The sequence below is a fragment of the Struthio camelus genome, chromosome 3, assembly GCF_040807025.1.
Source record: "Struthio camelus isolate bStrCam1 chromosome 3, bStrCam1.hap1, whole genome shotgun sequence".
Lineage (NCBI taxonomy): Eukaryota > Metazoa > Chordata > Aves > Struthioniformes > Struthionidae > Struthio > Struthio camelus.
The window spans coordinates 48,176,817-48,308,441 of NC_090944.1; the positions used below are offsets into that span (position 1 = coordinate 48,176,817).

Consider the following 131,625-nt stretch of genomic DNA (forward strand, 5'->3'; position numbering starts at 1 on the left):
AGTAATATAATTTATTCCAATATCCCAGTTGCACTTGTATCTGCTTTCATCTCTACCCAGATATTTTCCTGCACCTTATAAAGAAATGTCAAGTACATTCTTAATCTAGTGTTGAGTGTAATCCGACATTTGGAAAAGTTTGGTAACCAGAAGGTGAGGTCACATACACCCCTGAGAGAATCTGCATACTTCAAAAGTTACCAAGCAAGCAGAAATTATTTTTGCAACTTGCACCACAGTATCAAGACCACACCTTTCTCCATTATTTCTGGATGGAAAATTATCCTTATTTAAGCACTAATCTTAAAAGACAGGCAGCCAGAGGTCCCAAAGAGATAGTAGGACCTTTTAACTTTGCATTTAGAAACACAAGAAAAGAAAAGTTAATTATAGAGAAAGTTTCTAAAAAAAAAAAAAAAAACAGGAGGGAGGAAGGACATTCTCCGTACAGAGCCCCAAATAATTAGGGACCTAGGAGGGGCAGAGTGGCTCTTTATGATGGCAGAATAACCCAGCTATTTCCAATGGGACCACAAAAAGCACTGTAGATCCAAGGTCTCCCCCTGGGTTCCTCCTCCCCACTACCGCACCTGACCAGCTACAGCGCTATAGTCCTCTCTCTACCGCATCACCAGATCCCTGCTCTCCTTTCCCTGGATACAGACCCCATTCTTTCCCTATTATCCACTCATCTCTGCTCCCCTTTCAAATAAATCACAGATGGAAGGAAAAAGTGGAACCAGAGCACAGCTCATTGCCTCTAGCCCTCACCACTCCTGCCTCCCTCCCCCAGTCTCCTGGCACAGATACCTCTCATATATTACTTTTCAGTATAGAAACTCCTGCCATGTTCTTCCCTGGTACCACCTGCAGTTACATGGGCCACCTTAGCCCTCTTCCCCTAAAAGCCCAGTTCCTCACAGATTCCCTGTGTCCTTCTTATCCTTCCTTGTCTTCTGGCCCCTTTGTGAAGGATCCCTATTTCACTTTAAATCAGTAAATCAATCAGTCATCACTGTTTCTAGACTATCTCTCATTATGGATCAGGTCACCTCCCCCTGCTCTTCCACAGCTTCATTTCCATTCTCTCCCTCCCTGCTCACAACTTCCTTTGTACAGCAGGCAGCTTGAAACCTCATTTTTACCCCCTGGCAGACATGGCAGCCTACTTCAAAGAATTTCCCTCTGCCATATTTAAAACAAATCCGTTAGCCTTCTGAGACTAATTGCCCCCTCCCACACACACCCTTACAACCAGGATGAAGTTAATATCTTACACCTGCCAGCTAGGTGCAAGAACCTAAGGTTGCAAGAGGTTGCAAGAACCAGAGGATTCAAAACTTGCTAACAAAAGGAGTTGCAAAGAAAAGCTGTGATAGCCTGTTACAGGCATTTTAACAAGTGAGACCAGCCCAATTAACACTGGCTTTTATAATTTTTCTTTTGGATGTACCCCTTTGGAGATGAGATATACTTGACCAGGAAGATATTCCAAATTTTTGGTTTTGAGTTTGATTTTTTTGCTAATATTTTCCTTTAAATTCCATAGTCTGACTGCTTTAATTCCTGAAGTTATTTTTTTTTTTTTTTAAGCACAGGAAAATTATTATTAAACTTACATCTGAACCCCACACATTTGATCTTGTGCCTTCTAGTAGAACGCTTTTAATTGAAAGGAAAACCCTGCCTCCTGCTAGGTTTGGGTGGGCTGCAATTAGTTCCATACTGGTTAGTTTTGCCAGGAAGTCATATAACTCTTCTACGCAGGCATTCACATTCTGGTCCAGCTGCAAATAACACACTGAGTCAGCAAAAAGGATGCAAAAGGAATTTTTCATTGAATTAAGAATCTGCTCTGTCCTCAAACCTTAGAAAGTGTATTGGAGTACATTTGTCCTAGAGAATCACCTGGGGATCGTGCCAGCAACCGACAGTTGCGTTGGCCCTGCAGGCCTGCCTACCACAATGCTGCAGACTGGAGGGTCTCGAGGAGACTTGGGAATCCACCGACCACAAGGGGCAGCTTGCAGACTTGCACTGTGGACTTATATCAGCAGGAAAATACAAATGCCCCCTTTTGCCTGGACTATTCCCCTTCTGTGAAAAAAAAAAAAGTTTCTTATGTTCCTTACCTGAAAATCTACTGCAAAATCTATCACGCTATTCGCAAGATGCAGTGATTGAAGCGAAAAGCAAAACGTGGAGGACATCTGAAATCTGGCAAATTCAGATGCAAACAAATAGAAGCTGGAGGAGACTTTTTTCTGGGTACTTCTGGTTTATTTGAAGGCAATGAAGCATGAAATGATCTTAACAGTTTGTTATGTTTTGGCATAACACGAGGATCTAGAATCTCTTGACAAGTAGACTGTGAGCTTGAGTTTCAGTTTAGTAGATTGGTGGGTTTGTGGGTTAGTCCAAGAAACATATTTAAACAGTATGCGTCCTTTCTGTCTTGTGCAGCAGAAACCATTTTTAGCCATGAATGTTCAATGGTAAACATCTGAAAGTGGACATCAGAAAATAAAACCAACATTTAAGTAATTCTTTGGAATTTCCAAGGAGCTGATCTTTGGAATTGTGAAATGCTTATCCTTGTTCATGTGGATAGATCTACAAAAATTATCCTATATTCTAACAGAAACCCATGATTTGTAGGCAATTCAAGAACTGTCATTTACTTTATTAAACCTGAGAAAGTCTTATTTTGAGGTCCTTGAATTCTGGGGGGTTTCCCATCCGTGACTTGGATCATTGCAATCAGTCTTCTAACACAATGGCTATTACATAAAAGGTTCAGAAAAGTGAGACCATATTGAGGTAATTCTCTCACATGCTTCTCTTGGTAGTAATAAAAGATGCCAAGTACATGCTACATTATTAACTAGAACTAAATGGAAAAATCTTTTTTTCATATGGGAAATGTTTTATGGAAAAAATCTTTATTTGAAGTTTTCTCTTTTAAAATATGGGCTTTCATCATGGGAATTTTTTAGCTGATTTTAAAAGATCATTTTAGTTTCATTTTGACTTAAAATATTGTTCTTCTTTCACTGAAAAAAAAAGTTAAATTATTTTAATTTGAAAATATTTCATTCTGAAACACTTATTCAGTATTTTTTAATATGTATTCACTGCAGGGAATTTGAAATTTTCCAGTTGAACTGAAGTAAGTCTATAAAAACACAGCTTAAAAAAACCTGTACTTTTGATGAGAAAAATTTTTGCACTAAATACTGTGGCTGACAGTGGTACAACTTTTCCAAAAGTCTGGAAAAACTACATTGAAGTTTTAGAACCTTTTAAATATCCCACCTAATACAGTAATAATGTTGCACAGTGAAAGAGTGAGAAAGGATCTGCAAACCGTATCACAAGAGCACCTGAGTGTAAACAATATGTTTGTTTAACTGCCATCAGCTTCTCCATGCACGATTTTAAATTTGCAGAAAACTATAAATAGATAGCACTTTCACTGAAAGCATTAAATTAGCCAACTGGGTACTCGACTTTGCAGTGTGGAGCAATGTGGAGTGATAATGAACACCATGTGTGTGTGATAATGGGGGTTGTAGAAAATAGATCTGGCCAGCTGAGTGAAAAGGAAATGCTAAAGAGGAAAAAATCTGAAGTCCAAGCCAAAACAAGTGACCTAGAGAAGCAAGTAAAGGTTTGTATTTGGGGCAGGCTAGAGGCCTGAGAGAGAGAAGCAATTCCACAGGGTATTTTTAAGCATATGCTCAAGGCCCTCCTTATTCAGCAGGAAACTTAAGCATATGCTCAGAGGTTAAGCATCAGCTAAAGTCTCATTGATGTCAATGGGTCTTAAACACATGCCTAGAGATACATGTGTGCTGAAGTGCTTTTACAAATAAGAATGGACTGGGGATCAGGGCCTCAGTCCCTTGATATTTCATAGCAGGCTAACCCTGCAACCTCCTGGCTTTCCAAATTCTTCAGAGTAGATCTCATTTATTACACACGCAGGACCAGACTTAAGCATATATGAATTTGCATTACTTGCATTGGCCCTTTGGTACTAAAATAAACAGAAATGTATAGACACATTTATAACATACAAATAACTTCTCTTATAATTTGCCCAAATAATTATTTTAATGATAAAAATTATAAAATAAGCAGAGATGCAACTTTGGAACAGTTCATTTAGCATTTCTATTACTGGTGTCAGAAAATTCCCATGTGAATGAATTCAAAGACAGAACTGAATCAACTATTTAGAGTAACTTATTTTGAAAGAGCAGATAGTGCTTTTACCTTATTTGCAACCAATGGATCTATATTTAATTGTGTCCTTCTGTGTGTGAATAGTCCACTTACCAGTTGCGTAGCTGACTGTAACCATAGAATAGCCTTTCCATTTCTTTGCCAAACCAACTTTACATCGGCAGATTGTACTGATATAAATTTAGAACTCCACAACGATAATTAGCCTCCGCAGGATAACATGGCAGAATAACACTATGAAGGAGTCATCAGCATTTTTAGATCTGTCATATTTAAGCACGGCTTCTACAACTTTCTCCTGCTCTAAAATGCATGAAAATACACCGTAAAGTGACATGGGGAATTGTATGGTTAGATTACTAACAACACTAAATATATTTTCATGCAGCTAAATACAGGATTTGAATTTATCAGTAAAAATCCTTCCTGTGTATTTCAGTGAACTTGAACAACCACTTGGTCTCTACATTTCATAATTCTCCAAGGATAATTATGCAGCGGAGGAAATGGTCATAAAGACACGCTACAGGGCCGGCTGAGAACTCCTTTAGCATGGTGCAATCCCTAAAATGATGGCCAGTTTCACAACACCCTTAATGTGACTGAAGCAAACTGGGGTGTGTCTGAGCAGCAGGGCATTGCCAGAGTACCGCTGCATGCAGCCAGCGTGCTTCTCATCGCCGGTGATGCTACAGTGGCAGTTACCGCTCTGTGTACACTATAACAAAACACAATTTCAACAAACGAAAAAAGCAACTCCTTCATTAAAATGTATTACAACAGGCAATTTTTTTAAAGCCTAGTAATTAGCTTTACACTTGTGTCTTCTTTCTGTCACATGACTTATTTTTTAAACTGGAGAGCATTACTGTTTGGCATTTCCTGCAAATGCACTAAGGAAAAGCCACAGCAGTATAGTATTTCTCCTATAGATGCTGATATTTAAAAGACTCACAAAAGTGGCTAACGTTCAATTTTTGGTTAAAATTTGCTCACTTTTTGCTTTGTTTTTTCAGATGAAGACAACCTGGTGAAAGCATTCCCACATTCTTTTTTGCACTTTTGCCATGACAAAACTTAGCTGACGTAGGCAAATTCAGGCTCTAAAAACATATATCTTGGTACGATTTTGTTTCCAGTTTCTGCCTCTTTATTAACTATGGAAGAGCACCTCTTCTTTCTTGCCCAGGCAAGCTGCTGGTTATCATTCCCATCCCTCCAGTCGGTTGAATAACACATGATGTTGGCCTAGCATAAATACAAAACAGGTTCCTATGGAATCTCAAACACTGTTTGTACATCCTACCACTGACCACAGCGGAACAATGGTGTGCCAATGATACTGAAAAAAATAATTCTATTTTCTCTCTCTTTCTGTGCCTGTCTGAAATATACCTAGCTCCAAAGCTATTATTTGTAGTTATGAGGTGACAACTGAAAGCTAGCAGTCTGCTGAGTGAAAAAATGTTTGCATTTATCCTTTTTAGAGATATACTATATATATATATATGTGCAACAGCTATTCATACTGTATAAGGAGATGTATCTAATCAACTACAGTGCTTACTCAGTAGTAAGAAAAGAGAAGGATTTCCTTATTTTGTGCAAATTAAGTGACACAAGCTTCATTCTTTGAGATTATTCCAAAAAGAAAATAATTTTTAAACCAAGCCTACAGCTGCACTAGTATTGTTTAAATACTGTAGAAGCAATTGTATGAGGTTTTTGTGAATACTTTTGTCTATAGTTTTTAATAAAGAAATCACTTCCTCTAATTTGCTTGAAAATAATATGTTACTTTAAAGCCAAACTAGAGCAAAATCTTTACATTTTTCACAGAATCACAGAATTGTTGAGCAGTCTTTTTGAGGTCATCTAGTCCAACTGCCTGCCCAAAGCAGGACTGTCACCAGCACCAGATCAAGGTGGCCAGGGCTTGTCTAGCCAAGTCTTTAAAACCTCCGGGGATGGATATTCCATCTCCTCTCTGGGTAATCTGCTCTAGTGCTGCACTACGCTCCAAATGAAAAGGTTTTCCTAATGCTCATTCTAATCTCTCAAGCTGCAGTTTGTTTTTGTAGGCGCTTATCTTGCCACCTGCCACTATCAAGAAGAATTTGGCTCCACTGTCTTGGTAACTTGCCTTCAAGTAGCTGCAGCTTATTAGACCAACATAGCCTCCTCCTCAGCAGGCTAAACAAGCCCTACTCCTTTCACCTTTCCCTCAAGGGCACATCCTCCAGGCCTCTGACCATCTTGGTAGTCCTTTCCTGGGCCCTTTCCGGCATCTCTACACTCTCAACATCTCAACCAGCCCCACACGTCACTCCTGCAGTACTGATGAACAGTACTGATCTCTGTTTTACCAGGGTTGCTCGAAGGACTGTCACTGAGTAAATGTTTTATTCTGCTTGGGCTCCATTGGACCAGCTCTGTCAAGCACAGCTGAGGCAGTTGAAGACACCAGAACCCCACTGTGTACCTTGTCCCACTACCAGAGGTGACCACCCCTGGAACAGAAATGGCAGAAGGCGGCATGCCCCAACACCTCTCTCCTGTTAGCTCTGCTCTGGGGGCAGTAACTTCCAGCAGCAAAGGGTAGCAGACAGCTGGGGGCCATAATGCCTGCCATCACCACACCTAAATCCCTTGAAGTCTATTTGTTAGATGGACTTTATCTCAGAATTTCGAAGAATCTCATTATTCCTCGATCAATTTCTCCAAGGAATTGATCATTTCATGAAAAAGAGTACGAAAAACAGTGCCACGATCAGATGCAGTGCAAGTCCTATGACTGCTGCCCCTGATTTAAGAGGAGCAGGAATCCCTGCAGAACTCTTTCCAGCAGGCAGGCGTTTAAAGGATCTTATGGAAGAGTGAGGGGAATATGCAAGGGAAAAAAAAAGAAAAAAAAAAGCATACTGATAAGAGAAGTACTCTTGAAATGGATGATCAACACTAAGCAGTTTAAAGTCATTTTCTAGCCAAGTAATTACCATTGTTTTTTGTCATAATTTCCGCTGTGCAAAAAAATGGTTAAAAATAAATACATGGCTGTCTGCTAGTCTGAACCACAGAAAACCTGTTGTACTGTCCTTTGCTGGGAAGGTCAGAAGTGATGCCAAAACAGCAGGGCTGTGCTTTTCTAATCACAGAAAGCTTAATCATCCACCTCGGTTCTTGGCCCCTAACAGCATGGATCTTGAGATGCGTGCATTAACCCTCTCGTGAGTATCATCAGTCCAGCTGTGCACTTCCCTCTAAGGTGGGGGAAAGAGCTACAGAATAGAATAACCATACCCTAATGGCCTAAATTCTACCCACATCTCTGTTCTCTGGGCCTAGGAACATTCGGTCAATGACTGAAGACGACGCCTGTTTTCTATTCCTTTACGTAGTTCCTTACTTGATGTCTTGTTTAGACTTTCTGGATTGCTTTCTAGAAGCTGTCAGAGCTGCCTAGCTCTCCCCACAGGCGAAATAGAGAGAGTGTGGTGGAATTTAGGTACCTGAACCTGGTTTGAAGCTAAGAGTCCACAGGAAATTCCACCTGCAATTGCAACACTTTGGCAGAAAAGTGTCCTGCCGACAGGGAACAATTGCTCAGCTCTGCTCGCCTTAGCCCATCATGCATCCTTGACCCAGCCAACGACACCCTCAGCCTGGGGACTATCTGTGCCTACAGGCTTACAGTAAACCTTTGGGACTGCAGTGTATACACAGACATCATCTCCTGAGGCAGTTCTCATTGGGTATGCCAGGCCATTAAAATGTTTCTAGTTCCCAATCTGGAAACATTTGATCTGCTGAAGAGGGAAACCAACCTTTAACACACCCATACTTCAGTCCTCCCAACCCACATTTTGTTTTCACGTTCTTCACTAACAATAGAGACATTTTAACAAGCCACAGAAAAATTCTGGATGTGTTTACTTAGGTAAAAGCAATTCTGAATCTATGCTGTAAACAGAAAAGAGATTCAACGTTCAGCAGTATTTCCTAAAACTCCAGGTATGCAACAATAAGTTACATCCAGGAAGCAAGACAGTCGGACTTCATCATAAAAAATCTCTACCCTCATATCGGGTGTGATATCATCTATGCAACAATTAGTAATCAGACTTTGTCTTATTTGCCCATTGCCTTAGCACACAGGTGAATTCTAGAAAAGTAAGATCTAATTTAAGAGGCATATTATGGCAATATGAAGGAGATAACTTTCCCTCTTGCACTCCAGGCAACTTAAAAACTATTCCTGAAATTACCTACATGTGTTAGCTTTCCAGTCATCTGCCAACACAGGATGGCAATGGCAAAAGACAGTAAATTCCCTCCTCCAGAACTCTTCTGGAGAATCATCACTTTGGTCAGTTAGTCAAGCTAGATGTCTACCTTGTTTGTACCACTGCAGCAGCTTGGAGCAGCCAGAGGTGGGATCACTGTCATACTGCTTACATATAATAATTACATGGTGATTTTGGTAATACTTTGAAGGAAAGAGATTCCTGAAAACAATTTACCTCAAGGAACTTCCCATGTTCTGATATCAACATTGATAAAACCGTTTCACACGGACATTGAAGCCTATTAGAACAGCAGAGCACTGAAGCTAAACTGAATGCCAGAAGAGATCTCTGAACACACAGTCCCAACCTGTCTCCACTAAAAAAAGAGAGAATAGGATCCACCCATAAAAACTGAACTCTTTCACTGGGTTCAAGCACCAGCATCAGTGTCAGATATAACAGAGGCAGGAGTATTTGGGACTAATGCAGAAACCAGCCCAGAGACCAAAAGATAATCCTACCCCTGAGGTTTCAGAACATGTATGTAGCAGTGCCTGCTGCTCCCCTGGCTTGGATATGCTCCTATTTTCTGCATACCCCTCCAGGCAATCTTGACAGTGTTATAAGCGGAGTGTGCATCACTAATTGCACAAAGTTGCCCCTTCTTCATCAATAAATACGCAAATACATTTAGGACTGAGGCTGGAAAAAGAGGTATAAAAAGGTTTCCCCCACTTTCCATGCTTGTCTTAGTCAGAGTCAGGGACTGCACTCAGGGCTTGCAAAACATTTGTAAACAGTATGCAAAGCTTCTAAAAAGAAAAAAAGAAAGAAAATTATTGGTAGTTGGCTTGTTGTTGAATTTGATTGTTTTTAGGAGCATTCTATTATAAAAGAAATTGCACAGTTTTCAAATTCTAGTTTTCGCAAGGTCAAAAATGTGCTCCCTTTCAAACAGAGATAGAATAGCCTTGAAAACAAAAGAAATGCATACTTCAGTACTGTTTCTCACAGCTTTAAAAAAAAAAAAAGACACTCCTACAAAAGGACACATAAAGCAAAATTTGCTGGGGTGCAAGATCATATGAAAGGAAATATTAAAGCTTACCACACTCTCTGCTAAGCACACGCCTAACCTATGTGACTGCCTCTCTTCTCACAAACAGCCAAATAAGCTACTCTTATGTGTACATTAGTAAGAACGTATTATACTATACCAGACACAGCATCTTGACCCGGACTAACACTCTTATATGGACGCTAAGGACATTGCTAAAGAAACACAGACCCTATTGTTAATCATTTATTTTAGCAAACTTCCTTCACAGCCTGAGCTAAGCACTGTATTAAATTGTGAAGAAATCACTGGAACTGCTATGCTGCAAGTGACTTTTAAATCAAGTGCATCAGTTATACGGTATTTAGCACTGTGCTGTAAAGGGTGGTAAATGGAGGTGTCATAAATATTGGACTTTATCATCTGTTGACTCATAATCCAGATGCCAATGGGATATAAATCATATAAAGCATGTTTCCAGATTAGGAAAGTCTGACTGTTGACCATTGTTCCAGTGAATCACACTATTTCTTAGCAGGATCAGGAGTGCCCTCTGATGGTAAACACCTAATACTGAGAAGAGTTGATCACAGAAAATGGCACATCCTAAATTTTCTTTGCAATATCAAATACTCTCAAATGTCCTGCACCATAGATTCATGGTCTTTTGTATGCTTAAATATGTCAATGATGGATTTGTTTCATTGGAGATAAATTTTTGTAGAAATTTTCTGTTTCCATTTCAGTTATTTGTGTTAATATTAAAGGGTGCACACATATTAGGGATGAAATTTGACAACTGTTTATATATACACTTAATCTTAAAAGAAAAGAGTTGTCCTACTGATTTCAGGCCTGAATTACAGGCTTTCTATAACAGACCCTGAGAAAGACCTTGAAAGGTTCTGACAAGCTCACAGACACCTGGAAATCCAGATACGCAGCTGAATGTCAGAAAACAGGATATAGCTGGAAAAAAAAAGGCAAGCTTTCTGAAGAAGCACTTATGTGCCAAAGAGCTTGTCTGTATTTTTTCCAGCTATGTGAGCTGTACTAATAAAACATGTTAACCTTCCCTACAAACCTTGTCTTACTTATATCCTTAGTTCACCACATCTACAACAGAACTGTGAGAAAACGGGAAATCAATGATTTTTTCCCCTCAGCTTTGATTTTCCTTGTTTTTCAGGTATTCAACATCTCAATGTTCCTTATCGCTTTAAATTCCATCACTTATAATATCAACTGTTCTTACAAAACAGAGTTAGTAGCTGGCAGAGAGCCATATACTTGGAGCTTTCTATGAAGACAACCACTATGCCCACGATGTAAACAGGCTCAAGTCTCGCCCTTTAACTGAAGAAGTACAGGACTGGTGTTAACACCTTTGATGAGGCAAAATCCCCAGACCTGATGTCAACCACACACTTCCTCTACTACACACTGGAAAGAGAAGTGCAAACTTGTAATATCCAGACCCTTACGCTATACATAAATTGCATCTTAGAGCGTAATATACTCTGACCGCCTAAAGACTCCTAAAGTTGGTCAGGCAATATATGGAGAATTGCATGCTGCTTAATCATAAGTTACAAATGCAAATATCCTCAAGCTTCAGAGGAGAACAATTTCTTAGGTTTCCAAAGAAGGACGTCTAAGGGATGTAGCTGGGGAGCAGATATCTGTGTGCTTCTTCGCTGTCACCTCTGCGATGTGTGAAGGCAGCAGCCATTTTGTTCCTAGAAGCATTGCACTCTGTTAGCAAAGAGAAATACACACCAACTCTGCTCTCTCAGGGCTACTTATCTTATTGTTATTTTTGGAATGTAAAGCAAATGTCATTTTAAGATTTTCCCTCTGATGGTAACAGAAGAGAAGTTTCAGATGAAGGAGACCAACAGCAAGCCTCTCCTTTCCCAGCTTTTACTCTAGTTTTAGATCTGTTGCAGAACATTTTGAACTACTGGAATATTTGGGAATTATTATTTGGATGTCCCTTTCCCACCTGGGATTATAATCAACTGAGGCTCAGACTGGGATTACCTGGGTGGAGAGAGAGAAACGCTGTTTCTGCATCACTGCCAGCAGTGACTGGAAGTATCAGGCATCTCCTCAGGAGCATCTGTTTCCCATGAAGCCCAGCAGCCTGGCTAACCCCAAAACAAGATCCATGCCTAGGAACTTCCCCTAACCTAGCCCCTGGCCCATGCCGAGTGTCCCCAGCCCTGCTCCTGAGATAAGCCCACCCATCCCAAAACCCTGGCCCTGCACGGCACAGCACGGCACGGCCCTGCGACAAGAGGTGCGCGGCCGACTCCGTGTTGACTCTCATAGGCCTGTTGCCGTCTGGGAGAGTGGTCAGTAATTTGCACGTATCTGCCCCTCCTGGATGGCACGGCAGCTGCACAGGTAGTTTCTGAAGCAGAACAAGAAGGCCTGCTCCAAACCCAGTCGGAGAGTCAATGCTTCAAAAATTGTTGTGAATTAATAATTTGAGAAAGAGTCAATGAACCAGATCCATTGAAAAAGGCAAAGAATGTCTTTCATTTTGACGTTAACACTTTTCCACCCATTTCTGTACAGATTAGCTAAACTTTCTAAAGAAAATGCACTTAGAAAGCTTTTTTTTTTTTTTAGTTAAAAATGTGAACCAGGTTATGCTGATAGCTAACAACTTTTCAAGGCATTTTTCTATCAGAAGATTAATGGGAAACAATAGTTTTAACGTGATATTTGGTTCTAAAAAATCAGCATTTTCTGGTGGAATAATATGTCACCAGTGCTATTTGGCGTCATAAATACCAAGAGGTCCCAGTCCTCTTCTGAGATCCCAGTGTCTCATAGTATCTATAGGTACCCGTTGGCAGTACTTACTGTTTAAACTATTCTGTTTGCATCTCAGTTGACAAAATAAGCACTAGCTGCTTAATAAAGAGTGTTTCCAGAATACGCAGCTAAGCTAAGGGGAAATACTGACGAATTCCTAAGAGGAGCCACTCTGGCAGTCAAGTTATGCAGTATGTGAATAGCTGGGAAACAGCAGCCGGTTTATGAGTATGCAAAAAAATATGGCAAAAGAATGGGGTCTGCTGGCTCCGTTTGGGATGAAGAAATGGTTACGCTGTGGACAACAGCAGAACAAAAGTATCAGAGCTGGAGCAAGGGAAAGAGAGTTACAAATTTTTCAGGTTGTCCTATGATGGTGAAATCTTCATAGCTTCAAGCTATCTGGGGCTTGAGTAGAATAAAATACTGCCTTTTGTTGCTGCTTGGCACCGGAGGAGCAGAGCAAAATTTATGCCGTTTACACTTTTTTAAATCTGGAAACTACCATTCAAAAGATGTGACACCATTCTTGTGTGAATATGCAGTTTAATTTTTTATTCTGAAGTTTGACTGGATTTACTCTTTACAAGAGAGGCCTTGCAGATCCTATGTCCCCATCGCTGCTATAACTAAGGAGTCAGAAGGTGCAGTACTGTACTTCTATTTTGCTTCTCATTTCACTGCTGGAATCTTCTTTTGCTTTGCTGACACTAGCTCAGGTAAAATAGGAATCAAATGCATTAGATATGAAAAATACAGCATTACGCACAACCCAAAAAAAGAACTCCAGGGAACAAAAGGTAGTAAAGTCTACAGCCCAGAGGATGGGCTTTAATTTGTCAATAATTCATTAGTGTTAAAGAGTAGAAGGATCAAGAGTAAAACAGTACAAAAATACCAGTCTTGTTGCTATGGACAAATTGACCTAGCCAGTCCAACACCTTGAACGAGGGGAGACCGACACAGAAACCACGGTCTACACATCTTTACCCTTCAGTCAGGCTGAGGTGATGGTAAGATCAAAGAGGCTTTTGAAATGCCAAGTTGTGAGAAAGGAAATTGGGAAGTGTAACTCCAGAGTTAGCTGGAGGGGGCAGGGATGAGGGTCATGTTAGAAGGTGTTAACCACTGTAGAGAGGAGAGAGACTCTTATCCCAGATGGTGCAGACATTTCTTTGTTGAAATATAACTGCAACTAGCCCATCTTAATAAGCTAATGAAATCTTTCACAACTTGAACATCAAAAGTGGTCACAGGCTATAAAGGAATGGTGTTTGTGGGAGCAGTGGGGACAAAAAAAGTCTGATACTAGAGGCTGTGTCTCTGAGACACTGAGTAGTCAAGAGGATCAGAAAGGAGAGGAAGGAAGAGATTGTCTTGCTGACAGCTGCCCGAGGATAGGAGCAGAGGACAAGTAAGATATTGCTTCCTTTGTAATGAATCCAAGATGTACCTCCCTGGCCTGACATTTGCTGAGTAAACTGAGTTGGTTGCCCAGACAAATCCTTTCGGTCCACTCTCCTTTCCTCTATACATTCTTAGTACATTCTGTTTTAATTAAACTGGTTGAGTCCTTGATTGTTTGCAAATTTCATGCAGACTTTTCCTTAGCGGTGCTTCTAAGAATAAGTAGCTACAGAAAGAGGCCTGGAGCCTATCATAGTTGGGATTTTTGGTCAAAGGGGCATGGACTATGGAGACCTCTCTCACAAGAGATGGCACTTACAGAACTGAGATCTGGCAAACACATAGGAAACACCTGGATGATCAGACATGTTTCCACTTCTTCAGGTTCTTTTTTTATTTCTTCTTCTAATTTTCTTATAAGGTTTGGGTGCGATGGAAGCCAAATCAAAAAGAGAGATGTCAGTCAGCTTTCATGAAAAGAAATGCTGCAAAGTAGAGATGGCTTGTGCTAAAATTTTATTTATACTGAAAAGCACTGAATATAAATTAATCATATGAAAACAGGGCAGATGAGAGACTGAAAAATGCAGATGACAGTACAAACTACATCCAGTAGAGTGCAGCATCACACCAGATGAACAGTGTTTGAGCACTCGGGTTGTGAGCTATTTTCCTAATGATTTAATAGTAGGTGTCAGTTGCAAATAAGCAAGTCTCCCAAAAGAAGAATTACCTTCCCATTTATGCATTTTAAGTAATACTTAGATGCTGTTAAGTATTTGATTGGGGGTTTTTTTGACATAAATATTTTGGGGGTGAGAAGTAGGAGAAGGAATCTGGGATTTACTGAGCAGGAAGTGGAAATGGGAGCCAGAAAGGTCCAGGTCAGACATGGGGGCAAGAGTGGAGGAGTAGCTGAAAAAATAAGGAGGGTACTGGTAGCCAGGCGATAGGGCAGGATTTTGAAATCAAATGAACTCACAGGATTGACAGGGCAGAGAATGGGACTGAAATGAGAGGCAGTACTGGCAAGGAGAATGGGATTAGTACCAGGAGCCAGGAGGAGATAAGATGGGAAGAATCAAACAGGGAAGAAATGAGCAGAAAGGTACACTGTTAAGAGTAAAGCCCACTTCTCTGCATGTCTTCAGATGGGTATGTGATGCTATTCTGCTTCCTGTAAGTCTCTCTGAAACCCTATGTCAGGTCTAGTATAATAGTGGGCCAGAAAGGTTGAAAACATGCTATTGCTCTCTGTCCTTTTGGCAGAAGTCAGAAGCAAGAGGTCTGTACTGTGGACTGAGAGGTTCTAAACCACCTGCAATACTGTGGAGACTGTATGCTGCCACATGACAGAACTTCTGCTTTTGTTTTTTTACAATTTACTTTTTAAAAACCTTGGGAAATTACACACAAAATGATTTTTTTTTTAAAACTATACTAAGGTTACAGAGTCTAATACACACAAATTCGGCAATGTCAGCATTAAAATTATTTTTCCTCAGTCCCATTATGAAAGCACATTATGATAGGGGTCTTGAACCACATGGCCACCTACTATTTCTCCGCTGGAATTCTGCCTTAACCTCTGTATAGGAAAATCTTGTTTTGAAGGGTGAGTGAGGTGTGTACAGTGAAGGAAGATGTTTTTCCTTCCAGTCATTTGCTGTAGAAGTACAAAGGATAAAAGGCATGAAGCAAGGGTTTGTGGAAGAGGAAGGACATGGCATGGTTAGAGCCACTTAACAAAGCCCTGACAAACTGGGCTTTACTTCAGCACCTTTCACTGGGATGATATTTGTGGTCTTACTATGATATTTGGGAATTTACTTTGTGAAACTTTTTCTAGATAGTCACTTGTCACTGTTGTTTTCTAAGTGGTGACCACATGTCTTCTGGGAGTCTGATTTGATACCTGAGGATCAATAGTCTGCGATGTGTAGGATTACAGAATCACAGAATCACAGAATGGTTGAGGTTGGAAGGGACCTCCGGAGATCATCTAGTCCAACCTCCCTGCTCAAGCAGGGTCCTTTAAGAGGTATTTCCCAGGATCACGTCCAGGCGGGTTTAGAATATCTCCAGAGAAGGAGACTCCACTACCTCTCTGGGCAACCTGTTCCAGTGCTCCGTCACCCTCACAGGAAAGAAGTTTTTTCTCAGGTTCAGATGGAACTTCCTGTGGTTCGGTTTCTGCCCGTTGCCTCTTGTCCTGTTGCTGGGTACCACAGAGAAGAGATTGGCCTCATCCTCTCGACACCCTCCCTTCAGATACTTGTAGACATTGATGAGATCACCTCTCAGTCTTCTCTTCCCCGGGCTGAACAGGCCCAGCTCTCTCAGCCTTTCTTCAGAGGAGAGATGCTCCAGTCCCTTCACCATCTTAGTAGCCCTCCGCTGGACTCACACCAGGAGCTCCATGTCTCTCTTGTACTGGGGAGCCCAGAACTGGACACAGTAGTCCAGGGGAGGCCTCCCCAGGGCTGAGGAGAGGGGCAGGATCACCTCCCTCCACCTGCTGGCAACACCCTGCCTCATGCACCCCAGGAGACCATTGGCTTTCTTGGCCACGAGGGCACACTGCTGGCTCATGCTTAACTTGTTGTCCACCAGCCCTCCCAGGTCCTTCTCGGCAGAACTACTTTCCAGCAGGTCAACCCCCAGCCTGTCCTGGTGCCTGGGGTTATTCCTCCCCAGGTGCCAGACCCTGCACTTGCCTTTGTTGAACTGCAGGAGGTTCCTCTCCGCCCAGCTCTCCAGCCTGTTCAGGTCCCTCTGAAGGGCAGCACAGTCTTCTGGTGGGTCAGCCACTCCCCCCAGTTTTGTGTCATCAGCAAACTTGCTGAGGGTGCACTCTGTCCCTTCCTCCAGGTCGTCGTTGGTGAATACATTGAACAAGACTGGACCCAGGACTGACCCCTGGCGGACACCGCTAGCTACAGGTCTCCAACTAGACTCTGCGCCACTGACCACGACCCTCTGAGCTCGGCCATCCAGCCAGTTCTCAATCCACCTCACTGTCCACTCATCCAGCCCACACTTCCTGAGTTTCCCTAGGAGGATGTGATGGGAGACAGTGTCCAAAGCCTTGCTGAAGTCCAGGGAGACAACATCCACTGCTCTCCCCTCATCTACCCAGCCAGTCATTCCATCAGAGAAGGCTATCAGATTGGTCAAGCATGATTTCCCTTTGCTGAATCCATGCTGACCACTCCTGATCACCTTCTTGTCCTCCACATGCTTACTGAGGACCTCCAGGAGGAGCTGTTCCCTCACCTTTCCAGGGAATGAAGTGAAGCTGACAGGCCTGTAGTTTCCTGGCTCCTCCTCCTTGCCCTTTTGGAAGACTGGGGTGACATTGGCTTTCTTCCAGTCCTCAGGCACCTCTCCCGATCTCCAGGACCTTTCCAAGATGATGGAGAGTGGCCTAGCAATAACATCCGCTAGTTTCCTCAGCGCTTTTGGGTGCATCCCATCGGGGCCCATGGATTTGTGGATGTCACGTTTGCCCATATGATCTCTAACCTGATCCTCCTCCACTAAGGGAGAGTCTTCCTTTCTCCAGACTTTCTCTCTTGTCTCCAAGGTCTGGAATTCCTGAGGACTGGCCTTAGCAGTGAAGACGGAAGCAAAGAAGGCATTCAGTAACTCTGCCTTCTCTATATCCTTTGTTACCAGGGCACCCACCCCATTCAGCAGCGGACCCACCTTTTCCCTAGTCTTCCTTTTGCTATTGATGTATTTGAAGAAGCCCTTCTTGTTGTCCTTGACATCCCTTGCCAGATTTAATTCCAACTGGGCCTTAGCCTTCCTTGTCGCATCCCTGCACGCTCTGACAACGTCCCTGTATTCCTCCCCAGTGGCCTGTCCCCTTTTCCACATTCTGCAGACTTCCTTCTTCTGCTGGAGTTTTGCCAGGAGTTCCTTGCTCGTCCATGCAGGTCTCCTGCCCACTTTGCTGGACTTCTTCCTCACAGGGATGCACTGCTCTTGAGCCTGGAGGAGGTGATGCTTGAATATTAACCAGCTCTCCTGGACCTCCCCTTCCTTCTAGGGCCCTACCCCATGAGATTCCCCTAAGTAGGTCCCTGAAGAGGCCAAAGTTAGCTCTCCTGAAGTCCAGCGTTGCAGTCTTACTTATTGCCCTGCTCCCTCCTCGTAGGATCTTGAACTCCACCATCTCATGGTCACTGCAGCCAAGGCTGCCCCCAACCTTCACCTCTCCAACTAGACCTTCTTTGTTCGTTAGTACAAGGTCTAGCATTGCACGTTGGCATCCTCCTCGTTGGCGTCTCCACCACCTGAGTCAAGAAATGATCATCAATGCTTTGCAGGAACCTCTTTGACTGTTTGTGCCTCGCTGTGCTGTCTTCCCAGCAGATGTCAGGGTGGTTGAAGTCTCCCGCCTGGGAGGCTGTGATCGTGAGGCTTCTTCCAGCTGTCTGTAGAAGGCCTCTTCGACGACTTCTTCCTGATCAGGTGGCCTGTAGTAGACCCCCACAACAGTGTCACCCATGTTACCCTGCCCTTTAATCCTTACCCATAGGCTCTCCACTTGCTCTTCATCCACCCCGAGGCAGAGCTCCATACATTCTAGTTGCTCCCTCACATAAAGAGCAACTCCACCACCTCGCCTGCCTGGCCTGTCTTTCCTAAAAAGCACATAGCCATCCATGACCGCATCCCAGTCACGTGAACTATCCCACCATGTCTCTGTCACTGCAATGAGATCATGGCCCTGCGACCGCACACAGATCTCTAACTCTTCCTGCTGATTGCCCATGCTGCGTGCATTGGTGCACAGGCATTTCAGAGAGCCGATTGAGCATGCAGGTTTCTCAGGAGAGGTGCAAGAGGATCCTCCATAGCCATGTCCCATGCTGTCTCCCCTGGCTGTATGCACCCGCTGGAGGCATCTTGACTTGAGTGGTGTTTTACTGACTACCGTCTATACCATTCCCCTTCCTCCATCTTTCCTAGTTTAACGCCCTCCTTACCAGGCTGGCCAACCTGTTAGCAAAGACACACGTGTCCCACTTGGTGAGGTGGATCCCATCTCTTCCCATCAGCTGTCGATCTTCAAACAGGGTTCCACGGTTGAAGAAACCAAAACCCTGCTGCCAACACCAGCGGCGCAGCCGGTTGTTACCTTGGAAAACTCGTCTACTCCTCCTCCTGTCCTTACCAAAGGCTATAAACTGAAGTTCTACAGTGTTTGAGAAAAGCACTACACCCTGCTGACTACTCTGAAAGGGCAGATCTCAGGAGACTCAGGCTGGGGAAACTGGTGGTTTTAATCTTAATTTCTGTTCATCTCAAATCCCTGATTTGTAAAATCATGATGAGATTATTACTTTACTTCAGGGGTGTGTGTGTGGGGGGGTGTTCTGGAAATTAAGTAACATTTTAGTACTGTTATGCCAGTAGTGTGGTGAGTGGTTCCATAGTCACGTGCAGTACATGAATTAGGAGTCTCTTCGAAAAATGTATTTTGTGATATTATAATTAAAGCCATGTCATAATACATATACACAGTGAAGCCAAATTATGGTTGTACGGTCAATCTTGGTTCTGACACTTCCTATCTTTTAGGATTGTCCCATATCTTCATCTTAATAGTATATATGACTGTTATACGTGCTATGTGTTCATATAAGATTGCATGTGTATAATATTTGTGCCTGTGTTTAAATGAGTGGTTATATAAAGGTGTGCTTGTATCCTATATGCATGTGGGATTCATCTCACCTAACTTCAGCCATCTAGACTTGCTACAGTCAATAGAGATTTTATTCTAAGGTAGGTGCCCATGACAAATAGGATACCTGTCTCTTCACTCTTGACTACTGTGAAAGCTGATCTTATTAGCTTTTTTCTCATGGGAAATATATTTAAGAACCAGATGTTAAGCGTCATAGCTTAAAAAATATTATGACATTTTGTGTTATTAATAACAACGAACCTGCATTATTTATGGCAGATGCGAAATATACAACTATCCAATTTAACAGATCAGGCAAGGGGAGACCCTGCTGGTCAATGAATTCGATTTCAAAATTGTATTTGCTGACAAAACAATAAATAAGAATGTAAGTAAAAGCCCAGTCCCAAAAAACTTGGTTGTACATTAAATTTCTATGCTTTCCTTCCCACGCTCTCTTCTCCACCTGATACTTTTCCGCATCCAATTATTTATTTAACAGCATGATACATGTACTCTTAATGTGAACTGTAAGCTTGGGCCCAAGGGCTCTATTTTATGACCAGTCTCGGTAACACCTAACATCTCGAGGCACTTCTTGGGTTGGAATCTAAGCACTCCTATAGAACAGACCATAAATACTCATAATATCAATGTAACAATGCTTTCCAGTCAAGCAGAAATGAGGCACTACATGCCGAAGATACATAGCTAAATCTAGGCACTATGTCGAGAAGGTCAAAATAATACACTTTACCCACAGTGAACCATAGCATTCAGGTGTTATGGGAATGGAGACAGCAACTGAGAAAGTGAAATTCCCTTTGAGCAGCAGTGCAGGGCTCTAACAACCCTATGCGATTGCTATTCCATTCTCTAGGAAGAAGTAATGACTAATCTTTACCATCTGGCAGGGACTGTATCAGTCACTGGTCCCTTTCCACTCCACCTGTACTGCACTGTAGGAAAGAAAGACTCTTTTTCTGAGAGGGTTTTTGTCCATTTCTGACTAGCCATACTGCCTGAGAACCCTGCGTACAGCCCCCTTGCAAAACTTATGGTTGGTAGATAGCCACTCTCTCAATTTCTGTATCTCCTCAATCACTTGCGCAGAGTAGTTAGTGAGTTCTTCTCTACATAAGCAAAGTTCTTCACATCCTGATGTTATTAAAGTAAAATCACTCTACGCCAAAGAGAAAGCAGTGGATATAACTTCAGTTCATGCCATGAGTCCGCAACAACTTGTGATATCAAGAAAAGAAAAAAAAGATACTTTAGTTGCATCAAAAGGGACTGAGTCTCTCTGGGCTAAGTGTAACAATGAAAATTCATACCCACTAGACATGTGAGGGAAAGACAGGGGGTAGGATTCTCCCCCTTCCAGCAGAATGGAAATGAAAATGATGTCCAAAGGATTTTTTGAAGGAAAGGACTGGGGGATTATTCTATCTTTTAAGACATGCCTAGGAGCCCACAGCCACAATAATGTGAGTGTACCCAAGAAGGAGGTTTGTCTTGTTCAGCCCTGGAAGAGAAATAAGACCACGTCTCTCAAAGATTACATGAGCTAGGACAAGATGAAGTCACGCATGTAGGTGATGAGCTGTGCAAGGAACTCAAGACACTATTTATGACACTGACAGTTTTTTGAAATCTTCCAGGACATCTTGTTGTTTGTATTTTTCACTCTTGGGAAGGAAGTAGCTGTTCTCAAATAAGACTTTTCCAGTCATGCATCTAGAAGGGTAGCTAGGAAAGCACCTTTCTGCGGTAAGGTTAAAGAGGGGAATCCATTTATTCCTATAACACCTCTAAGCAGAGCAATACCAGGAATTGCTGCTCTTAGCAGCTTCATTGATTACTCAGCTAGGCCAGCCTGGAGCGCTTGCAGTAGGGCATGAGAAGTTCCACCCACATGGTACATTTACTCAGCTGGCTGCCAGAGACAGTGACAGCTTTTAATTACCTCAAAGCCAACCCCTGAAGAGTAGAGCTCCCATGGCCTCAGTGCCCTAAGTTCCTCTAGAAGGCATTCAGTGCAGCTGAATGGCCTGTTATTGGCCCACTCTAGAATATTTTGAGACCAAATACGTTGTAATGTGGGGTGTGAGCTGTTAGGGCCCTGCAACAGAGACCCCATGGAATAAACACAATAGCAAGTGTTTTTACTGGAAGCCCTCTGCAGACGTTGCAGAAATTACTTCTAATAACATTCAACCCAAAAAGTCAAGACACATTTATTATCCTTTATTTCATGCTGGCTACCACAGGAACACTAAGAGCTGGTTGCAGAGACTGCTCTGCTGAGTGACCTAGAGGAACAACATAGAGCAAGTTACTTCCTGTAGGCAAACTGCAATGAAGGAAAGATAATATCCGTGCTTTTTTTAGGTGCTGTTGGCTGTGCATGCCAGTGCTTGCCCACCCGAAGTTTGCAACACTTGTTTGCAACATCTTAGTCCATGTCAGAACCGGTCCTGCATGAGAGCTCTGGAAATGATTCAAGAAAGTCTGGAAGAGCTTTCCCGAGACATGTGCCTGTGCTGAACACAAAATCAGGATCTTCTGTTATGGGATATAGGTGTGAGCCACTGGCTTGTCCTGGAGCATGGCTTGATTACTTCTTTAAGAGGAGCAGCAGGGGAAAAAAGAAAGGAACCATCTGACAGTTACACATGAAAGACTCTCTTCCATCTCTTTAGCTCTTCTTTCTTTCTTTCTCATAGACTTGTTATACACACACTTTCTGATGTCTCCCTCATTGCCACTAGCTTCAGTTCCAGCAGTCTCAGGGGTATTTCTGTAGATTCTCAAAATACTTTGCTTTTTCTTAAAACATTACTGATAAGCTAGAGGGGCTGCAGTGGGAGCATGTGGAGGCTATACTTAGCGGGCATCCTGTTTTAGGAACAATGGAGAAGTCCCTCAGCTCAGATGCCCCTGCTTTGGGCATCCAGGGATGGTTCCGGAGTAGGCCTTTTCAGCATGAGGCCCTATTCCACGTCTGCTCCCTCTTCTTTCCCTAACTAACACCCAAGATGCTGCTTCCTAGACTAAAGGCACTGTCATCAAAGAGCCCTTCCCACAACAAGAGGATGCTTGTTTGGGTGCCTGATCATCTTGTTAATGAATTTTGCATGGGATTAGGTACTTGCAGAATCATAATGTGAAATGAGTAGCTTGGCTAAGGGGGATGTTGTGAAAGGCAATGGCCATCAGATACAAGGGGCAGGGTGGGTACACCACAAGTCCCATATCGTCCATCCTTGAGACATGGGTTGCATTGTCTTCCCAGCACATCCTAGGCAGTTTCTGATACAGTCTCCCAGACCAGACTGAAGCATGCCTGTTCCAAGGAGGAGATGGCTCTGTGGAGTTTAGGACTGTGCTTTACAGGTCAAAGGCAATATTTGTGTGCAAGTAAATTCTGCTCCCTTTTGGTTTTTGCTGTGTCTCTGTGTTTGCACAGAGCAGTGGTGGACAGAACACTGCAGAAATGGTGTGGCTAGGGACTGACCGGTGAGGAAAGAAGACAAGGCCAAACAAGCACCAACAGGCCAAATGGTGTAAGGTGCACACATGCATGCAAGCCTGGCCATCTAGAAGAGTAACTGGCCAGAGCTGTCTTTGTTTCTGACACAGCTGACTTCCTAGGAGATTTGAGCCAGCAGGTAATGCTCTCATTGCCATTTGTCTCGCAATTTCAAGGCATGGCCACTGGATCAGGACTTTGGCAGTGGGACTCAGTTCAGGGCAGATGTTTTCTTTCCACATGTGATGAGCTATTCAAGCTCTCATAAATGCATTGGAAATCTGTTCAGTACCGGGAGCGCATCCTGAAGGGAATCCAGTAGATCAGCCATGATACAAGAGACTCAATTGCCCAGAAAGAGACATGCAGTACCGTTGTGGATAGCTTACTGTATCCCAGACAGCCACAGGAGGCTGGCACGTATGACACAGGGCCTACAGAAGATCCTGTTCCGTTCTGGAGGGGGATCTGGAGGCTACACAGCACCAAACTGCACTAGCACCTTTGTGTAGGTAATGAATCCCATCCCAATGTGTCTATTTTAGGGCGATTGGCTCACTCTTTAAGCGTCAGTGACTGTCCTAACTACGTTTCCATTGGCAATAATGAAAGCTTAGACACACTAGAGCACAGGTAGGCACCTGCCTGTGGATACCTAAATGTAAGTGTCCTGGCTTTCAACTGAATCCCAGCCAAGCTGTCTGCACCAGCCAGTGAAGGGGGCAGGGGGGAGCATGGCCAAAAGGAACGTGAGAAAGAGGAGAGGAAGTACAACTCCAGTTTTTGCCAGCGTAACTCATCCCGTTAGGGATTGCTCTGGGATGGGATAGGCAGTGCACTGCTGTCGCCCAAAGAAATGAGAAGATACCACAGAGCAATTTTAATTTGAGTCACATATGGGAGCATGGGGACAGTGGATCATAGCCATTACAGAAGAAAATACAGGTTCATTCACTTTCCAGCCTTCTGAGGAAACAAGGAGACTAAATGAGTTCAGATTCCATCCCACGGACTTTGGGTACCCAGGAAACCAGGGCATGACATCATCCAACGGAAAAGAAGCAGCAACTTGTGCGGCCTCTGTAACGCTGTAAGAAACCACCACTTCTCTACATAGTGGGGAAACTTCTGTTTTTAAGAAAGAAATGGGTCAAGTCAGTCGTTCACTGCTTGCAGTGTGAGATTGTCCAAAAGTTGTCAAGAAGTATATAGAAATTACAGTACTTCTTCAAAAGCTACCTTTCAAAAACGTCTTTCTCCAAATAGCAGTGGTAGAATATGTAGCTCCACATTATGGTTACACCACTTGAAGGAACAGGTGGGCCAGTGGTCAGTTTGATGTACCAAAATGATAATCACTCTGTACCCCTACAAAGTTGTTTGTTTAGGGCATTGGCAGTTTTGTTTTCCTTTTTTTTTTTTTTTTTTGCCTCATCATGCATTTGCCAAACCACAACTATAAGCTTAGCGGGTAACCACAGAAACAGAGCCTTGAAAGCAATTCACGAATCTATTGAAAATATACTGAAAAGAGTAAAGCTATAGTTAAATCAACCCTTGAAGTCATTTAACTCTGCATTTAAGGCTGAAATAGCACTATTTATTTTAAGCTTTGTTGGAGAAGGAGCAGGAGAAAGACTGGGTGGAACCCTTAAAGCAAACATTTTTAAGTGAAGGTTTAGAAACTCCTCCTTTCTGCGCACTAAACATTCACCAAGGCTTCCTGTAAGCGCTGGAGTTTGCCCTTTCACTGCTGGCTGAATTTGCATCTTATTTGCCGGCCAGGAGCTGGCCGAAAGCCTGTCTCCAACCGGGCAGCGGCGGTGTGTCGGTGAGAGACATCGGTGGCCAGGACGGGACGTTCAGGGCGAGCGATGCGCGCCGCTGCTGCAGCAGCCGGGCAGGCGCTCGGCGGGGGCTGGGGGCTTGGAGGTGCTCCGGGAGCACAGCCCTGCCTGACCACCAGGTGGGCAGGGGCGCAGCTGGCCGTGCGCTTGACGGTGCCGCTCGCCAGCCCTGCCCTGATCCGGGCACCGCGGAGCGGCAGCCGCCGGCAGCCTCCCGCTGCTCGGGGCGAGGCAGGCAGCGGCGCGGCGGCTTTGCCGACGCCCGGCAGGCGCGGAGCAGCGGCGGCTTCCGCGCCTTGTGCCGGCAGCGGCTGAGAGCGGCCACGAGTGCTTGCGGCGCGGCTCGGTCGCAGCCCTTGCCCGGCGCGGGGGGCAGCGCGGGCGCGCAGCCGAGCCCAGAGGCTGCCGAGGGGCAGCCTCCTCCCATGCCTCCTCCCCATGCCTCCTCCCTCAAAGCCACCCCCTTCTCCCGGCCGCTGCGGCCAGCGCACCCGCCGCTTCCTACCCCCCTCCGCGGCGGAGCGGAGCCCCCGCGCGGCATGGCAGGGCGGGCGGGCGCGCTGTGGCTGTGCGCCGCGGCGGTGCTGGGCGCGGCCGCGGAGCTGCGCCTCACGGTGCTGCACACCAACGACGTGCACGCGCGGGTGGAGGCGCAGGGCGCGGGGGCGCGGGGCTGCGCGGGCGCGGAGGGGGCGGCGGGCTGCTTCGGCGGCGTGGCGCGGCGGGCGGCGCGGGTGGCGGCGGAGCGCGCCGCGCACCGCAACGTGCTGCTGCTGGACGCCGGCGACCAGTACCAGGGCACGGTGTGGTTCTCCCGCTTCAAGGGCCAGGAGGCGGCCCACTTCATGAACCTCCTGCGCTACGATGCCATGGTAAACCGGGCCGGGGCCGGGGCCGGGGCCGGGGAGTGGCGGGCAAGGGGACTTTTCCCTCCCCCGAGTGTTGAGCTTTTGCCACCCTTGCTCGTTTTTGCAATTGCTGCCTGCTTGCGCGTGTAGCGTTGCATCAGAGGAGACTGTAAGTAGTCGTCGTAAAACCGTGGTTAATTGATTGACCAGAAGGTAAGCAAACAGAAGAGAAGTGATGCACTAGGTGAAGGGCGCCCTGCTAAATAATGCCCCAAGCTGGCAACCCCTTGGCGAGCTTGAACTGGAGAGCCTATGCCAAGGCTGCAAAGGGGAAGAGAAAAAGGCAGCCATGTAGTGAGAGGGCTCTTGTGGGGAAAGGAGAGGGCTTGGGGTGAGTGGCGGGGCGAGAGGGGTCTTGTTGGAGAGGGAGGTGGGCAGGCGGGAGGGCAGGGGATGGGAGTGGGCCCAGTGAAAGCTGGGCAAAGAGCCAGGCCTGCTCGTCGGAGGGGTTAACCGTTGCCGAGGGAATGCTAGCGCTCTGGGCTGGCACGGTGTGCCACAGCCTGCCCGCTGGCTTTGTGTCCTGGGGGAAAGGACGGATGGCACATGTTGGCAGGGCTGTTTCCAGGATCAGGGGTTGGGGGGCGGGGGTTATTTTGTTTAGTTTTGTATTTTTAAATCCATTGCTCTCCTACCACCCTGATTGCGTCCGGTTCCACTGGACCTGGGGTGATGTAGGGGTCTGCGTGTGAGAGGACTGAAGGCTGGTGGTTCCAGCTCTGGTGTGGTGTGACTAGCCCAGGGACCAAAATGACATATCCATGAGGGAGCTCTTTGAGGCCGTGCCACTGCTCTACTCTGTCTCTTCTGATCTATTAAGTGCTGAGAAGAAGACAGAAGTATTTGGGACTCACGGTGCTTAGATCTCTTCTAGCTCTGCTTTCCAGGGTAACAAGCGTAGGCTCAAGTAATGCAAAAAGAATTATCGTTGCTTATTTTGCTTGTGTACACCGCTAGAGAGGAGGAGAGAGATTAAAGTTACGTTTGAGACTGACTTCCTATTTATTCCTTCCAGTTGACAGCTTGGGGGAGGAAAACCTTGTTCTGATCATTTCACATCTTCTGTCTTCATCTGTTTGTTTTCCTCTAGAAAAAGCTGCATTTTCTTTTCCTGCATTTTCAGGAGGAGGCTGAAAATGGCTTCACCTGCTTTTTTCCCTCTGCCCCAAAACAGCTACAGAAGGGAAAGTGTTGTCCCAACGCGTTCTCCAGGGCTAGACACGCTTCGTGCCTGACAGTTCTGTGACAGATACTGCTCTCTGTTTGCAAGGCCAAATTAATGTTTTCCTAATCTTAACAGTAATAAGGTTTGACCTCGCGGTGACGATGGGGAAGAATGTGTGCATTCAGGATTTGTCCTTAGTAAGTGCTAGGAGGCACTTCTGGGTCCTACAGTGCAGACGTGGCCCGAGGTGATTTTTTCCTGCCTTCCCTCCCAAAGCTTGCTGCTGGCTGTCAGTTTCTTCCTTGCCTTTGCTGATTGTACTGGTTCCTAAACAATCCAGGAGATTGTTACGGTTTCTGATCAAATGGCAAGAAGAAGTTCTTTTAAACAAAATTAGCAGTGCCGAACTAGTGTTCAGTTTTAGAGATACATTCTGTAGGAAACACTGGCATCCAGGTCTGGTTAGGAAATCCCATTAGCTTTTTAATTATAATAAGTTTTTTTAGGAAGTCCAGACCAGACTGAATATGCAGAGTCTTTTACTGGATGCTGATGCCTTAGATGAAGAAGTCAGCCACTTACTCTTTGTGGATGTGCTGCACGTTGTAATTTCATTACTGTCACTGGACAGAAGAAGAGGTCAATATAGATTGAGAGGCTATAGAGACTTCAGAGCCTTTCTCTGCCATCGAGGAGCCTGTGGACAGAGTTGGCAAATGCTGGGCTGCTTTGCAGCTTCCTTTTGGATACTTTTGTTTATGGACCATGGGGACCACAGAGCTGAGTGTGTGCCATGGGAAGGGAGGTAAGTGCCGTGCCGGAAAAGAGTGAGCTAGTGTTTCTTTAAGCAGAATTTGGGAAGTCATATCTACAACAGAAGGGGATGAGGATTACTGAACTGGTTAGAAGTTAGAGAGTGGCGTAGGATTACAAACAGCATGAAGGCAGGAACATGAGTCATAAAAGTTGTTACAGTTTAAGGGCAGGAGAGCCATGGGAGGATGTAGAGCCGCCTGGCAGTGTTATCAGGTTTTTATTCTGCAAGCGGGACAAATTTCCCTTTAAGGTTTGTCCTTTTCTCATGTGAGCTCTTTATCACTTCATGCCTTATATTTAGCAAGGTATTGTCTTCCAAATCTTTTTGTTGCCACTATTGCTTTTGAGTGTGATTAACACCAAAATCCAAATGAAGTACCACAAAGGCAGTTAGTTGGAATGGTAACAGAAGTGTTCTACTTTTACTGTTAAGTTGCATCCTCATTTTAATTTATATCCTGATTTTTAAATATTTTTAGCTTGGTATCTTATGAAAATGAGGATTATGTGATCACATGCCATGTGATGTGTGTGTATATTTCTGCTTATTCCTCCTTGTGACTTTCACTAGTACTAGCCAATTGATTCAAATCTGTTGAAAGGATATCACAAAGATGCAAAGTTCCTAAAAGCTTTATGTATAAGGATGGTTTGGTAGAGTAAAGGAATATAAAATGGTCCACATCCTCCTCCCCAGAGAAAGAGCTGCATCAAAAATATGACTGTATTATTAGGCACCAGTGACTTCTCATGAATGAGAGACTTTATAACCACCCACACCATGGGAACAGTTTTGATCAAAGTTTGTGTCTTAACAGACATGAAATAATCCAAATGCAAGCTACAAAGCCAAAAGAAACAAGGTTTCTTAAGTGTTTTTTTTTTTCTACAACCAGCTAATGGCAGTTAAGTGCAATTTAAATTCTTATTTTATTTGCTACCAGTTATTTTGGGTTTCACTTGCATATTTAGGATAAGAGAGGGCATAGCATATGCATCCGCCAAAGGGAATGACTTGTTACCGCTTTGCAATGCTCTGTCCGTCTATGGCTGTCTTTTTAGAACGTCACTTGAAGTCAGAATGAGTTTCCTTGGAGTTTGATTCCTATTCTATAATTGCAGATTAGACTGCAGTTATAACACAGTCAGAATTGGAAAACAGTTAGATTGCACTGCGTCATGCAAAATCAGGATTTTCTTAAAGACAGTTATTTCTTTTTGAAGAGTGCTGCAGCAGCATGAGAACGTTTTGGTTCCTTCCTTAGAGCATTAGAAGTGTTCCTGCTAGTGCGAGTGGGAGTAGTTGGTTGCGGAAAAACCTATACTGCTTATTTTTGTACAGGACCATGCTGTCACCCAGCAAGACAGCAATTCCCAGCCTGTGGGGGTCAGAGGAAGCCAGGAGACACTGCCTCCTGCAAAAGAAAGATGCTACCAATGAGTTGATCAAAAATATTGTGCCTCCATGCTTATAGTGGCTCCTGGGTCTTGCTTGGGTTGAAATGTGATCAGAATTGATATGGTCTGTTTGTGGAATAAAAATCGCAACAAACACACAGGGGTTGTTCAACTAAGAAGAGCAGAGAGGTATGTGAGTCTTTTTAGATCATGGATACAGTTTTCCCCAGATAATGTTGAAGAGGAAATTGTAGGCATACTTCTGTCTGGGAGAGCTGGTCCACTGACTTTAGCACCCTTTTCACGCAAAGTTCCAGTCACCTGAAAACTTTTTACACCATGTTCCAAGTTACACTACTATAGTGTTTCATAAGTACATTTTTCTTCTTTGTTAACACTTAAATGCGTTACAGGGTTCTTCCGTATATTGTGCTTTTGCACAGTAGCCCTCTGTGGGGATTTCACTGACTATTGCCAAATTTGCAAGCGTAGGCATGTGGTAATTCAGGCTGAGCGTGACAAAGGGGTGGGTAGGAGAAAAGTACATGATCCTTTTCAAGGTAATGCCTTTTTTGTTGTTTTCCAACCTAGAACAACTAAACATTCTCCTCTTGTTAGTATTATCTTGCTAATGAATAATGTACTGCTCTTGTTTTGTACAATACTTTTAACATGCCACTGTGTTATGCACACATTTGCTGTTAAGTGTTAGAGCTGCCACCGGGTAATAATATTGAAGATGGGTAGAAAATGATATTTTCTTGTTACTAGAGCGCACAAGAACTCTTACTAAATGTGAATAAATATGTTAAAAAACTAGTCCAAGCACAAACTCTTAAAATACGTTTTGTTTAAAGGTAACAAATATTGTCATTGGCATTTAATATTTCTTTCAGTATTTTTTTAAGCAACGCATTTTTCTGTACACAAAATACGTATTTTCCTTGGTAGTGATTGTTAATCCTCTCTATCGCAGACAAGGGATGAAAAATCTTGTTTAGATAGGTTTCAATTTTGATCTTTCACATCTCCATTGGTAGAAGAGAGAGTGTGAAAAGCAAATAGCCAAGCCTTTGGAAAAAAAAGCAACACTTCTGTGTTTGTGAGCCACAGGAATGCACTGTTTTAGACAAGATAGGATGTTCTTCCTTAGAACACGCACCCTGTGTTCTCAAACATTTCTTTTACGTCATTTATGAGAGTATTTATACTGTTATTTGAGGTAGGGTCTTACATTTTCTTCTTGTTTCTCACAGGCTTTGGGGAACCATGAGTTTGATGAAGGTGTGAGTGGATTGTTGGATCCTCTGCTTAAAAATGCTAATTTTACAATCCTGAGTGCAAACATTAAGGGAAAAACCCCATTAGCAAAAGAAATGATGAAATATGTTCATCCCTTCAAAATAGTACGTTTTGACTCAGAATCGATAGGAATTGTCGGTTATACTACAAAGGAAACGTCTTTTCTTTCAAAGCCAGGTATGCTTTTCAGTATATGAGTTTATTATATCCATTATTACTGATTTGTTACTTGCCTACTTGTCTGAATCCAGATGGATGATGAATGCTTTCAATTGGAAAGTTTGTTTTATCAGTATAACGCAGATTTATTCAGCCTTATAACTGCCTGATTTTTGAACTGGTGAATGCTTTGTTACATAGAAGACCTTTTCATCCTGAGTGATTCAGATCACTGAATTATCTAAGAATAGGTCTTTGAAGTTTGTGGAGAAGTTGTGAGGGGCTTTCTGTCTTTTTTTTTTTTTCCCTTGAAATTCACATTCTTTTGTATTTTATTTATCCATTTAAATAAGTGTTAAGTCTGAATACAGCTTGTCTCTAGAGTGAAATGCGTTTATACTAAGACATTTCCAAGCGTATTGAAATTTTGCTCTTGGATAACTCTATGCTTAAGCTCTAGTAAAAGCGAGGAGAGCTTCATGTGTGTTTTTGAAACAGAAGTTGCCCAAGATGTTTTTGATCTCAAATATTTCCAGAAATTAGACTACAGAAGGAACACCCATTTTGCTTTTACCACAATTGCTTCATTCATGAGTAAAATTAGAACTGATGAGGAAAAGACTTCTCCATGTCTGACTATGAAGTTATTCCAACACTTTTTTTTTTTTTTTTGGTAAAATAGTGCAGTCTACTAGAATGAGAAACACATTTAAATCAGCAGTTGGAAATCAGAGTCACTGCATGCTCAGCTTCACCCCCGTCTGACTGCATCAGACTCTTTCCTTGATTTTGCGGGAGTTCCAAAAAAGGACCTGAGATGCCCTTAGCATTAATTTTCACACGTCTCTACATTGAAAAAGGACTTCATATTTTTAATTCTCTGCCCATTGGTCAGTAGTAAAGAAGTAATGCATAGCTTTCTTGAGAAAAGGAATGTTGAATACTTTAAGGAAACATTGCAGGATAGAACTATTCCTTCTGTGCCATTTAATTCTTATGCAGTATGTGTAAATTATCAGGAAGTGGACATCTGAGGTTAGAATAGACTTTTGTACCTATTTCTTATTCTATAGTACTGTGTTCTTGGAGTCCTGTCTTTCTTTTCCCTCAATGAATAGAAAAAATAAAATTGATCTGTATTTTGTGTAGGCAATAGAATCTTACCTGTGCTTGAAGCCATGAAGGTAGATATCATGTAACGCCATGCTGAGTTTGAAAAAGGGACGGACATGCAACCATTATTGTCCCATACTGTTCTTCACTAAGTGGAAATAAAGCAGATCTCTGTTATTCTTCCGAACTATGCTGGTGCAGTAATGTCATCAAATTAACTTTCTTGCAAATAAGTATACTGAAGGAAAATCTAATTAGCGTTGGAATGATCCTCTGAAGCATTTAAAGACATTTCTAATAACAGCTAAATATTATACTGAATGTCTCAATAGGCTGTGACATTATACTTGAGAACGCAACTGGGAGAAACACTATTAAAAGAGAAAGCTTGCTAGAGCCATAGATGCAGCAAAGCAACCCTAGGCTAAATATATCCCACAATGTAACTGAGCATTTCGGAAACACCAGGTGTTAATCTCTGGGGCAAGTTCTAACAGCTACCATTTATAATGATAAGAATTTGTATAACTTTCCACTTCACCTTCTTAGTGTGCAGAGCATTTGGAAATATTGAAAATGTGAATTCACAATATGTTAATTTAATTTGGTGACTATATATCACCAGTAACCTAGCAATCCTTCAGACTGATAAAACCATGGCAGAGGTGAGTGGGTGGAAAATTAACCACCAATCCAATTCCTTAATTCAGTGAATAAGACACAAGGTGAAATTAAATTCAGCACCTTGCTTATCTGAAGAGACCTCTTCGAGATACATCTTCCCCTCCACACCCCGACTCTTCACTAATTCCTTTTAGTATGCTATACCCTCTAAGGGCATTTTCCCGGCTTCGACAGGAAGCTTGACAATGCTGGAACTCGTGAATTCCTACACCAGTGCTTTTCATGGAAAAAAATCACACTTGCACAAAATTTCCATCATTAGATCTCAATAGCTTCAGCACAACTATGAAATTACAAATTGTACTTTTCATAATCTATTTATAACAGCTATCAACAAACTGGAACAAATAATAAAAACTCCTTAAATCTCAGTGTTTTCATTTTCAAGGGACAATTAATCTCTGCTGTTGTACTGTTAATGTTACTGTGTGGAAACAATAGAGATGAGGGGGACTCTTGTCACAATTCATAGATTACAGCCAATTGGCAGTTTTTCTGAAGATCTTTGTATTGTTATGTACCGCTACTTCAGCTGAATGCGCAGCTATTTTTTTCCACACGTCCTGCAAGAGCTGTTCATACTTTGATATACAGGCAAAATTGTCTGTGCACCTACTTAGCGTTGATAACCCCAAGACTATCTTTCTCATATTTGATGGTACCAACCCATCTGCTTTAGTTCTGAAATCATGTTCTAAGTCCTACAAAGCAGCTAATCTCTTTATCTGTCCTGAAAGATGTTGCATACACATTTGGTGCTGTGAAATAATACATCACATTTTTGTCCACGATCTTTTCGTGTGAAGTAGAAACCCACAACTGCTTACTGTACAACCCTACAGGCAGCAAAAAACAACTTATCCAACTTTATAAAATGGAATTTTAAATTCCACTTATTTCGTTTTTTTCTGGTTAGCTTTGCATTATGTTTTTAACAAGCAGCCAATTCTTTTTTCTTTTTGTTCAATTACAGTGCAGTTTGTATTCTACTTTGAGGTAGGTGAAACTCTTCCCCCAACTAAAAAGAAAAGAGGATGCCACATCAGTTTCATACCTTGAAAGAGAAGTGGAACTACCCACTGATAAAAGCAATGAATAACAAGCACTTATATAAAAACTTTTTCAATTCAATGGTTTTGAAGAATCAGTAACTGAGTGCAAAGCAATAAATAGCAATATTTTTTCTATTGTTTCTTAGACAAACGAGTATTATGTAATTGCTCTGTCTTTCGGTCCCCTGCTGTATAAATTTTCAGCAAAATTTGATAAAGGGCTATCCATCTGAAATTTGATTAAGGTCCTAAAGTTGTGTGACATGCCACAGAGAGGTCGAGGAGGGCAGGTGAGAGAGGTCCCTGTAGCCCCAAAGCGGGAATCCCTTTAAGGGCGAGGTGGGTAGCAGTGAGCCGCTGGGCAGGTCCATCGGCACTGGCTGCAGTATGGGCATCTCTGTGTGCGGTGTCATGACAGTCCAGGGAGAGAGCTGGAATTACTGAGGTGGGAAAAAGAGTAACAGTAGGCATTGTTGTTTTACCTGATCACAGAAGTAGGTTTTTTTGTTAGTTTTTATAAATGGGTTGGTGAATAATATTAGTACTTCCTTGGTGTACGCCTGCCTTATACCCTGCAGCAGCATGAAGGTGTAACAGAGCTAGCTCTGATGAAGAGAGAGTTCAGTTATCATGGGCAACTGTAGCTGCCCAGTGTGGGAGAAATTGGCCTTCGGGAAACTCTGTGTCATCACAACTAGACAGCATCTAGCTCTTTATTTAGGGAGCTGAGCTGTCTTTACAGAATTGGTCATCAAACTGTGGCTTGCCTGGCTGTTGTGGCTAGTCCACAGGTGGTGAGATGAGCACACGAAGGGCCCGCACTCAAGGAGTGTTTCTAAGACTTCCTCATCTGCCAGTAGCTCTGTGCCAGGCCCTGCTTCTGTAAGCCACAAGGCCATCCAAGGAGAGGCTGAAGGCAGTAGCTTCCTTCAGCCTGGAGAAGGAAAGCTAAGTGGGTGTAATTGCAGTTTTACACTGTCTGAAAGGGGTTTATAGAGAAGTCATAAACGTCCTTTTTTAGAAGTGCCCAGAGAAAGGACAAGAGACAAGGGACTCTAGCAGTAGCGTGGGAAGTTGACTGGACGTAGGGAAGAAAAATTGTTGTGACAAGGGCCATTTTTTAAGCCCTGAAAGAGGTTGCCCAGAAGGCTGTGTAGTTTCAGTTTTTTTGGGCAAGGCCCTGAGCAACCTCATCTGGCTTTGAATTCCTGCTTGGAGTCCTGCTTTTGGACTAGATGATCTCCAGAGGTCCAACTTCAATTAGTTTATGATTCTTTGATTCTAGGAAGAGGCCTGCAAGAAGAAAAAGTAAGGATACACTGCACAATTAGCTCTGAAATGTGCAGTACAGAAATTCCCCCTGGCAATAATAGAACTATTCAATGGGTGTGGTGGTTAACCAATTTATGTAACCCTCTTTTATCTCTTTATGTTCCATTGTAGCAGTTTCCTCTTCGTTTCCTGAGACACTTTTGCGTTGGATTATGAATTAGTTTCGCTCCTCCCTTTGTTATAAATTAATGTAAATCTTTTAACTTAAAGGCATATTAGAAAACGGACCACAAAACTCTGCAGGAAAGAGAGGAATTAGGTAGAAGGGAAATTGGTAGAAATGTTATTTGGAGGTCTTAACCAGAAAATGTAGGATTAAAGTTTGTTGAGCTGTTCTTAAAACTCTATTCTTAAAACTTTATTGAAAAAAAATTAGCCTCTTACACAGAAAGTCTTTATGTGCAACTCAAAGCACTGTGACCAGGATAAAAATCTTTGTTTATCTAGTGGTCTTGTAACTGTTTGTCATGTTAGAATAATTTCAGCAGGCACATAAACATTTCAGAAAGATTGCGAGTTTCCCAACATTGTACTGTGGAAAAGGCTTCTCCTTTCCAGACTTCCCGTTCTTTATGTTCTCCTTTTGGGGCAGTAGCTCAATTGCGCACTGTGCTGTCACTTGGTAGTATTGATAGTGGTTCACATTAGGTGAGATAATTTTGTATTAAAAGGCAATTTAGAGTTTAGTGCAGGACTTTGAAGAAGCTGCTGTTTAAACCTAAGAAGAGAAAATACAAGTGAGACAAGTGTGGAGTAAAATGAGATTTATCTCAGGAGTAGATGGAAGATCTCAAAGAAATATAATTTGGGAGAAAAAAAAACCTGTAGGACTAAACGAATGTTTATACCCAAGTGCTGACCGACTTATTCAGTTTCTTTTCTCCAGCTGAAAAGTAATGAAGAAACATTCAAGCTGTGATCCTACAGTTGATATCGTTGGATTTTTTTTTCCACAGAATATAATTTGTTGAGTATAGACAAGCATACATAGTTCAATGCCAAGATATTGTATTAATCTGAACACTGTCATGAGAGACAGGAGAACATCAGATCGGATTAGGAGCTTGAACCACTTCTCACTAAGGACATTTGAAAGTCGCTGACATTCAAAGTTCCATTAGTTATACGAAATAATACCCAATATCGTCTAGTATTTGTTGGAAAAGCTAATAATTAAGATACTGAATAAGTATTAGTAAATATGTTCTTGGGATATTTTTGTTTGTTTGCTTGTTTTTTAGGGAAAGATATAATCTTTGAAGATGAAGTTGAAGCATTGCAACTACAAGTGAATAAACTTACTGCTATGGGAGTTAACAAAATAATTGCACTAGGACACTCTGGTTTTACTGTGGACAAAGACATTGCTCAAAAAGTGAAAGGAGTGGATGTTGTAATTGGAGGACATACAAACACTTTTCTCTATACAGGTATTTTACATCTTACTAGAATGTTGCTTGTAAAGCAAAGCTGAAGGTGATTGTTTCTTTTTAAACTTGGAGGACTTTCACAAATATAGTTTATTGCTAGTTAGGCCGGGCTATATTCATCTCTGGTACCTATTGGTAACTTCAGTGGAATGAACTGATTTAAATCAATTTGTGAGCAGCAAGTGTCCTAACTCACTGAAGCGTTCCTTAATGTTGTAGATGTTAAAGGCAACCTATATGAAGCTGAGGACACAGGCACAAAAATAACAATACTGGTAAATTATTGCCAAAATTATTGTACATTTTTCGAGCTTACAGACATACAGGAGTAAACAAAAGGTTTACATATTTAACCCTGTATGTGACAAATATATAAAAGAATCATATAAAATTTCAAAAGTAGTACTGTACTTGTTCTTTTGTAGAATCTGATTCTGTATTCACAGATTTCCCTTAGGTCTGCCATTAAAAAACAAAACAAACAAACAACAACAACAACAGCAGCAATAACTGTTGGTCTCCCTTTTCCCTAGTTTTCTCTGTATTTTTCAGTTCCTCTTTTTCATCTCTGCCTTTATTCTTCTTTCTTCTGGAGACTTTCACCTAAACCTATTCAGGATATGAATGGTATGAAATATCATAAACATTTATTTTCTTCAGCAGCAATGCTATTTTAGCGTCGGCATCGGCATGAGCTGGCATCGGCAGCTCATTCATTCTTCAGGGCTGCTGCCTTCCCTTTTGCCAGTGCGTAAAGACACAAGTAAAGGAAGGCTGGGTTTTTTTTTTTTTTGTTTGTTTTAAATCACTGGAGATAGTGCATTAAATTTAGTAGAAACTTCCTTAGCTCACTGAAGTATAACAGGAACTTTCTGTAATTTTCAGCAAAATTTCCATTGTGCCCATTCTCAGCTGCACTACCAGGTAGTCTAGGAACTTTAAAGGTTTCAGACTGTCCATTTCATTCTCTCCTCTTCCTGCGTGCCTCCTCTCAGTTTTCTCATGCCTTTTTTGTCTCATGTTTACTGCAGAACTTACCTCCTCTGAGCTCTAACCTTTTACTATCCCACTTGTTACAGAGAAATAATTGCACACTACAGTTGTACATTAAACAGTTCAGAATATCTCATGGATCTGTCCTTAAGGAAGAGCTTTGATCAGTAACCTGGAGCCAGAAAGGATTTAAGCAGCTAAACGTTAGTGGTTGCAAACCATTCAGCACAGGGGTGCAGCAGAAGAGGAGTGGCCAGACTGGAACAGACCAAAGGACCGTCCATCCCAATGTCTTGTCTCCAGGAGTGACGGAGGGGGGAAGTTGAGGGAAAAGCGTACACAGAGGCAAGCTTCTGGAGACACTTTGCTTGACTGCACTCCCGTCTCCCATCAACTTCCAGCTCAGAGACTTCCCAAGTCAGAAACGGCATCTTGGTATTTACTAGCCCCCACTGGGATGTCACTGCCACAAACTCGCCCCGTCTCCCCATGAGCCCCTCTGCCCTTTCAGCACTCACAGCGCCCTGCGGCCAGGCGTCCGTCCCACTGCTGAACAGCTCATCATGCCCGGACCTTCATCTTCTTCTGTTTGCAGCCTGCCGCCCGCTAGCTGGATGCCGAGGAGCAGTTCTTGCACTGGAACACCCTCTTCACGGGGCTCATTGCTTTTGTAGGTCTCTCAAATATTCTCCTTCTGTTGTCTCTTCTCCAGGACAGACAGTTCTAGCCTACCTCATCACTCTGCGTTCAGAAGCTTTTCTGTATCTTTGACCACCTTGACAAAGGTGGTCACCCTTCACTGACTTTTTCTATGTTTTCATTGTATCAATTTTGCGATGAGGAAACAAAGGATACATGCAATATTCAAGGTGTGCTCACCACGTGTTTACAGAGTGGAATACAGACTTTACAAAGACTTGTTAATTGATGCCTATATAGAATTTTTGCCTATAAATGGTAATAATATATTAATAATAATGGTAATAATGTAGTATACTAATAGCCAGAAAGCCTAACTGGAAACTGCCTAACTAGAAAACTGCAGGTGGGGTATGTATGAAATCTTGGTCTTTTTCGGCATTTTGGTTTTTGACTGTGGGTCAAAGAGGTGCCTCTCTTCACAACTTGGAGCCAGGACCTAAAGTGCTCTAGGAACTGCTGTAGCGGGGTTTAGATCCCATCCAGGGCTGTAGGAGTTCACATGTACATCCTCTTGTCATCCCAGAGATTATCTCCTACCAGACTGGACTGGGTCAAGCTGTTCCATCCCTTCCCACTTCAAGCTATTCACGATTCATTAGGCCAGAGAGAGCACACAGCATGAGACTCTGCAGCTTTCTGGTTAAAAACCTCACCTGGGACTGGGTTATGGTCCATCTGCCAAGGGCATTGTAGTTTTAGTAAAATAAATCTTCTTATTTTTTTAATAACATTGGTGATGTAGGAAAGAGAGATTTCTGGGGGGAAAAGGAAAAAAAGCAATCTCTAAGGGAGATGCGCCAAATACATGTATCCACCTTTTTAGATAAAAAATATTATTTGACAGAATGTGATCTGTCTATAAATTTTTATTCCAAGTACCAAGAAGAACTTGTTGATCTCTCCAGGAGCACTGTGAGCGCATTTGTGAACCATTCCATTCCGAGTCAAAAGAAAGCTCTTGGTCAAACATCACAAGGTATCCACATCTCTCAGAAGTCAGGGGTGTAATTCAGCTGCAGAGTACCACATCTTATTTGAAGAGTCTGAGTGTATGTGTCTATGGTTGCACTGGGCCTGTAAGCTCTCGCTGAAGTCCTTGGGAGAATGATGGAGCTCAGTCTAAATGGATGCATACGAGCTGGTCAGCTCAACTACTGGCTGTCATGGGAGCTTAGAGACATAATACCCACAGACAACTCCATAAGCTGTCTTAATATAAGGGCCTTAGTCTTGAACTAGTCCAATCTGTCTCTGAGACATTTGCCATTCTCTAGCGTATCTACAAATTGTGACAAATGGTGACTTGACTGTGTGCAAGTATACCTTGGGTTTGTAAACTTCATTACAATAGTAAAGATAGATAGTTTTAGGTTAAATTACTCTAGTTTCTGGATTTCATCAGTAAAGCTGTTCTGAGAATGTAGTGTGTTGGCTAGAACACGGTAACAAAATAGGTAAGTGTTGCAGTTTCTTCAGTTACTCAATATGAATTTACACATTTCTAATGAAACGGAATCTTGCACATTAACTGAGATGTGTTTGTGAATTTTAGAGCCGTCTTCTTCTTGGGATAAGATGCACTGAAACATCTTTTCCTTTCAGAAGAACCACAGCTTATAGAATGTTATAGTGATAATTTATCCTGAAAGAAAATATTATCAGACAATATCTCTTTAGAAAACAATAAATTAATCAAGTACTGGCTGAGCACTTGACTATGCACAGATGATATAAACTAAAAGGAAAGCTAGAAAACATTACTTTCGCTTGCTGATGTTCTGTTCAGGCCAGGACTACACAAGGGTGAGAGATCAAAACCAATTCCTTCTGCAGTTCCAAAAAGCCCGAAGCCACTTTTGGATTTGTAACCCTGAAGGGTTCTTACCAGCTACAGGTTTTTGTAAGTTCTTCCGAAGTGTCAAGGGGGCCAAAGTGATGGGGCCTTACCACTTCCAAGAAATCAGTTCTGTTGGCCAGGCTAAAAGTATTTAATATTTGTCATGTTTAATGTCTGTGGGTTTCATGCTATACAAACAGCTATAAATGAAAGGAAACCAGTTGTTCTGAGAGCGGTGGAACAGAAGCAGCCTGCTTTCCTTTGGATTCCTGTCCCACACTGCTGCATCCGTAGGGTGCCCCATCTCTCACCACAAGGAGTGAGAGGACGATGCATTAATGGGAAATGTGGCTAGCTTTGGGAACAGGAAAGAACAACGGGAGTTAGGGAGGCTCTGCGGCGGGGCATGTTGTGAAGCGTGCGCCATAGCATAGAGTCACCAGACTTTGGTCTTCACTAACTTCACTAAAAGTGCTGGTGGAAATAAGAGAGGGGTGTGATATTAGCCCAGATAATATTGTCAAGGAGATGGAGAGAAGGCAGGTACCTTGAGGTGAGTGGTATGCTGTATGTTTCCTTTGCCGTTCTCCTCTGCTGCATGGTTGCTGTGCTGACTGAGCTGCGATCTCTTTTCTCTGTAAATCCCTTGCTTTCATATACCTGTTTCCAAGTCCTACGTGTAATCAGTCTTCAAATTTTGCAGATTCATAAGTGTTTGGAATCCATGACTACCTAAGTCTAACCCTAATAAAGTTCGCTTTTGTAGGGGGTTTTCAGCCAGTCTGAAATTGTGTTATGAAATGGCATCACTTGCAAAAGTTTTGTTCTAAGCTTGGTATATTAAAAAATCATTTGGCTGTATATGCAGATTACAGAATTTACTTGTAGGGATTCTGATTACATATTGTTAATAAAAGTAGTTTAGAGTTTTCATATGAAAAAATGTATGTTTTACTGACAGCCTCATTTTTCTGCCTAGTACAGAATACTGTAGTGTGAAGGCTCAACAATAAACTTTTCAGCCAAAAGCTGGTTTATATATGCTACTTAAAGGTTTGAATTAGAATAATTAGAATGAAAAGTTCCTTTGTTGCTATTGTGATGTGATGTCATGGAGAAGTGTGCTGTCACAACATAAACAACACTGTGATGGTTATTACTGCTCAGGTCCTGAAAACAATAACATCTCTTCTGTATTACCATAACTGAACAATTAAATGTGTACTCGTTGTCTAATGCATTGGTTATTGGGTTTGTTTAATATCACATTTGTTTTTTTAAGGAAGCGAAACGTTTGAAATGTTATTAATGTTATTCTAATAATACCTTGAAGGTCACATAAGCTGAAGACCCTCTTTACGTGGTTGTTCTGTGCAGGCACCCCACCCTCTACTGAACAGCCAGCTGGCCCATATCCGTTCATGGTTCAGTCAGATGATGGGAGGAAGGTGCCGGTTGTACAAGCTTACGCTTATGGAAAATATCTCGGTTACCTAAATGTTACATTTGACAAGAAAGGAAATGTAATTGAAGCAGTAGGAAACCCTATTTTGCTGGACAGCAGTGTTCCTGAAGGTATGTGAAATAGAAATGTGAACTTACACACAGTCTACTGTGCAGCAGTCTACTACAATTCAAGTGTTACTGTGTTAAATGTACAGTGCAGTGTTGCAGCAGAATTCAGCTTTCTTCTTGAGCTTGCACTTCTCTTTGCTTTAGGGTTCAGGCTGTGTTACATTAGTACCTGTTTTACTCTCTATTTCTCTTTCTGAACAAAGGCCTTTGCATTTGCACAATTTCGGTGTATATTTTTACCTATTTGAAATCACTGATAGTTCTTTTGTAGGAACTCAGGTAATACCTTACCATTTAGCAAGGCTTATTTTAGGCAGATCTGTAATTGCAATTTAAAAGATTATAAAGACTAACTTACACTGTTATGCCAGAGGCTGGATTCATCAGAACAGAGTTCAGGGCAATATAGCAAACCTGAGGTGTCTCAGAAATTTTGGAATACTCTGACAATGTGCAGATACGATACACAAAACTTTCTTGTTTTAACCTCTGAAATATTTAAAAACCTGGAAGGAGGAGAATCTTTCTGTTACTTGCTGGTTTTGTAATGCCTCCAGGCTCCATTACCTACTTTTTGTCTGCTTTGTAATTACTGAGAGTTGATGTGTTTTTCTTTTTTTTGTCCAGTGATTACTATATGAGTCTCTGAGCTTTTATCAGACTTTTCTACCAGAGTATTAATAAAATAAATCCTTTAAAAATGATATGTTTATAGATATTTTTATTTACTATGTTATTCTCAGTGATCCATTAATTTAATGAGGTGATGTAAAGAGAGTTTATATTCTCTCTGAGGTCAGTAAATGTTAAAATTCAGATATATAGTCACTCTTATATGTTGCTCTTGTACTGATGAAGTTACATGCCAGATTGCTTAAAACTAAAACTAACAGCTGATACAGAACAGTTGTGACATTATCTGTCTGCATGTGACATTATCTGTCTGCGTACACAAGTATCTTTTGTATGTGTTTTCTTTTCCCTGAAAGAACTAGATTTGCACATGGTGGATAGGGGTGCATATACAGTTAATTCTTATAAAGGGACTATTCCTTGATATTTATATTTGAGCTAGTATTCCTTTTAATACTGTGTAGAAGGGGAGGAAGCTATAGAAGAATACTAGAGTTTATATAAAGAAGGACTCAGCTAATTTGTATATTAACAATTCTTATACAGAAGCTCTCATCTTTCAAGGTAACTGCTAGAAACCCCATTGGTCAGAGGTTACAACAGGCCTGGGTACAATTATTTTTAAATGCAATAGAGAAGGTTCCTTTGCTGTGGCAAGGGAATAGTTTATTCACTTGATTGTTTCTGTCCTCACTGCTCTGTTTCTAACCTTTCTTTAAAGTAAATATACATGCCATGTTTTTTGAAGATGCTTCAGGGAAAGTATAACATTTTGGAATCTTGAAGAGTAGGTTTTCCCTAAGCTTTGTATGCACTGAAGTATCATTAATACAGCATACCTGTGATGCTCATTTTACATTTCTCTTATAGATGACTACATTAAAGAAGAAGTGGAAAAATGGAGGAAAAGCCTGGGAAATTATTCTAAAGAGATTGGAAAAACTAGTGTTTACCTGAATGGTACAAGCCAAGCGTGCCGTTTCCAAGAATGCAACATGGGAAACTTGCTTTGTGATGCTGCGGTAAGAAGTTGCCACAATAGGTGGCAATTATATCTAAGTCGTACTCTAGTGCTATCAGAAAAAATTATCTCAGGCTCTGAGCTATCGGTGTTTGGGCTCTCTTGCTGCTCTCCATCACAGTAACATCTCAGTGTCTTCCCTAGAAAGAGCTGGCAAAAGTTAGGCTGTGATGAATTTTGTAAGATTTTTATGGAGTGGTTTATTCTTTGCATATACCCTCATACAGAAGATGCATGTGTTGTTCACAGCTGGGTCTGGACTATGTTGTGGCTGCCGTTTTAACAGACATAGCAATCTGATCTAATAGCCCATTCCTCATGGAAGGAGAGTTCAGGTCTCATTGCCCCTCTCACTTACTCTGCTACCAGTCCTCTGCTCATAGCACTTGCCTGGTGCTTAGTCATTGCTCACTGGGCTCTGGTGTGACCTTTTTTAACTCACTAACCCAGGAAAAAAACCTGGATAGTTTTCTGCTGGTTTACTGATGAGAACTGGCTCACAGAAGAATCTAAAAGGTGCCAGATTACGCAAAGGAGGGGGAAAGAGCATAGAGCAAAGAGCGGAAATAGTAAAAGCAAGAGTTCCTCTCCCGACCTCAAAGAGCCAGCTCAGTTGCTCACGAAACAGCTGCTCTGTGTTTCTTGCTTTGATGAGTGTCCATAGCTTTTGTATCAGCCGGTGTTGAGAATTGCCTTTTATGGGAAAAAGTCCTTTATGAACTTTTCAAAAAGTAGAGCCAAGAAAAGAACTCACGAAGTGGAAGATCTTATGGTATTGTCAGGGCCCTGAGGACACTCCCAGCCCTCCCTGTCCTTGCCCAACCCCCGGGCCTCCCCCCACCCTGCCCAGCCTCAGGCTCCCATTTTGGCCCAGCCCAGGGCCATCGGTCACTGGCCCATGATGATGCAGCTGCTGCAGCAGTGCCAGGCTCCGGCTCTGCCACAGCCCTGTCCCTGCCCAGCCATGAGCCCCCCGCCACCAACCCTGACCTGCGGGCAGCCACCCATCCCATCCTCGGCCTGTCCCCATCCCCATGGAGGTGCTCAATGCCCGGGGCTGGGGCTGCCCCCAGTGCCCTGCTCCCTCCTGGGGCAGTGAGACGGGCGCTGGCGGCGAGGCCTTGCCCTGGCACCACGCAGAGCCCCTGCCGCTACCGACCTCCGGATGCCATGCTTTACCAGAGTTACATAACACCAAAAACTCTTTACGAGAAGTAGTTCACAGTTTTTAAACTAAGTGGTTTTGATTATTTTACTCTCCCATGATTGTGCTATTTCTTTTGGGTGCTCCAGGGAAAAAGTTTACTAACATGACTCTTTTCAGAAAAAGACAATTACTGTAAATAGCCTACAGTACTCCCACAAAGTCAGGTTCCAATTAGTAATCATGAGTTGTAGTTTGGAAATTTGCTGAAAACTGTTTTTCCATAATTGCTTTTACTGTAATCCTTAAGATAATGTTTAGTTCAAAGAATAATTTACAAATTGGATTAAGATTGTGGAGTTCTACACACACGTTCTACTGAAATTGCAGTGTTTTGTTTTTTCTTTCTTCTAGACTTTTTAATATATTTGTTTGAAAAATGTGTTCAAAAACTTTGACACTCTTTAAGCTTAAAGGAAGTTGCTTTGTTATCCTTCAAAAGTCTGTAGATTTTCTTAATATAATTTTTTTTCTTGGGAGGTCAAATTCTACTTAAGTGAAATAAATTCCTCTACACAACCATGTGCATTCATCAGTAGATATATGGCTTGCTCTTTATATGTTCTTTGCAATACCAGTTCTACCTTCAGATAGCCTTCTCTGATGGAATGACTGGCTGGGTAGAGGAGGGCAGAGCAGTGGATGTTGTCTCCCTGGACTTCAGCAAGGCTTTGGACACTGTCTCCCATCACATCCTCCTAGGGAAACTCAGGAAGTGTGGGCTGGATGAGTGGACAGTGAGGTGGCTTGAGAACTGGCTGGATGGCCGAGCTCAGAGGGTCGTGGTCAGTGGCGCAGAGTCTAGTTGGAGACCTGTAGCTAGCGGTGTCCGCCAGGGGTCAGTCCTGGGTCCAGTCTTGTTCAATGTATTCACCAACGACGACCTGGAGGAAGGGACAGAGTGCACCCTCAGCAAGTTTGCTGATGATACTGAAGTGGGGGGAGTGGCTGACCCACCAGAAGGCTGTGCTGCCCTTCAGAGGGACCTGGACAGGCTGGAGAGCTGGGCGGAGAGGAACCTCCTGCAGTTCAACAAAGGCAAGTGCAGGGTCTGGCACCTGGGGAGGAATAACACCAGGCAGCAGTCCAAGCTGGGGGTTGACCTGCTGGAAAGCAGCTCTGCCGAGAAGGACCTGGGAGGGCTGGTGGACAACAAGTTAAGCATGAGCCAGCAGTGTGCCCTCGTGGCCAAGAAGGCCAATGGTCTCCTGGGGTGCATGAGGCAGGGTGTTGCCAGCAGGTGGAGGGAGGTGATCCTGCCCCTCTCCTCAGCCCTGGGGAGGCCTCCCCTGGACTACTGTGTCCAGTTCTGGGCTCCCCAGTACAAGAGAGACATGGCGCTCCTGGTGTGAGTCCAGCGGAGGGCTACTAAGATGGTGAAGGGACTGGAGCATCTCTCCTCTGAAGAAAGGCTGAGAGAGCTGGGCCTGTTCAGCCCGGAGAAGAGAAGACTGAGAGGTGATCTCATCAATGTCTACAAGTATCTGAAGGGGGGGTGTCGAGAGGATGAGGCCAATCTCTTCTCCGTGGTACCCAGCAACAGGACAAGAGGCAACGGGCAGAAACTGAACCACAGGAAGTTCCATCTGAACCTGAGAAAAAACTTCTTTCCTGTGAGGGTGACGGAGCACTGGAACAGGTTGCCCAGAGAGGTAGTGGAGTCTCCTTCCCTGGAGATCTTCAAAACCCGTCTGGATGTGATCCTGGGCAATATGCTCTAGAGGGCCCTGCTTGAGCAGGGAGGTTGGACTAGATGATCTCCAGAGGTCCCTTCCAACCTCAGTGATTCTGTGATTCTGTGATACCTTGTCTATTCATTCAGGGGTATTAAGGTATTAATTTTGTGCCATGGACTTCAGTATTTAGAGTTGTCCTGGGAAATATGGAGACTGAGAAATGTGCAAATTGATGGAACAATTGTATTGGGTGATATCAGAGGTTCATCTAGGTCAGTGATGCTTCTCCACCAGTAGCCCAAAATCTCAGAATAAGAGGTTGACAGCACCAGATGGCATGTGATCAAGGACTCTAAAGGAACTCCAATGTGAAATGGCTGAATTAGTTACTGCAGGGTGGAAGCTCTTGTTTGAAACTGCCTTTGTGCTCAAGACTAGAGAGTAGCAGCCACTTAAAAAATGTTTCTGTAGGTTACTGAAGAATTAAAGACTTGTAATCCTGCTGTCTGTTCCAGGCAAATCAGTAAATTAGAGGGTATAGCTCAGATTGAAATCTCTAAATGAAAAAACTAATACATTGATTAAGTACGAGTTATGAACAAATGAGTAAGTCCTCAAGGAATAACTTTGAAGCTGGAGCCAGAAAGGATTTAAGCAGCTAAACGTTAGTGGCTGCAAACCATTCAGCACAGGGGTGCAGCAGAAGAGGAGTGGCCAGACTGGAACAGACCAAAGGACCGTCCATCCCAATGTCTTGTCTCCAGGAGTGACGGAGGGGGGAAGTTGAGGGAAAAGCGTACACAGAGGCAAGCTTCTGGAGACACTTTGCTTGACTGCACTCCCGTCTCCCATCAACTTCCAGCTCAGAGACTTCCCAAGTCAGAAACGGCATCTTGGTATTTACTAGCCCCCACTGGGATGTCACTGCCACAAACTCGCCCCGTCTCCCCATGAGCCCCTCTGCCCTTTCAGCACTCACAGCGCCCTGCGGCCAGGCGTCCATCCCACTGCTGAACAGCTCATCATGCCCGGACCTTCATCTTCTTCTGTTTGCAGCCTGCCGCCCGCTAGCTGGATGCCGAGGAGCAGTTCTTGCACTGGAACACTTGGTCCTTACCCACCCTCTTCACGGGGCTCATTGCTTTTGTAGGTCTCTCAAATATTCTCCTTCTGTTGTCTCTTCTCCAGGACAGACAGTTCTAGCCTACCTCATCACTCTGCGTTCAGAAGCTTTTCTGTATCTTTGACCACCCTTGACATCCTTCTGTGAATCTTTTCCAGTTTCATATCATTCTTGAGATGAGGAAATTCACTGATTCCTATCTAACCTCCACCTTCCCCCTCCTGATTTTACAGACTTCTGTCACATCCTTCCTGTCGTTGTCTCTTTGTGAGACTGAAGTACTTTAAACTGCGGTCATTCCTGTATGGAAACTGGGCCATCCCTTCCATTATCGGTGTTTGCTTTTTCTGAACTTTTTCCTGTTCTACTGAATTGTTTCTAAGGGTTAATACACAGGGATTTACTTAGCTGCAGAATCATGGTTTCCATTTTGTTCACTACTCTTTAGGAACTCTCAAGCAAATATTATTGTGTCCTCGCACCTAGCTTTTGTCAGAATTTTGCCGCTGTTGGAGACATGCTGGGCGAAGTAGACTTTCGGGTCTGATCTATTATGGCTGTTTTTACGTTCCTTCACTCTTTTACATCTTTCTAGTTTCCTAAGACCATTCCAAATATTGAAGACCAGTCTCAAAGAAGCTGAAAATCTTAATTCCCCACAATGCGCAGCAGAAGCTAGATTAGTTTGTACATTCATCTACATGCTCGTAATGTACTTCTATATTTAAGCTGCTCTATACCTCCTGATTCTCCACATAGGATCAAATCATTGGCGTTCTTCACAATAGCTGGAATCAAAAAAATCACCATCGCAGACTGTGTAAATTTCCAGAGGCTAGACTAAGTGAGGATTAAAAATCATTTTAAACTTTTTTTTTTCATAGCTTTATGAGAGTGTTAAACACCCTGATGAAAAGAAATGGAACCATGTTTCGATGTGCATCCTGAATGCAGGTGGGATACGCTCACCCATCGATGAACAGAGCGCTGATGGTATGTAAAACTGCAAGCTGAATTACAGTTTCATCAAGAAAGAAAAATCAAGTTATCTTGGAAGCCTGAACTCAGTGTTGGGTATGGGCTTATTTTGATGGGATTTACACAGCTTTTAGAAGCTATTTCAAACTTTCTCAAGTGTTTATCCAGCAGTAGCGTACAACTGCACTCAGGCTGACAAGCACAGCAGTACTGATATTGTGTGTACACAGTGTACATACAAAAACATTGTATGTTTTTGATAATTTTTCTCTTTCCTTGCTCCCTTGGAAAAAAGAAACATGGTGGATATTCTTCATCTCCTACTGTAAGGGGTAATATGGTTGCTAAGGTTGCTAGAAGCCTTCCATAGTCCACCATGGCATAAGTGAATTCTGGGTTTTCTGAATGCTAAGGTTTTAGAGTTCCTATTTTCTTAGTTATCAGGTAAACAAAAACTGAAAGCAAACACTTTTTTTTTTTTCATTTTAGCTAAGCGTTTCTCTGTGGCCACCGCAAGTAAATTTTAAGCAACTGGAAAAGTTGCCTGACTGAGCAAGAATTTCTGTTTGTCTTGGTCATAGATTAATGGTTTGTAATTTCTTTTAGTACAGTTATTTGAATATCAATACAAGCAGTTACATCAAACTCAGATTCGCTGGGCTTGCGAGGTTGGATAATAAAACACAAAGTCTTTGATTGAGACAGTGTATGTGAACCTCATCTCTACCAGCCCTCATTTTCTCAAATTGCATTTGCCATGTTCCTTGCCAAATAACCTACTGTGAAATGATCTTAAAATAATATTGTAATTTTTTTTTAAATTAATGTAAAAGTAAAGTCTCATTTCCCTCAGGCAGTATTACTATGGAAGATTTGCTGTCTGTTTTGCCATTTGGAGGTCGTTTTGATTTGGTAAAGTTAAAAGGCTCCACTCTGAAAGAAGCTTTTGAGCATAGTGTGCGCAGATATGGGAGAGGAACCGGAGAGTTGCTGCAGGTCGGAGGTATGTTTTCTCCCTTCCTCTTCAACCATCCACAACCAATAACCGCTCCAAAGTAACTGCTGGCCTTGTGTGTATTTATATGTGGAAGGCCATGCTGCACTGGCCCTTTAAGAATAGAAATGAAATTGGCAATACATCCTTGTATACGCTAGTTTTGTGCGTCATATACGCTGGCTAACAAGGACACTATCTTCCGCGTGCTTAGCTGAGCCACGCAAGCCCCGCAGAACAGAGGCTGTCACTGTTCCATCCCCACAGACAGGTTTCCCAGTTGTTTCAGTAACCTGTTACAGCAGCAGGTAACTAAGGGAAGATATATTCCTGCAGACCTGTAACACTTTGATCTCTGTAACCCATCAAACTCCTGTTTTCAGCTCTTCACCGACACCCTACCTGAAACCCTGGACTGGATTTCTCTGCCAGATATTGACATTGTCAGTTTATCAAAATGATGTTGTGCTGTTGTCTAACGATCACTGAAGTGGTGAGAGTTAGTCCAAGTGTGTTATGGTATTGTTCCAGTAAGTTTCTAAATACGTTAGGGATTAACATTTAATATTAAAAACATGCACATTTCTTTGAAGCACAGCTCCCTAGATACTGATCTGTGCTAGGCTAGTCATATTTGTGTGTGCTCTCTGATACAGTGTGGATTTCATTGTTTATTTAGCAGAAAAACTTCAATGGCAGAGGTGATGAGGGCACTGTCCCTGGAGATGGGATCTAGAACCCGCCACATGCCAAGGACAGAACTCAAGTCTCACACACTTGGCAAGTGCTCTCACGACTAAGTTACCATGTTCTTAGCTACCACTAAGATAAATAAATAAATAAAATTATTTTAACAAAAAGGAAGGGAGGAAGAAAAAAAAAAAAAGTAGGAGCTCTGGGAAGGGTTCAGGACAGACTTAGAGCAGGGGAGCCAGGGTACGAAGAGTCTCTGTCCTTTGTGTTGCTTTTGGAGGAGTTTCAGCGGCTTCCTGATGAGCAAATTCTTGGCAATCCTGTTCTCAGGTCCTAACTCTCCCCAGACGTTGAATGAGGAGGGTTCACAACTAGAAACGTCATTTCTCCTATGGTGACTAGAAACCATAGTATTCAGCCCTAGTTCAGCTTTCTTTTTTTCAGGACAGTATTTATTATGTATAATAGCTGCTAGGTTAGGGTGACTGGCTTTAAAGGAAGTCATTTCAACCTACAAGATAATGGAAAGAAAAAGCATATGACAAGATGACAGAAATAAGCGAAGGTGTTTTTATGTGCAGTATCCTGGTCCAACCAATGACTAGTGATTTCTTTCTGTGGAGCTGTGACAACAAGGGAATAGATCATCAGATAAGTAATTGAGGTGGTATCGTACTTCAGCAATTCCCAAATAAAAGTTGGTTTGCGTGGAAAGACTGGGCATGAATTGTTATCACTCAGAACAATCTAACGTTGCAGTCACAGAAACTAATGTAAAAGATAAAAACAAACAAACAAACCAACCAACCACAGAGGATAGTCTGCTTCTAGCCCGAAGCGTTCAATAGGCTCTGCATAAAATAGCATTCAAACGTGTTTTCCTAGGCATCCACGTGGTCTATGATCTCTCCAAAGCCCCAGGAAGCAGAGTTGTTAGCATAGAAGTGCTCTGTACAACCTGCAGAGTCCCAGCCTACATACCACTCCAAATGGATGAAATATACAATGTGACTCTTCCATCCTATTTGTTATTTGGTGGAGATGACTATCATATGCTGAAAGACAAGAATCTGGGATACAGTAAAGGTAAGTATGGGCACTCACAGAGTAAAAGAGCAATCCCTAAATGTTAAAAAGATCTTTCTGTAGTACTAGTCTCAGGTGTTCTTTTTATCAAATAGATTAAATTTGCTTTTAATCTGACTGCCTAGGACTAACCATTTTGATTTTTGCTTCTATAGAATGTTTCAACTTAAAATTGATTCTCACAAGTGGGATTAATGTTTTTGAATGTAATTTAAAAATTAATCTATAGCTTGAGTTGTGTAAGGTTTCTTGAAGGTGGGGGGAGCAGTGTAGCTTGGACTAAATTTCTGTTTACGCAGAAATAAATTTGCAAAAAAAGAAATCAGTGGGAATAATCAAGGGGAACAGCTTGAAAAGTTCGTTAGAATCTTTCTGGTACATCAGAGGGGCAAAACTGTAATTACTTTTAAGATGGAGGTGATGCATTTTGGGATTGTAACCTTGGATTAGAAAGGGCCATGATGGTTGGGTACCATCAGGGCCTTAGGGTTCTCATCCACTTCTGTAGCTAGATGGTATTTTGGCAGAACAGGCCACATGGCAGAACACAGCCTAGAAATTCCTCCTAAGAACTATAGGTGCAAGTGATAACTTTTTCTAGAGCTGTAGCACTCTATCCAGAGCACACGGTTAAATAATGTTTTGCAGTTGGGAGACTATCTCAATCTACCTAAATCTAATGGGAAATTACTACTGTAACAGAGAGAAGCAAGCAAACAGAAGCCTGATGATGCAAAGGGAATTTTCTTTTTCAGTAAAATACAAGTTGCTACCAAAAATTTTGGCCACAAACCATAACAAACACATATCTGCACACAAGAAATGACTTGCCGCATTCCCACACGCTGTCCTGATGGCAGACTGTCCGATTCAGGAGAAAGAACAGCAAAGGGTAGCAAAAGCAGTTCTCACTTTGAGACTTGAGCTAAAGCTGCAACAATTTAAAGAAACTTCTTAACATTTACTGTATAACTTGTTGCTGCAGAAAATACTGTAATTTTTTGTTTGTTTGTTTGTTTAGGTGAACCTGACATTGAGGTTGTTTCCCGTTATCTTGACAGAATGAAAAGAGTTTATCCAGCACTTGAAGGTCGAATAAAATTTTCTGCTGGAAGTATCATCCAAGGAAGTCTTACCTTGATTGCTGTACTGCTCACTGTAACATTCTTGCACATTTAATTTTTGCTTGTGATATATTTTTTCCTTTGGAGGAAGGCAGGTGCAGAGATAGTGCTCAGGAAGAAGAGAACTTCTATTTTCTTACACCTTACAATAAACAAGTGCTTAGGCTTCTGCATGTAATCAGTAATAGCCCAAGCAACTGTCCTTAATCAGGTAAAGTTGTTGAAGCAGGCTATGCAAAATGAGGGGGCAGAATTAATGACTTTTCATAGTTTGTTTGCACCCTCTGTTTCAGACTCACATGGTCCACAACTCAGGTTCATGTTCTAAGAAGCAAAGTATTAGTGAATACTAATTCTCTATCCAGAACTCCATCACTGACTGAAGTGGCATCTTCTTAATTTGTCAAATTCTTCTTGCAGCTTAGACAATGAATTGATTACAAATCTGATTCCAGTAATTTAAACAACCTTCTAGAAATTGGTGTATTACAGGTTTGTATCTCCCCCCTCTGATCACCACTCATTGTTTAAGCTTTCAATCTAATAATTCTACTTTGCTTCAAGTCATATTTGTCTTACCTACAAGAGATGAATTTAGTGTTAAAATCATGAGGTCCGTTTATGTGCAATTAAAAAAGTCTGTCCGTATTGCTTTAAGATGCAGCAACTCACTTATGTTTTACACTGATAAAGGATACAATGCAAGCTTTGATTTGATTTTGATGAATTTTGATTTGGCAAAAATCAAGCACGTGTAGCTTCACCATTTAATATGACCAGTTTAGGGGCCATATCCTTAGGGGGCACACAGTATCTAAGACGATATGTATATGAGACAATTCTGAAAATTATTCTTGCAGCAACTGCCATGAGATTTCTAGATTAGTGCCAACAATAAAGATGCTCAATTTTATACCTTATTCCAAAGACCAAAGCACAGGGCTCCTGTACATCACCCAGTATCAGCAACATTCAGAGAACGTCGGCTACAAATGATGATTCCTACAACACTGTGGCATTCTTTGGAAGCTGCCCAGAAATGGGGCTTTTTATAGCGTAACCTGGCCTTATCATCATTATGATAACTCAAAAGCCTATTTCTCCACAGAAAGGCTGTGTTTTACAATACACAGTTGTAAGAGGCAAGTTAATGAATATAAAACCGGAAATAGGACGTACATTTTCTGACACTTTATCCAGAAAGGACAGACCTATAAATGAGTGCAAATAATGGTATTTTTGTAAGACCACTCAAATTCAGAATTTTAAAATCCATATATTGTTTATTGTTGTATTAAACTGATTTGCAATGTTTTGAATAAACCTGTCTTGATTTTCTGGAAAACAAACTATGCTCCTTCAGAGCCCAGCTACGCAGCTCTTGAATTCCCTGTTCCTCAGATTACATGAAGGTGTATAATATTAAAGATAAACATTTAATAAGACAGACAATATGCAGTATGTTTGATTTCAAAACTTACTTAGCTTCCAAGTAAATTCGAGAGCTGCACATGAAGTGACTTAGACTACGTAGTTTTATTAGCTAAGCTGTGTTGGAACAGGCACATTTGTGCCTCAAAGTACTTGAAGCTGGGAGACACGTAACAACTGCACTTGACACTGCCAGGTATAACATGACATTGATGATTTTTCAATACCAGCCCGTAAAGGTCTTAACAGAAGAGTATTCCCCAAAACAACGTAAAACAGTAGCACAGACTACATTTATGGACTACACTGTATCTGCACATCTTTGTTTTAGAAAGTAGGTATGAAGACTCCTTCAGCATACCCAGAGAGAAATAATATTTTTACCTTCCTCTGACAAACAGAAAGAAAAAGTGAACGACAGCAATATAAATAAAAAAAGCAAGTTGTGTTGACAAAAACCACTAATACTATATTAGAATAGTGTACTCTGGTCTGTCTGCAAAAGGAAAAAAATAGGCATTGTCTGGAAAAAAAAATCTCAGGGAAAGTCTGTTAAAACATCTGTATTGTTCTGCAAGTAAAACATGTTACAAATCCATGCAAAAAAGTCCTTTTTAAAGTCTCTTTTATAAAGTCTAGGGCCAACAAGTTAAGATTTACAGGAAGAAAATCCTCCACACATTTTTATTCTAATCAATTTTTAGAAAATACTAAGAACAGATTCACATCCTCTTCTCTAAGCCTCTAAAGAGGATGTCCGGGGAAAAAAAGAACCCAAATCACAAACCCAGATAAGAAATGGCAGAAAAAAATAAAAGCTAAGGTAAAGTCAAAAAAAAACACTTCACACCCATTGTTATTTTAAGAGTGCTTTAAATTTCAAGGTCAGATGCTAAATAAACTGAACAACTGAAACATGTGCTATATTTTCCATGTCCATGGAAATCATGAAGGCCAGAGATAAGAGATTCTGAGATTTGTATGCAATAGATTCAATCACATCTCTGTTTAAGTAAATGATTAAGATTTGTCAAGGCATTTAAAAACACCTTAACAGGAGCACTTTACAAATTCTTCCAGACAATTTTTCTAAATATCCTTTAAGGAAGACAACAGTTACGCTTTTAACAAAGCACAGGAAGCCTGGTCTCCCAGCACTCTTATTTCATATTACCCTGTACTTTCTCATGCAGAGATTTTTGGGAAATGAGTTTGACTTTTACTTATAACAGCTAAAAAAGATTAAATAAAAAGTACAAATGCATTATTAAATTGTAACTGATATTAAATTTTAATGTCTTTATTGCATAAAGAGGTTTTTAGAGCTTAATTTATCATATTTACAAGAAAATATACAATGCAAGGCTAAAATTTCACATATACATTCTGTTAGCGCACAGCAGAAGTTTCTGTTAGGTGTTCAGCAAGATCCTCACATTCACATCCAAGATGACACAGAGCTAGCTTCCTTCGGGCCCTGTCAAATGGTAGTTGAGAGAAATTTGACTTAAGAATAAAAATGTGTATTTACATAGAAACAACTGAGTTAGGCTGCAGTGATTAATAATGCTTGAAAACATTCACCAGAAATCGGAAAGAACAGAAAGGAAAGCTAGTGCTTTACTATTTCTTAAAGTAGGTATTTTCTTCTTTCTCTAGAAGTTCTCCCCTCCCTGTTCCTAACTGCCTGACACGCATTTCTGAACAATCAATTTTCTGCTCTGAAAGCATTAGCATGGTATTTTTTAAGAGTATTTCTTTCCTTCCTCTGCTAGGAATGCTTTTCCTGTCTCAGCTGTCCCTTTTCCTTTTATCTTGTCTGAACAGACTTCCAAGAGTGTGGTTGTACATTGTATCACAAGCAAAATTTACGTAACACTGTTTTCCACCTCTTCTCCTTAGAACCTCTGTGCTTATGCATGCTGCAGTTAAATACAGCACATCTGAAATGATCCCCTATATATACATAATGGTTAAGTGTACCCAGATATAACTTTAAGATGTCAGATCTAATGAGTAGCAGCTAATAAGAAGAGATAAATAGCTACCACATGACTTTACCTGGAAGCATCATTACAAAACATGCAGATTCTTAAAACATACTTAAAAGCTTTGGTTTTTGACCATTTCAGATAATCTTTTCAAAAACAAAATACCAATACTGTATTTTTTTGAATGACAATGCTTCAAAAAAGCATTCTTGAAAATCATCTCGTGCAGGAATACAACCCATTCTTTTCATTCCAGTGGAAAGCAGGCTGACATCCCCACTAACAGAAATTTTCCCCCATGACAGTTACTGTCGCTGAGGGGAGCAGTGCTAAAAAAAAAATTCCGGGATGCTCGGTTTTCTTTTTAAATACTGACCAGTCTGAAATATTTGTCTATTCTTTACTGTAACTATGAACACATTTTACTACAAGTAGCTCAGAAAGGAAGAGTCTCTGTTGAGCAGAAGGGATGGCCACTGAAGTGATCTTTTGAAATATAACTGATAACTAAATACGAACTAGTCATTTTAAATGTCCTCAGGAAACAGAGTTCTATTCCCAGATGTCTTCACAGTCAGTTCATAGTGATTCTTGGAGAGCAGAAACAGAGGGGAAAGGGAATTAAAGTGTGATTCCCACCTCGGAATCAACCAGTTCTCCCTTTTTCTTCCTTTCTTTTTTCTGTATTCTGGGCTCCAGATGGAAAACATCTACCCCCTTACCCATACTCTCTCTTTCCACCTTGCATTTGTCTTTTCATACTGATCCTTCTTCAGCTGCCTCACTCAGTCCATCATTAGTCCTATTATGTTCACTAACAGGTCCCACCTTAAAAGATCACAGAAGGCAGTACTTTGTTTTGTTTTATACTCTTGATATGTCTAAAAGAGGAAAATAGCTGGAATTCCTGGTTGAAAGATCCTTCCTTCCTTTCCTCCACTGAAATCTGGGCCAGTAAATCTTCCTTCTCTGTCTCCCTCATCAGCTTCAGTTGCATGGGACAGGGAGAGCCCAGATCTCAGCTCTGCTGTTTGGGACTGAAGGTAGCATCAAAACTCCCTCCTCAGCAGGTAGCTTTCTGAAACACTGCAGAGCAGTCAGGCAGCATCATCCAGTTACAGGGAATGAAAGGATGGATTAATAAATAAAAACTTTAATGCTACCTTACATTACATCATATTTTGTTTTGTTATTGAGGAAAAAAATATTTTCCCCCATAAAATACATACAAAGGAAAAAAGGCAGGTTTACAGTCTTTAAAAATTATTTGAACATTTAACGCACAAAGCCTTTAACTTGTTTCAGCATTAACCGAAGACAGGTCAATATTTGTGTAGATACATTGTTTACTGTTGGGATACAGAAACAGTTCAGGGGACTAAATCAGGTCTTCCTGCAGCATACCAGTCACTAACCTACTTCCTCATTCTCCTAGTTGGCTCTTTTTTTTTTTTTTTGGTTTTAACTTTTTGAACACTGACATAAGGAGGTGACTACAGAGTGGATGCACAAAGTGGATTAAACTTGCTAAACTTGTCTCATTTCAGCGAGAACAAGGGAAGGTGCCATAGCTCATTCTGACATCTGTCACTTGGTTCTGTTTATCATGCAAAACAAATCATTGCTGGCATTCTGCAGTTCCATGACTCAGAAGTTGCACAACCAAAATCTGAATCATAAGTGAAGGGTGTGGGTTTTTTTTGTTTTTTTTTTTTAATCTGGTTAGGTAGCTAACATTTCCCATTTACCATGGAAACTAAATTGTAAACTTACCATGAAACACTTTAGGAAGTTTTATATAAGTACAAATATCTGATGGATAATATACACAATGATAAGCATTTATATAGCATGTGAATTCTCTCTCCTTTATCTGCATAGTGTTAACACTGCAGTGACTAAACTTAGTGAAGACACCCCCTGCCAAGTATTTTTGAGAAAAATGCTGAAGCTCAACCTGAACTTGGTGTGCAGAATTCACTTCCTAAAGACAGCAAATGCAGGAAATAGAATGGAGGCAATCAATCAAAAAGAGAGACACAGAGATCCTAACAACTCATTGCTCTCTGCCCAATTCTGCTAGAGGGTACTGACTCTGAACCCCAGACTGAGTGCATGTTAGACAAATGGGCCAAAATGGATCTGGAAAGATCTAACTAGCAAAAACGTAAATAATTCAAATTTAAAAAGACTTCAACAGATTAGTAAAAAACAAATTCGCCAAAAAAATTAAACTTACTACAAGGAATCAAGAACAAAAATGCACCAATGACCAGAGTCACTAGTAGCTTGAAGAATTTATCTGCAACTCTTGGACTTCGCACATACCTTACTGAGCTCTGGAAAGAGTTCTTGAATCGCAGTGTCCAAGAGAACATAAGTTAACTAAAATAAAATAAAACAAATGTCAGAGAAGAGTATTGGTCAGCCATTAAGAACAAAAAGGCAATGCTACTGCTTTTTATTTTATTTTATTTTTACTCTGAATGAGAACTTCCCCGTCTATCAAATACTGTGGTAAATGGCAAGTTTCTCAAGTGTTGCGAGTTACCTGCTTGTTGAGCACTGGTTGCTGCATTCCATCAAACAGAAGCCTGATGCCTTCATATTTAGCCTCTTCCCCAATGCATTTGCCTATTAAATCTAGATGAGATGTCACCAACAGATACAGAAGTCATTAGCAAGCACTGCAAAAGAGCTATACAACGCAGCTATAGTATAACAGCTGGTTTGAGTTGACATAAAAATAACTCCACAATTCCACTTCAGTGCGTTTTTCTTGAACACTAGTAATAAATAAATTAATAAATGTTTAAAAGTTAAAATTTTATCCCTCCTAAGTGGTAAATGGAAAAATATTCCTTTGGTAAATGGGACATATATTTCGTAAACCAAATACAAATTTTTTCCTCCTCTTTGCCCTTTATTTCAGGGCTGCACAGCTAAGCCATTAATATATTTTTCTAAAAGGTCAACTTATTGTCCTATTGCTTTGTTTAATAAGCTATAAGCTGGGATTTTTTAATTACTTTCTGAATAATGTGGAATAGGCTGGACCCCTCTTCCCTAAGTTATATAGTGTAAGTAGAGCTCAGGTTTAGCTTCTAGCTTCACAGTATTTCTGCCCCTCCCCCCCTTTTTAACTCAGTTTTCATCTTCATCCAGGTAAAATACAAACCTTAGGTGCGTACTAAAGATGAACAAATCATGGTTTTAAGTACATTTAAGTACGTAAAGCTCTTGATTTCTAGCATGTCTTTATTAATCACTGTACCACAACCTTACTCAGTAATAGTTAATTAAGAGACAAAACTGAAGTCTTGCTTTTTTTTTTTTTTTTTTTTTTACAGCTAGGTACCAATATCTTAGTCAACTCTAAGACCTCAGCAGCATAAAGTATTATCTGATTTGGAAAGCAAACACTGCTGCATTTGAGCTATGTGTCTGCTTGAACAATTAACCATACTCATAAAAAAAGTCATCAAACAGAGAACCTGGAATGTATCTCATCATTTCTTCAAAAGTCTGCTTTGCGCGCTTCTGTTTATCCTGGAGAGAGCGAGGTTCAGTATTCTCACAGAACACAGCATCTGCAAAGAAACATTGAAGAAACCGTCTTTAGGCAGCTATGTTATCACATTTATCATATAAAACCTGTTTTGCATTATGGCTTCAAAGCTGAGCTTCTTTTCCGTATGAGCTTAACCGCAAGTAAATTCTAGCCTTGCCAGTTAATAGTCTCTGACGTGTCTTCAGATCACATCAGCCCAATCAAATCCAGAATATCTCAGTTTGGAGGACAATAATCTTTTTACCAGTTTGTTTCCATTCTTTCTATATTTTTAAAGCATTATCTTCTAGGTTTGGATCAATCCTACTTTAGCTTAGTTATAGTCTCCCTACTTAAAGTTTCCCTTACACTTTCAGAAGCATAAGCAGTAATTATACCTTGCCCTAAAGTACTGTCTGGAATTGTCAAAAGTTTCAGATTCACCTAGGACTGAAAAAAAATCAAAAATTGTTGTTTGTAAGTAACATTAGGCATTCAATTTTGTTATTAGGCTATTAGGCACTAAACACTTGCCCCCTTTTTTTTTTTTTTTTTGGTCTTTCACAAGATCTCTTTTTGGACTGAAATTGCTAGAGCTGGTCTTGATACTAGAGCTCTGACCAGACGTGCCATTTAGTTTAGAGTGTGGTCATATAATGCTTCTCTACAGTTGTGAAGTGAGGTCATTTTTTAATCTCCCTCCCCTTCCCTTATTTGAAGGTCAAAAATATTCAGGCCCTCTCAAAAGTCCACCAGAACAAAGGATACGAAAAGCTAACAATAATTTAAAATAAGACTGTGATGCAGGGCACAAATGAAAATTAATTTATTTTAAAGAAAGCATGAAACACTTGATCTACTGAACAACCTTTACTCTCTTTTTCTTGTCCTCCGCAAACCTTAGCAAATTTTGTTCACAATCCTTTTTTCTGTGGTAAGTCATCATTAACAGACAACATGGCTAACAACATCTTTCAGCAGCTTGAACTTTTGGGAACTTTCTTCCTACTTGATTTCCAAAACACCCTTGGCTTTAGTCAAATATGATGAAGTTTGGAGAGTACCTGGAAACTTAACAGAAGGGATTTCAAATATCAAACTAGAGTGGCACTTTTACATCAAAGACATAACCTTTACTAACCTCTCAGCAGTGTTATCAAAGAAACCAAACGGTGCTCCTGAAATAGCTGTTCTAACTTATAATGCAGATAGTAGTCTGTGTACAGTTCCAATGTATTTTTGAAGAGAATTCTTCCTCCCATCAAGAGGTGATGCAGCCAGTCAGGAATGCGAAAAACTACCCTACCTGCAAAGTTATGGTAACACATTTAGAAGATTCTCCTAACAGTAATGATAAAGGATTCACTTACCAAAAAAAAGAAAAAAAAAAGCAAATAAGCAAATAATATTTTTATTTGCGCAACTCTGAAAAACGCACAGTGCTCTAGCTTACTTACCAAATATTTTCTTCATTATTTTTATTAATTGGTGCCCAGAGCATACAAGCAGCCTAGGCACATGTGAGAAGGGAAGGGACCTATGCCCATAAGCTCATATTCTGAGATACAGAAAGGGATATAACAAAACAACTGAGCAATAATGACAGGTAAATTACGGCATGCACAGCAGTAACATCCTTTAAAGAATGAGTGTATTCCTAACTTGCATATTGTTAAGCTTGCAAGTGCTGAATATAAGAACACTACAATAGAATTTTATCTCTTACCAAAGAAGCTGAACTTCATATTTCGCATGAAGTATAAAAATAATTAAAAAAAACACTTCTTACCAACATACATTAAGTAGTCATACACTCCTTCTACGGTCATCACTTCCATAAAGTAGTTCTGATTTTGTCGTCTTTCTGTATTCTCAGATCGGTTTGCATTGTTCTTGAATAGGTCATTGAAAAGCTAAAAACAAAAATGTAATACTGAAACCATTGCATTCAAAGGCAAAAGAATAACCAGATTTTTTTTTTTTAATTAGAGATAGGTAAGATTTTTTTCAGAGCTTTCAAAGAACTGACAGGTTTTCCATTATATTAAATTTTTTTTAAATAAGCTGTTCACTTTCCAAGGGGAAAAAAATTGTCAGATGTCAAGATATCCAACAATCAGAATACCTGCATTCAAAATGCAGTAGCAGTGCTGCAGAGACATTAATTCGTAAGCCCTTTTGATATCGTCATCTTCACCCATATAGACTCCTTTAATAAAGGCTTTGATTCCTTTGATGCACCCTGTTCTGTTACTGAGGGGTATAAAGGATCTGAGTCCTTGTCAGCCCTAAATCATTGACATCCATGTTGGTTTCAATTCTGAAATAAATACATCAGGTTCTGGACAAAGCACTTCAACTTCTACACAAAGAAAAACAAACAAAACAAAACAAAAAACCCCAACTTTTCTTGCCAGCTTGATTATTTATGACAATAGCTTTATGAAACCAAAGTTACCCAAGTTTGGGGTTTCTTTTCATTTTTCAAGAGAAATTAAAGTCTTTTCCTAGTACTAGTGATGGACAGATGATTTTTATCCATTGCAAAACTACATTCTGTACTTTTACTTCCCATAGCTTTAATATAGGTTTTTAATATATACAAGAATTACTGAATTTAGCAAGCTTTAATGTGCTGAATCTATTCACTCTTCCAGATGGTAAAATTAAAACAAAAAAATCCCACTGATCTTTTCTCCCATTCAGCGAAGGAGGTCACAGGTAAGTGTTAGGAGCTGCTGAAGCGGGCAGCCTGAGAGAGGCAAGGCTGCAGCAGCTCCATGTCCAGCCGGAAGCAAGGCAGAGAGCATTGTTGAGAGCATCTCAATAGGCCCAGGCACAGTACGCACCCCCTACCACACACACAAATACTTACATATACAGTTGGCTGCACAAATCAACACAGACAGAGCAGAGCGCTCATGCAAACAGAGACACCGCTAATAGTCTCACCCTGTTTCCATCTCTGGCTGATCAGGATGAAAGCCCAGTGGAATATGTATAATATATGTGTATATATACATATATACAAATATGGATCACTCCAGTCACTGCCTGGAGATATGCACTAATTCAGTGCTTACAAAAGGGAGGCCCTAAGGAAGTACAAGTCAAAACTTGAGTGAGTAGCAGTAGCTGCCTTAGACCCCCAGCCTCCCTGTGCCTCTCACCCAGACCCATGGGCAGGTGGGTCTCTGGTAGCTGGTCCAGACTTATGACCCCACCAGTTGCCGACCCCCAGGCCCCACGGTCCCCCCCAGTAGCTGGCTGCACCTCCCGGGCCCTCTGGGAGCCACTCGCAGGCCCTCTGCTTTGCCGGTACCTGGCCCAGATCTACGGCCGGTTCCACACCCGGCTCCCCAGCTGCTTATCCCACTTGTGAGCCAGTCCGCCTCGGTGTTTGCTAGCGGTTACACGCTGACACACGTGCCACACAACACGTGCTTCCTCCGGTCTCTCCAGCCCCTGGCACATACAGACCCCTCACTCACCCCGTCTCTCCTGTGGTGGGATCCCCAGGCACTGGGGCCCCTTTGACCCACGGTCCCCAAGGTCAGTGGCTGGCGCTTAGACCTCCAGACACACACGGGCACAGGAGAGCGCCCCTCACCCGGCACAACAGCTGCAAACAAGAGTTTAATGAGAAGACAGGAAAGACCAGGGGGATCCGGCACAGGGCATGGCCAGACAAGCGCACTGACCAGCAGCCTGGTTACTTATGACCAGCCCCTTTTAGCCTGTTATCCTTTTATTTTCCTGATGTTCCTCAAATCACCTTGATTTCTGCCTTTGGTTCTTCCCTCAAATTTCACATTGTAAGTCTTGTACAATCCCAAGATGTTCCTCCTTTGCATCCTGTAATGAATCCAATACCCAATGGCAGTAACCCCCCGCCCTGCCGCAATCTGTGGGCTCTGGCAGTTGTAAAGGAGGAGTCCTCTGAGCCCTGAAACTCTCCAGGTTTGGCAATCCCTAACAATAGCCATTAGTTTATTTTAAATTATCCTCAAAATGGAGGACCTAAGGATCAGAAGAACTTTTGCATAATTCTGCTACATTATGAAAAAAGAGTTTATGCTAAGCTTCTATCAAAAATATCCCAGGGCCAGAAGCAAAAACAATGTAATTACAGTATTGCTTAGACTGAGAAGACTCCTACTCACACAGATAAGAGTTTTTTGTAGCACTCCCAACTTAAAAATAGTTCCAAAGAATGACTAGTAATTTGCTTATACTTGGTTTACTTTCAGTAGTGTTGTTCTCTCTGTAAGAGATAAAGCCATAAAACTTCTGCATCATAACATACTAAATCATGCAAGTGTCTACACAGAATGCTTTCCTTTCTCAGGAAAAATTGGACTAGGAAATTTGGCATGACTCCGGTTTTGACTTGCACTTCTTTAGTACCTCCCTTTTGCTAGCTCTGATTTCACTCAGATTAAACAATACCAAGCTACTACATAAATTACACGAAGAAGCAAATATGGTTAATGTATTGGTTGCTGACTGGTATCCAGGAAAGTAACAAAGCTAAAAAGAAGAGATAATTAATCATGCCTACTGTATGCAAGTGTGCCTGGTATGTTGTTTACAGAACCCCGTGTAAACTGAGGACTACACACCCCCTCGGTACTGAAACTAGGACACTGGAAGACTGTAGTTGAATTAGTGCAACTTAAACAAGCGTAATATTTTTTAGATATCCCCACAAGCTGACAAAGGTGACGCATATTGTGCCAACTCGAAGTGACCCATTGTGAAATGCAGATAATGTTTCAGCGTCCATACAACCCAAATTAAATCATTAACAGCAGTCCAACAGATAATCGATAAAAAGTAAGATGACTATCTTAGGGTAAAGCTTTTTGATCTCCAAAAGTTATTTTAACTCTCACCGCAAACTAGGAGCAGTTTAAATAACTTTCGAATATCGTATGTACCTCTGCACATGGATAATATCTTGCACCTTAAGAATAATGGTTCCTTGTTCTTTGTCAGGCTTTGAAAGCTTGCTCTCTCTCGCACAAGGCATTTCAGAAAGCAATAGTTCATCAATTTATGCCAAGGTACCTGAGCCTGAACACTTTTTATAAAGTATATATATATTGTACTGTTCCAGTATACGTGTGCATTCTACAGTCATTAACAATGCTTTTTGGAAGTATGCAGCAGCCACAATACAATGAGACATTACATCTGTATTTAATATTTTGTATTTTTCAGTATTTCAGCTCAGAGAAAAGTGAAGTGAAAAAAATACAAGTGGATATATAATACAAGAATGGAGATTATATTCAGTAATTCAGATAAATATAAGCACATGACTTTGCTTTTAAATGTTTCTGCTCATTTTAAAATTTGAGACATGACATAATGCTCACTGTTGCAATTACACTAAGAAAGGCAAGCAAGACAAGCTGTCATGTTATCAAAATCAAGATCTTTAAGATTAAACAGGAATTGTGATAATAACTCTGAAATATTTTTAAAATGGCTTTCAAGGGGGAAATTCCATGTAAAGGTACCAGCTAAAAATGGAAGTCAAGCTCTTGAAATTAATGAAACATAAAAGACATACTAAGAAAAAGACCAACATTAAGAAAACGCCAAGAAAAAGATCAAAACTGTTGTACAACAGACTATCTATTGTACCTCAGTGGAAGAGGAGAACCAAATAAGCCTGTGTTCTCACAGGAAGCGTCTAACAGAAAAAAAGACAGTTATGCAGAACAGGAGTGAACCTGTAGACTGAGGACCTGAAGTCTATGCTACAGGAATTTTTTTTTTCCTTTTTGGGGGAGAGGAGATGGTTACCTCAGTCTAGCTTTGGTCTAGTCCTTTGGACTCAACACCGCTTAGCACCTGCATTCCTAGAGACGTTTTCCCTTTTGGTTTTATCTGAAAGAAACTCAGTTCACGAGTGCCAGGATGGCTCCCTGTTGTGAATCAAGAGGTAAGTGGAGATGATCAGGAGATATGCTTCCAAAACGCACCCCTGATTTGAACTGAAATGGTAAGGCATTTGAAACTAGATGGGCAAGCAGTCAGCACCTCAATGCCTTGTACATACATGACACTGCTGGTCAAAATGTATAGTGTAATTAGAGCCTAAAGAGTATCTGAGCATAGCACTGTCTTCCAGCATCCTTCATCAAAGTGTCTTGAGTCTTATCATTAAATAATAATCATAGTTCTGTAGGAGGTATACTAAAAGCTGAAGCTTTCCTTGTATTTACACCAAATAGGTCCCAAAATAAACAACGATTTCTTTTAAGAAATCTAAACTACACAGAGAACCAATTAGTTATTCATATAACAGATAACTAGAATAAAATTGCTTAGAAAAATAGTCAACTGCAACTCTTGCAATGGTCAGTGAGAAGGAATATATGAGCTATGGCTAGTCTCATCTTTTTGTCCTCTGCACAAAAACACATGTCACATGACATAAGCACACACCACAGGGTTGTTAAACATTGTCAGTAATATGCCTAACTCAAACCGTGCAAACCCATGTCTCCAAACTGTATGTCTCCACTGGAGTGCATACTCGCACAGTCACTCAGTGGTGATTAGGAGTATCCCCCACAAGACTATTTCTGAAAATGAGGTACAGAAAACATAAGCCAAGCCAGCAGAGATCTAAGTTCAGTCAAAAGAAACCTCAGAATTCCAAAGTGAAAACTGCAACGTGGACAGTTGTTTTCTTTCCTGCGATCACCAAGGCTGGAAAGAATTGGCAAGACCTCATTTCAGAGCTGGAATTTCTGTCTGTGTTCTTTATGAGAATAACATACTGGCACTTAGAAAATGAGTTTATATTTTAATTGAGCAATGCAATATCATTTTTTTAAGCTTCTACAAATCCAAAAGGGTTTGGAACACCACTTTAAACAATTATTTTTATCTTTTAAAAAAGTCTTTCAAGCAAACAACACAAAAAACCTCTGTCTTCATAGGAACTTTTCAAAGTGAAGAACTTGTTGCTTAAACATTTTCTTTAAGTACGTTAAATGTATTAAAATTAGTTCTTCTTGGGAGATTGTAAGTACAGTAGAAAATTAACTGACTGTTCACACTACGCTGTAGCTGTCTGCTGCTTTATAAAAAAACATGTGAAGAACTATGCAGGTACTGTTCCTCAAGTCTAAACTCTAAAACTGACTTTTAAAACTGATACACTGATACCTCACTGAATTGACAGTAATAGCAAAGTATTTTAACTTCGGAAAATACTGTCCAACGCAAGAAAGGACTTGAAATGAAGTCTACTAATTTTGTGTGTGCACATGCATGCATGCAGGTGAACTAGCACTACAATACTGGCTGCTGTAATTTACATTTCAGGTTTAGAACATGAAATCTAATCTAATTAATATATCTAACTGCCATTGTACTTAATCAGCATAAAAGCTTTGCATTTGCAAATTTGGTAAACGTCTTACTACTATAAAAACGGCCATACTGGTGGAGATAGAGAGATCTATTTTTTCAATTGCCCACCACCAACAAGAACTCTAAATGGATGCTGGGGTAAGAGCAAGAAGAGAGCGAGCACATGAGATACTTTCCACTAATACTTGCCCAGTCTCCAGCTACTTTCAACTCAAGAGAATTCAAGAGCTGGATGCAGTTTCTCTGCAGGCATTCACTCTGAATATATTTCCTTTTTGTGAATTTGTCCAGTCTCATGTTACAGTTGTTTAAATTTCTAGTATTCATGTCATCTTTTGGCAAGGAGTTCCACAGATCTACTAACCATTACAATAACTCCCAACCTTTTGTTTGTTTTGAACCTGGCTCCTGCCAGCTTCATTTAGCGTCCCTCAGTTCTTGCACTGGAAAAGACAGGAAATAATCTTTATTCCCTTGTCCTCACGCCACGCATTATTCTTTAGACTGTGACCACACATACCCCTGAGTTATCACTTTTCAGATTGACATGTCCTAGCTGACTTAGTCTACTTTCAACTCCTCTTCCCAAAACAAATGACATAGTAGAAAAGTGTATCACACTCAGTGTTCTTTTACAACATATTATAGGTCAAGTGTACATGAGTTAAACGATCTGTCCAAAATCACACTAATTCTGTAACAGGGAAATAAAAGGAAACTGGATCTCCAAAATCCTGGTCCAGGAACATTAGTGTTGCTCAGTAAATTCTACAAACACATTAATGCTCTAAAGCAGTCTAACAAAGAAATTAAAAGACTAATCTCTTGTCAAAGGCCCTGAAGCTAACGGAAGTCTAGGCACAAATGCAGGTGTATTAAGAAGGGAACTACCTTTTCTTAAAACAAGGTAAAGAGTCGGAATGGAAGCACTGGGCTTTAGCTGTAACACTGCCAGAGAGGGCAACTGCAGTTAAGACCTACTATGCAAAACAGGCATCACTGAACTGTACATAAACATTTCATTAAAGGCAGATAAATAAGTACCACCATTTTGACAATATTGGCTTGTAGCACTTCGACAACTCTTTTAAACACTAAAGTTCTTCAGAAAGGAAGCTACCTTAAGGTATGAAAACATTCCCCATTTTACATCTTTGCTTTCCCTCTTCTTCTCTCAGTATTTCCCAGGCTCTGTATTCCATTTGCTCACCTCCAAATCCAATCAGAATTAAAAAAAAAAAAAAAAAAAAACCAAACACTCAGAAAAATCATTTACTCTAACATGTACACAAGAAAATGGGAAAGCTCTCTGCACCACCATTCTCTCTCTTGTATGAGACTATAACACAAAAATAGTTAAGCTGTTCTATTTATGGCTTTTTCAATTTTATTCCTTGCATTTTCAGATTAAGGTCAATTTTCTCCACTTCTGTAAAGTGAAGAAGGAAGATTTACTGTACCTTCTTGTTGTTTTCAGAAGTTGGACTGAGAATGGTAAGTTCTGGCCTACTTGGTTTAGGCTTTGGAGATTCACAGGAGTTGATGAAGTTCATGATGAATGGCTCCAAATGCTGACCTTTCTGAAATAACATACAGAGTGACCGATCTGCCAGTTATATAATTACGGGGCAGGGTGGAGGGGAAATCCCCCCATATAACTCAGTTTCCAAACAAATTTTTGACTAGCCTGCAAGTTAACAAGCCAGTAAAAGTAGCCATTGAAATTAAGAAGTTGGCAACCTCGAAAACCTACTCACCTCTTTAATCAGCTTTCCTGGAACAGATTTTATAATTTTACCTATAATTAAGAACAAAAAAGGCCCTTCTGTTATTACTGCCCGATATTTAAGATAGCCCAGCTAATAACTCTTCCCGTCTTTCTTCTGTTTTTACATCCTTCATGTTGTCCATTCAGACTGCAAGCTCTTTAGAGCAAGGACTCTGTATAAAACTTTATAAATATTTGTTGAGACTTCTTAATACAGCAGCAACACGTCATGACTAATTACTAAGCTACAATACACAAAAGGCTTTTCGCTTTGCCACGTTTTGTGTGCTTATTGTCTAGTACTTCATTTAAAATAATGCAATTGTTTAAAAAATATTGCAGCTTTAAGCTGGCATTTGAAACTATGAAAATAAAAGTTTTCCACATATTGAGCTTATAGGTAACTGACTGCTTTGTACTTTGCAAGGAAAGATGCTTAAAATACGAAAACTATACAGATGATTATCTGATTACTTAAAAAAAACAAAAAACAAAAAACAAAGCACTCTAGGTGTGCCTTTAATATTTTTCTACAGGCTTAATGATAATAGCTATATCTCCTTTTGTACAACCGGATAGCACTGGTGTTTAAGTAAGGTATTCTGAGAGGCATCTTAGAGAGAGGGAGACAAGTTACCAAAGGAGATGTAAGCAGAGAGGAGATGCAAGCAGAGCAACACGCTCAGGCTTAAACATATTGTCACCCAAGATAATGATTATTTTCAATTATAGGCACCAGCACAGGCACAGTTTCCTCAGTATCTACTCAACTCATGCTTTATAAACATTTATCATAGAAGCAGCCACAAAATTCAGATTCTCCTCTTGCCCTGAAGAGATCAGCTAGTCTGGAGAGACTCAGGAATCATAGTGTCTTGAAAATACTGGTGAGCAAAGATTTACAAATTGGACAGGCTACAGCTATGGTTCTAAAAAGCATTTCTTCTGTGCTGATTAGGCTATCAAAATATGACATAGTAACTTTGAATGTTGAAGAGTAAGAGGGTCCAGGCTTAGTCACATTTTAATTACTACAGTTACAGTAATGTTTTTCCTACCCACATGTAAACAGCAAATTTGGAACTTACATAGGAAAGTAAAGACATAGGAATGATCAAATTATAATAATAAAATTATTCATTCTCACAAAAAGTCCTTCTGAAATGTTGAGACTTACTACAATGACCTGTATGGGAAGGGAGGGAAGCATTGGTTCTCTAGCATAGTGTCAGATATGAAATGCCTTCCCATAATTGCCCTAGCTATATCAGCTGGTTTGAACAGCGTGTAGTTGCACCAACAGGGGCGGTCTTTGTTTGATACAAAACAAAACCCTTTAACTGGAGGATGACCACAGAAATTCCATTCAACAATTTGCTAGCTTACTAACAGAACGACCACCCTACCAAGTTTACCCAACGACCAAGAGAACCACAAACACAATGGCCTAGTTCAGAAACAGCTTTCCGGGACCAGTGCCAGAACCACAGGTGCTGTAACTACATCATGACAGAACTGCCACGAGGTAGACACTGTCAGCTCTGGCACACAGTCATGTGAAAGCTACACTCATAGCCAAACTCCAGACTCACACTGCAGTCCACTTTTTAAGATTAACCAGCAAGTTTGGCATTAGACCTCAAGAACTTCTCAGTTCTGTTTTCTTAACAGGTCCATTTGGCCTGTATGTATCACATACATAGCTGTCTCAAATTCTGTAAAGTAGCTCACGTTAAAAGAGGTCTTAACGCTAGTTAAAGTTAAAAATATTAAATACTGCAATTTTCAGATTAAGTTAAACAGATTTTTAATCAACTAACTCCCAAAGGTAGATTAAATTAAGACAGTCTGAATCATTAGTATTAAAAAAAAAAAAAAAAAAAAAAAAGACAGCTGTAAACAATGACTGGCTCCAGACTGGCCTTGTAACAATGCCATAAATCTTCTTGAACCATAAAATTTGGTAGAGAAATCTTATTGCCTTGTTTGCTGACACACAGGTTCAAAAGCAACCACTTAAATACTTTTTCCTCTCATCATCTCAAAATGTGCTTTTCCTTCAAGGAAAAAGTAGCCTATCTTGCTCCTTGAGCTATGATTTTAACAGCTGGAAGGAGCAGCGTTCTTATTTCCTACATCCAGATCCTTACACAAGAGTCCATCTCTACATTACCACTATCATTCAATCACAGTATCTACAGCAATACTATTTGTTGCACAAAGTAGCATATTACATACCAAGATTCACATCAGGCAACATTTTATCAAGAAACTGGGTCTCTCCTCCATTAGGAGACAGGAAGTCAGCTAAAAGCTGGCTGTTACTTAGTTCTGGGTGTTGCAGAAGTTTCTTTGAGGTACAAGGAAAGAAAGAGAAGTATAAGTACCTTAAAAACAATCTTTAAAATCAGTTTCTCTATAGCAACAAGAGATGTTTAAAAAGCATTATGTTACTCTAGAGATAAGTGTCATTTACAAAATATTTACCAGTTTTCAGTCATGTGAAATGCTAACCACAAGTTTCATGTCTACAAGAACCACTTTTATAATCCTTCAAGTTCCTTGGAAACAAAAAACTTAAGATATTCATTTATTAGCTTTGCATCATTAGTTCTATTAATAGCACTAGTTTTATTAATATTCTCCCCTCCACAAGTTTGTTTCATACCTGCAGATATTCCTGAAACTCCTCTCTCTTGGATTTTAAGAACTCATAGTTCTTGGGGCCAATGATTCTCTTTGAAGGAAGCTGTGCATCAGGAAACGTACCTAATGAAGATATCAAGCAGATTAAATTATTCTTGAAAGAAGACAGACACTGTTTTCATTATTTTACATTTCAGCTCAGTGCTGAAAGGTAGTCTCAGCAATGAGAAAGCGGTTTTCCAGAAAATGGGGAACATACCATGAAATTCCGTTAGCTTTGACTCAAGCACATAAAATTCAAGGTATCTTCTGTAGACAGACCAGTGTTCGGGTTCATGACCAACTAGGGGGAGGGGAGGTGGAAACACAACAGCGAAAACATGTTAATGTGAAGAAGAAAAAAATTGGCATCAGCAAGGAAATTATCATCTCCTTTAGTGGATCCCTAAATTCTAAGCAACGGACCACTGCATGACTTCAAAATTCATTAGGGATGACTAGGCTACATCTCTTTTCAAACATTTAACCAGTAAGCTACAGAAATATTACTGTTGAAAACAGCCCCCTGCACCATCAGCTTGAACCTTGATCATTCTTCTTCCTGAAATACATCACTAAATAACCCTTAAAGACTTTCTGCTCACTGTGTAAGTATTAGTTTCGCTAACATAATTCAATGCAGACCTAGGATGATGTTATTCTTTCCACTCAGTATGGATGCAATGCTATCTAGACACTGATAAACTATCTGCAAGCCAGAATGTTTCTTAATCACCAAAGCATTTTAATTTGTACAAGTAGTATACTTTAAGGTTGCAGAAAAGGCTTTTTAGTTGATATTGTTCCAAATCAGGAAATTTTTGCATGCCTAATTACATACCTAAAATGTATTCACTACTCACTGCATTATGTATATGACTACATTTTTGAAACTGAAATGCTGTTCTAAGTAGGTGAATGAAAAATAGCCCAGACGTTCATTAATGTGAGTCATAGGATCTTTTTTTTTTTTCCTGGAAAGAAGGAAATGCTCAAGCTTTGGCATGAAGTTTAAATGGAACTGATTCATTTTGAAAAGTCATTCTCCAGTTGCAAATAATACATTTTAAACACATTTCCTCAGAATTTTAACTCATTATTTCAAAATCAGAAAAATATGCATGCACAACACACTGAAACAACCAACAGAATACAGCATATGAGAATGAATTTTGTGCTCATTTGAAAATGTCATTTTATTAATCCACAATGCTGCATACCTGCCCTTCTGTCATTTCTTTCTACATCAATACAGAATACAGGAATTCTCTCCTTTCTGTCTTTTCTTTCCAAGGAAGGATCTTCAAAGAAGTCTACATACGGGATGCTGATTTTCCATGCAGCAAGGTTGCGGGGTGTATTTGGGGTACTAACAGCCTCCTCAGGAGAATCATCTTCCATTACCATAACGCCTTCCTCAATCTGTAAAGATTCAAACATCAAGATCTACAGTTCTATTTTCAATTGCTTCAGTCTACCTTTGCAAATCATACCTCTAATAATGAAATATAAGTTTTTGTAAATGAAGTATGTGTTCAACATTACCGAGTAGAAAATAAAATTTTTTCTTAATGGAGAAATGAGATGAAAAACTACCAGTTTTAGATCTACTGCAGACTAATTTGGAGCTAGCAACTTTTAATGAAACGTAGAAAAAATATATAGCACAATCAACTTCCACATCTGATACTTCAGAATGGAGAGAAAAAGAAAAAAAAAAAAGATATAAAGACAAAAGTATTGTAAGACATACACGGACACTGCCTTCCACACAGACTACCTGAGTGGCTCCTGTAGGTAGCCAGCTTGGATCTAGCATAGACCTAGCTACACTGCATTGTCCAGCATACTCGAACAAGACTGAAGATGTGAGCTTACCAGACCAGGCACATCTCTCTGAGCACATCGAAACAGAGGCCAACAGCGTACCAAGCTAACAGGTCTCTCACCTCGGAGCTGATTGCAATGCAGGGCATTGTAGAGACATGTAATTGACTTATCTGCAAGATGCAACACAGCCAGGATTGGGACTAATAATTCCTTAAAGCTAGCTCTGGTCTGAAGCAAAGTAATCATAAACATCAGTTCCTGTTGTAGCATCACGCTCTCAGAAACAGAACATGGAACAATGTAGATTTAATCCTTGTTGGCTGTGTGCAGGACAGCTCTAATGCACTGAGTTCATAAACATATTCCACGCCATAAAATGTAATGCTAGTTTTTCCATTCCCAGGCTGACCTCGGAACCAGTGCCATATCAGCACTGAAGAAATTCTTTAAGTTTTGAACAGGATTCTCAGTGCCAAATTGACATACACTATGTCCATGATACTGCTATTACAAATGGGTTAAGCTGTCCACAGATAATGCGTCAAACTACCACACGGCATACTGAATTCTCAGGTCCGAGAGAATGACAGAAAGTTCACATCTTTTAGGATCATAAACAGAAAAATTATCTCATATATCTGAACTGAAAAATCCACCCTTAAACAGCTAATCCTGAAAAGCTATTTATTTCTCCGAACAATAGTTAACCTGAATCTCATCTTCACCACACAGAACAGAGAATAATAAAAAAGTAGTCTGAAGAATTAAAATGATTTTTACTAATGAAGATAGAGCGACTGTGAGAAGGAAGGCTGGGGTGGTCTTAGACTTGAATAAGAGACAAAAGTAAAGCAGAAAGGAGAGTGTGTGAGGTTAGCCATAGTTAAAACTACCAGGGGGAAAAAAATTCTTGTTTCTTCACAAGCATAGGAAGTAGGTTTGGGAGAAAAAATAAGGCAGTTATATTTCCTTATAAAACTCAAATTGTTTGAATCCAATCTAGTCTGCCGTCTGTCAGCAATAGCTTCTAAAATCTAGCAACCCTGCTGGAAGGCAGGTCCTGCCATTTGACCTGCTGGATGGGAGACAAACCGCTGAGCCTGACTCGGAGCTCCACAGAGGTCCATCATTCTGCTACCACTCTTAGCTGCCACCAGCCTGCACAGACTGTGGCTGAAATCAGCACCTAGCTCTTCTTAGTGTAATTTACAGAACTGAGATTTATGTTGAGATAATAGTTGCAATAAAGTGCATACAACAATTGAAAAGTAAATTATTTCAGTAAGTCTCATACACGTCCACACGTTTGAAAATGTTGCCATTGGTTAAAATTAAAATAGGAGATTTTAATGCATGAATTTATAACACGAGGAGTACCTCTCAAACCAAAGAAAACTGAAAAGCATGAATCCAACTTTCAAGTCGTTTCCCCTTAGCTTTGTCATTTAAAGTCAAATTCCTCTCAAAGGCCAAGTCCCAATGGCTTAACAAGTTTTCCATGTATTGGGATAATCTAACATATTAAGGCAACACAGCATTCCTGAAAAAAACTTCAGAAGTTGCAGATCTGGCTCCTCACATACGAACAAATGCACTTTGGCTTTGTCTGCACTGTAACATTCACATGGTCATGACTCAACTGCAGCTAAAGCATGAATGGTTCAACACACACGAGTAATCTTTGTTCAGTTTTAAGCTTTGCCTTCACATAATACTGAAATGATCCTCAAACTGATTACAACGTGGACCACTGTCTTTCCAAATAGATTTCTGTAGATCCACTAACTGAATCCCTTCTTTTCAAAACACTTTTTTGCTTCCGTCTACCCAATTTGCTCAATGAAAAGAGAAATTGTGACAGCCAAAGAGCAATCTCAATGGCGAATCCACAGAGGTCACACTCAGCTAAGAGGTTTCACAGTTTGTGCTGCTTTCATAAAGCAGCCAAAAATAAACCAAGCCTGAAATTAACAATGAGGGTTTACAAACTGCAGGACTAGCTTATACCACAGACCAGAATAAATGGGACATATGCTCTCTGAAGGGCAACAACAAGATTGTGAGGTAGCTTTACATCTACAAGGTATTCTGTATGGGGTCTTACATATTTTCCTCCTCTCCCACAACAAGTGGTTGTCACAGCTGGTTAAAAACAGCAGAACAATGTTTCAGAATAGCAAATCCAATTAAATAGTTTAGTTTCTGCAGGACGGGGCAGTATGAACTGAGTATGATTTACACTCACTCCTCTACCTTATGAGAAATTAGAATGATGAAAGAAGGTCAGGAAGAATTATTTGTATATTTGCATTAACAGTAAACATACAATCTCCACTGGAACCTCCTTGCAAGGTTATAAGATCATTCTACAAGTACTTAGACTTACCTGATTCTAGAGTTTTTGACAGAACTAAACGCTTAGGCCTGACTTCCTCAAAACTCATCTCTTGCCTACATTTGCTAATTCCTTTCTTCATTCATTTCACCATTGCTTGCAGATTGCATTCCTAGTATTTATTTAGTTTCACACATTGGACTATCCTATTGGTTGACACAGTGATTACACCCGTAGTACTGCAAAGTGTTAGCATGAGGATTTAGAGCAGATGCAGGTCAGCATTGTTCTGAACTGCTTGCAAAGGAGCCCTAACCTCACTGTCCATCTTGTTCACTTGGCCCTTCTGAGGGTTGCATTAAATCAGCAGCAAGTTTTCACATACACAAACCTCTTTTCTCCAGATCCCTCGCCTGGCTTCTAGCCCAGCTGTTTTTGGTAACAATTCTATGCAAATTGTCGGGCATTTCCAATGTGCCTACCAGGTGCCTACCAGAGTGCTTACACTAACTGTAGGCCAGGAAGCATGAATTTTTTTTTTTTTTTTTTTTTTGGGGGGGGGGCGGGCAGCACGGATTTAATCCTCTTTCTAAAATAACCTGTAACAGTTATGAGTTGCCTTACTCTCTTTCTGCTTGTTTTACCCATCTAACCGTAAAGCCACAAATCCAAGTCTACAGGTCTTCTTGCCACCCTAGGATGAATCCCTGTGTTTAATATAGAGATTATTTTTAGCTCTATTTAAATTTAGCTGACAAAGACTGAGTCTGGTTTTATGGAACTACTATTATCATGTTAGCAGCTTACAAAGCTGTTTCCCAGAGCCACAGAAAGCTGCTAACAGTTTTATACCCCTATGTGGTTTCCTCAGACTAAGTGGATTTTTTCCTAAGGGCTCTACCTGTAACTAACATGACTGTCAAAAAAGGAAAAAAAAAAAAAAAAGCATAGCACTCAGTTCCTCTTCAGCAATCAATCCTTCTGTCTTCAGCAGCTCACTTTTATGGTTACTGGCAACCTGCCTTAAGTCATTACCGAGGCTTTTAAATTTGGCATTTGTCTGGCAATTGCTTGACAGTCAGTACAGTGAAATTCTTTCAATATTCCCCCAATATCAGGAAGGTTGTCAGAAGGTTGCTCTCCATACTAATGCTTATTTCATGCTGATGTTGAGTCAAGTGATCATGCAAATCAATTACTGCTAACAAACTACCTCATCCTTACCTAATATTACAACTACCATTTTTAAACCAGAAACGTTGGGTTTTCTGTCCTTACATTCACTTTAAAGGCATCCATCTGTTCTTGTAATTCTTTTTTAGCTTCCAATACACAAATCTTAAAAGAAAATGTGTAGTTGTCCTGCATATGGACTGTTTGGGAATAGTAAACTTAACAACAATTTAGTGTTTTCTTCTCCCTCTTCTTTCCATCCACAGCTACCAACTGAAGGGACTCTGGTATTTCCCAGTCTTTGTCTAAAATGCCTTGAGGATAAATGTAGTGTCTTCCTTCTCCTGAATTCATTTAATACAGGAATGTGAGGCCATGTGGAAATTAAAACTTTCCATTTTTGCCTGAGCTAAGACCATTCTGTCAATAGGAAATCTTTTCTTAGTATTAGACTCTGGCCCATTTATCGTCCATCTCTCTCACCGAATTTGGTAACGTCCCACAATAGCTCTAGCACAAAGACATGTTCCTTCTGAGAGCTCTAGCACAACTGCTTCAGTAAGTACATCAAAGAGTATATAACAAGAAATCTCTGCTACCTTATTACTCGGTGACAAATGGCAACAGAAATATGTTCAGGATATCAGTAGATCTTCAAACAGTTTTGAGAAATTTTCTTAGATACTTTTTTATGTGAGGTCAAATAACGACACACATGTGAATACTTAGGTAGTCCATTTTGCAAGACTTACTCAGAATTAGGTGTTTAATAAAAGAACCTCCCTGTAAAATGTAAGAAAGGCTAGTTTCAGAACAAGTCAGGGCAGACTGTTAGGGCAGACTTCTATATTTGACTTAGGTGAAATATAGAAGCTTGAGTCCACTGAACTGACAACTCTGAATAGCAGGGATGACATATTAGTTTCCCTGCTCAAAAAATTAAGATTTCGATTTCTTTTCTCCAAAGATTTCACCTAATTAATCCACAATGACTAACTTCTGTCTGCTGCGCTTCTAGCGCTTTTTATGGTGCTCCTTATTCTTATCCCACAATTAAAAACAATTCCGGTTACAAAAAAAGGTAATATGTTAGTGAAAACGGATAAACAAATTTTGCATTTTCTATTCAGCAGCAAAATAGTTCTGCTTTGGCGGGAGGAGGGAGTCAGCCTCATCAACTCAAATACTGTATAAAAAGATATTTCAGTTTCTACTCAGTTTAGTGTCAGATCAAATTTTCTGCACTGAATGAACAGTGGAACTGGAACCTTATATCAAGTGCTTTATATACTCATGAGGGATGCTCTGGAAGAAATAAAGATAGATAAATAATCTAGCTTTGGAAGAGAACTTTTAAGAGAACACTACTTCTAAGAGAATAGACTAGTATCTAGAATTATAAAGAGACAATGCAAATTTTTACAGAGCAAAATTAATTAATTAATTGCTTACAGAAGTAATTAATTGCTACAGAAACATCTGACAGAACCACTTTTCTAAGGAAGGCACTACTTTTAAAATTTCTCCCTGCTCAAGCTATAAGCTCAGAGGTACACTGACTGGGGGATGCGGCCGGGGCTTATGAATGAATGCATGCAGGGAAAACAAGGCAATTTAATTGGAAGCTGACACACAGAATCCCCGCAGTGAAATAAGGCAGTAAAACATGCAGGAACTTAATAAGGAATGAAATAACAAAAACCAAGATTTAAAGACCTATGTAAAATTTTTACTCACAAAATCATCTTCTCCTTCATTTAAGTTATAGTTAGGCAGCATAGCTCCTTCCATTGCAGAACTCTTGAAAACACCTTTTATTTTGTTGCCTATTCTGCTGATTCCAAACGATTCTCCTCTTTTCTGCGTAGTCCTAAAATTATGGAAGCCCAAGTTTACAGTACAAAGCATATTATACAGCAGCTCCAGTAAGTCATTGCACATAATTTGCAGATAAGAGAAACAACTGCATAAACAAGTAGCTGACATATTTACAATTCCACTTAAGTTAAAATTTATGGCAAATTTGTTTGTCCTTTTATTGACCAGCAGTATCTTGAGTACTCTTATAAAAGACAGGACATTACCGTAAGCTTACCCGTGAGTTAACACTAACACTCTTATTGTTACAGTAACGCAGGACATAGAATAAACAATGAACTAGGCAAAACAATTTTGTTTTGACAGCAGAAACTGTCACAGGCACACACATTGAGAAGATCACTAAGCTAACTCCGTCCCTTTCCATGTACTCTTGTATTTAAACATTTATCCACTGTTGCCAAACACCAGAAGTTTTGTACTTAAACGTATTTTTTTTTCATAAACATCCCAGAATTTTATAAGCGTGTATGATGCAAGATACATGCAAACATTAAGGACAGACGAAAGGAATGTGCAAGGAGCAAGACTGAGCATGAGAGAAAACAGACATGATTGAAGAATCTTGGCTGAAAGAGTCAGTCTCCCTGAAAGATCCAAATGTTTTAAGGTATTGTTAAGAAACAGAGCAACTTATGATAAAAGCGTCAAGTTAAAGTAAAAGAAAGAAAATTTGGGCAGGAAGTGCATTCATTAGTGAGAAAACAACTTTTAGCATTCCTATGCCCTTATACAAAACCTGACAGGGAAGACAACGTCTTACATAGAAATGTAAAATCAGAAGAGATTCCAGAAAGAAAAATGTTTCTACTGAATACAAAATTAACCTGATGCTACTTACAGTCATACAATAAGTACAGTTGATATGGAAGTTAAAAAATCAATAAAGAACTGTAGAACCAAAGACTCCAAAGAACCTGATAGATTACTATGATCCAAAGGACAATTAGAATTTTAGAGGACTACTCCCCCCCCCCCCCATAACGGAATCGATTTTTTTTCTTTTAGCTGGGAAAAAAAAAAAAAAAAAAGGTAACTACTACATTTAGCTACTCAGGAAGATAGAAAAGGAGGGACCAGCAAGTAAAGCATCTTCATCCCCCACCATGCTGACATCACCAACTGCTGACACAAAATTGGAGGTGGGAGGGGTTTATTAGAGGAAACAATCTTCCTGTTTATAATTTTATCCAGTCTGTGTACATATAATTAAAATTGCATAAATAATCCACTGTTCTTCCAAATCTTTTGCCTTTTCTACCCCTTATTCATCAGCTGCAAAGCAGAGACAGGCACCATCCATCTTTCCTATCTCTGTTATCTCTGCTAATGAAAGATAACTCTGCCTGACCCTTTGTAGTATAAATCCTTATTCGAACAATCTTACCTGTTTTTTTTTAAAACAGCTTTTCCTACATTTTCATCAGCTGAACTTTCCTCTGTGTTGAATATCTATCTGAACCTTGTCCAGAGCTTAAACATAGGGCTAGCAAAATATGAACTGTGCTCAGACAAAGCTAGACAGCTTTCTAAAAGACTAATATCTGAGGACACTGGCTTGACTTCTGTAGAAGTTTTCATCATTCCTGCGAAAGCTTGCACAATTGTCAAGATTTCAAAAAAAAATTAATTTGTACAAGCTTACAGATTTGACAGAGTATAACAGTCTCAGATTTTTGAAAATTCTGTTTGTACTAATCATGCTTTAGCTGGAGGCAAAATACAGCTTCACCAGTAAGTACCACAGTACTGAGTTATATAGGGCCAGGATCTAACCTAATTGCTAGGAACCACCACCTCCTGCCCTACTGCTCAAATTCTGGGCCCAAAGAACACGCCTAATGAATACAGAGTAACTACTAAATTGGAAAAGGAATAAACTGACAAACACAGGAGGGGATCCTCTTCACAACGAGGGAGATAAAAATTAAGAATAAGAGCACAGGTGAATAAGAGGGGGCACAAACACATGTACGACAAATTACAGAGGGAATATGGGACTGGTCTGGCAGAAATCCTTGAACAAGCACAAACAGCACAAGCCAGCTTAGATGAGCATAGAAAAAGCTTTGGGAAGTTCGTAGAAACAGATACACAACAGGATGATCAAAGCTGAAGAAGCTCAGCAAAACAAAAAACGAACAACAATCAGTATAAAAAGCGGAGGGTAAAGACAAGACAAGGATATGTTCAGCTACAAGGTACAGGGAAGGAAAGGTCAAGTCAGAGGAGAGGAGGGGGCTGGTCTGGAACAGAAACAGAGTCTTCCAAGTCTCATCACTCTGCTACTGTCAGCAAATATATATGAAACTCATTGGCAAAAGTTTCCCGCTCCCTCTAGTGCTGACCCACATAACAGCATTAGCAGAACATCACTCTATAGCTGCTTTCTTGGCAGGCTCTGGGTGGAGAATCTACAGGTTCCAACATCCTGATGAATGATGTGATGACAACAGGTTGGAATACGTTTTTTCCATTTTTTTTTTTTTTTTAAACTTCAGAAGTCTCACATGCAGAACACTAAAAATTACAATCACCAATCACTCAACAGCAAGGCACTGCTGAACAAAGACTGCATTAGCGCCACTGCGAACCATGGCATTGTTTTAATTGTGGATGGTTGCAAAATCATTTCCCCACAGGATCCCTGCCTTGTTTAGTGCACAGAATAGACCTTCTGAAGTGATCAGAGTTACGCAGCTGAAGCTGCTGCTATCTGGTATTTCTCCTCTCTTTCCTCCCCTACAGCTGTTCACAATTTGTATATATCATCAGACAAGCTGGATTTTTACAAGCACGTGAAATCAGAGCATCATTTTCTTTAGGCTGACTTGGAACCCTTACACCCGACGAGCAGAAATGGTGAGCACATACAGCTGCACCTAAAAATCAATAAACTGCACTTGCTTAACACTGTATTAAGCTATAACCCAGTATATTAAACTGAAACATAAAACAAAAAGTTTGTTTGTACCTTGATTCCTAGTGTGTAACATGGAGATGCTAATATTCCCTCAAAAGTCAAGAATGGTACAAGTCACGTTTGAGACACTGATGCTCTACTGACAAATTCTACGGAACAGCCCATGATGAAAGAATTGTTTTCTGAGTTTGGATACTGAGTGTTTAATATGGCACAAATAAATACACACCACTGAACAACTACTAAGGTATTGATGAGTGATTAAGCGATCACAGACTATCCAGAGCACGAATGAAGAAGATAATTATAAAAAAGCATGTGCTGTAATCAAAACTACAACGGTCACAAGGCTGCACAGAGAACAAATTTTAGGAATTCCCCTTTTTGAGTGTTTGTTATAGCATTCATAAACCAGTTATACTTGCATGCGATGCAAAGCAATGGTCATATTGGACACAGCTATGCAAGATAAAACAAGTAGTCAAGCGTATGAAGCCTCAAATCTGGAAACGTGCTATGGAGTAAATACAATTTTGGAAAACTAATAAAAAGTAGCTAGCACTCAGGCAAAAAATGCTTCAGGTTATGCAGATGTATTTCAAAACTAATAATGGACAAATAGTTAACAGCAAATAATATTAATATATGGCAAACTTGTGAAAATTAGTAATTAAGCAATTTCTAAACACTTGTGCAGAAGACATGAGGAGCAAGCTTATTTTGGGGAGAAATGCAATTTAATCCAGGAGACATTTGCATGTTCTTAAAAGTAAAACAGCCAGTTAATTGCTGTTATAAAGGCTGTGTGATGTAGGCATGATAGATGCAATCTAGCTAACAGACAACATTTATTGAGTGTTAGATTGACTTACCGAAAGTCATCCAAACTCAGGCTACTTCTGCAACAATAGGCACATAAATTACCTCAGAGCCCAGAGCAAAAATAACATTAAGAAATTCCAACCTTGAAAGACCTATCCCAAGCAAAACCTACAACCATCCCTACAGATTAATCAAAAAACTGGTACAATTAAAGGCTTCTGACCTAAAATTCTAGAAAGTGAAATGTCAATATTCAAGAGTTACTAAAAGCACCAGTGCCTGCACCTTTGATTGGCACAGTCTCCTCTGATTTAAAAACCTCAGCCATTAAAACTTTGAAGGGTCCACTGACATTCAGCACAAGCAGCTACCAGTTTAAAGAAAATGTTTTCCGTTCTTAAAGCCAACTGCGGTGCTAAGCTGGTAGCAAACTTTTTCTGTAATTTGTATTCAAAATTCATGTAGGAGTCTTCTTCATATTGACCAAATGAACTAAAGACTGTCGACTTATTTTATACAGTAAAAGTCTCTGTATTAGATACAGTTAAAAAATACTACTATAAACTCAGAATTTAGAGGTCTCTTAAAAAAAAATTCACAGATTTTAAGAACTGTCATCCATTTTTGACATTCTGCATAACTTGAGTCATAGACCCAATACCTCAGCCATCACCCGCTAATTCCAATAAGCATGTTCAAATGTACTAACATAAATACAGTCACTATACACATGGTTTGTCTTCAGTTCACAGGAGCTACTTAACTCTGGACAAACCGATACATCAAATAGCTTACAGGATTTAAATTCTCAAATTTCAGATTTTATTTTACAACAGGAACTGATTCGAAGGCATCTAAGGCACCATCTTCAATCATGTTAACAGCAAAACAGGAAACATATCCCAGCGAATGGAAACTGATCTTGACAAATAAAAGCAATTACATAGCACACAATTGTTTACAGACTTTTAATTCTGTGGGTTTTACTCCTAATCACTTCCCTAAACTGTTAATGTATCCTTCTACTTGAGCCCTCACTTGAAAAATGTTCTAATTTTATTGCACTTCCAAAGATGAGAAACCAGAATGCTTCTATTTCTATATGTGGTCATGGTGTGTAGAAAAGCAAGGCAGGTACATAGGCATCCAGAAGTCTGGGAAATTATACCATATAATGGCTTTTCTTTTTCCCTGTTGGGCTTGAAACACAGCATGCCTTTAAATAATATATTATAAACAAATAAATGAGAGACAAAATTCTTGTTCTCTCTTCCATATGCCCAAAATTGAAGTCACCAGAATTAGAACTTAAAAAGTAAGTATTAATTGGCCATCTCCATTAAATATGAGGTGAAACATACCAATTACAGAGTTAAACTTTTTACAACCACTGCTCAGTTATCAGGATATTATTCCCAGTGTGTCTTCTTAAGACTCCAAAGATACTTGGGACTTCTCATCTATTACCTTAGTAGTTTTCATAGTACATTATCTGCCTGATCAGTACACCAAAAATTAAGATTGTTTTGTACAGTTAATAGAAACAGTGATTCAAAACAGAAATTAAACACTGATAGACAACTCTTTGTACTTTCCCACTGTATTCTCCAGAAGATGCTCCATAAAGAAAAGGTTCTGGCCTTATTATAAGTGAAATCTTTCAGCACATTGCCCACGCACACTCCACTGAGACTTCGTATCTACTACTTGATCTCAAAGACCTTTTAATCAGCAGTATCCATGCAGTACACACACACACACACTAACCCAGTAAAGCATCAAATCAAAGATACAGAAGACAAAGCTGATCTCCCTGCCTGTAACTTCTCTCAATTGGAATTAATACTAGAAGGGAGAGAAGGCAGGATGAGGTGTGTGCATATGGGTAACATCTGGAATAATTCTATAAGTAATCTCTCTTTTTTGCTGGCAGTGACCATCCATAGCACGTTTTACAGAGGGAAACTCCAAAGCTGAAAGCAAACTCTTTTCAGACAGGACCTCTGTTTTACTGCAATATTCACTGAGGCACCACTTCAGACACATACGGTATCTCATATCATAAACTGCAGTATCTACTCAGGCATTCAAATCACGCCAAAATGTGAAACAGATACATTTTCACTAACGCTGAGGATGCTGCTGGAACACCAGAGGAATGTGTCATAACCGTCCCCAAGTGAGAACTTAAGCTTACTCGCCCCACTTCTGCAGTGGAACATCTCCCATCTTCCTCAAGATTAAAAATATTAGGATGACTAGATGGGGCAGATAAGACATCCAACTGTCCAGGATCTACTAAAATTAAATTATCAGTTTTTCAGTGAGCTCTGAAAATTAAGAGGCTCAGCAGTTTTACGAATAGCTATCCTGTACGAGAACCAAATGGGTCCAGCTTCCACTGAAATGAAACAATGGACCTGATGGATCTGTTTTGTTGGTTTGACATGGGAACAGGTCCACTCTGACATAGCTCTAGTCTCAAAAGAGTTCTAGCAGAAACTCACTCTTCGAAGACAAACACCTACTACGGCCACCACCAACGGTCCAACAGCCAGTGGTAGTAACAAGCATTTGAGGCTCCAGTTGCAAGAGACTGGTTGCTTTCCATTGGCACAAGGGAGGGAAGGAAGAGGTAATCTTTTTCTAGCTCCCTCTCTGTTAATATGAACAGAGCAAAAACTGCAAATTGTCTTTAATATCCGTATCAATTTTCCCAGTGTGAGCTGCAGGAACAGTTTGGTTTGTAGACCTTAAAATTTGCTCCTGTTCTCTGCTCCTCAGGAGATATTTGGTCTTCTCCTTCTCTGCAGGCCCTAGGAGCCTGAGGGCAGTCTGTAAGCATATAGCCCAAACCAAGAGATGACAGTTCTGACACTACACTTGTGCAATAAATAAGAGCAGCTGGGGAAGGGAAAACACATTTGACCTAGGAGAAAAGGCAAACCCTTCTCATTGTAACAAGAGGGGAATCCCATAGCACTACCAGGCTAGTTAGGTTGGACACTGTACCCACTCCCGTAAGACTTGAAATCCAAGGTGACCCAGCTTTGCATCAGCAATATGGTGTTCATATTTATAGTCACTTGAAATCATGGAAATTACTTCCACGTTATCTTTTGTTGTTGCCATCGTACATTCATTTTCCCCTTCTCTCTTCCCAAACGTTGAGGTCTGAATCATATCTTAAATTCTTTTATGTAAAGCACTTCAAAGTGAAGAACCATCTTCTATAATATTGCTTGCTTCTCTAGCAAGTAATTTTTCTATTTAAAAAAAGTATAGCTAAAAAGGTAGCCAAATTATTATCAGGTAGTAACAAAACATTTATGGCTTAATATTTTGAAACTTTCAACCAAAAAGCAAACAGAAAAAATATAAAGATTCTGCCAAACATACCTGTTAAACTTTGAATTCCGTGTTGGTGACTCTGCTCCTCTTAAAAGGTGCCTGAAGTACTACAGGGAGACACAAGAGGAAGTATCAAAGAAAACACTGGCCTACTGAGGCAAGAGCCACTATGCAACAACATTACAGAATTCAGGAAACAAGAACGGAAGTAAGTAAAAGGCAAGCTGACTTTAACCTGGCAATTAGGATATTCATCTGGAAAAGAACACACCAAGATTACAATACATGCTCCTAGGACTAGCTATCTTATATTAAATAACTTGGGATTAAAAGACAAAAATCAATACAGAAATAAAACTAAAATTAAGCCCCATAATCCATGTCTCTTCCTCGTTAAATATCACGTGTTTGAAGTATTACACTCGAGGTAAGCACCCCAGTCCTAGGACAAGTCAATATATTCTGGCTTAAATAACTGTGGGGAGCCTAACATGCAGCCTGATTTATACACACAAACTCTAAAAGGGACAAGAATTCAGACTCACCCCCGTGCTTAAACGTTTTCTGTGGGAAAGCTTTAGGCAGCTGTCTGCTTGGCACGGGGAATTTTAACTTATTTTCAGAATCCAGTTTGCTCCACTAATCATAGAACACTAATCATTGTTTGCCTAATAAATTGCTTTGAATGACCTTCCTGAAAATAGACAACTGACTTTTAGCAGCTGAAATGTTTAATAAAGACACCTAAAAAGTTCAAAGTTTTTACTTAAGTATCATTATATTTTGAAAAGTAAATAAATAGAGTCTTAACACAGTCTCATGTATATCATGCAGATTACTTCTGCAATCAAATATGCAATTATAAGAAGAAGGGAGCCTTTTGCAACAGCAGTGCTATAATACGTTAACTATTACATCAGAAAATGAAGAATCTTTTTCTTTTTACTCTATTGATTATATGTCCAGCCAGAAGAAACATAATTTTCCTACTGAGATTTGTCCTGGCTTTGCAGTGTTAACAAAAGTGGAAAATGAAGATATGCTTTTCAGTTTCACACGCACATGCTGTAAATAGAGTATTTTCTTAAAAAATATAATCTTGCTTTAAGACTAGTCTTCAAATCTTTCACACTTACCTCATCACTGTGACAAAACATGGGAGTAAAAACATTCTCAAGGAGAGAAAGAACGTGCTCATAAGCTTCAAAAAGACATCTCATAGTTTGAAGTTTCACAACATCCACATATGGACCTTCAGCAACTACAAAAATTTTGTCAATATAAATTATGTTAGCTGTTTTTTTCTAGATCGAGTTTTTGTTTGCTTTGCAAGCTAATGCAAGTCTGACAGACTTGTTTAAAATACAAAAATACTGACAAAACAAGGCTTAAGCATAACATAGCAGAGTGGTAATACATTTTAAAAAGCATGACGAAAGAAAGAATTGATCACTCTTTAGATAAACCAGCTTTCACCTTAATCATTACAGAATGTTTTCTAGTTTCAGTGCAAATTATTCCTTTCAATCTCACACTTACTTCTTTGAATCTCTTCTACTACGAAAGGATCAAATCTAATTTTGTCAATGCTTTCGTCCAAACAATAAGTTTTGTAAATTTTCTGTACTTCCTCATGAAGAGCCATCTTCTCAGTATCTGATAGTTCTGGTCGCAAAATTCGGTCATTGAATTCCTCTAAGAAACAGGGGAAAGCAAATGCATTTGTTGATCAACTTGGCGAACAAGTGGCATCATGAAGTGGTATATAATATCAAATCACTTTCCAGCAGATACAGTCATTCATAAAAATTTAAAATAAATAGGAACCAAAGACATCTCAAAATCTCATAGTAGCTGCATTCCTATTAAAATTCAAATCTCTCAAAACTAGTTCTCAAAAAGATTGCCATTAAAACTAGTTATTCCTTATCATAGTAAAGAAAAATCCATGAAAACGTATAGTTGTTCCTGGCAAGAGAACAGAATTTTTCTTCCCAAGTTAATAAACTGGAAATGTAATTTCTTTTAGCATGGCTTCCAGTTCATGCTAAACACACACAGAGCCTCAACAGCCCTTTTAATGAGTTGTCTGCCTATTCTGCTGTTATTTCATTCCTAATACCCAACAACAAGTCTTAATGTTTTCAATAGCTTCTTTAATACCAGGCTAACTTGAGAATGAACTTCCTTTGACTAAAAAAGTCTGTCCAGCACAAGTATCGTGCAATTCTAGTTAATTCACTGCTCGTTCCATTAATGGCACCACCATCGTCCAGAAAGAAGAAAGAAAAGTAAGGTGGAGTTCAGCTAATTTTTCAATTAATGGACAGAAGCAGACTTCTTTAGAGAAAGTCTTCTGAAACCCTTCCGTCTGGTTTCTTTTTTATTTTTTCCTCCCTCTGTAAGTGCTTCATATCCAAGATATTTCTCTCTACCTAGTAAGTAATAACCTATAGTAGAGACTTAGTTTGAGACAGTGTAACTTGAGAGACCTAAAACAGGCCAGATAATCTTACTCTTTGTTTTAAAAGCTAATATACGGCCTTGACATCTTAGAGTGCAAGAGACAAGTCCCGATCGAAGAAAGTGCTCAGAGATAACAACTGATCACTGGCAATACCCACAGTTTGAGAAACACTCCTGCTAGAGGCAGCAGCTCTAGAGAACTATACGTCAGCTTAGAATCCTTTGTACATACATCAGGCATTAATTCTTTTTTGGCGAGGTGAGCAGCTTTTCCTGACAAAAAGCCAACATCTTTAGAAGGATTATGAGCCCATAAGAAACTGTGTGCAAAGAGATTATTTATATTTCTTTTATGCAGCTATTAATGATTTCTACAGTATTTTACGAGATAAAGTCTGCCTCATGTTTAATTCCACATCTTCCTGCTACGTGTATAGGTTTGGGATACAAAGACAGAACCATTATTTCCTATGCAACATAGGAATATTTGCTTGCTTTTCAAATAAAGAATGACATAATCCTTGCAGTTATTTTTATTACACTATATCACATATTCTGATAAACTTTAATGATGTGGAAAGGTACAGCTCACTGTAGTGCCAATATGGTTTAACGGGAAGCAAATTTTAACACACAGCTCAGAACATGATACTCGCCATGTTTTTATAATTACTGCTCCTCCAGAAACACTCCTCTCCTGACTAGTTAGACATGCGCACACACACATATATGTATGTATACATACACACACATATACACACACATCTATATAATCTTGGCAAAGAAGTTATCTTGATAAGCCAGTAATTAACCACTAGTAGAGCAAAAAACTTGAAATAAGCCACTGTAAATTACAGAAATTTCACAGAAAAATGTATCATTGGAAAACAGAAGGCTTCTCAGCCAACACTTATGTAACGGTAAAAAGAAATACAAACATCATAATCAAGGGACAGGTTATCAAACAGGAGGTTCCAACAGCTTTAGTGTTCGTGTTACATTTCTGCTTTGTATACACATCAGACCTTTAGATCGAGAACAACATGAGAAGCTTCTCACGATGTACAGCTCGTTTTAGAAATACTTCAGTAAACCATATTAGAAAAGTCAGCTTTATCTTGTAAAAGTGGGCAGAACTTTTCTCCTTACAGCAAAATTCTATTTTAAAACATACAACCTTCATCAGCAAACAGAAATACAATTAAGAGCAAAAGTCTACACTGACATTAACGTTGTCAAGATCAGCATTAAAGAATCAGGATATAACGAAGTAACTGAACACAGATCCTGAAACTTAATCTCTTGCTAAACAACGCTGTCTAGTTCCAAGACTGAACATCCAATTGAACATGCAAGTTCTTAAAGCTTTTGAAGATCAAGTGCACCTCAGTTCACTTATGTAAACTTACCTACAGTCAGGCAGAACTGCAGCACATGGACTGCCCCTTCCTGTTTCAGGAAGTTCATAAACCGGAATAAAAGGTCTTGCTGATCTCTTATCTCCTTTAGCTCCAGTTTCAGGACCTTAATAGGTTAAAAAGGCAGTCAGCCAATTTTCAGACTTTCACTGAGAACATAAATAATGCAAAAAATTGTAGAAACAAGAACAGCAGGCAAAGTAATATACTTATTCAAAGAGAAAAATAATAAAAAAAAAAAGTTTCCTTTGCTTACAGATGGTTTTTTATTTCTTGGCTCTGCAAATTTCTGTAGGAATGGAACCAACGAAGAAGTAGGCTCAGTTGCTTTCTCAGGCTGTAGAAAAAGTGACAAAAAATAAGTAAGAATGCTTATTGAACAGGTAAATAGGTAGGTTACTACTGTTTTAATATTGTCAATACTCACTGGACTATCATCAATGAAGATCAGCAGCAAGTGGTTGACAGTGTCCTTTAGAAAAAAATAATACAAGATTAAGAAAATTCCGAACTAGATGAAAATTTCACTACTACGTCATGTCCAAGTTTACACCTGTGAATACATTAGTAATACCAAAACACAAGTTGCCAGATCATTTTTAACAGTCAAACTTGAAAGGTCTCCAAGTATTTACAAGCCAGGGAACTTTAAGAGATCTGTACTGAAACACTTTTCATCTGGGGGAAGAAAATTCTACACCGCATTTTTACTGTTAGTGCAGATCTAACAAGCTACCGGTTCTTCCACAGTTACAGTACTTTTTGCTTGCAAGTAGGTGACATCTTCCTAAGTATAGCAATTTTGCTTATTAAAGTACCTTCACAAAAAACCTGAAAATCATAGTATCCTATATTTAGAAATAAATGCCTTCTTTTTAGCAGAATTAAGGACAAAACAATTGGTTTCAATACAGCAACAAAAAAGGCTGCTTTACTTAGACTGCTATAACAACACAGCTACAGGTAAGTGATCAAGCGGTTGTTTAAATGTAGTTCTATCATCATGAAGGTGCTTATACTAATGTAGCGTTCTCCCATTTTATGGTATTTGTAGTCTTTTATTAAAAACACATGCTTAAGAGATCATGCCAATACTGTATTTTTAATCAGTTTGGTCAGTTAAGCACTCAAACCACGTTATAATGCACAACCAAAACAATAACTGGGAACAACATTTCTTTTTCTTTTCCCCAGTCCAAGTCACAGCAATTAAGCCACTCTGCACCATTTGCTTTACCACAACATACTGCTTGCTTAGGAGGAAAGCAGTAATACTGAATAAGTTAAGATTATTTCTGCACTCCGAAGTCTTACAGGATCAGCTAAGAAATCCATACAGGGAAGGAAAACAGAACCAGGCAGGATCTCCCTTATAAGAAGTGCCAGGGATCTGGGGAGGGGAGGAAAAAAAAGAAGAAAAAAAAAAAATCAGTACTTTGATAGCAACTTAGTTTACATAATTTTTAAGGGAATTAAGTTGATAACGCCATTATATTTTACTCCAAAATATATTTTAGTGTTTAATAGTACTGTAAGTGTGCTGAAATATGTTTAAGGTAGATTAAACAAACAAACAAAGAAAAAACAACACACACCTCATATACAAAGGGCTAACACTAGCCTTGAACATGCAACCAAAGGGATAAGATGGAGAAAATCGTACACACCTAGAAGAAAACTAGCATTCTGGTCTCCTACTCTCTAGCAAGGACTAGCCCCAACAAGCTACTGCACAAAAGGAGGAAGCAACCAGCACCACCATTACACAGAAGGAGGGAACTTCCAAACAGGAAGAGAAGGTGGCAGTAACAGTTTAAAGGTGGATGTAAGTATGGCCAGGGACACCTGACAGTCCTCTGAAAAGTTTAGACTTTCTACTCCCTTGAATCATCTACCTCAACATTCTCCCAAAGTTCTCTTGGACTTGAAAGCAGGCTTCTGTGTACACAACATATCAACACCAGCAGGGAATAAAACCAGTGAAAATACTATGTAGGAGTTCACTGTTGTGTATGTACTTCATTTGCTTGATTTTTACAGAGGGAAAAAAAAAAAATTCCAAATTAAGGGTGTCTTTGGTATTCACTCTTTCACTCTCCAAAAGAAGAGCACTACATATGCAGATATTTTAAAAAAAATACAACGCTAAATACTTTTTATACCTGCAGTCTGTTGATTTGGGGGGCAAAATATAAGGAAAAAGTAGTTCAGTAAGTTTTCTTAAGTAGTGAAGTTCATCTCTTCGACTTCTCAAAGCAACATGGAGTTCTGGTCCATACTCTTCTAAAGCGGCTTGCTGCAAAAACTCTGCATTTTTCACTGCAAGTAAAAAACAGAATTAAAAGTTGTTCCAGTTTTTTCTTATTGCGAAACAAGAGGAGATTGCTTTTCAGTTTGTGCTAAGAAGTTAATACTTCTAGCACATGTACAACTGCCAAAGAATTACAATGTAGTAACTTCAAAAAACTACCTTGGCTTAGACTTGGAAGTCTGGCTAGGTAAAAATTAAGCCTCACACAGAAATAAGAATTCCTTCACCAAATAATCGTAATTTGCAGGGTTTCAATAATGTTTTTTTATTCATAATTATTGAAGAACTCAACATTTTGATTCTTCTAAAAAACTGCTTCCCAAAGCCTGCCTCTACTTGCTTTTGCCTGAGCTTCTCCTTGGTGTACCATCTACTGGGCTTTTATGTATCGACCTGCCTACAATACAAAACTTAAATATTTATTCTGTCGTGTTATATTTGTTTCCTGCTTAGAACATTTAGAAACAAACATGAAGCAATGTATCTTTTAAATACAGTACAAATCAAACTAAAATCAGCATGGGAATCTGCAAGAATACTGCCTCATACAAGTAGCTGTTTGGCTATTTGGCTATATCTTAAGAATATCTGCTTTATCAAGTTAAAAACTCTACATATTAATTAGCAGCAACTATTTTACATTCCTTCAAATCACTTCAAGTGCAAGAACTGAGCTGTAATAATTCACACCTAGCTGTACTAACAATCCAGCACAGACTCCACATCAAGAACCCCCCTAAGCATAGGTTAGGCACATAAAACATATCTGTAAATTAGAAGGCTAAAGCTTGTTTTTAACATATGGAACTTAGTACAAAAGCCAGTTAGCATGTACTTCACAATCAAGAACTATATTGGCTGGTGTGGCATATAGGAAGGTATACTACCCGATAAAATCTGCCCGATTGGTGTCACTAAAAGCAGACAGGAGGGAAATGCATTCTGGCAATGGCAGATACTGAATCATGGAGGTATCTGTGCAAATAGTAAGGACTTACGAGGAGAACTACGGAATTATGAGCAGAAGTATAGGAAAGAAGAATAAGAAGGAAAAGAAAGGCCCCCTAGAGCAATCAACTTAAAAAGGATACAAAAGTAAACAAACAGGAAAGGCTAGGCTCAGTCAGTAATCAAAGCAAGGCCTGAAAGCTACCTCTGAACCACATATGATAGGTGGCTTGTTTAACAACACTTGCTAGAAAGCTCTGTCACAAGAAGTCATTTTGAGCTACCACCTCATTTATTTGCCCTCAGGGAGTAACTCTTTTCCTTGAAAACACTAAAAAATATACTGTGATGCCATGCACTGAAAATCTAGTTCTTTGCTGATAGAAAGAAAAAAGACAAAGAGGAAAAAAAAGTTTCCAGCTCCTTAACAGAAATCAAAGGCAGTATGAAATTGGGCATAAACAGCACTGCAAGATAATCTAATATGCTGAACCTTTTGTTGTGCCATGAAAAGAAGATCTAATTTGCTCACAGGATGTCTCATTATACCCACTACTCACATGATCAGTAACAATTTCCAAAAGTCAAATAACTATGTATTTATGTATATCAAGGAGATATTCTGAGGGTGGGGAGGAAAAGTTCATGACTCCAGTGAAAGTAAACATCTACACTTAAAAGTTGAATGAAACCAGATTTAGCAGATAGTGTTGTGGAACACAGCCAGTATCGGGGATGGGGCGGGGGTGGGGGAAGGGGAGGAAAATCAAGGTAACTATTTTCCAACAGCAAGTGCTCTATTTTGCAAGTATTCTTTCAAAGTGCAGTTTTAATAACATTCTTACATTAAGCTCGAGAAGATATTTTTATTTTGGATAAGGATTAAATATGCTACTATACAAAATGTGACCATTGTTTATAAACATAAAACTTTTCAATACAGTAAATAACTCCACTACCTGCTCACATTAGCGTCATCAAGTCAGAAACATTTCAGTTTGCACATAATCAGAATTCTAAAGAAGAACCAGAGCCTTATGTGAAATTAAATATTTGCATTCTTAATATGTTAGGGTTTTTTGATTCCTTTTCTCCCTGTGCTGTTTAAACGAGTAGAAATTCTTTTGAAGAACTAGCAAAATGCTGGTATGTCACTTTTGCAGCTGTGCCTACAGCTACTACTGCCAGCATCTCATATTTCTCCAGTGATTCTTCAATAACTCCAATTACATTCTTTTTAAAATATAGTAACTCACGGATGGGGAATCATTCTGGCTGTAAAAGTTACAGTGCAGTGAGTTTATTAGGTACAAACAAGCATGCAAATAATTTCAGTTATAATTGCTCTGAATAGACAAGAAAAATACGTTCCTGTTTACCACACAGAGAGAAAAAAAAGAATTGCAAAGTTATGGGGATATCTGAATGCTGAACTTCAAAACAGAGAGATTATTTGTATCATAACTTATTTCCTATTTGTCTTTGCTATCTCCAGAAGATAAAATGCAAAAAGAACACTTTTTAAAAAAAAAAAAAAAAAATATATATATATATATATATTGAAAGGGAAGGCAGTAAGGATGAAAAGGTTAAGAAATATAATGACAAGCATGTAGAAATAAACTTGTCATTTTAAATCGATAAAGCATTATATGACTTTACAGTACCTTTCTGCCTGGCTTTGGCTATTACTTCTATGTGTTTCATTGCCGCTTTGAGCATTTTCTTTGTTACAACAGTTGGGACATCCACCTAAAGAGAAGTTCCAAAACAGAGATAGAATTGTTTTATTTTTTTCCTCAAAATTTATTCAAGAAAACAACCAAATATACTAATTTGCCTACATGACCCCCTTATAATAAAATCAATGCTCTAGAAACAACAAATGAATTCTCTAGAAAAACTGACAGTATACCCATTTTCTGCACAAGGCATGCAACAACATTGGCAACTGTGTCATAAACAGTATTGTTAACACATTTACCGTCAACTGGTTCTTACGGCAATTCTTCCATTGCAATAATTATAGCAATGCAGCTTGATTCCCAAGTCATTGTAAATGAAGTCTAGTTCTACTTAAAGATTTGACTGCTCACAAAAGCAAGTTAATTGCACTTTGTTTCTAGCCCTTGTGTACCTTCCGCTCAGGAATCATACATCAATAACAACTAAAGGCAAAACGAAACGCTCCTCTCTGTCCATATACAGGTAGACACGTCTCAACTCAGATGACGGCAGAAGAACCAAGAGAGATTCTTGAGTTATGCGTCAAGACCACCGTTAGTGCCAACAACACTACCACATGCATATCACATGGTCCTTGTTCCTAAGCTGAATGAAAAATAAAAAACAACTTTTTGTATGATTTTTGTACGCATTATTTAATCAAAGACATTAGCTAGATTCCTATGTTTATACTTTCCTCCGTGATTACAGAAATGAAAGTAGTACAGAATAACTCAGGTGCAAAGGGACCTCAGAAGGTCTCCAGCCTAACCTCCTGCTCAAAGCAGGGTCAGCTGTGCGATCAAACTAGGGTGCTCAGAGCTGTATCCAGTTGGGTCTTGAAAACCTATAAAGATGGCGACAACCATCTCACAGGTCAAGTGCTCCAGCCCCAACCATCTTGGTGACCTTCAGGTGAACTCACACCACTCTATCAATGCCTCTTTGCACTGGGGGCCCAAAATTGGATGCAGTACTCTAAATGCAGTCTAAAGAGTGCCAACTCCCAATCAACTGGCTCTGCCGCTCCTAATATACCATGGGATACTGTTGGTCATCTTTGCCGCTAATGCAAACTGCTGGCTCGTGTTCAGCTTGCTGTCTACTCTGAGCCCCATGTCCTTCTCAGCAGAGCTGCTTCCAGCCAGTCAGTCCCCAGCCTGCATAGTTTCAAGGTATTCCTTCCCAGATGTAGGAACTTGCATAGAAACTTACCTTGAAACAGAGTTAAACATTGTATGCTCTCTACTTCAAGCAAGAATAAGAGATGCCTTAGAGAGGTAGACACAACCAATTTTAGGTGTTCAAAACTTAAGACTTCTGGACTTAAGGTTTCTTTCCTAATAAGAGTTTACCCCTCATCAAGACTAAGTCTAATGAAGACCATAAGTACTGTTTCAGTACTTAAATTTCTGTTTCAGAAGCATAAACGTACATCTTGCCAGAAAAGCACAGAGAAAGTGTAATTGCAAAGGCCACCAGAGCCCAGTGAGCTGTTTCTGTTCTTTGGTACAAGAATAGCATATATTCCTGCATAGTCTCCTGTGGCACTTGAGGTATGTACGGCTATTACCAGGCCAGCTCAGACAAGCTGGTACCACAGACTAGAACTACCTAAAAGTAACTAAACTCAGGTCAGCTCCTGTCTGTATGCAAAAAATTAGGTGCTTTTTTTCATAAATGCAAAACCCTGTCATTTGGGACCCACATTTCAGTACTACTTTTAATAAAGCAGAAGTCTCTTATGAAACATAGGGAGAGGGGAGTGTTTATTCTTGCACAGCAAAGTCCAAGAGCACAGCAAGCAAATGTTTATAGACATCATGCTAGAATCTTATCATTAAAAGAAAAAAAAAAAATCAAATGCAGGGCCATCTGCACTGCAACGTATAAAGGAAAATCCTTTCACTTTCCCTTAACTAAACACACCCAATCCAAACGAGACATGGCCAGAACAAGAAAACTCTAAAACACATTGAAGCCCAGCCTTTCCCCCCACCCCCCAAACAGAGTAATTTAGCATTTTGATACTATTTAAGAGCAGACTGGCCTTAGGTGCTTGTTATTTTTTTCAAATAGCCACACTTCAAAAAAAAAAAAAAATCTAGGTAACTTTAAACAGAAAAGAAAGGAAATTGTTGGACCCAAATAATCCCCCCCAAAGATTCTTCTCTCTGAAGCAGTTTGTAATTTTAAGTCTTAATAAGCATAGATTCTTCAATTTGCATATCTACTCTCATTTATAAGCATACTTGCACTAGTATATGAATCATAGCTATTAGTTCAGGCTGCCTTAGTCAGGGACGGGGTGGGGGGGGGTATGTGCATGCATACAAACATTTCACTTGGCAGAAAAATTATGACCTATACTTGAAAAGTATAGTACAGCATGAAATATCACACTATTGCATGGCCGAGCATGCCAAATTTCAGTTCTATTCCAAAATACAAAGTTTTTATGAGTATCATTTTGTTGGAAGTATTTATAGAACTTCATACAGAGACAAAATAAACTACATTATTACATAGGATATATACAAATAGATCTAACCATGTCTAATGAAAAACACACTTTAGTGATATTCTTTATGCTTCTGTAGCTCCCCCGACAATGATTAATACCTTAACAGTTAGAACGTCTTTTAACTGTTGCTGCATATATTCTCTAGTCAGATACATAAAACTGAATATATTCTGTATACTTTGCTACTGACTAAGGCAGATACGGCAAATTAGTACTTTATTTAAATTCAGACTGGATGGTAAAAGATGATACAGCTCATCTGATATATCACAACTGATATCTTATTATAAGATCAATAAAGGAGGCACAGTCCCAACAGCATTCTTTTCTAGATCAACATTAGATCTACACACATTTCAAGTAACAACTGCATGCATTAGAACTACAAATTAAATTTTAAGACTTGCTCTATATTTTCACTTTGAAAGATTTACTTCAGTTTCACATCTCCATCACGTCTGCACTACCCAGAACATTTACTTATTTTCCCCCACATTAACTTTAAAAGCAACATGCCCGAGTTACAGTAAACAAGAAAGTCATCTGGATTTGATACACAGCAAGGACAGAATCAGGCTATTAATCAGTCATGATAGAGTAACATTTACAACTTGTAGCTCAGGAAATACTGCTGTTACTAAGGAGGGGAAAGAAGTCATACACACAGTTATGGTAGCAGCTCCAACAGAGGGGTCAAACACTGAGTAAATCTGGAAACTGAGTTAGCATCTTTTCCTGCCAGAAATTTAGAACAGCCAGAAATTTAGAAGCAGCTCCTGTAAAACAGGCTTGAAGCACTTTACCAGAGACCATCAAGGTGTATAGGCTAATATATTAAACACAGTTATCAGGTAACTTGAATCTTTAAAATTTAGTTCTCAGAACTTTTTGTAAGAATCAGATTAGTATGCAAGTCATCTTTATAATTCTTACAGCAAGCTATTCACTTACTTACAGTCTCTTACCTATAAACAATATAAGGACCTTTACTGTATTCCAAGAACCGAAGGAACGAGAACCCACGAAGACAGGTACGCTGCTAACTGTTGTCTAATAATTCTTCATTTATTCTCAAAATTATTTCTATTTGAATTAAGCTACTAAAAGACAACTCAAATATCATTCCAAGGTTTTAAAAATGCCTTGCACTGCTATCAGAAAGATCTTCACCTGCAAGAACCTTGAAAGACGGTTGGCAACCAGGAATAGATTAAGCCCCAAAAGGAGGGAACAGATAAGTGCAACAGGAAACTTCCTAGAAAATTGCCTATACTGGCTGTAAGATTGATTTTAGAATCGTCATTTACAAAATAATTAAAAAACTGTTTTGTTACAGACGTTCAGATGGAAAAACGCTAATACCTTTAAGCCACTTTACCTTGTGTATTCTCCGAACTAACACCGATGCAAAAAAACGCAGCGTGCCTCTCAGTTCATCCACAGAGGATTCATCATCAGTAATATTTCTGCAGAGGTATAAAAAAAGTCATGTAAGAAAACAGAAGAAAATAATTTCTTTATATTAATCCAATCACTACACATCCAGCACTAGTAAAAGCTGGACTAAGAGCGCTCAGTGGTGACATTTCTACAGATACTAATCTAAATGAAAGCCACTGAGGGGGACTATAGTGTGATCAATTGCCTATTTGAGAGAAAACAAAACAAAAAAACTGCATTTCCAGTATGTCTGTGCATGCAACAATGGCTTAAGGAAAATGTCTGAATGTAACTTGCAATTATATACCGACTTATGCTCTAATAATAAATATCTGCCTAATTTTGACAAAATAACATCATCTAACTCAGTTTCCACATATATTAAAACAATGACTGTTTCCTCATTCACTGGCATGAAGAGATCTGAATTAATAGCTGCGAGGCCTTTGGAAAAAGAAGTACTGCAAGCATGTGTTACAATTAAGCTAGTCGAAACTGGAATTTTCCATAATACTGACTCCAAGACATTCTGCATTCCAAGATTTCAAATAATTTTGTTCTGTTTCAGGTATAGATTTGGCTATGTTAACTTTTTTTTGTTTAAGTTTTACTACAGGATTGGTAGTTTCTCATATAACTTCTGATGAAATAGAATACCTCCCTAGTATTTCAGCTGAGCCTCCTCCAACAGAAAACTTGCATCAGTATTTTTTCCAACAAGTTCTAATACTTAGATGCCATTTCATATTATATTCCCCCCTCCTCCCAAAAGGTGGGTCTATTTCTTGTCTAAGCAGAGATAGCCACTTCCTAGAAGGAAAAAAAAAGCAACACAGGAAACTGATAAAAATTGGTTTATATATAGAAAAATTAAAACATGATAATGACAACATTCACTTTTTGAAAAGTTGATCTAGCTTCACTGCAGCATAAGCTTTAAAACTCTTTATTACTCATACAGAAAACAAAATGAAAAAACTCAATCTATAGCCGGCTGGAACAGAATTGAAACTAATATAGTTAGTGCTGGGAAACAAACAAAATTAAAGAATTTGAAACAGATTCCCAAATCACTCGGTCAAAACTTCATCTAACTTTTAATTTGGCCTTCCTGTTTCCAATTGCTGCAACACCATACGTTCAGTGAAAAAACACGTAAAAAAATGTTAAGTTAATTAAGGAAGGAAGAACAACTAACTCCATGTCGTTTTTAAATAAACTGAATGAAAATGATAAATATATGTCTTAGAAAACGCAATGAACTTGAGTGGAAAAACATAACATCGTAACAGCAGCAGTCTTCAAAACGCAATAGAAAGAATAAAGACGTACCAGCATTTAAGCCTATACGAACATTACGATATGAGCAAAGATATCGATAAAACTGTATTGTAACAACAGAGCAACGATACACCAAAGAACGCTAGATCCTACTTTGGCTAACGACCACATGTAAAAGCCATTACAGCTTTCAATAACGCATGGGTTTGCATTTGTATTAAATGCAACCGCCATGTGTATTTGAAAGATTTCTGTACAAAATACAACAGTATGTTTGAAAAATACTGAACATCTTATGCCCATAACATCATATTACATTATTCAGCATCCATTTTTTTTTTTTAAAGTAATGTTAGCCTGGGTTATATAGTGTGCAAACACACAGCGAAGGTGAACCGTTAGCTACAACTACTGGTGACCTGATCGTCAAAGTATACAACTAATTGCATAAAAAAAGCACCTCAAAGAAAGTAGCCTGCTTTCCTGTAAGGCACACAACCATCCTCCCACAGCTAATCATATGTAGACAACAATATTATAGGGGGCAGTTTGGTTTGTTTTAAGATAAGCGGTTGACATTTTGAAAGCAAAACAGTTAGCAAATACTGTTCTATACTACCAAAAGCAGCCAAGGGATTAGCAAACAAACTGTATGGTTGTATTATTAATATCTGACAGACAACAAGATAAATGAAGTACTTTGGACCAAGAAGTTGTTATTTTATTGACACTTGGATAACCAGCATTTTGGCTGATTCTACTTGGACAAGACTTTATGGCACGTACTTTCGTGACATGCCGTGGGCTTACAGAGACATTCTTTTCATCGGCAGCACGCTGAAGACTGGTTAAAAGAACATTAAGAATCTGTAAAATCCCAAATCTCCAGTGACACAATGGAAGGTCCAAACAACTTGCTTAGAAATATTTTAAAAACTGACTGCATTTTGCCAGGATTTTTGAGGAAGAACTTAAAAACACAACAGTAAGTATAATGGAGATAAGCCTTTTTCTTTCTGCTAAAAGAAAAAGGCTTAGTCAGTTAATTGTAAACAGTTACTCAGTCAGACGTCTCCAAAAAGATACACTCAATTGCTATTGCATGCAACATGGGATGTCTTATGGGATCTACTGTAAATGAAACCAAATACAAATACTGAAGGGAATTTTTTAAACTGACAATTATCCTTATGAAATCTGGCCAACTCTTATCTCAAAGATTAAGAAAACAAGCTGCAACCTGAAAAAAACTGTAAGGCTGTGGTTTGTAACTCACCACAACTCCTGATTTTTCAATTATACTACTTGCATTTAAAATAGAAGCAATTCTATGTCCAAAATTTTTTTAGTCATTATGAAGGAAAAAGTTTTCACAGTAATACATTACAAAAATGTGGCAATTACTAATATTACATTAGAATTCAGAGAACTGGCATTACATTGTCATCAGTGGCCTAAAAATTCAGCAGGCATAAAATGAATCATTCAAACTTTAAACTCACCTATTTAAAATGAGGTATAATTCAGCATAAATAACATTTACCTAGCCTTCTTGTATAGCACAAGGTATAAGCAATCGACTCAAGACTGGTATTTTGAAGCTTTGTAAACTTTGATTCCTTACAACTATGCGCTATTCTTCTTACATAGTTGGAAACTTTTTTAAAATCTAAATATTGAAATGGGATTGGTGTAAATACTTTGAAAAATAGCAAGCCAAAAATGCATGTAGACAGAAGTACATATTTCGCTACATTTTACTTACTAATCTCTATTCCCTTAAATTAATATGAGTTATTCTCAGTAATCTCTAAATTTTAACCTACTAATAAGTATCACAAATTCTAACACAGTGTATTAATGAAACAAACTTAACATGCATAGTGTTTCCCTGCTCACAGCACTTTACTTTGGGAGCAGTAAATTCTATGATTTTATGTCACAACAAAGATTCATCGTAAGCATCCACTGCCTCTGCTTCTGAGTGAGACATGTAGTATTAGCTTTCTGATTTCCAGAGTGTGCTGGGTGCTGCAAGACAGCATCAGCTGGCAGAACACTGGAAAAAAAATCTGCATAAACTGCATTCACTTGAAAGTGGGTCAGCTGGCACAAGGAACCGTGCCCAGACGTTTCTGAAAAGGAAAGCAGCAAAAATTGTCAGATTAGGCTGACAAAAGATAAGTCTGAATTGCTGCTGGTGGTGGTTAGCACCCACACTGCTGCATAAGCGCAGTCTGGATGAAGAGGTTTCTGTTTTGGCTCTGTGAAGAATTAGCTGGGGTCAGTGGGGTTTTTTAAGCTCAGGAACAACATTTCATGAATATAACTGTCCTATCTCCACGGTCAGATCAGCTTTGCAAACGATGCAGGTACCCCTAATGGAAAAGCCAGAACCAATATGCTCTACAGCACAAACCTCATGTAGCTGCGTATGCACATAGTTCAGGCCTCCCTGCATTGCTGTTCCTGGGAATACAGGAAAGCACGAAAACATCCAAATGGCATTACAGGGAATGAGATCAGATTTGACATTCATTACTAGTCTTAAGCTGTAACTAATAAGCCTTTCAGGAACAAGCTATTTCCTACAGAATTATTCAGATAATACTATGCTGTAGCTCACTGCACTTCCCATAACTTTAGGTTCTCAGAAAGCTTATTAGGTCTGATCAGTATGGTGAGAATTTGTGGAGTTAGCTCAAATGTGGAGATACAGCCATGGAAAATCAAAGACACAGTACAGGACCATTCCATGCATCTTTTAGACTGCACTTCTAATCACACCTATTACTATGGTATACACACTATATGGTGTATTCTAGACTTCCATTATGATGGAACCTGGAGATGAGTGTATGTAACAGGTGGCGCACCAATCTCCTTGCCAGTCCAAAACACGGAAACTTGGAATGGATTTCCCAGCAGCCTGTTTAATTTGAAATTATAAAACTAAGAAATTATACAATACAGAAGATGGCTCCCTTACATTTGCTCCTTTATCAAACAGCTCAGCAGAACATCCTCTAATTTTCTATATCAGAGAGTTAAAAATCCAGAGTTTTCCAAATTGATGATTCACAACAAATGGTGCTCAAGCTCCCTCTGCTGTTTGCAGAAGCAGTTAGGTTCTTCCATGTATTTATTCATCATACAAGTAAAATAAATGCAGACATACGGACATCAGTCACCGTTAAAATCCACTCAGGCAAAAACGTCTGCCCAGGAAATTTTAGATGCTACCGAGACCCAGGGTGGGAAGGGGCAAGGGAGTAAAATATAAGACAGAAGTGTAAATTTATTTTTAGCACAAAACTGAACCTCTCCGTTTAGTGAGAAGTCAAAATCAGAATAAAGGTAAATATTATTTTACTTCTGTTTTATTACATTTTAAATTTAATTTTTAAATGTTGAAATAATATATTCATATATAAATTTACAAGGCAGAAAAAATTCCATATAGGCCACTGTCTTTTATTTATGTACTGTTTTAAAGTTACTTACACAATACTTCTCAAGTGAGTTCAGCATAACTACTCACAGCCTTAAAATTAAGCAAATCAAAAGCTGCTGTACAAGGAGGCAACAACATGTATTTAGTATAGTCTTTCTATATCAACTAAAAGTGCAATTTTTAAAAATACTTCACCATATAGGTTTTTAAGACAAAAAAAATATGGGAAAGATTGGAAGAACACCTCTGATCTGGAAATAAATTTCAGTTTTTTGAGTTTTCACACAGGATTTAAGCAAGTCATGTATATCTCCAAGTAAGAGTTATTAGGAAATGATTATATGAAAAAAGAATAAACCAAAAGCGTTTTCCGTATCAAATACAAATTTCAGAACAATCTCCATTTATCAAATCATAAAAAAATTGTACTACTGCACATAAGAGGCACCAACATGATGAAATTATTATACTTAAAAGAATGCTTTATACTTAAAAAGTGCTTGTTTTCAGATGCTTATTTCTAAAACAGTGTCCCGAGTGACATTTATGTTATTCAAAAATAGTAACTCCTATGGAAAGCTCATACCTGTACCACGGATAAATAAAGTTTTCCAGCACCAATTCAAGTACCTGTGCAGAACAAGAACAATAACATTACAAAAATAAAGTTTATCATAAATCCTTGTTAAAAGTATTAAAACAAAACAAACACCTTTCAAATCTCATAGAATATAATTCGTAAAACATAAAACTCTCTCGTACAAATATATAGTCCTAGTGCAAAATCAATCGTTTTGCATAATAAACAGTACTTTGTGCAAATAGTAATAAACTGATGCTTTCATCAGATCCCAACATGAAACGACTGCAATTACTACTACAGACAGCAGTAGCATGGTGCTATGGTTGTTCTGTTAGGCAACTACTATAAAGCGGAATCTTTGTTCCAACAGCCATTCCCTGGTTTTTCAAGATCATGCCCCGTTCTTTTCTGCTATAGTGTGTAGCCTCATGCATGCACAGCTACCCGTCCTCCACTTAGACACACTGCCACGTCTATTCACCCAGATCTCCAACTTTTCTGGCTCCCCTTCACCCTACAATCCACACCGTAGGCTCACCTCTCTTCCCCCTAGAAAGCAAAGAAAAGAAGAAACCTAAAAAGCAGCTTCTATAAAAGTCATTCCTCTTCCTCCAAATCCTGCACCGCAGCTTTCATTAAAGTCCACCTTACTGTCCAGCCATCTTCTGGAGCTTGAGAGTACTTCTAAAAGCCCATGCCCCACATATGGCTTTCCGTTTCTTATCCCTAGCCCCTGCATATCCCCATGTACATGGATCTCTACAGGACAGCCTCTCCACCCTATCTTTTCCACCCTGCTTCCTCACAGGCCAGGCCCACGGTTGCCTTTCCCATGCTGGAAAGTCTGGGTTCCTTGGGAGGAAATAGTACTGTTGCACCTGTGCCAGACACATGCCCTGGCTCAGCTTGGCTTTCATTGGCACAGCTGGAAGGGAAGGAGGGAAGGCGACAGCCCCTGTTCAATTAACAGCTGCTATGACAACAGACACAAGGTGTACTGTGAGCCAAACCGCAGCTGTGGCATCGCTCCTTACTTGAAGCAACAGTTTCAAGTAACTTTTACATTTCTTGTATGATGATTAGCAAACAGAAAGCTTTTGGAGGGAGGGGGAAACTGGAGACAGTGCCAAGAAAAAGATGGGAGAAAGGAAAAGGGTGGGTGACATTTGCTTGAGATTTTTCCTTCACTATCGTACCAAGATATCCTCTGTATTACCTTCTCCCGTAACAGCCTGTTCCTCAACTAGTCATTACTTTGGAGATCAGTGGCATCAACACTCCCAGCAGCATCAGTGCTGATCAGGGTATTAAGAGAGAATGCGTTGTGCCACAACATATGGCTGTTATGCCATATGTTACAGAGGAAAGGTTTTGCAAAAAGAAGTCACAGTATTCAAAGAAAAATATAAAATCTGTTTGAAAATAAAGCTGAATGTAACAGAGGATAACAAAAGTACCATTTATAAAAATAAGTATTACTCTTCTAAGAAGATTTGCTGCTACATGCATTCACCCTGAGCGTGTACACACTTCAAGAATTCAAGCTCATTATACAGATTTGTGCTATCTTTAGGGCCTCTGCTCTGCTCAAGTATACTTAGTAAGATGAACACCATGGCTTCTTAAAATTTCCTCAGTATTTTAGACTTGGGCAGTTGATGGCACTTTCTTTTTCCGTCTTCACTACTAAGAAGATTGTCCACTCAAATTCAATTAGGTACCCTCCTTTTTGCAGTTGTTTCATTTCAGGAATTTCCCTCCTCCTCCCTTTCTTTTTAAGAGCCAAGGAGAGTTTTTTTTTTTTTCCCCCTCTCACCCTCTCTGAAAGGAGGCTTTCTTATTCTGGATGACTTTGCATGGTCTACAACACAGACATCTAAATTCATTAACGTCTTTTCTCCCTTTCTTTTTCTCTTCCCACCCTGTCCTACAGCAAGAATAGAATTTTCCAGGTTGTTCCATCCAGCCTAAGACTTGTATTAAGCAATCCCACAGAACTAAAGCTTTCCTGAAACCTTGAAATTTGAATATGATCACATATTGATCTCCTATGTCATATTTCCATTAAAGGTGGATGTTTGAAAGGGCAGATCTTTTTACTTCCCAAGACAGAAAAGATCAGGACATTTCACAGAACCTTCTCTAGAAGCTAATCTTCAGCTAGTAGGAGGTAGATCAAATCCAGCTCCAGAGTGAGAAAACACTACCTTAACAGCCATTAACGGACAGCAATGGAACAGAGTACTTTAGACCTGATGCCATCCATAGCACTGCCAGTATATAAAATATCAACTTATTCTAGAAGCCTCAGTCTCACAGGTAGTGCAACATTGTTTTTCTTTGTTTAAAGTTTCTACAAAATAACCCTCTTCCAGGGCTCAAATGGCAGGCTCTCTCAAAAAAGTGCTTCTGAAGAGGAAAGACCTGCAGAAAAATCCATATTGGGTATCTACTTGGGGGTGCCTTATCTTTCTTCCTCTGCTTTTGCCCTGCACTTCAAGGGCATCCACCACAAGAGCAACCATCGACAGCATCTACAGCAAATCATCTCCTCTTCGGAGTGAAAAGTGCATTTGGACAGCCTTCAAGCCTTAAGACAATTGTACTCAGTGTGAGTATAATGTGCTCTTCCTGAAAGAGGTTTCTTTTATCGATAGTTTATTTCGGGGGGCTGAAAGCCTGCCCATCAGGTACATGTCACTGCTATTTCAGTTCTTCAACTGCTAATGTAACTTGTGATGCTCTCATAGCCTACACTCCAGAGGCTCCTAAAGTTATTAGAAAAGAACATTTCTAACAAGAAGCAACCTTGTTCTCAGTGTTAATTAAGCCAAAAACTTGTGGTTCTGAGAATGATCTTCCTGCAGTCCATTACCTCAGCAAGGAAAGCGGGGGAAAATGCAAGACCTGATGGCCCATCCCACCTTCCGGATAAGATCTTAAGATTCACCCTGCAACTGACTTCCACTCGATCCATTTCATGCAATTGTCAGTGTTCCTCCTAATGCCTCCTGTTTCCCAGTCCACACCATAAGTTAGGACTCTACGGTATTACTTAGGTAGGGCTGTATGTATTACTTACACAGCACAAAGCCATGTGGATGATCCCAGTAGTTAAGGGCCCAAATGCACTATACGCAGAGGCTGATCAGATAACTAAGTTAAAATACACTTGAAGTCCACACGACAGAGCTGAAAGCAATGGTAAAAACACATTCTCCTAGAGCTCAAGTTACCTATATGGCCTTAACAAAAAATGCCTTGGTGCTAGACATGCAGAATGCAGTCCTATGAAGCTCTTTCTGCACATTTTCTAAATGCACAGCACTGCAGTTACATATGATGCTCCATTACACCAAGATGCAACACTGAAACTAAGAGAGAGACAATGTGAAATCATCTAGGCTCCCAAATACAAGCACTCAAGGAATAATAGGCAATTAGGTAATTATTTGCCAGTAATGGGAATTTAAGGTGTGCAATCCATACAGACATTCCCTACAAACTCTACGAGCCTTGCAGGTGATATTCGTGCAATTCTGTAGCTCAGAAAAAACTGTAGCACCATCCGCTACATTCTTTAAAAGTACCGAGAAAGTAGGACACGTGCACTGTCTTCTGGTCCCGCAACATCAGAAACATCATGCAAGCTCAACTGTTTGCACTGCTCACATGAACCAACAGAAGGGATATGATAATATCTCAAAGAATGCTAGTTAATAAGATGTAATTTCTTTTTCTATTCAGTTTTACTCTTCAGTTTTAAATATAAATGATGAGTCATTTCACTTAAAGCCTACTTGTTTTTCCAATATTTTGTAAAATGACTGGTTCCCAATGCATGTAAAATTTTTAATTGCAAAGTGATTAAAAGCGTAAGACCAAATGCAGCAGGCAGCAGTATAAGCAGCAGCTGAAGAAAGAAAAAGAGAATTTATTTCCTAGCAAACAATGCAATACTGCAAGCTATTCAGTTTACTGCTGCTGCGACAAGCTTTCTGTGGACTGCCATGGAATAAGCTCCAGTTCCCAAGAGGAAAAACTATGAGCTGAGTGATGAACGATTCAGTAGCAGATTAGAACTACCAGGCTGGATTAGACTGGCCAGCAACAAGGAGTTGAAAAGTAAAGTAGAAAGTACAAGAAAAGCCTTAAAAGACAGTAAGACAGTACAATTAGATAGGAGAGACTGTGATCCTGAAGATCACACCTCGTAGAACAAGCCATTCACAATAAGAAAGAAGGCAGGCCAGTGTGCTGCCACAAGAGCAGGAGCCACATTCAAGACACTGACTTCTTGTCATTCATTTTCCAGCAATGCATGGAAAGATTAAAACTGCTTTTAGACCTAACAAAAAGATAAAGTTCTGGTTGCATACGAAAAGTAAGAACCTGAGAATCTGAAAATTAATGAAAAGTTTGAGATCAACAGACAGCACCCTGTTCCACTAACCCTTTTCTTTCACGATGCTGAGCAAGAACAACCAGTCAGCTTTTTTTTTTTTCTCCAAATATTACATAGACTTGATTTGCAACAGTTAAACCTAAACTGTTCCTCACACAGCAATAACAGCATTGTAGGTAAAGAACCAAATTCATTAAACTCAATGCTACAATTCAATTCTCCTTTATCCAGTCTGTAAAATTTAAAAGTACACTTAACTTAAAACTGACCAACAGAAACCATACCTAATTCAAAATGAAAAACATATTGGGAAAACTAAGATAAAGCACAAAGATTTAAAAAAACTGCAAACAAAGTTATACTTTGGTCACTACACTGTTTTTGTGCAGGATACAGACCAAACTATCAAATGTTGATCGATCCATGGCTGAGGTAGTTTAGATTTCAATTATAACAATAACTATCAATGAAGGAGGGAAGAAGCGTCAAGCACAGGCTTTCCTTACTGTTTTAAACCATTTATAGGAGCTAGATAACCAAAACAAGGCTGCAAAAACATTAAGAAACTGTAAAATGGGACAAACTGCCACCACAATCCAAGATAGAAAAACCTGCATTTGTAAGGAAGACTTGCATTTCTTCTGATTCAAGTTTGTATTAAATTAGTCTGCAAGCACTTGAAAATACAAGCTTTCAGACTATTTCAAATTAGAAACATTGGGAAATTAGAACGTTGCTAAAATTCTTCAATCTGCAAAAGAAGAACGGGAAAAACTAACGGTCAAAAATCTCAGAATTATTCTAAATAATTTGAAGAATTTGCTTTTTCAAAAAGCATTCCTGCTGCTGCACTCCTTCAAGAGCCTCATTAACTTTAATTCAGTTCTCACTGTATCAGTTTCCCCCTAATGTATGATTAGCCTATGAAAGAAAATAAGAGCAATCTCTCCTTCCAACCCTAAGCAAGCTATCTGATTCCAGGCACACATTAAACGCTGCATCCCCAGGTCAAATGATTAGCAGGAATATGGTGGGGAGAACCTCTGCTACCCTTTTAACTAGCAAAAAAGAGTTGCAACAGGCAACAGATGCAAAAAAATTTCTTGTTCCAAATAGTATAGGAGGTAAGTGGAAACAGTGACTCAGGTGCATGAATAGAGTCTGTTTGGGTCCACCAAAGATTAGTATCCTGCCTCACTGCCTCAGGATCACACAGAACTCATGTCTGGCACTTCCTTCTAGTTAAGCACCCAAAGAAAAGAAAGGAATGAGAAGCATAGCATAGACATACAAAAGCCATATCGACGCTGCTAAATAAAGCAGGGCCAGGGACATGCTATTGAAGTAAAAAAAACACACTTCGGTAAAAGCAGAACTACAGTAACAGCTAACAAATACAGAAATGCCAATGTGTGGTGATACGTTTTAAAGATCTGTCTTACAAAATAACTGTGGTAGCTATTCATATCTCTTCTATGAATAACACACAATAAAACTTTTTTTGTTTTTGCATTAATTCCCATTTCAGCTACTGCATCTTTTAGGTGAGGAAGAAAAAATAAAAAGATTAACATAAAAATGTCCAGTCCTGCAGCATTTACCACATCCTTTGCCATCTAATATAAGCGCATAAAAATATTTCATGCGTTATTGCTAAAACAACAGTTTGTTAAAAAAATAAATCTCTTTCAATGGTATGGAGTGATATTCTATTTTAATACGCTTGGGCCTAAACTTCTGCAGAAAAACATTAAATAATTTTAATAGATTCAATAATTTTAAAATAACAGAAGTTTGCTTCTGAAATTACAGAGAAAGTCACAACATTAAACCAAAGGAAGTCATCAAGTTGCTGGTGTGGTGTTTTAAAGCATTCCTCAACTGTCCCTCCCTCTCCTCCCTTAAGGTTTTCATCCTTTGGCCACTTCTGCTATGGAGCATGCCCCAGACGCCACCACTCACAATTGAATTAAAGTATTAGCTTATACTACAAGCAAAGGCAGCTCTGACCTAATACAACGGATTGTTAACAGCAGAAGCTGCTACATAAGAATATGCTCGCCTCTGACGTGCTATTTATTTGTTTTTTTAATCACAGAACTACAAAGTTAAAATTCTAAATAAATGAGATTAAGCTACACAACTGACTGTGTATTCTTCCAGCTCTGAAGGAGGACAAAAGTTTATCTATTCAGTTGCCACGGGATTTCATCAATTGCCAGCCAAGAAAAAAAAAAACACGAACCCAAAGAAAAGTAACTCTGTAGTTATTTTCTAAAAAGCACAAAGCAAGACAAAATTATTTCAAGACATTTCCTGAGTTAGGGTCTTATTAAAAACAGCTATTATGCTGTCCTTTGAATAAACACACTAACTTCTTTTTTTGAAAGATTTTGTTACGGCTTTGTCTGATGATTTAACCACCTATGAACAGACATTCAACTTACAGAAATATATTACAGAAATTTTGTAGCTGGAACAAATCACCCCTTAACCTCCACTTCAACAGACTAAGTAGGCTAGGATTCATAACTTTTTCAGAGTAAGACACGCTTTTTAATGACGCAAACATAACTGTTCCTTCCTACACACTTCCCAAATCACGTACGTTTTCTGAGGTCTAGGCATGCTATTACAGAAACAGTCACATCTGTGTGAAACAAATGTCATCTTGCCTCCCTGCTCTTAGTATATGCTCTGATTTGGCCTTTGCAAAAACAAGTTAACAAATGTAGGAACTACATCTGACTCGCTTCTACTGGACCAGAAGGAACACGTCTAACAGGGATATAAAAGGAAAAAAAAACCCACCGGATTTCATGGAACTCAAAAAATGAAGCAGCAATTACCTCTGAGAGGGATGCATCAACTTTCGAAGGCACTTTCAGGTCCAGCCACGGCTGATAGTTTTCTAGAAGCAAAGCAGGCCTGTAGGAACATAGAAAACCTAGCGTAACAATATTTGATTGAAAGTTTCCTACTGCCATGGCACAAAACATATTAAGATTACCAGTCCCACATATTTAACTTACCTGTGCCTCTTGCATTTGACCTTGCCACAGACAGCGCAGCTATGACCATGGGGAAATAGCTCTGGGAGTTCTAATTGCTAAGAGAAAACATTTGGACAAATTTATATTCTTCAAAATCATAACTCTCTTAATATATTGATAGATTAGTCAATTTGTCTTTCTGTATACAGTTACAGAGAACTGAACAGCATAAAGACAAAATTGTTTTCCCAGCAAGAAAGCAAGACACAGTATGAGAAACAACTGAATTGAACAGAAACATCTTGCACTTAAAGTTTGCAAAACATACTCTCTCACCTCTCCAGTTATCTCCCCGTACATCATCTGTTCTCACAACAGACATTACATTTCTCTACAAATCTTGCCTCACTCATAGCTTTCAACTATTATAACTACAACACTTTTGGTCCTACGAAAATAGGCATTACACCATTCTAAAGTCAGAAAATAGTAATTTCATTTAGGCTTTTTCTTCTTTGAAAATCATTTTTACTTAAAGAAGTTCGATTACAGTCAACAGTGAAGATTCAGCAATGACTTAGCCAGAGGACAAGCATAAAACATAAAATAAAAGAGAATGTGATTATTGTATGATTTCTCAACTATTGCATGTCACCTGATACTGAATTGCCAAAAGGGAAAGATGAGTGAAACGGTTAGAAAATAACATCCATGTATAGTCCCAAAAGAAAGCTTTACGCACATACATAGATCTGATGGGACTTTCCACAAATATATGAAAAAAAACAAATCTTAATCACAATATGAGTATATTTGCTGTAAAATCGTTATTAATAAAGTGGATAACAATTGCACTTGTGCCATATTTTTAAAAGCAAAGAGAATTAGAGAAAAATTACTATCCGTATCTACTGTTACAAACAGGCATATTTACCTTAGGTTTATATTTTATTGTGAAAAGAATATTTGGTAAGAGAGAATCTGGTCCCAATGAGCAGTAGAATGTGACAACACCAGCCACAAACGACCAGAAGATCATCAAAATGTGAAGATACCTTAAAATCAAATAGAAAAGAAAAAAAAAATCTCTGTGGAAAAATATCACTATTGCATAGTATTTATGTATTTAAAAAAAAAAAAAAACATACACGGACATCAGGATTTCACTAGTTGGTAGCTCAACCAGCAACTACTTCAAAGACTAAAGCTAACCCCACCTCCCCAGCACTTGCGAGAGAATTCAACTCCAGCTGCGTGAAAGTGGAGGAGTCCGAAAAAGCCTACAGCGGTCTGTCTCACCCACGGCTAGGAACGACAAAACAGCCCTGCCAGCAAACCACAGCGTCCCAAAACTACACTTCAAAGGCAGCTGCCAACCTTTACTGCTGAAGCATCAGTTTGCGTTACCGAGTACCGGCCGGGTCCCTGACGAGCTAAAGAGGCGAAGATGCCGTAGCACCGGGGAGAGGAGGGCCGTAAGGTGGCCGGTCGTCGAGCGTGATTCACGCCTGGGCTCTTCAGTTAACTGCCCAAACCACCCACAAGTAAACACCCACGCGTGGTAACCCGCGGCCTCCGGCCGGCGCCGCGCTGAGCGAAGGGCCCGCCGCCTCCTCGCCCTCCATCCCGGTGCAGGGCGGGGCCCGCGGCCGGCGCCCAACCGCCCCCCCCGCGCGGCCGTTACCGGTTGAGCAGGAGGGTGGCGGCGCCCAGCCCCAGGAGGAGGCAGCAGAAGAGCGGGTACTGGCGGCAGGTCTCGCGCAGCGCCTCGGCGCCCCGCGCGCGCTGCCTCAGCCGCTCGCGCGCCGCCCGCACCCACCCCATGGCCCCGCCGCCGCCGCCGCCGCCGCCGCCGCCCTCCCCGGCACCGGCAAGGCAGGGGCGGAACGGGCGCGACGGGGACGCTGGGGCGCGCCGCTTCCGGTGCTCCCGGAGCACGTGACGGCGCACACGTGACGGCGCACACGTGACGGCGGGCACCGGCGTCACGCGGGCGGGCGGCCGCCATGTTGTCTGAGGTTACCGGGGTGGGGTGGGGGCAGCCCGACGTGGCGGCGCCGGTGGGAGGCGGGCGAGGCGCCCCGGGCCGGCGAGCGAAGAGCACGGTACGGCCTGGGGCGCAGGCAGCGCTCTCAGCTCCTGGGCCGCGCGCTCCTGCCCCCTCCCCCTTCCCGTCACAGCTCGGGGTGGGAGAGGAGGAGGAGGAGGAGGCGGCGAGGAGGAAGGCGGCGGCGGCTCTGCGGACGGGGCGGGGGGGGGGTCGGGTCGGCCCCTTCCCCTCCCAGCCGCGGCCCCGCCGTGCAGGGCTGGCTCGGGGAGGAGGGGGGGGGGGGCGAGGCGGCGGGCAGGCCCCCGGCCGCGGTGCTGCCGGAGGAGCTGGGGGTTGGCGGAGGGGAGCGGAGCAGGACCGAGCGCCCGAGCTGCGCTCAGCGCTGGCGAAGTTTAGGGGGGTCGGGGGGGGGGGGAAGAGGAGGAAAGCCCGCCGCGTTTCGGGGAATACTTGGCAGCCGGCAAGATCCTTCAAGCAAAGCTCCAGTGACGTGGTTGGGTGGCATTTCAAGCCCTGCTGTGTAACATGCTGTACTAAGCCCTGTAAATAGACGGTCGCCGATGACCGAGCGCTTACATAAATACCTAGGTTCTGCACAACAGGGTCTAGCTCCGAGCAGTGAGAAGCTGCTACAGCTGATTGAAATGCTCCGTATTTAGATAGTGACTGAACTAAATCTTTCAGTAATTGGGATACTGAAAGAGTATGAATGTCTTCAAAAACTTAGTAACTGTGTTTACAGAAGAGGAACGGGGGAAGTAGAAGATGGAAAACACCCTCCTCAGAATCTAAGCATATATAGATTAATACATTTTGAATCAGTTTTAAATCAATGTCTTGAACATAACTTATTGCTAGTGAGGATGATTTAAAGCCAAGTTCCCTTTAATGAAAAAGCCTTCAGGTTGCATGCAAGTCATGAGCTTTCAATTGCTTGAATGCTTTCAGCATGTCTATGATTGGAAGCTCAAAGTTATACTAATATGCCACTATGGCTGTGGGAAGATTAGTTCAGGGCACAAAATAAAAGCTCTTAAACAACTTGTCCTGGGAAATATTATTTAGAGATAGGAACTTCTGAGCTGCAAATATGAGAGAAACCTGCTCAACTGGAACTGGCTGCTTTTATTTAAGTTGTCTTGAGAAGTTGATGTTGCTTTTTATATTCATTTCCACTGGCCGTACACAGGCATACTTAGGCAAAGGATATGCACATAAAGTGCACATAAAAGACTCCTGCTCAGAGTTATCTAGAAAACTAAAGCCGAAAGTAGTGTTCAGACACTTCTCATATTTGTCATAGTATGCAACACTTCCCTTGACCTCTAGAGCAGGCAAAATGCTATGGTTTGACTTCAGTATGTTGACCTTTCTCAGAGAGCTTGGCAAAAACCCAGGGTAGGATTGAGTTTCTTTAAGAGCCTCTGCACAGCGTTACTTCATGTCACTCCTTGTGTTTTCTATTAGAAAAATAAGGCATATATAAAAAGCAAATTTCTGTACAGTCTTTCTCCAGAGGAAATTAATTTTCCTCAGAAGACACACTATTTACTACCTTGTTACTTTATCCTCTGCTTTACTGCTTGTGATTTTTCGTTATTTATTTTGCTATAATTTAATAAGGAATAGCTTTTTAAAAGAAATCTGTAATTCTTAAAATACTTCATAAAGCTATCACACCATCATGCACCTGTCAAACCGTCATAGGAAATGACTTGCACAGTAAACCAGTAGCATCCAGGAATACAAGTCAAACCTCTGCTTCCATTTGTGTCCCGAGTAAAGGACAGTTGGCCTCAAGGAAAGGAAAGTTGCTTCAGATTACATCTTTACCTTAAAATGTCCACACTGCCATTTGGTGCTAATTGTACCTTATCATCTTGAGAAGCTGTTTAATTTCCTTACATTTACAAAATCCCTTCTCTAGCAGTAAGTATGAATTAATGCTGGGGGTAGGGTGGCTGGAAAATTTCTACATTTCACTACTCATTAAACAACTGAAATCTTTTAGCTTCATAACATTAAATCCAGTTTTCTTGTAACGTCTCACCACCACCCCTAAATTACAATTATTTATAGCCATAAGCTGTCTCAGAAGGTCTCAGCTTTTCTTACACTAGCTTTTCTTACACTAGCTTTTCAGTTAGTGTGCTTACATAGTTTATAGAACTGCTGGCCAGACACAACAACTTGCTTTATCCCATCCTTCTCTGCCACAGAGACAGCAGTGTTAGCATTGCAGATCTCCCTCTGTAACCCTTCCTTCTATGACTACTCGATGGTTGAGCTTGGCTAAAAGACATAGCTGAGGTTTGTTTTCCAATGAAACAAGAAAAGGAAGAATGGAAGTGAGATATTGACAAGACCCAACTTTCAAAAGTTATATTGAACTTTACGTGAGAAACGAGAGCTTTAACCATTCCCCAGCAATTGCAAGTCTGTCTGTCCTTGCAAAATCTTGTAAAAGTTCTCTGGTTACCTGGGGAACTGAGAGGGAAAATGCACATCTGGAGACGGGCTCTGAAGCTACACTGACAAGACTAGGTTATTCTAGAAAGCTAGGGGGTTTTTTGATACTTAAAATCTAAAAGGATCTTTTGCTGATCCTACTAGTGTTTTATTATGGAGTCAGTTCTCTCTTATTTTATTTATTTAAAGGTACCAAAGATGACATGTTCTAGAATTCAAAACAAATGTATCTATAGATTTGGAACACAGCTTAAAACAAAGTTACACTTCTTGGCTGAATAATATAAGTTAAGGCTGAAATTTCATTCATCAAAGCCAGGTTTCTTTAAGCTTAAATAAACTTTTTTTTTTTTTTTTTAATAAATCAGGCAATTAATTGTAATGCACAGATTCTCACAGACTGCTTGTGCTGAATTTACTTTGCAGGACTGCTTTTGCTGACCAGTAGCTCAGAAATATTAGTCATAGTCCATAATGTCTCATCTTCAAAGCCTTATATATTTATCTTTCTTAAGGATGAAGTTGTTCAGGCTAACTCACATGATGCAATCCTTTATATTTGCCCAATGAGAAATTAATTTTCATTTGTAAGCCATTCTCCACAAGTACCTGATCATTTTTGTTGGTCTCTTCCAGAAATTTAAATCCGTCATATTCAGAGCCCTTTAACTACAAATATTTGGCAGAAAATTTTCTTTAAAGTTCTTTTTACCAGCCATATTTAGCAGACAGCTAAATTTACATAACAAAATTGAAACTGAATTTGGTGATTCAGAGCTCAAGAAAATTAAGTATTAACAGATACCTTAGACTTAAGCTTAACTAGTCACTTAAAAACTTACACAGCATACAGTTACTGATTTCACCTTATGAATTCAGGGAGTTAAGATCTGTAGGAAAAATAAGGTAAAATTTTATATTTAATAATTCTTGACCTTTCTGCCATTGAAGGAACACTCAAGACTTTTGGGGAAAATATCAGTTGACCGTTTTATATGCATTTCTGTTGTTTGTTAGTTTGTGTAGGATGCTAATTATTAGCAATTAAGTAAACAAAATGCTAGTCTTACTGTTAGAAATGCAGTCATGTTCATATGTCTCTGTTAATGAGTTAATAAGCTGCTAATAATCAGAGGTATATAGCATCTGGGAGCTAGCTCCCAATTACACCTGCGCTCCGCACCACCTACACAGTCACACGCTGCCATTAGTTGCTCTAGGTTCTTTGTTTCCTGGACCACCAGGTTATGGACATACGGTGAGCAAGTGTTTTAAGAATAAAGCCAACTGAATGAAGAAAGGATAACCTGCAGCCAGACCTACCTGCTGGATACAGTGACAGAGGCTTTGAATTCCTGGATGAAATCTCACACAAATTGCTCTTTAAAAGAACAGGGGAGGTCAGCTGCTCAAAAAGAGTAAGGAGCAAAACGGCTAGAAGGAAAGAAGAAATTGTTAAACAACAACAAACAAACAAACAACCTACACATCTCTAAAGATCATTGCTCTCCATACTTAGGGGAAAAAATGAATTGCTAGCTGCTGACATTGCAGAGATTTAAACTTTTTTTTTTTTTTTTTTAAAAAAGAGATTCAGTGGGCAGTTGAAGTTGGGAGTGTGGGTGGGGGAGAGGGTTAAGCGGTCTCCATCACAATAGGCCACTCAAAATTCATCATTTCCTAAAGAGTCTGTAAAATACCATTGAATTAGATGACCTGAAAATACCTTCTGGGCTGCGTGTCTGAGGACTGAGTTATGAAATGACTGACTAGCATCTGGCAGAATCAAAACGTGCAGGGACAAAAAGGCAGGGACGCTCTTCTGGTAAGGAAATTCAAGTGAAAGAACTCACAGCATGTGAGGGAATTTCCAGAGCATCAGTGTACTGTGCCTATCCAGACTGATGCTGGGGAAAGGAGAGAGAAGCAAGGACACTGAGGAAATACTGAGCATGTCAGAATTTCACCAGGACAAGCACAGTCCATTTGGAAAAACTTCTATCAAGAAGAAATAAAAATGGCAATGTGCTAGAGGCAGTTTTGCCTCGAGGACTTCTGATGCCCAAGGAGAAAGCAAAAAGGTTCATAGCAATGCTAGTATATGCCAAACTTTCTTCAGTGGTGACACGAAAAGGATTATTCTGGACGCTTTTTTAATAGATTAAATTACAAGAACTGAGATTAATATTAGAGATCAAAATAAGTAGCTTCTACTGCGGTAGATGGCAGTTTGTAGAACATTAAAGCAGAAGGGCACAGAGGGGAGAGTTGCAAGATGAGCGTAGAAGGAAAAGACAGTTTAAAGACTATATGAAATATAGAGGCCTGCAAAATAAAAACACATCAAGGAAAATGCATAAAATAAAGCATAAGGCACTAACTGATACGAGAGATGTATTCCTCTGATTTGTAGCTTGGGGATATCCTGAGAAGAAAACAAGGTATTTTTCCTGAATTGTTAGTTGCTTTTTGAACAGCCATGAGCATTTAACGTCCACAATATCATGCAGAAAGGAGTTTCACTACTTAATTACATTGTGCGAGTGAAGATAGTTCTTTGAACATTCGTCTATTTCATTTAGTATTTTTGCATTAAAAAGATGGTGAAAAATTGTTCCCTACTCAGCACCATTGCTGCTTATGATTATTAGACTATTTTCTGTCCCGAGCTGTCTTTTCCAAAATGAAGATTCCTGCTCTAGTTAATCGTTCCTCCCGTGGGAGTACTTGTCCACCTTTGTTCTCTTTGTCCTTTTCCAGCTCTACTATATCCTCTGTTTTGTGGTGGCGTGGTAGGGAGGGGCTGCAACAAGAGGAACAAAACTGTCCAACAAAATAGCACACGAGATGCTATTTATTAGTAGTACTGGTGACTTCTTAAGTTGTTCCTTAAATTGTTTTTTGGCCTAAGCGAAAAAAGAATTCCCCTGCAGTGTTCAAGTAGTCAGGAAGTTCTAATCAATGTGCAGTAGTTCTCAAAAGTGGGGAGAAAAAACAAGTACAATTAACAGTGGCTATTGTAAGCTAGCTTGTACTACAGAAAACTTTCTGCTAATAGTATGTTGTCTGTCATGTCTAGTGATACTGATCATGTAAACCCAGGTGTAGTGATGTGTATGTTTATTATGGGGATTGACTAGCTGGTACCCTGACACCCATTGCTTTAGCTTCTGTAGATACAACACCAAATGCCTTGCATGTTTTTGTCAGGTCAGAATTCCAGAGAGATATTTTTAGTTTGAGCAGTCAGTTTCTCAGACAACATAAAGTATGTAGAAGCAGCAGAGGGTAAAAATTAAATATCATTATCAAGCTCAGAAAATTATTTGATTACATGTCAGTTAAGTTTTTCATCAACTACTTTACAGAAATTTTTACAGAACCAGCTGTATAACTGATACATTGTTATACTTACTATTTGTTGACTGAGGATTTAGGCTAGGAATTTGACATTTTCCTGCATTTAAGTGATGTACAGAGAAAAAAAAAATCAGAACAGTTAAAGAGAAGATAAAAAACAATGGGACGTAATTGTTAACTTTTCCTGGCAAGAACGTGGAATACCTGAAAACAGCAGAGTGATTCTGATTTATGATCACGGACAAAATGATGCTATGAGAGAGCCTGAACAGAGGGTTATTCTTCATGAAGATGAATTTTGAAGCTTTTCAAAAAGAACTTTTTGAAGCACATGAGCAACCTGCTGGTGTTACTTATTTTGTGGGGTAACATGAGAACATATCTTATGATATAGCTCCATAGTAAGAGGAACACGGCAGCTTTAATCAGAGAATTTAAAGTGGTGCTCAGTACCAAGTTCTGCAAGGCCAGGCTTCTTCACAGCTCATAGTTGATCAATGTCATCTATTCTCTACCAGACAGCTGCTACATAAGTTCCCGAAAGGTACTCCAGACAAAACCATTTTTTCTTAAAAAGTGCTGGCATATTTAACAGAAAAGTGGTGCTATGATGCATTACATATACCACTTCACCCATTTAGTAGCTAGTATTCTAGCTGGGAAAGACATTGGAGCTGTTAAGATCTGAGATTGTATAGGGGTTATTATTGACACTTAGTAGTATTCTGAAACAAATCAGAAAGTGGTTTAGAAAGTGACTGAATGATTTGCTACTGTATGAGCTACCTGGCTTCTCTGTTGTTTTACTGAAGTAAAAGGGAACCCGTTTTAAATGCTAGGCAGGCAGTTTCATCTCTCTCATAGATACATAAGCATTTTGAAATGTATACTAATAAATTAGCATTTTAATGTGAAAATCAGCTTACCATCTTTCATATCAAACCACAAGAAATGACATTTTGTTCTCCCTAAGAATTTGACAGTCCTCCAATCTAACCTCCAAGGACTAAGATGTTCTCTGTAGGTCCAGTTCCTGACACTTTTTCCTCCCAAGAGTGAAGTGAAGACTCACTTGAGTTTTTTGAATTTCAGATGCATCTAAGATAGCTCATAGCTCCGCATACAGAATTGAGAGGTCTAACATACACCTGAAGTTGGGTTGCAAGCAGTTCAGATCCAAGAAGAAACAAACTTTTTTTTTCCACTTGAGAAAGTGCGTTTTGCTTCAGAAGAAAAGCTATCAGAATGGAGAAGGGATGCTTTAATATCATACAGCTCATAGGGGCTTCATAACCACTATTTGTCTAGGAAGAGTAATAACTTCTCCACTGATCATTACCATGCAATTTGTATATGGTAAATTAAAAGATCAAGTGCTAACCTACCACCATATTGTGGTGTACTGTCTCCATCCAGTGGAGTTCTAGAATATATTTTAGTCAGAATACCTCTCAGTCTTAATTATGAAAAGCTTACACATTTGGGGATTCTGCTGGATTACAATGGTGGGGGCCAGTGCCCAGCTCTTCTCCCTGCTCTTCATTTTCCCCTTCATTTGTTCATTAGATCTGGAGGATTAGTCAGGGTAGCTCTACATTAACGTCTTTTTCTCCTCTCCTTCCCTGAAGCCCCAGGGCAATAGTTAAAAGCCAGCACAGAGAAAGGAACAAAACAGAAGCCAAGGATTATGTGGAGAAGCTGCTTTGGCAGTGGAGGAAAGACAGGAAATTAGTGCACTTAGTCCAAGATGTCTTAGTTCAAAATTACTCACCTGAGTTTTGCCAAGAATTCAGTACACGCACTGGTCTCCATTGGATCCTTACTCGCCTGTACTTCTAGTCAGGAATGTTCCCATCTCCCACTGAGGATTCAGAGATGCTGCTCGTCATGCACCATGCTCACCTGAAGGAAAACGACAACTTTTCCCCACTGAAAGCCATCTGTGAAACCAACTGCCTTTGTCTTGTTCATCAGCACTCAGGATGCATGAAACCTTATCTATTCTTGATCGTGTTTTACTTCAATAAGGAAAGATCATCCTGCCAAACTGAAATTTGGCATTACCAGATTCTAAGCAGCCTTCCTTTTTCAATCTTCTCCCACCTTTTCACCTGATACAGGTTTTTGCATCCAAGAGCCTTAGAACAAAGTCCCTTTTGTTTTGATAAGTGTATTTTCTGGTATGAAAAAATTAGTAAGTTCTACTGTAGATTTGAGGAAACCAAACGTCTTTCTTCAGACAATAAAGTATGGCAACCTTCATACTGGTAGTAACTCAAACAATTGTTTCCTATCTCTTGAGCTGCTGTCTTCTAGACATCTATATCCAAGCATGCACTAATCATTACAAGTACCTTCCTTTCTGAACACGTGAAGACCACCTCCAGTGCAAAACGTACCCTATTTGGGCTACCCACCCCACCAAGTCTTTCATGAAAGTCCTAGTGCAGTCCTGAGAAAACAATGACAGGCCACTTTGCTCTCTCAGGATGCTGGGCTTGTATTAGATGCTTCTCCAGGAAGAAGCAACTATTACAGAGTCTTTTAACTAGACTCCCTGGGTTTCAGCACAAACACGGAAGAACCCCATCCGATCCTGTTGTATTTATGAGCTTTTTGGGAACATCTTGAACTTGGAATCTGCAAGATCCTACCTTCTGCAGGCCCAGTCCTGCCACTTCCTGGCTCTAAAGAGGCTCCTGAGTTCACTCACCTAAGTGGGACACCTAACTATTCTGTCATTCAGTTCCCTAGATTAAAAAGACATTCAAATCAAGACTTCACATGCAGGCTTAGCTATGAATGCTGCATTCCCTCACTCAGTTGGGAGATATTATCAGGTCCCGTTAAAGACAGTTTTCCCAGCATTTTTTTTCCTCATTGTCCTACTTTTGCCCACCCATTAAAGGATTACTAAGGGCAGTGAGTGGCAAATGCATTTTGTAGCAAAAGGATGGCAGAACTCCTCGCTAGTGTTGAAAACTATTCAGTCTTTGGAGCCTGTACGTCAGATATTCAAGACTGTCTCTTGCTTCCCTGGAGCTGAAGATATTAGACTGTATCACTTCCAAATAGCAGATTTACAAATAAGAGCTGTAGGATTTCACTCACTTCCCAGAACAGGGCATTTAAAAATAGCAGCACTAGGCAGAATAACAGTTTTCTTACCTAGTTTTCTGCTTTGTTGTATTTAAATAAATTATCCCTGAAAGGAAGGTGGATTCAAGACTTGCCTGGTTCTCTTGGATGAGTTCCTACTGCATTTCTCTGAACTTTACACTAAGATAAAGTAACCCTGATGATGATGGCAGCCAGGACAGAATTTCCTTACCTTTTAACATGAAATCCAAGGACCCTGTCACTGCTCTTGACTTGAGGTTTGAATCTGGGGAAGATCCATCACGTGACAGTTCCCTTCACATCACACTGTGGCTGCTAGATGGTGTCTGGGTTAGAGTATACCTGCCTTTTGCAGGAAAAGGACAGACAGATTAACAGCAGCAAAGATGCCACAAAGCTCTAACACAGGTAAATGAGGTTATTCCACTTTGTGGTCTGCTGAGAAAGTTGTTTCTCTGGCTATTTTGCCTTTAACCTTGACCCATAAAGATCTTGCCAAAAGCTTAGTTAAGGTACACCTGATGGTCTTCTTGTGCCTACAGGTGGATGATTTCTCTTTCCAACTGTTCTATCGCCTTAAGTATTTTCAGGAGGCAGACATGGATGTTTTCCATCAAGTTTCCCCAAGTATAGAACATTGGGGATTCTAGTCATTCTAGGTCAACTTTTCAAATGCAAGACAAGGTATTCTAGTTTTCCTCCGAGGGGAAATCTTCCTGGTTGCCATCACTGCTCAAAAATCAAAAAAAAAAAAAATCCGCAAGGTATATACAGGTATTTTATATATTTTCTTTTTCACAGGGACACTTTATCCTCCTTCAAGATATCTGAATCAAGACTACATTTCTGTGTTCTTTTTTAGACTCTTCTGAAGTTAGTACTTTTTTGGGGAAATGTAGGATATCTCCACATCAATTTTTACATGTTGCTGAGGGGCAGAGGTTCAGCTGTCTCCAGAGATGATCACACTGGATAGTCACCTGTGTCAAGACCTGGTCTGAAGTTATCAATTGAGACCCATTATATAGTGCACACTCCCCCAATAGTCCAGCAATACCACGAATGTCCCAGTCTGCAAATCCATTTATGTTTTTGCATGTATTTTACCACTGTGGATACCTAAGTAACATTACATTGATTATCTAGTTTTGATTCAGCTAGGAACTCTGAAATTCTTTCAGGTAAGCTATGATGCATGCAGATTCTGCATAGAAGCACTGTCCAAAAAGCAAACCACCCCACACTAGTTTAAAAAAAAGAAGCGTTACCTGACAGTAACTGGTGTTCTCTTCAGGCACATTCATCTCCCTTGTCCCATATCCAAGAATTCAACACATTCTGAAGCCAAGAGGAACGGATGGGCATAGAACACACACCATTCATTTAAGCCACATGTCCTTGGAAAGTGACACATATTTAAGTCCTCTGCTAAACTTCCTTCAGAGATGGGTTTTTGGTTTTGGTTCCTCCCTCCCCCCATAACATGCATTTGTACTGGATATAGGAATTCTTAAGAGAGATTGAGTTAATGGTGGGTCATCTTTCTTCATAGAACCAAAGAATTACCACATGACTCTCTAAAATATGCTACTTAGTTACTGGGCTCTAACTTCACCCATCTTATCTTAAAACCATGGTTGCTAAGTTAATGGTTCCTTCTATCTTAAACTGCATTCAGAATTTGAACAGGAACATTACCCGATGTTTGCATCTTCCTGTTCTAATGAACTGTGTCTCTAGTATGAGGATTACCACACCCAATTGCTTTACTTACTGACAAATCCCTCTGTGGATATGTGACAGCACTATAGTAGAAACAGGTTGATTCAAAGGAATTTAGAAATCTAAGAGTGCTTAAAACACTTTTAACTAACTACTGTTTTTCCCAAGCAATAAAAAGCAGGAGCAGCTAATCATCATCTGCTCTTATCAGTTACTTCCCTAGCTACTCTTTACTAACTCCACACTGAAATTTCATAAGCACTTGAGCATACTTCAGCACCAAATCAGCTGGTTTAGCATAAGTCATTGCTGCAAGTAGCTTGAGCTAATCTTGCTGACCTTGTGACCACTATCTGATCTCTCTCAACGTAATCACAATGCAATCTGTATCCATGTGGTGAATACACCTTAATGCATCTCGAAGTGCATTTACAGACAGAGAGATTCTTCACTTTTCCAAAGTTTAACAAGCAATGTTTTGGTCACAACAAATCTGTCTTCTCCTGTCCCTCTTGTTTTATTACTCAATGAAAGTAGTGCTCTTAGGAAATGTTAGACTTGCAATGAACTGTGAAAGTTTACCTACTGCTATTTAACAAATAAAACTCTGTACTTCCTACTAGAAAACTGTATTAATTTTTCAATCTAGGAAAGGAAAATCTGGAAATGAGGAAATCGGGAAATCTGACCAGTCAATGCTTTGCAAGTATCCTTTTCTTGGATAGAAATGACCACCTAAATCACTCAGAATGCCAAAAAAAAAAGTTTTTCAGGTTAGTACGTCATTAAAAAAACCTGCAAAGTGTCATTTATTATGCGACTCCCACACTAAGATCACTTCTATGAAAAGCAGGTCGCAAACCACTCACACGCAAAAAGGAAATAATGCATTTTTTTTTTTTTTTTTTTTTTAAATCAAATGGATTTAAGACCTTCCAGATTCTTCCCAACTTCAGTGAGAGATCTATCTCACTGGAATTAACCCCATATTAGAACTGTTTTTCAAGAATTTTCTCAGAGAGATTATGTGCTAACCCTATGAAAATTTAATGGAGCAAAGCAGCACGTATTACTTAACTACATTAAGCCAGTTTCCTTTGTACTCCCTCTTAAAGCTTAAAACAACCTAAAGCTTGTCGTAACTTCAGTATTTTCCGAGACAAGCTGTGCCAGTTCAGCTTTATATTCAAGTCTAGTCTTCTGTTAGCATAAAATCTGCAACATACTTTTTCACTTGCAAATTTTGAAGAAATGTACATACTGTGGTTTTCTTCAGAGTAGCTTTTACTACTTAAAAGCAAGTATAAACCACCTACACTTACAGAAATTTGTTAATCTGAAAAAAGTAGTCTAGTGACACTGCCCTTTAAGTCAACGATACAACTGTGCTTGTTAGTGAAAGTACTAATCACAAATACAGAAGTGATTTTCACAAGAAGTTTGTCTTCTGTTAAAATATCTATTTAAGCAGATATACCAAATACAACAGTTCTGATGACAATGCTGAATGCAGAAACAGTTTACTCCACTAGAAAAGCCACGTGCACTGGAAGAATAACATTTCCTTGCACTATTTGATGAATCCCTTTGGCCAGGAATTAAAACAGGGAAAGTCCTTTAGTAACCACTTCAATACATGCAGGGAGTAGGTACTTCTATATGGTAACTTAAATGCAGCAATACTAAAGATTAAAATCACCTTCCAATTGTGATGCATCTACATTATGAAAAAGATGAATTCATTTTTTTTGGACTAGCTCTCACCAATATTTTATAATACACAGCATGACTGACAGTAACGTTCAAGCCTGTAACCATAAATGGTGCTAAAATGACACTTAGAAAGAAAACTGTTAATGTACTAACAGAGTGTCTATGAAATAGCCTTTGTTGAATTCTTGCAGAGGAAATTATTATTTTTTTTAATTCCCAAATGGCTACATTTAGTAACTACTACTATTTTTTTTTTTAAATAACCACTGCTAGTGACAGAATTAGGTGTATTCTTCATACCACTAAAGAGAAGAAAAAATGAAATCTCAAAAATATTATTCTACATAGTAGTACAATACTAGAAATGCTACAGTTGGAAGCAGAAACTACGTACTTGATTATCCTCCAGGTCCTGACTCTTTCAATGACTGATTGTGTAAACCCTTTAATTACTCTTATTAGCTAACCTGTGAATGAAATAAGGTAAAATAAAGGTAAAATAAAGGTAAAATAAAGGTAAAATAAAGGTAAAATAAAGGTAAAATAAAGGTAAAATAAAGGTAAAATAAAGGTAAAATAAAGGTAAAATAAAGGTAAAATAAAGGTAAAATAAAGGTAAAATAAAGGTAAAATAAAGGTAAAATAAAGGTAAAATAAAGGTAAAATAAAGGTAAAATAAAGGTAAAATAAAGGTAAAATAAAGGTAAAATAAAGGTAAAATAAAGGTAAAATAAAGGTAAAATAAAGGTAAAATAAAGGTAAAATAAAGGTAAAATAAAAATATCAACTAAGTATCTATGAAGTATTTTGGTTTTTTTTTAAATTTGAAGTACTAAACAGATTAAACAGTATCAGATTACATTGTTCACTTCGCAATGAAGTGGACACAAAAAAGCTGAAGATTTAAAAACCCACAACCTTCCTGATTTTCCTCATGACTGCAGATGAAGAGTTGATTAAACAGGATAGTGAAGTTGGATTTTAGGCACTGGAAGTCATTTACACGCTAGAATGTCTATTTTTACTTACAATTATCTTCTCTGAAGTCAAATGGCATGAGCAATTCTACTGGCTACATAGTAAAACTAAGAATCTACTTCGTAACTTCCTTAATGCAATGAAAATAAAGAGTAGAATTCAAAGTCTGGTCTTCTACGTGTTAGCGACCGAAACTAGCTAAACTAAAATGAGAAAAAAAAATTGTATAATAAAAGACTCGAGGTGTGTTTTAGTTTTAGGGACTTGGAGAAAAAACAGATGAAGCTAATATTTTGGCTCATAAAGGAGGAAGACATAATAGATCACAAATTAAACAGCAGTGGAATACTGAAATTGAGGCATATAATAAAAGTCTGATGAATGTACAAGGAAGCTGAGACAGCCACCATATTCAATTATTTTCATACTGCAGGCAACTGGTGACCCCATATTAGGATTGTGTCCCCAGTTCTCATTTTCTTAGGTACAGGAATATTTGTGGGCAACTGTATGTCACATTAACTCTATAAACAGAGGGAATCCTGATTTCTAATGCTGTTGGTTTTACCTGAATGACTATGAGAAATTAAGTACTGTTTGCTCCAAAGCCAGCAAGTTTTATGAGCACACAGGAATGAAACAGTCCTTGAAACCGCAATATATCTTGTGACAGAACAACAATTTAACTCTTCAAACTTTAAATATTCAAGATGTATTTACTTACCTACCTACCTACCATTACCATGGTTTCTATGCTGTCACACATATTATTTCAGACTTTTTTTGCAAGCTTTTGCTATGTACCTGGAAGTCTGATAATCTAAAGCAGCTTTCACAAATAGAGCTTTAAATAGTGAGTGTAACCAAATGTTCCCAGATGAGGTCAGCTGTACAGCATCCACTTGAGAGCTGGCCATTTTAAAATGTTAAGTTCGCAGAAAAGTCTACTAACCATTCATCTCTTGGCAAGAAAAAGGAATCATTGACATGAGACCATCATCCCTCTCCAAATTCCAAACCAGCTAGTCTTTCAACATATGTATCTAGTGTAACAACCAAGGTAAAGCAGCAAAAAAGATTCATTCATCCTGTGGATTTTGCAAGAATAGTATAATAACACACTTGCACAGTTCTGATCAGATGACTGCGAAGATCAGTCTTCCAGAAAGTAGTTTAACTACAGTTTCTGGGAAGCTTTATGTTTGTATGCATTACAATCTGTAAAGTAACAATAATTTATCCTTCTTCCCCCACTACCCACACTAAGAATCAAGAAAACTTCAGCTAGACTTTCTCTCCTATTACCACATTTCATTTTCAACCGACAGACAGCCTTAGTGAAAAGTACGAGCTGGTGTTCCCTCTACCCTATTAACAGAACCAGCTATTCCTAGCAAAGGGACATGATGCACTGGCACTGGAGTCAATTTGGCAAGACGCTCTGTGAAGGTAGACTATTGAGTCCATCGGTGCCAGTCAAAGTTCAGATTCACAAGCTTCAAGCTATGAACACAGGCTCAAGCTCCAATTTAGCTGATCTCAATTCTCAGAACACTACACAGTAGTTTATTCATCTTCCTTATTACCTACTTCAAATACTTGCTACTCCATTTTAAACAATTAAAATTTTCCACTAAGTTTTCACTAATACAAGTGAGGGAATAACACTCCTAATTTTGTGGAATGTATCAGCTTGAGTGCGTGCTATTTAAAAAACACTAAAATGTGCTTATGCTCTTGTCAAAAAGTCTCCCCTCACTGAGGTATGGGGGCACCAACAAAACTGCAAGGCTGAGCATATGAAGCTTCTACAAGAATTATCAAAGGCACAAAGGGGAAGAAGTTGCAGCCATAAATAACGTTTCTACCCTGAAATATTAAGTTCAAAATACTACCTTCCGGGGAAGCTAAATTTACATCACACCCTCACCCCTGCCTAGAACAACTATTCCTTATTTTAGATTTTGATTAAGAGTTGTATGACGCAGAAATTCAAAATTTGGTCTTAATATACCTATAATAATAGCCTTCCTCCAAATCCTAAAAAACAAAGACTTAAACTTTGGGTCAATAACAACGCCCCTCTTAAAAAACAAAAAACACACAGTTGTATGTCCTATATGAAATCCCTTTAAACAACAAAAATGAATGTTGTAACAAAAGTATAATTTAAAGAGCTGTGTATTGGAGTGTTTATAAACCAGAAGTGTTAAGCAGCAGAAATTCCCAATTTCTTACTAAATTCAATTAGGCTTCAAATTTAGGGACACATTACAAACCAATGTGAAACTATGTGCCAGCTTATGCTCAAATCCTTTGTGGGTATGTCAGCAGAGAAAACCTACTATGCAAATAATCACAGGCAGCATAATACATTTAGTCAACACTTGCCTACAACATGCCAAAAGAACTGTGCATTATATGTTAATTTGTCACGAAAGCACTCCGTAAGAAACGCATTATTGCTGTTAAACATTTCAAGTTTACCAACACTCAGTGCAACCAAACTGATGTTGTATAAATGCACTTGCCCATTCTCACCAGTATTTCCATACTTAATATTAAAGAGTTTTTCTTTACACAACCAAATTTAAAGCTTTGAAAGTAACATTTTTTCTTTTTTGTTTTCCCCCCCACAGTATTAATCACCACATGCAATTTAGTTTTCTGATCATTTTGCTAAAAAACTGCACCAATATCAGAACAGTGCAAATCATATTTAATTTTAAAAGTTATAATGGCTTGAGTTCATAATTAGAGGGAACACTGTCAAGATCTTTAGATTTTGCTCACTCACCATTGCTTGCAACTCATTAAAAACAAAGTTTCCTGTCAATTTTGACATTTTTTTCCTATAGTCCCCCATGCCTTTTTTTTTTTTTTTTTTAAATATCAGAGCTGAAATTAAGGATATTATCCACAATTTCAACACATGTAGTGCTTTAATATCAATGTTTTTATGCACTTCCATCAACTGCTGTAATTCCATAAATACATTCCCCCTCCTTTCCCCCACCCCACCCCCCCATCTCCAGACTAAGAACTGGTCACTACCACTTGTGATCCCACAAGCGTTTTATATTTTTAAGCAATGGAGAGATTTCAAGAATACGAAATCTGAGGACTCCCCCTCTCCTATGGCCCCCAGTTATTTCATTTTTCCTCTTTATAACAAGTTCAAAATTGGTTTACACACCTTGACAGTGTTCCTTATAAAACCATATGACAGTAAAAGTGCCAGTAGGCATGGCAACCTCTTTGAAGGGAGCATTTAAACTCCTTGGCACTGGGAACGCCAGCACCAAGGATTACATTGAAATTCAAAATTATACTTAAGGCTACAATTAGCAAACCCACTTTCCATAAGCCTAATATCCTATCACTATATTTTAAAATCCAGAAGCTAATGCAACTGTATAATTTTATGCTCAAATTTGAGGAAAAAGGTACTTTTCTTTAGCAAGGGCAGTATATGATACTGTGGTAGCAAATGTCTCTTAAGCATTGACTACTCATTTCACCATCATTCACTTACTTTGTCTAAAGTTTAAAACTGGCAAGGCACATTTACATATTCCAATGAATACTTGACAATTTTAAATTACACTTCATGTCCCAGCTATCCCAGTAATTGACATACAACATACTAAAATGGTTTATTAAGATAACAAAAAAAAAAAATCATTAATGTGAAACATACAGGCTATTGGCAACCACTAGTCTAAAAATTATGTAAATACAAGTAAACATACTGAAATGTGTGCGATTCTAAGTTTTTAACCAGAAGATCTCTGTACTAACACACATTTATATTAATGACACATAAAAAAAATAAAAACTTTATTACAAAAATAAGTTACACTCGCCTCCAGCTTACAGTATAAAACAATTTTATTTGCAGGAATGCAAAATGATTGTTTGCCATGAGCATTTTCAACATATGACATGTCTAATTTTGTTAAAATTTGCATTTACTGGGGGAACTGGTGTGTATAAAACCTTAATTAGGTATAAGCTTCGATTTTCATTGTGGTGCCTATGGGTATGTAGTACAACTGCAGTATCCCTTTGGGGAGGGGGCTAAGGGAAGCTCTTTGTGCCAAGTCCAAAGCAAGTCATAATTTTATCTATCTTTTACCTATATGAAGTTGGACTTGGCAAGGTTTTTTGTTTGTTTTGTTTTTTAAGGGTGGTTCAATAGAGGATGCTTCACCACTGAACACTCACTGTCATCAAGGTGCTTTAGAAAATTAAAAACATAGCACAAATGATTGTACTCTACTCTACTCTACAGGTTATCATGATCTGCGTAAGAGAAATGGAAAGCTGATCGACGTGTTTTTACAGTGATCAGCAATAAGAAATGCACTAATGAAAACATACGTTTTACCTAAAAAGCTAAACTACAGCCATATACTATTCTATGATTTATGAAAAACTTCAAAATATCCAAATGTCAGGCTTCACTGTACAGTTGTCAGTTTTAGTCTGACCTTTTATAAAGGGACACTGCAGTATTTAGTACAAGTTGCTGATGCACTTTTTTGAACATCTGATGTCTTACAAAAGTAACATCTTGCTAAACTATTATACATCCAAATAACTACAATATCTGAAGAAGCAAGGCTGCTTTTTCAGCCACAAAATACGACAAAAGCAAGGCCTGTTATGATGGTCATGAGGAAGTCTTATTACAAAGCCTCTGGAACTAAAGGCAACTAAGAATGTTACATTTGGTATATTATAATCTTACCCTCATATCATATTAAACAAGCCTTGCTTTTATCTACAAAGATTTTCTATGTACAGTACAGACAGGGTATAGTTCAATCCTCTGCTACTGAGGTAGTTAACCAACCCTTTAAAAAAGGTTCTGAAAAGAACCACTATCTGGAATGCCTGACTAACCAGCTCTGATGATTACACCTGAAACTGCTGTATCTGAACACAATTCATAAGTGATTACTATATAGACAATCATGATTAACCTTCATGAGCAGAAATTAAATTTAAGGATACCAATGATGGTATTCATCCATACCACTGCAATAAAAATTTAAATGTAAGCATTTTTGAATACCACTTTTGGAATCCTTAACTAAGAAAACTTGGGGGAAAAATCTACTTAAAGCAGATTTTTTAAAGAACAACTTTATTCTTTATTAAGATACCATGCTAGAAGTTAAGGATTTTGTTGAACACATCGGGGAAATAGAGTAGCTTTAGTTTAATAACTTGCACTGCAGAGAAAACTGTTAAAGAAATTCATTTCAAAGTCCAAGTATTAGTTTAAATGTCCCATATTTGAATCCATGATCTTCGCAGGAAGGTCTTTTGCAACAGAATATGCTCCTATACAGCTGAGATACTTAAGGTTGCTTGATTTCCTTACCATTATTCCACTGCAAGCTTCTGGTGTAATCCCACATAGCAAGTCAGTCTTCATTGTAACAGGTCAGGACCGGCCTCGACCCCTTTTCCCTGCTAGCCAGGTAACAAAAGGAATCAATTAGATAAATCATTTTAAACGCTGGTCTGTACATATGTTAACATAAAATCTTAGCAAAATCAATTATTTTAAAGAAAACTACTAGACAAGAACATTTTGCCATCTGATTGCCACTAACTTTG

General features: G+C 39.6%; 3 protein-coding genes across 18 annotated transcripts in view; 1 reads left to right on the forward strand and 2 right to left on the reverse strand.

The window, feature by feature from the left end:
• Positions 1-25,443: 25,443 nt before the first annotated feature.
• On the forward strand, positions 25,444-53,348 carry NT5E (5'-nucleotidase ecto). Of its 3 annotated transcripts, none has more exons than XM_068937715.1 (9): positions 25,444-25,776; positions 30,448-30,670; positions 36,075-36,263; positions 41,173-41,370; positions 42,874-43,025; positions 47,912-48,020; positions 48,859-49,008; positions 50,578-50,778; positions 51,800-53,348. In XM_068937715.1, exons 1-9 carry the CDS (start codon positions 25,444-25,446, stop codon positions 51,955-51,957), a joined length of 1,713 nt encoding a protein of 570 aa, XP_068793816.1. In that variant the 3' UTR covers positions 51,958-53,348. The 3 variants fall into 3 exon arrangements, with proteins under 3 accessions (XP_068793816.1, XP_068793817.1, XP_068793818.1); XM_068937716.1 differs by lacking the exon at positions 25,444-25,776 and adding an exon at positions 27,632-27,782; XM_068937717.1 differs by lacking the exon at positions 25,444-25,776 and adding an exon at positions 29,703-29,751.
• Positions 53,349-54,617: 1,269 nt separating this feature from the next.
• On the reverse strand, positions 54,618-120,347 carry SNX14 (sorting nexin 14). 12 transcript variants are annotated; one of them, XM_068937704.1, is made up of 30 exons: positions 120,233-120,347; positions 116,425-116,535; positions 111,517-111,637; positions 110,622-110,698; positions 110,439-110,517; positions 103,188-103,231; positions 97,805-97,892; positions 93,845-93,929; positions 91,081-91,237; positions 90,233-90,308; positions 89,346-89,390; positions 89,175-89,255; positions 88,910-89,024; positions 86,574-86,729; positions 86,171-86,295; positions 85,083-85,141; positions 81,734-81,760; positions 77,798-77,930; positions 71,943-72,144; positions 70,943-71,026; positions 70,706-70,806; positions 70,276-70,387; positions 68,027-68,067; positions 67,730-67,849; positions 60,664-60,787; positions 60,016-60,180; positions 58,819-58,914; positions 57,876-57,967; positions 57,653-57,709; positions 54,618-56,410 (listed from the first exon to the last, which is right to left on the reverse strand). In XM_068937704.1, the coding sequence occupies exons 3-30, from the start codon at positions 111,619-111,621 to the stop codon at positions 56,312-56,314; spliced, it is 2,745 nt and encodes a 914-aa protein (XP_068793805.1). In that variant the 5' UTR covers positions 111,622-111,637; positions 116,425-116,535; positions 120,233-120,347; the 3' UTR covers positions 54,618-56,311. The 12 variants fall into 12 exon arrangements, with proteins under 12 accessions (XP_068793805.1, XP_068793800.1, XP_068793803.1 ...); XM_068937699.1 differs by lacking the exons at positions 116,425-116,535; positions 120,233-120,347 and adding an exon at positions 112,267-112,431 and having other exon boundaries at positions 81,734-81,757; XM_068937702.1 differs by lacking the exons at positions 116,425-116,535; positions 120,233-120,347 and adding an exon at positions 112,267-112,431 and having other exon boundaries at positions 54,618-54,810.
• Positions 120,348-128,157: 7,810 nt separating this feature from the next.
• Positions 128,158-131,625, reverse strand: part of SYNCRIP (synaptotagmin binding cytoplasmic RNA interacting protein) — a 27,294-nt gene continuing 23,826 nt past the window's right edge. For 2 of the 3 annotated variants that reach the window (XM_068937712.1, XM_068937711.1), the window contains exon 12: positions 129,761-131,478. In XM_068937712.1, coding sequence (XP_068793813.1) covers positions 131,437-131,478 — 42 coding nt within the window. In that variant the 3' untranslated portion in view covers positions 129,761-131,436. Of the gene's footprint in view, positions 131,479-131,625 lie in introns of all 3 variants that reach the window. The other variant, XM_068937713.1, reaches the window with a different exon arrangement.

Excerpts from the sequence above, each read along its gene's own strand:
- SNX14 (XM_068937698.1), bottom strand. The coding sequence starts at position 112,406 with ATGGGGTGGGTGCGGGCGGCGCGCGAGCGGCTGAGGCAGCGCGCGCGG. Across the intron at positions 81,761-85,082 it reads CGGAATTCAAAGTTTAACAG|AAGTAGCCTGAGTTTGGATG; the intron begins GTATGTTTGGCA and ends CTATTGTTGCAG. Across the intron at positions 60,181-60,663 it reads TGACTACTTAATGTATGTTG|GTAGGGTAGTTTTTCGCATT; the intron begins GTAAGAAGTGTT and ends ATAACTTTGCAG.
- NT5E (XM_068937715.1), top strand. The coding sequence starts at position 25,444 with ATGGCAGGGCGGGCGGGCGCGCTGTGGCTGTGCGCCGCGGCGGTGCTG. Across the intron at positions 36,264-41,172 it reads AAACACTTTTCTCTATACAG|GCACCCCACCCTCTACTGAA; the intron begins GTATTTTACATC and ends TGTTCTGTGCAG. Across the intron at positions 50,779-51,799 it reads GAATCTGGGATACAGTAAAG|GTGAACCTGACATTGAGGTT; the intron begins GTAAGTATGGGC and ends TTGTTTGTTTAG.